We start from the raw sequence: 143,990 nt of genomic DNA, 5'->3' as shown, positions 1-143,990 counted from the left end.
TCACTTAAATGCAGAGGGATGAAAACTTTGGAAAGTATATAAGTAGGATAGTTTCTATATCTCAAAGTTTGCCATGAAGTATCAGCAGCTCCTTATTAGTTCATTGATCATGTATGCATTGTGCTAGAGCAGAGGTGGGCAAACTACGGCCCACATCCAGCCCGTGGGACTGTCCTGCCTGGTCTGCGAGCTCCTGGCCAGGAAGGCTAGCCCCCGGTCCCTACCCTGCTGCCCCTCCTCCCCCACAGTCACACCACCACACGAGCAGCACTCTGGGTGGCGGGGTTGTGTGCTCCTACCGAGCAGCGTGGCAGTGTGTCTGGCTCTGGCCGGGTGGCACAGCTGCTAGACATGCTGCTCTGAGCGGCATGGTAAGGGGGCCGTGGGGTTGGATAAGGGGCGAGGAGTCCTGAGGGGGCAGTCAGGGGACTTGGGGTGGAGGTTCTGGGGGGTGGTCAGGGAACGGGGGGGGTGGGTTGGATAAGTGTGGGAGTCCCAGGGGGAGGCCCTGAAGGGGGCGGGGGTGTGGATAGGGGTCAAGGGATGGGGAACAGGGTGGTTTGGATAGGCGTGGGGTCACGGGGGGCCTGTCAAGGGTGGGGGTGTGGCTAGGTGCAGGACTGGCTCCTGGCACCAGCTTACCAAGCAGGTGCTTGGGGCGGCCACTTCAGCAGCAATTAGGCGGACGGGTCCCTCACTCCCACTCGGAGCGAAGGACCTCCCGCTGAATTGCCGCTGCAGATTGCGATCGCGGCTTTTTTGTTTTTGTTTGGCTGCTTGGGGCGGCCAAAACCCTGCAGCCGGCCCTGCTAGGGGTCAGAGCAGTCAGGGGACTGGGAGCAGGGGGGTTGGATGGGGGTGAGGTCCTGGGAGGGGGCAGTTAGGGGACAATGAGTGGGGGAGTGGATGGGTCAGAGGTTCTGAGGGGGGCAGTCAGGGGGTGGGAAGTGGGAGGGGGCTGATAGGTGGTGGGGGCCAGGCTGGTTGGGGAGGCACAGCCTTCCCTACCCGGCCCTCCATACAGTTTTGCAACCCCAATGTGGCACTCAGGCCAAAAAGTTTGCCCACCCCTATGCTAGAGGGTGATATAGAATTGTTTAATGGGGTAAGTTTTGGAACATTCAAGCTTGTTACTGCTATTTTGTTACATAATGGTTTTATATGTATAGCCCTATGCTAAGGAACTAGTTGAGTAAAGAAGACCCAGAAAACTTTCGTATCCTCAGCATCACAGAAATGTTTCTTTTAAAGGTCTCCTAATCTTCTTGTGAGATCTGGCAAGCTCAAAGCCACAATGATATAGTGGAGTTGTATTAACTTTTGTCCTGAAAAGGACATTAAATTTGTATCACTTTGAATTACTGTATCCAATGTTAATATAAAATAAAGTTTTGTGTTATAAATAGCCCTACTCAAAACTAGAGCAGATCAAAACACGGAATTTCCATTTTGTGGGAAACTTTGACACTGAAATTTTCCACAAAACTGAATTTCAGTAAAATATTGTTCCTGATACACAAACACATAGTATTTGCAAATCATGCTCCCTGGAATCCCCAGGAGCTGCTGGCTGAAATTGACATGATTCTTGTCAATCACTGTTGCCCACCACTAAATAGCAGTCCTGAAACTGAGTTCAGCCCACCTGGTGGGACTACCATAGAGCTGCAGGCTCTGGAAGCTCTGGGGTCCCTGACACTGGGGTAATCCACATAGCAGGGTTGCCCGTGAATCATGAACCCTGGAAGTCTGTCCTAGGAGCCTAGAAATCCTAGCTCTGCAGCAGGGAGCCTGGAAGCCACAGCTAAGGCGAGAGCCTGGGAGTTGGTACTTCCAGGCTCTTGGCTGTGTAGCGGCAAATCTGGAAGCTGCAGGATACTGACTCCAGAGCAGTACTTCAGGCAAGCTGCTGAGGAGCCAGGCTAGTGAGCAGGCAAGTTTTGAAACCTGCCTGGCAGACAGGCTTGTGTCATCCCCCGACCTATGTTTTGATGGAAGATTCCTCAAAAGCAAAAGACTTCCACAAAACAAATACTTTCTGATTGGAAAGTTTCCAGTGGAACAATTTTCCAACCAGCTCTACTCAAATGAACTTGAAACGTGGGTTAACATTGCTGTGTACATGGGCTGACATACTGGAGCTGTATTTGAAAATATTCCTTTTTATTCTTTGTGTATAATAATAGCCTCTGAAGTCAGTGGATACTCACACCTTTCATGTGACAAGAGGGTAATTTTTTGTAGCTCTCAGCTAGGGCCGGCGCTTCCATTTAGGTGACCTAGGTGGTCACCTAGGGCACCAGGATTTGGGGGGGGTGGCAATTCAGCGGTGGTGGGGGGGCCTTCCGCGCTCCGGGTCTTCAGCAGCAATTCTGCGGCGGGTCTTTCACTCACTCCGGGACCCGCCGCTGAAGTGCCCCGAAGACTGGGAGCGCGGAAGGACCCCCCCGCCGCAGAATTGCCGATGACAACCGGGAGCGCAGAAGGAGCCCTGCCTAGGGTGCCAAAAACCCTGGCGCCGCTACTGCCCTCAGTCATGTCAGTTGACTGGGGCCAGGAACAAGGATTATATAATTAGTAATTTAAAGTGCCTCAATTGGGGGAGAGGGATAGCTCAGTGGTTTGAGCATTGGCCTGCTAAACCCAGGGTTGTGAGTTCAATCCTTGAGGGGGCCACTTAGGGATCTGGGGCAAAATCAGTACTTGGTCCTGCTAGTGAAGGCAGGGGGCTGGACTCAATGACCTTTCAAGGTCCCTTCCAGTTCTAGGAGATAGGATATCTTTATTTATTTAATATTTTAGGTGCTTGACTGGACACCTTTTTAGGAAACTATTTTGCAGAGGGTAGATAGACATAAGTTTCTGAAAATTAGGCCCCTCTAAGGAATCTCCAGTTAGGCAACCGCTAATTGTGACACTCGAAATCACAAGTCACTTCTGAAAATCTTGGCCCAGTCTCCTACCTGTACTGCTGTATGTCACGTCTTTATTTTACAGTGTCTTCTTTCCCTTGTAAGGATGAATGGATGGAACGCTCTAATCAGAACCCAATTTATATGAATTGTTACTTTTCTTAAATAAAAAACACTAATATGGCAGAAGTAAGAGACCAGAAGTTACAATAGAGCAATCATTTTCTTTTGCCCTACACTTCATGTAAAGCTGTATCCATGTACATTTAATAATTTCTGACTTATATTCTACTACAAGTAAAATATTATAGCAAACAATGAATCAAGCTCTTCTCCTATTATCCTTTGTATAACATAACTCAGTACATAACTGAATAAACTAAATTAATATAGTATGCACACTGCAGTATATTGTTGAATTCTGGCTGCACTTTAAGAACATTTGTGTTCTATTTGGAGATATTTGAAGCACATGCAAGTCATACAATCACATATAGACTCTGATCTGTTATCCGATAATAGATTGCTGCTTCTGCTCACATGACAGGGTAAAATTAAGATAATATCCAGATATGACTGAAAGTTCATTGTTTTGAAAGGATAAAGAGTGCATTCTTAGCAGGGAACTCTAAGGCTCTCTCTTCTACCAAAAACTGCTGTCAATAAGATTTAAGGAGAGATGACTCACCTCACAATAGGGTTTAGTTTTTCTGAAATTCAGATCCATAAATTGTGCTGAACTTGTTTTCTCACTGCATTTTTGAACATTGATCTTGAAGAAAAATTAGCAGTTTCTCTCTCTCTCTCTCTCTCACACACACACACTCACACACACACACACACACACACACACACACACACACACACACACACACACACAGTTTTACTCATCTCCCAGAGCTTTCAAGCCACACATCTGAGTATCAAAAACTTGTATAATAGATGACAGATCCTCCTAGCTAGCTCTCTTGAGAGGAGCAAAGCCTCTTTTATACAGACCATTAGTTCACTCATTAAGAATGAGGATCACCTTCCCAGCCTACAACAAAGTCAGCAAGCTACTTTCTCTCCTCTGACATGCTTCAGAAGAAGGAACTCCAGCCCCACCCCCAACTCAGGAGTTCCTCTCCCAGGGAATCACAAGACCTGCACTGGAAGTTAATATTAACCCACACATTTAGTGCACCATGGGATCAGCAAGGTATTAGCAGCTGTAACCTGTACTCAGGAGTGGGTAGAGCAGGGGTAGGCAACCTATGGCATGCATGCCGAAGGCGGCACGCAAGCTGATTTTTAGTGGCACTCGCACTGCCCAGGTCCTGGCCACTGGTCCGGGAGTCTCTGTATTTTAATTTAATTTTAAATGTAGCTTCTTAAACATTTTGAAACCTTATTTACTTTACATACAACAATAGTTTAGTTATATATTATAGACTTATAGAAAGAGACCTTCTAAAAAGGTTAAAATGTATTACTGGCACGCGAAACCTTAAATTAGAGTGAATAAATGAAGACTCAGCACACCACTTCTGAAAGGTTGCTGACCCCTGGGGTAGAAGATGAGAAGGATTCCCTTTTTAGTATTTGCTGGTCTAATGTTAATTTGTACTAATGCTAATATTACTGGAATCATTACTATTTACAGTAAAGTCATTTTTATTTGTAATGGTGGGTCTGGAAAATATGGTATGAAACTTTCTCCCTGATCTTCACTCTATGAAACGTAATAGAACAATACTTTAGAATGGCAATGGCAACTCTACATAAATTTCATAGACTTTGAGAAGACTTTTGATAGCATTCACAGGACCAGCCTATGGCGCATTCTGTGGCCATATGGAGTTCCTCTCCATATAATCAACATCATCAAAAACTTTTATTTCAACTTTTCATGCGGTGTTGATCACAGTGAGCTTAGTTTTGAAGTCAAAACAGGAGTACGTCGGGGTGTGTCATGTCTGCCATCCTCTTCAACATTGCCATTGACAGGGTAATGCAGCATACAACAGAAGACATCCCAAGAGGCATTAAATGGACACCTTTCTCATCCCTTGAAGACCTGGACTTTGCAGATGATCTTGCTCTCCTATCACATACCCAACACCATATACAAGAAAAACCAACTCAACAATGCATTCAGCCTGCAAATTGGACTGAAAATCAACCACAATAAGACAGATATTATGATCTTTAATATTGCCTCACCATCACAAGTATGGGTAGAGGATTATGTTCTCACCAGTGTAGAAACATTCACAGACTTGGGCAGCACGATCAGCCAGGATGGTGGAACAAGCCAGGACATCCGGAACAAAATCAATAAAGCCAGGAACACCTTCAGGAGCTTAAATACAGTCTGGAAATTATCAACATATAAAACCAAAACCAAACTCAAGATTTATCAGAGCTGTGTACTTTCTCATTCCCCACCATTCTGACTATAAAAGTAATGTTGAAAGTCTGACATGTCCAAACTGTCTTCATTCCATTCAACCTGCCTCAGAAAAATCCTCCGTATCTTTTGGCCCAGGACAATCTCAAACCAAGATCTATTGACACAGTGCAGCCAAGAGGATATGAGCACCATCGTTGCCAGGACGCGTTGGAGATGGATTGTCCATGTGCTTCAGATGGAAACTGATTCCATCACTGGAGGAGCAATAAGATGGACACCTGAAGGCAAGTGAAAATGAGGCTGCCCAAAAACAACTTGGTGAAGAGCTGTGGAAGTCTAGCTGAAAAACCTGGGGCACAGCTGGGGAACCATTGAAAGACTGTCTGTTTCTGGCAAGGAGTGGAGGAGGTTTGTCACTGTCCTAAATGCCAGAGGCATAATGGGAACATGATGCTGATGACATCCGATTCATTGGTCTCTGGTCAGGTTATCCAACGGGTGATTGGAGAAGTCAACAGTTAACTGTGATGTAGGGTATACCCTTTGGGCATGTTTGCTCAAATACTATAAATAATGGAGAAGTGAGTGGGAAGATTCTTGTTCCAGGATATTGTGATAACTTCATGTTACTGCATGATATTTTGCAACTAAAATCTGTCTCATTCAGTCAAGAAGTGGGTGTAATAGAAATAACATGCATGAAAACACTATTGCTAAATACTGTGGGTGGTTGCAATAATGGGGATGGATTGCCTCAATCTGCAATAAAACATATGAGGGAATTTAGAGAAAGGAAAACTGTGATGATGCCCTTATGGAATGTCTTTCCAATTGCTCTGTTGCAGGGGGTGAGCTTTGATCCCCTGCCGAACGTGCTGAGAAAACGAACCTCCCAAACTCTCTGGTGATTTTCAGAAAGTCAGGGTCAATTGCACAGAAGTCCCATGCATCTGTGCCCTTACCAATTCTGCCCCTTCTACCACAACTGATGGATAAGCTTTCTTTTGTAAACTCCACTTGATATGCATCTCTCACTCCAACTTGTTAATTGTTCCCCTCTCTCTAAGGTGCCACAAGTACTCCTGTTCTTTTTGTGGATACAGACTAACACGGCTGCTACTCTGAAACCTCTCACCCAATCCTTCCTGCCTCCATGCAGCACTGAGGCCTCCGTGGTATGAAACTGAGTTAGAGCCCCAGCTCTGCAGGGAATAGGGGAGATCACCTACATTTTGGGATAGGATAGCCCCCATAGTGTGCAATCTGTCCATACTCAAGGATTGGTTTATATATGGGTTGAGAAACCATGTCCTGAGCAGTTAATACATGGATTGAAAAACAATCTGGTGACATTCCAAGTCAAATGGCTGGATTTCTAGAAATAAAAATAATTTCAACAGGGGAGAAAATGAAGTTATAGCCCATAATTTCGCGAATAGTTTCCTTTCATCCATTCTTCTTCCAAATTATCTTAAAACACTTTCTTTACTCTTCTCATTATTTTTAAAAATAGCTTCTTAGACTTGAATCACGAGTCTTCATAAATCTTAATTCCACACATACATTATTCAGTCCTGAATAAACTGGTTTCAAAATGTACCATTTTAGAAGATCTCAGCTGCTTGTTGATTGGCACTGGTACTAGGAAGAGAGAGAGCAAGAGGCAAGGTACAGGTGAGGGTCATCTGAAGAGGGGGAAGAAAAGAAGGAGCTAAAGAATGTGTATGGCGCATTTATTTGTAATAATCTCCAATAAACAGCATTTTAATAAATTTAAAAAGAGAGTGAAGCCTTGTTAAGAGATGGACAGAATGCTGTGTCCTAAAGATTCCATAGCAGTTGGAAAGAGATAAAGGAGAACCAAGGAAATGGAGTAATTAGGGGCTTCCTTACAGTCCCTGCCACTAAGTGCTAATGAGGGCAGGGAATCAGCAATCTTGTGAGAAGGGAGGAAAAACCATGGGTGACATCCTGGCCCCACAGAAGTCACTGGGAGTTTTGCCATTGGCTTCACTGGGGCCTGGATTTCATCCCAGGGGCTGTGAACAGTAAAGGGAGTGAGTTTATTAATTTAGTGGAAACAGCAATCTTTACATAAAGAAGACCCCCCTCACAAGAAGGTGAGAATGGGCGACAGGTGAGGGATCACTCAATTACCTGTTCTGTTTATTCCCTCAGAAGCACCTGGCATTGGCCACTGCCAGAAGACAGAATACTGGCCTAGATGGACCTTTGGTTTGACCCTGTATGGCCATTCTTATGTTCTTAAGAGTCAGTTAGAGATTGAAGGGATAACCCCATTGACACCCAGAGCCTTTCAAAGATAGGGATTAGTCCTCCAATATCTTATCCTGGCAGGAATTGAGGGATTAACCCCAGCATTCCCCAGAGTCTGAGGTTAACTCCAGGACTCCCAAGGGTTTGTCAGAGACTGAAAGTTTAATTCTATACCTGCCCCACTCCCCATACAGAGACAGGAATTTACCCACCCACCCCACATAAGAATTTAACACTAATGGAGAATTTAAACTCCCCTCACCCCTAAACCTGACAGGGATAAACAATTTTATCCCAGAAACAGAGGAATTTTGTAGATGCAAAGAGAAATGGATTAAAATAGTTCAGAATCAAACTTTCAGTAAACTGAAACTGTAATCTGTTCTATAATGTTTGTGTGTGTTTGACCAGGGAAAGGAATAATGTGTCACTTAGATAAGTGGGTTGTCTGAGAATGTTAAATATTTCTCTTTTTAAATAGATTTAATATAAATATTATTACAAAGGGAAACAGCTAACCTTGGGGGCTGGCAAAAGATAGCAAAGGATATTTTGGAATGAATGTTTCGTGCAATGGTAAGCAAAGCCATGATTACAATAAGTCCATGATTCACATTTGGAGGCTTCTTCTCCCCTCTTTTCCACCTAGTGTGGTCTTTTTTTAGTTTGTGCAAGCAATGTTGCCAACCCTTTCCATTGGAAAATCATGAGTCAGACCCTAAAAATAACAAGATTGGCCTGAAAATCATGAGCATTTTTTTTTTTAATGAAATATGTGTTCTCTTTATTTCCCTTCTGGTTTCTGAGCCTTTAATGTGTTCTCAGGTCACATTTTCAACCTTTCCTCTGTAACCACACAGGCTAGAAATGTACCTTTCTAGTACAGTGGGAGCCCTGGCCACCCTGGGGCTGGCTGACAGGGGAAGCCCCAGCAACCCCAGGGCCGACTGACTGATTTCTAAGGGTATGTCTACACTGGCAAGTTTCTGTGCCACAAGTTATATCACTTTTATTAAAACACTAGAATTAAACTGCTGTTGCGTGTCCATACTGTGCTCCTTGTAACACTGGAGTGCATCCACTTTAACAGCTCTTGCCACGGCAATGACATCAGTGCATTGTGGTAGCTATCCCACTGTGCAACTGGACGCAGGGTGCTTTGAGAAGGGTTTGCAATGCCTCATGGGGCAGGCACAGCATCACACTATGCAAGTTTCCCCAATCCCCTTGTACCATGGGCATCCTACTACATTGCCAGCTGCTTTTCAACTGAAGTGGGGCGGGGAGAGGAAGTGTGTGACAGAAAGTGTATCAGCATGCTGTCTTGTAAATTCAGACAACAGCAGAAAGCAACCAGTCCTGAGGCAGGGGGAAACTCTATCAGCCCCTGCCTCCCTCCCTGGGCTCTCTGCGCACACACACCTCCCTCCCCCCCCCCACACACCCTGCCTTTGTGTTCAAGAGCACGAGCATTCCACATTAATGGTTTGCTTTGTGTTCCGGAACAGAACAGCATGCAAGGGCTGTCAGAAATGGTGCTTTGAAAGGGGTAGGGCACATGTCTCCAGGACAGCCAAGCTCAAAACAATGAGCAGAGCGGTCACTTGAGGCATAATGGGACAGCTTCAGAGGCCAATTACAGCGCAGAAAGCAATCAAGTGTCTACACTGGCAATAGAGCACTGGAGCCTCTGTCCGAATACCCTTACGAGTCTCGTTGAGGTGGTTTTTTTGCAGCACTGCAACTGAGGAGTTTCTGCACACAAAGTAGGGTTACCATATTCTGTGCCTCCAAATGGAGGACACTCCACGGCCCCCGGCCCCGCCCCCAGCCCCGCCCATACCCCCCGCCCCAACCCCGCCCCCTCCCCAAAGTCTCCGCCCCCTCCCCTGCTTCCCGCGAACATTTGATTCGCGGGAAGCCTGAAGCAGGTAAGGGGGCTGTGGGGGGGAGGAGGCGCGGCCCAGGCTGGCCCCCCGGTGGCTCCAGCTTGGGTCGGCTCGGGCCCTGGGGTGCCGGCCCCGGCCGACCACCCCCGGCCCGCCCAGCACTGCCGGCGGCCCGGGCTCCCCGCCGGCCCGGCTCCCCGCGGGCCCGGCTCCCCGCGGGCCCGGCTGACCGGTTCCCAGCCGGCCCCGCTCCCCGCCGGCCCGGCTGACCGGCTCCCCGCCGGCCCGGCTCCCCGCGGGCCCAGCTGACCGGCTCCCCGCCGGCCCGGCTGACCGGCTCCCAGCCCGGACCCCGGCCCGGCACCGCGCTCCCGGCTCCCCGTCCGGCCCCGCGCCCAGCACTGCGCCCCTAGTTCCCGGCCCGGCACCATGCCACCGGCCCCGCACCGCCGGCCCCGGCCGAGCACCACCCAGCCCTCCCGATTTTCCCGGACATGCCCGGCTTTTGGGGATTTCCCCCCGGACGGGGATTTGAGCCCCCAAAAGCCGGACATGTCCGGGAAAATCCGGACGTATGGTAACCCTAACACAAAGTGGCTTGGCAGTGTGTACACTTCTGCAGTTTGAGTGCAAAAAACTGCTTTACTGTGCAGAAACTTCCCAGTGTAGAAAAGCTCTAAGTAAAATTAAGCCTCACTCATGATCTTGTGAAAGAACTCTCAAATGTCAGGATTTTTTTTTTTTCCAGCCACTTGACGGGGAAAAAAAAAATTCTGACATTTGAGAATTCTATCCCGAGGTCATGAGTGAGGTTTAGTTTTACTTAAAAATCATGTATTTTGTGATAAATTTGCGTGAGTTGGCACATCTGAAACCACTACCTCATCAGCAAGTGTGGATGCTCTGTAACCACATAGAGAGAGATTATGAAGCACCAGCGCAGAATGCCATGGGCCCACACAGTCTTCAGGAGCCCAAATAAAATAAAAGAGTCTGTAGACAAGAGCAACATGAATTTTGCTGAATGGAGAAACATGCTATTATCCCACACTGGGTGGATGAGGTAGTGTGGCCTCCTATGTGTAGGAGGTCAGACTAGAAAGATGATCATGAGGGTCCCTTCTGACCTTAAAGTCTATAACTGCCAGAGAAGAGCAAGAAAAACTAGCCAGCTCTACCTAGGGCCATGAGAAAGATGGAAGCAACTGAAAGAGTGTTTCTGCTACTCCTTCTGACATGAAAAGCAGTTAGCAGGACAGAAAAGCTGCTGACTAAGTTAGGGACAGAGACAAAAGTGGCTTCTGGTCAGGGCCGGCTCTAGGATTTTTGCCGCCCCAAGCAAAGTCAATTTTGGCCGCCCTCCCCCCCGCACCGTTTTTTCTTACCCCACCCCCTGGCCCTGCCTCAACGCTGCCCCTTCCCCAAATCCCCAGCCTTGCCTCCTCCCCCCAGGCTCTCAAGCCTAGGAGGGAGGGTGAGCAGCGGTGCGCGAATCAGCTGTTTCGCGTGCCGGCAGCAGCGGAGGTGAGCTAGGGCGGCCAGGGCACATTTTTTAGGGGCGGCAGGGGCGGCATTCTGCTGCTGGCCATGCCGCCCCTAAAAATGTGCCGCCCCAAGCACCAGCTTGTTTTGCTGGTGCCTAGAGCCAGCCCTGCTTCTGGTCAGAGGCTGCAAGAGAAAAGTCCAGCAAGGAGGAGAAGCAGGTGGAATCCTGAGAGCTTCCAACCTAGAGAACATGGGAACAAAGGAACTAGTTTTCTCTCACAAATTTTTAGACAAATTAAACTTTTCTGGCTTCAATTACCTAACTCCTCATTTACTCCACTGCAAGCAGGGCCGGCTCTAGGCATCAGCAAACCAAGCACGTGCTTGGGGCGGCACATTTTCAAGGGCGGCATTCTGCCTGTCTTTTTTTTTTTTTTTTTTTTGCTTTTTTTGCTTCGGGCGGCAAAAGCCTAGAGCTGGCCCTGGCAGCAGCAGCAGTGCGTTGCCCTGGGGCTGTTGCGGTTTGTGCCGTGGGGGAGCAGCGCCTGCACCTTGTGGCCGGGCCAGGCAGGCTCCTAGCAGGGGACACTCGGGCTGGGGGCTGCCCCTTGGGGCACATGGAGCTGCCTGCAGATGCTGCAGGGCGGCCGCCCCTCACCCCCAGCGCTGCAGCCGGGGCTGGGTGAAGTGGCCCGAGCTGTCCAGGGACTGCGGCAGGGCAGCCAGAAGCAGCAGTGGGGCCATAGAGGGCAGGGCACTGCCATGCGGGCCCCGCGTCCCGCTCTCTGGGGCTCTCCTCCCTCTGGGGCTACCTTGCCCCGGCTCCTCAGCCCCCCGCCGGGGCGGTCCCTGGCTCTGCCCTCCCAGGTCCCAGCCAGTCCTGGCGGCGGGATCCCTGGCTGGAGGGACCCTGGGCTGAGACGCGGCCAGGGAGCCCCGCTGCTTACCTCGACCCTGCCAGTGCCGGACCGGCCAGAGACGAGGGGGGAACGGGCGGAGTCAGCACTGGTGGGGTGGAGTTCAGGGCTAGGGCGGCAGGGGGTGCGCGTGGGGTGGGGGAGAGCCCAGCGCTGGGGCGGCAGGGGGTGTGGGTGGGGTGGGCGGGAGAGCCCAGGGCTGGAGCACCAGGGGGTGCGGGTGGGGTGGGGGGACGGCCAAAATTTTTTTTTGCTTGGAGCAGCAGAAAACCTAGAGCCAGCCCTGACTGCAAGAGAAGTATAAGTCCCAAAGAGTCTTAGTAATACAAATAAGAAAGACCATCACCTACTGCAATTGCTCGACAATCCTGATATCCAGATATAAGGCCTGGTCTACACTACGACTTTAATTCGGATTTATCAGCTTTAATTCGAATTAACCCTGTAACCGTCCACACAACGACGCCATTTAATTCGATGTAAAGGGCCCTTTAAATCGATTTCTGTACTCCACCCCAACGAGCGGAGTAGCGCCAAAATCGATTTTAGCAATTCGAATTAGGGTTAGTGTGGCCGCAATTCGATGGTATTGGCCTCCGGGAGCTATCCCACAGTGCATCATTGTGACCGCTCTGGACAGCAATCCGAACTCGGATGCACTGGCCAGGTAGACAGGAAAAGCCCCGCGAACATTTGAACTTCATTTCCTGTTTGCCCAGCGTGGAGAGCACAGGTGACCACAGATACCTCATCAGCACAGGTAACCATGCAGGCTGATAATCGAAAAAGAGCACCAGCATGGACCGTGAGGGAGGTACTGGATCTGATCGCTGTATGGGGAGAGGATTCAGTGCTTGCAGAACTTCGTTCTAAAAGACGAAATGCAAAAACTTTTGAAAAAATTTCCAAGGGCATGATGGAGAGAGGCCACAATAGGGACTCTGAGCAGTGCCGCGTGAAGGTCAAGGAGCTCAGACAAGCCTATCAAAAAACAAAGGAGGCAAACGGTCGCTCCGGGTCAGAGCCGCGGACATGCCGCTACTACGCCGAGCTGCATGCAATTCTAGGGGGGGCTGCCACCACTACCCCACCTTTGTTCGTGGATTCTGGGTCGGGGATAGTCTCGACGCCTGAGGATTCTGCCGATGGGGTAGAGGAGGAGGAGGAGGAGGATGAGCTTGCAGAGAGCACACAGCACTCCATTCTCCCCAACAGCCAGGATCTTTTTATCACCCTGACTGAAGTACCCTCCCAAGCCTCCCAAGCCAGTACCCAAGACTCTGACCCCATGGAAGGGACCTCAGGTGAGTTTACCTTTTAAAATATAAAACTTGTTTTAAAAGCAAACGGTTTTTAATGATTACTTTGCCTGACTTTGCATTCGCGGTCAGTTCAGCTACTGGAAAAGTCTGTAGCTACTGGAAAAGTCTGTTAACGTGTCTGGGGATGGAGCGGAAATCCTCCAGGGACATCTCCATGAAGCTCTCCTGGAGGTACTCCGAAAGCCTTGCCAGAAGGTTTCTGGGCAGTGCATCCTTATTCCCTCCTCCATGGTAGGACACTTGACCACGCCATGCTTGCAGCAAGTAATCTGGTATCATTGCCTGACAAAGCCTGGCAGCGTATGGTCCCGGTGTTTGCTGGCATTCAAGCAACATCCGTTCTTTATCTTGTTGTGTAATCCTCAGGAGAGTGATATCACTCCTGGTAACCTGGTTGAAATACGGGAACTTAATTAAGGGGACAGAGGTGGCCGTTCCTACTGGGCTGTTTGCCTGTGGCGGAAAATAAATCCTTCCCTGCAGTTAGCCAAGCGCAGATGGGAAATTGGCCCTGAAGTTTTCCGCGTTTGGCTAGCAGGGATCTTCCCTGTTACCAGCCACGCGGTGGGGGGAGGGTACCGTGATCATCCCAGAGAATTCATGGCGAGGGGGGGGGTCGGCGGCGGGGGGGGGGTAGTTTGGTGCCTGCAGGGATCTTCCCTGATACCAGCCATGCGGTGGGGGGAGGGGTACCGTGATCATCCCAGAGAATTCATGGCGGGGGGGGGTTAGTTTGTTTTCTGGTGCTGCTGAATGTTAACAGAAAAACCGCAGCACTCTACTTGCCTGAAGGGGCCCAGACAAGCCCCCCCACACTGCCCCCCCCCCAACTGGCTGAGATTGGCCAGGCTTCTGCAGCACTCTACAGGCTATGCTTGGTATGTGGGAAAGGAGGGTGCAGAAGCTGTAAAACAATGGCTTACCATGGCCGCATGCAAGCCGAATTCTGTTGCCCAGACCTGTGATCTCTAGCAGCAAAGCCACAAGCACTCAGCATTAAGAGGCAAAATGCGACCTTGCACAGAAATCACATGTGCTATGTAATGTGAACAGTGTTGGTCACCGTGAAAGAGTATAAGCATTGTTCTGCAAAATGTAGCTTTTAAAACAATTCTCTCTTTTTTCCCCTCCCTACAGCAGCTGCAAATTCCTCAAGCCTCCCTCCTCCATCCCGAAGGTTATCACAGATAAGGCGTCGTAAGAAGAAGACGCGGGAGGACATGTTTTCTGAAATTATGCAATCCAGCAGGAGTGACAGAGCTCATCTGAATGAGTGGAAGGAAACAGTTTCAAAGTATAGGAAAGAAGTCAGTGAACGTGAGGAGAGGAGGGACCAACGTGAGGAGAGGAGGGACCAACGTGAGGAGAGGAGAGACGATCGAGATGAGAGATGGCGGCAGGAAGACCAGAGGATGAAGGATGCAACGCTGGGGCTGCTCCGGCGTCTGGTGGAGGTTCAGGAACGGCTGCTGGAAAACAGACTGCCGCTTCAGCCCCTGTTCCACCCTCCCCCCTCCCCATGTTCCGTATCCTCCTCACCCAGACGTGTAAGAACGCGGGGGGGGAGGCTCCGTACACCTTCCCATTCCACCCCAGTAGACAGCCCAAGCAAAAGGCTGTCATTTTTTTAACCTTTTCTTTGTGGCTTTTTCCTTCCCAGCAATCCTCCTCCCAAATACCACCCGGGTTCCCTCCCTCTTTTTCTAATCTATTAATAAAGAATAAATGATTTTTAAATGATAGTGACTTTATTTGGTTTGAAAGAAAGCTGGGGGAAGGGGCAGGGTGGGTTCCTTACAGAAAATCAGTCAGTAAAGGGGGAGGGTTTTCATGAAGGAGAAACAAACAGATATTTCACACGGTAGCCTGGCCAGCCATGAAACTGGTTTTCAAAGCTTCTCTGATGCACAGCGCTTCATGGTGTGATCTTCTAATCGCCCTGGTGTCTGGCTGCGCGTAATCAGCAGCCAGGCGATTTGCCTCAGCCTCCCACCCCGCCATAAAGGTCTCCCCCTTACTTTCACAGAGATTGTGGAGCACACAGCAAGCAGAAATAACAATGGGGAGATTTCTTTGGCTGAGGTCAGAGCGAGTCAATAATGAACGCCAGCGACCTTTTAAACGGCCAAATGCACATTCTACCACCATTCTGCACTTGCTTAGCCTGTAGTTAAACAGCTCCTGACTCCTGTCCAGGCTGCCTGTGTATGGCTTCATAAGCCATGGCATTAAGGGGTAGGCTGGGTCCCCAAGAATAACTATGGGCATTTCAACATCCCCAACGGTTATTTTCTGGTCCGGAAAGTAAGTCCCTTGCTGCAGCCCTTTAAACAGAGTAGTGTTCCTGAAGACGCGAGCGTCATGAACCCTTCCCGCCCAGCCCGCGTTGATGTTGGTGAAACGTCCCTTGTGATCCACAAGTGCTTGCAGCACCATTGAAAAGTACCCCTTGCGGTTTATGTACTCGGTGGCTTGGTGCTCCGGTGCCAAGATCGGGATATGGGTTCCGTCTATTGCCCCACCACAGTTAGGGAATCCCATTGCAGCAAAACCATCCACTATAGCCTGCACATTTCCCAGAGTCACTAACTTTCGTAGCAGCACCTGAGTGATTGCTTTGGCTACTTGCATCACAGCAGCCCCCACCGTAGATTTGCCCACTCCAAATTGATTCCCGACTGACCGGTAGCTGTCTGGCGTTGCAAGCTTCCACAGGGCTATCGCCACGCGCTTCTCAACTGTGAGGGCTGCTCTCATCTTGGTATTCTGGCGTTTCAGGGCAGGAGACAGCAAGTCACAAAGTTCCATGAAAGTGCCCTTACGCATGCGAAAGTTCCGCAGCCACTGGGAATCGTCCCAGACCTGCAACACTATGCGGTCCCACCAGTCTGTGCTTGTTTCCCTTGCCCAGAATCGGCGTTCCATGGATAGAATCTGCCCCATTAACAACATGATCTCCAAAGCACCGGGGCCTGTGGTTTCACTGAATTCTGTGTCCGTGTCCGTGTCCATGTCCTCATCATGCTTGTTGCTGCGCTGCCGCCGCCGCTGCCTCCTCGCCTCGTTTTTCTGGTCCTGGCTGAGCATAAACTCCACGAGAACGCGCGAGGTGTTTGCAATATTCATGAGTGCTGTCTTGACCTCAGCGGGCTCCATGCTTGCCGTGGTATGGAGTCTGCAGTGTTCACCCACCCAGGAAAAAAGGCGCGAAAATGGTTGTCTGCCGTCCGTTGCTTTCATGCAGGGAGGGAGGGAGGGAGGAAGTGAGGCTGTACCCAGAACCACCTGCGACGATGTTTTTTGTCCCATCAGGCACTGGGATCTTAACCCACAATCCCAATGGGCGCAGGAGACTGCGGGAACTATGGGATAGCTATGGAATTGCTACCCACAGTGCAACGGTGCAGAAATCGACGCTAGCCCCGGTACTTGGACGCACACCACCGAATTACTGTGCTAGTGTGGCCGCACTCATTTCGACTTTATACAACCTGTTTCTCAAATCCGAATTATCTAAATTCGGATTAATCCCGTAGTGTAGACATACCCTAAGACTCAGCAGGAGGGTTAGCCAGGTTTAATAGTAAGTGTGGGGAAGAACGCACCTTACAAAGGCTGGCAGGTTAGTGAGGGGGTATGGTAAACCTGAATGAACTGCCTCTGTTAGACTTTCTGGTCTCACGCTGACTTCAGGTTTACTTGCAGGGAAGTTACTTTATTTCCCTGTCTTATGTAATTCACTGTGTTACTATGGTGAGGAGGGGCCTATAAGTAAGTACTTGAAAGACATAGTCTGCCTTCTCCTTTCCCTTTGCCTCCTTCAGTTCCATGCATACATATGGCCATAGAGACTAGGCTACTGCTCTCCTCCCATACCTAGGATTTTCATTATACATAGGAGGATAGGAAGGGGCTAGCTATATACAGATTACTCTTAAAGGACCCAGAAGTAAAAACCTGCTAGTTAGGTACTGGTAGGAGTGTGGGTGAGATGCAGCCTGCATCAAAAATAAGGACAGATTAGGACTGTGGGCCAGTTAATGGGCTTTAGCAAGTGTTAGGATCAAATAGTCCTAAATATTTTACCTGAATATATCTTAAAATAAATTTACAAATAGAGCTGGTTGAAAAATAGTGTTTTTTCCCCACAGAAAATTTCAACATAAAAAGATTTTTTTTTTCATTTAAATTTAATGTGAAAAACTTTAGCTTTTTGGTGAAATATCAAAACAAAAATATTCAATTGAAAACCAAAATAGTGCAATCCAAAATGGTGCTGCAGTGCCTCACTGGAGCTGTAGTTCTGGTGCCTTATGCTATTATTCTCCTCTGTGTGCTGTTCTCTCTGACTAGATTACATCTCCCAGGATGCACCACTCTTACCTTTGTTGTGAGGGGGGTAGTGCCTCATAAGAATCCATTGCTGTGGTGTATTATGAGAGATCCAATCCAGCGAGACAACCCTGCCCATCGAGGAGAATGGGAACCTAAGCCATGTAGCACCATTTTGACTCAAAATATTCAGGTTTTGGATGAAAACCAATTTTTTTTCAATTTTGGGGCATTCGATTTTTTTGATTAAAATATCAAAAATTTCTGTGTAACATAGACACTTTATATGGAAAAATGTTTAGTCAAAGACCCAATTTTTCTGTCAAAGAGTTTCAATGGAAAAATGTTGACCACGCCTACTTTCAATCCTTTCAACAAACATCCACATCACCTAATGTCATTTTTAATTTGCCAGTATCTAAGCCAAAAGTACAACATGCAGCTATCCGTTTCCAGTTTAGGAGTTCATCTAAGAAGGGGCAGTATTGAGCAAAAGAGTCTTTGTCATGCCTTCCTAGATTTTTAATTTTCTTTTGAGTTCCTTGGGATATGTGCTTAATGGTCAATGTCACATGGCCCTTTGAAAACCATCTTCTGTTCCTCCTAACTGTAGATGGAAAAACTTGAACTCATGTGACTCTGGAGTATGCATCTGACATATGCATCCTTCATGCAGCATTTAATGAAATCACTGGTTAATGAAAACACTTTTCGAACAATTCCAAATTAATTTAACTGTTATTACCTTCAGCAAATGTAATGATCTTTTCTTGTTTGACACCTGATGCCAAACTGCACATGATCCCCTCCTGCCTCTAGACCTGCCAAGTCTTACTCATCTGGAGAAGAAAAACTCTCTCAGTGGGTTTCATTTTAAGGTACTTTTGAAAGTCTTGCCATTTTGTTATGAAAGATTTAGCTCTATGTTTCAAAAAGAAATTTCAAATCTCCCTCATTTTCATGCTGTCCCATCTTGAGAGACATTGTTCTATTTCCCCTATATGCTGTATACAGTAAAAATATATTATATCATGTGTTATATAATTTGTAAAAAACATTGTCCATATCATCTTTCGTCTCAACTACTGTAACTTCTGTCCTTCTGCATCTTAAATGCTACTGCTTCAACCATCTTCATTTCCCACCCGTCTAACCATTTCACTTTCCTCTTCGAATCATTCCACTGGCTTACTCATGCCTTTCACATCAAACTCAAACTTCTCATCCTCATCATATGTTGTCCATGTAGTTTAATAGGAAAAATGTATAACTATCAAATATGGGAAATTATATATGTATAGCCTTGCATTTTAAACTGATGCATATGTGTAATTTGTGTGTACCTTAATGTTGCTTTTTCAGAAGGATTTTGTGTTGTGTTTATATTTTGAGATTACTCATAGGCGAACAGTATTTACTTTGGATCTACTATTGTGATAAATGTGCATCTCAAAGTTGTACCATTGTCATAATTATATGCATTTCCTTTATAGTTGATATGGATAGAATTTGCTTATTATATAGGCATCATAAAATTTATGATGTCCTTAACTATTCTTTTCCTTGCTTTCAAGTGCCTGGGTTCTGAAAATGTTGAGTTATGCCACAATTTTATTATCATTTAGCAACCTTAATGGGTTTTTGAAGCAAAAATCTTGGATTTGGGAATTTATCAAAGGTATTTTATTTTTTTAAACTAATTTTTTTCTTTTGTATAAGAAAATACAGAAATAGATTTTAAAATTTTCAATTAATGCAATGGAAAGTTCATCTCATTATTAAATCAACAAAGCGAGCAGCACTATTGAAGCTAACGAACCTCCTATGGAGCCCTGCTTCTTTCAATGCACAGTTGACATGATGCACTGATTCATAAGGCCCTGATCCTGCAAAGATTTATGCATATACTTAATATTATGCATATGGTTAATTCTATTGAAGCCCAATCTTAGCAGGATCATGAGCAAGGCATGCATGCATAGCACAGCCTACCTTCAGTTTGAATCCTGAAAATCTGTATGGGTATTAGTAAAATATTTTAAGCTACATTAGCAATAAGTAAAAAAATAAAATCAGGGTAATTTTAAATGGCCTATAATTCAAAACCTAATTTGTTAATTTTCTTCATGCTTTGAAGAAAAACACCCTTTTGCCTTCAGACTAAATGTGGCAATTTTCAGGCATAACACATTTTCATAACCAAAGTTATAGATGTGCTAGAATAAAATTTTATCATAGAGCTGTTCACTACCTTAATATATGGAGAGACTATCATCTCTCCGTACTACTATTTCAATCTTTCCACAGACTCGGGAAGACACCATTGCACTAGTTTATGTTTGGTTCACATTTGGAAGTTTTTCCAACCATAAGAGATATTAAAAAAAACGAATTAAAGTTTAGATTCTGCAGAATCAGATGGGTCCACTTGAAATGTACTGATGCTGTGTACTGCATGTTACTAACTTAATTAAAGCTGATCCTTGCATTCTTAATATACAGGGCTAGACCCTCAACTAGTATAAATTAAGGGCAGAAGGGACCATCATGATCATCTAGTCTGACCTCCCACACTCTTGTAATAGGTCTATAACTGAGTTATTCATGTCCTCAAATTCTGATTTAAAAGACTTCACGTTGCAGAGAGTTCACTATTTACTCTAGTTCAAACCTGCAGCACTTGCTGAGGAGACTGAAAATCCCCTAGGGTGGTCTGCCAGTCTGACCTAAGCCAAAATTCCTTTCTGACCCTAAATAAGATCAGTTAGACCCGGAGCATGTGGACAAGACCCACCAGCCAAATACCTTCATGGAAGAAGACATGTAGGCAAGGATGGAAGAACAAAAAGTATGATCAGTTATCTGGCTTTGCCAGAAGACAGGAGCCAAGGAGAGGAATACAATACATGCAAAACAAACTTATACTCTGCCTTGCACACCCCAGAATGCCATCTGGCAGTGAAACATTATCATCATGTCTTGCATGACCTTCTCATAACCAAACTAAGGAAATACAACCTAGATGGAGCTACTATAAGGTGGGTGCATAACTGGTTGGAAAATCATTGCCTGAGAGTAGTTATCTGTGGTTCACAGTCATGCTGGAAAGGCATAATGAGTGGGGTCCCACAGGAATCTGTTCTGGGTCTGGTTCTGTTCAATGTCAATATCAATTATTTAAATAATGGCATAGGGAGTACACTTATAAAGTTTGCGGACAATACCAAGATGGAAGGGGTTGCAAGTGTTTTGGAGGATAGGATTAAATTCAAAATGGTCTGGACAAACTGGAGAAATGATCTGAAGTAAATAGGATGAAATTCAATAAGGACAAATACAAAGTACTCCACTTAGGAAGGAACAACCAGTTGCACACATACAAAATGGGAAATGACTGCATAGGAAGGAATACTGCAGAAAGGGATCTGGGAGTCATAGTGGATCACAAGCTAAATATGAGTCAACAGTGTAACACTGTTGCAAAAAAAATACCCTCCCCTCCCCCCGCATCATTCTGGGATGTATTAGCAGGAGTATTGTAAGGAAAACATGAAAATTCTTCGGCTCTACTTCATTCTGATTAGGCCTCAAATGGAGTATTGTGTCCAGTTCTGGGCACCACATGTCAGGAAAGATGTGGACAAATTGGAGAAAGTCCAGAGAAGAGCAACAAAAATTATTAAAGGTCTAGAAAACATCACCTATGAGGGAAGATTGAAAAAAAATTGGGTTTGTGGTTTGTTTAGTCTGGAGAAGAGAAGACTGAGAGGGGACATGATAACCGTTTTCAAGTACATAAAAAGTTACAAGCAGGAGGGAGAAAAATTGTTCTTCTTAACCCCTGAGGATAGGACAAGAAGCAATGGGCTTAAATTGCAGCAAGGGCAGTTTAGGTTGGATATTAGGAAAAACTTCCTAGCTGTCAGAGTGGTTAAGCGCTGGAATAAATTGCCTAGGGAGGTTGTGGAATCTCCATCATTGGGGAGTTTTAAGAGCAGGTTGAACAAACACCTGTCAGGGATGGTCTAGATAATACTTGGTCCTGCCTTGAGTGCAGGGGCCTGGACTACATGACCTCTCAAGGTCTCTTCCAGTTCTATGATTATGTGATCATCATCATCACTCCCATAACTGCATTGGTCATTGGGGCACCAACATTGATGAGCAATCAACCAATTGTCTCCACCCCGGACGATTGTATGTCGGTGCTCAATTCTCCATGAAGCCCATTCCTGTCCACTCTTTTATGTTGTCACTCTATCTCTTCTTCTTCTCCTCTTCCCTTGTATTGTCCCTTGGAGGATGATCTTGGATAGGCCACATGATCTTGTTACATGGTCATACCAGTTCGGCTTGTGCTTCTTCATGGTTGAGTGAGACATTATATCACATGCCAAATGTTATCATGCAATCATGTTATTATGCATGCCATAGGGTACTGTATAATAATAATAATATGCTGTCTTGTATGCCATATGGTACCACAAGACAGTGATACATTTTCTTATACATCAAAAGGATACCATATAATAGTGATAATACTGTCTCACACACCACAGATAGTACTATACAATAGTGATATGCCTTCTCCCATACTGTAGGTAACATACTATAGCAGGGGTCGGCAATGTTTGGCACGCGGCTCGCCAGGGTAAGCACCCTACCGGGCTGGGCCAGATTATTTACCTGCTGACACGACAGGTTCGGCCGATCGCGGCCCCCACTGGCTGTGGTTCGCCATCCTGGGCCAATGGGGGCGGCGGGAAGCCGCGGCCAGCACATCCCTCGCCCGCGCCGCTTCTCGCTGCCCCCCTTGGCCCGGGACGGCGAACCACGGCGAGTGGGGGCCGCGATTGGCCAAACCTGCCGCGTCAACAGGTAAATAAACTGGCCCAGCCCACAGGGTGCTTACCCTGGCGAGCCGCATGCCAAACGTTGCCGACCCCAGTACCATAGGGATGCAGTATTTCCCATGATGAATGGCATACTGATGTACTATATTGCATGCTGTAAAACACTACATGATAGCAATATGCTATCCCCTATGCCGTATGGTGTCCTATGGTATCTTGTATGCTTTACAGCAGGGGTCGGCAACCTATGGCACGCGCGCCAAAGACAGCACATGAGCCAATTTTTAATGGCATGCTGCTGCCTGCCGGGGTCCCGCTCAGTCCGCTGCCGGGGTTCGGCAGCGGGCTGAGCGGGACCCCGGCAGTCAGCAGCGTGCCATTAAAAATCCTGCCGGACCCAGCCTGCTCTTCTCCACCCCCCGCCTACCGCTCTCTCTGGTGGGGGAAGGGGGAAGAAGCAAGCGTGGTCCTGCCGGTTGCTGCTGTATGGCAGGCTCCGCCGGCAGCCAAGCTTCCCCCTCCCCCGCCTCTTCCCCCAGCGTGCTGCGTCGAGCCCTGCCTCCTCTCCCTCCCGGCCACCGATGGCCCTTGGGAGGGAGGGGAGAAGAGCAGCCCCAGCGCCCTCGCTGTTCAAGACTGGTCTGCCTTAATGACTGGTCTGCCTTCGTAGCCAGGTCCATGTCTTCCGCCTCCAGGCCCTGCAGAGGCTCCTTTATGGTGCAGGTAGTCCGGCATGGAGCACGTTAGCGCACGCCTTCCTCCGCCGCCTCCGAGGGCTCCGATATGACCGGCAGCTCCTTTTTCTTCACCCGAGAGGTCTTCCGTGAGACCTCTCGGAGCTGCCGGTCTTCTACCAGGACCTTCTCCGGACCTGGAAGCTTTTCTCGGCGACCAGGTCCACTGTGGCCACCGAGGGCACGGATCTCCTCGCAGAGCCCCTGCTGCACAATCCCGATCTCCGTGTGCAGGTGGCGGAGTCACCCTCGGTGAGCCGGAGGTTGGTCCTGGCGGAAACCACCAGAGTCGGAGACCTCCTGGACTACACCAGGGGGGACTGGGTGGATCCCCGCGCGCTTGGGCGGCGCATGGGGCTCTCCACCCTCGCGACCCCTCTGTGTGTACTCCAGGAGGTGGGCGCTGCATTGTCTCCTCCTGCTCTCGGCTTCCTGTGGCGGGCCCTGCGGGAGGGCGCTCCCCGCCCACCCCTTACCCCGGGCCCTCCGGATCTTTTTATCGGGCCCCTGTTCCGTGAGCACCCCCGGCTCCCCCGTTCCCATAATCCGAGCCGGCTACACGCTCTGCAGCCGGCCCAGTTTCGAACCGCGCCCAGAGACCACCTGTACACACTCGTGCTCCACACGTTGCATCACCTCACCCTCGTGTCCCGCCCCGACACCAAGTGGAGGGACTATCTGCTACCTGTGGAGGGTGAGGAGCCCCGGTGGGCCAGCCTTTATGCCACCTTAGTTCCAAGCCCGCCGGGGACATTGGCTGGCGGCTCCTTCACGGAGCCGTGAGCACGGGCGTGTACTTGGCATGGTTCACCCCTATTCCTGAGGCCTGCCCATTCTGCAGCGTCAGGGAGACCCTGGCGCATGCCTACCTCGAGTGCGCCAGGCTGCAACCCCTTTTCCGGCTCCTCCAGAACCTCTTGTTGAGGTTCTGGCTGCACTTTTCCGCACACTTGTTCATTTACGCACACCCTATCCGTGGCCCCACTAAGTCGCGGGACCTCCTCGTCAACCTCTTCCTGGCCCTGGCCAAACTTACCATCTATAATACCAGGGAGAGGATGTTGGACGGGGGGGTGCTCTGCGACTGTGGGGCCTACTTCCGTACCTCTTTGGTCTCACGTCTCCGGGCGGAGTTCCACTGGGCAGCGTCCGCTGGCTCCCTTGCCACCTTCGAGGAGCAGTGGCCGCTGTCCGGGGTTCTCTGCTCGGTGTCCCCATCCGGTTCCCTGATTTTGAACCTTTGACCGTCACCTCGTTCCCTGTTTTTTTATTAGTTGTCCCAAGTAATTATTTGGTACTGGGTCCAGTGGTCCCTCCCGCTAGGCTGGGGGAGGGGCCTTTAGTAGTAGGCGGTTGAGCCCGCCCACTTCCCGGTTCACCAATACCGCCCTCGCTGTTCAAACCGGTAAGGAGGCGGAGAAGAGGCAGGGGGAAGGGGGCTAGGAGCGGGGCATATCCCTCCAGCCCCCTGCCATGAGCCGCTCAGGGGGCTGGGAGCAGCCCCTGATCCCAGCCCACCCACCCAGCCCTCTACCCTGACCCCTGCACCCCAGCCCCCTGTATGTGCCCCCACAACCCCATCCCTGACTCCTGCACTCTCCACACATACCCAGCCTCCCACACCACATGCCCTGACTCCTGCACCCCCTCACATGCCCCCAGCCCCGACTCCTGCACTCCCCACACCCCCCTTCCCTGACTCCTGCACTCCCCACGCATACCCAGTCCCCCCCATGCCCTGACTCCTGCACTCTCCCCGCATACCCAGCCCCCCCCCCACACCCCATGCCTTGACTCTTGCACCCCCCACCCTGAGCACCAGGTTGGCAGTGGGTTGAGCAGGCCGGCGGCTTAAGATCAGCATTTTAATGTAATTTTAAATGAAGCTTCTTAAATATTTTGAAAACCTTGTTTACTTTACATACAACAGTAGTTTACAGAGTAGCATACTTCTTATCAAACTGTCTGTACTGGGCTATCTTGATTATCACTTCAAAAGTTTTTTTCTCTTAATTGGCCTCTCAGAGTTGGTAAGACAACTCCCACCTTTTCATGCTCTCTATATGTGTATTTATATCTCCTCAATATATGTTCCATTCTATGCATCCGAAGAAGTGGGCTGTAGCCCACAAAAGCTTATGCTCAAATAAATTTGTTAGTCTCTAAGGTGCCACAAGTACTCCTGGTCTTTTAACAGTAGTTTAGTTATATTATACATAGACTTATAGAGAGAGATGTTCTAAAAAATGTTAAATGTATTACCGGCACGTGAAACCTTAAATTAAAGTGAATAAATGAAGACTCGGCACACTTCTGAAAGGTTGCCGACCCCTGCTTTACAGGATTGTGCAACTGCATTAAGCTGCTAGCTGTACATTAGTTATACACTATAGCCCCACTTCTCTCTCCAGACAGCCCAGCTTCCTCTCCACCACCCTTAGCTCTTTCATTGAAGAATTTGCGAGTCACGTGAAAGGAGCCTGCTGGAGCTGGGCCTGGCCGGTGATGTCACATCCTCCCGTGGGCCAATGGCAGGGTCTGTTTATGTTGGGCCTAGTTTCATATTCATAAGCGAAGGCCTGTGGGGGCATTGGCTTTGCTGCGGATGGTTGCCGTCGCTGGAGGATTCAGCAGCAGCTGTGATCGAGGCTGCTGTTCTCTCCGCGGGAGGAGGGAAGGACCCGGCGCTTGGTGGCACGTTCGCTCTCAGCAGGAAGCAGCTCTGACTCCGTGTCCGTTCGTTCAGCGCCCAGAGGAGTGAACGGGCAGAGAGCAGAGCGGAAGCGCCCATCACCTCCTCCCTCCCTCCCGTCTGCAGCGGACGAGAATGAGAGAGAATGAGCCAGAGAGATACCCTGGTGCATCTGTTTGCTGGAGGGTAGGTGCAGCCACTAATTATTACTCTGGCCTCACCTCGTGCCCCACTGGCGTGTGCATGTGCAAACCCTTTGCAAGTGATCACGCAGGGGAGAGGTCTGAAGGAAATGGGGCCTGTCAAGGAATAGAAGGAGGTCGGGGAGGTAGAGGGGAAAGCAATTCGCTAGCGTTTCTCAGAGAGATCCCTTTTGTGCGAGATGTTTCCCCATTCCTGGGTGTCAGCGAGGCCTGTACATGCAAAGCAGCACCTCTCCTCGCTCCTCCTCATTGCTGCAGCCACCAGGGAAATGGCTTCCAGATCTGCAGTCTGGTGCAGCCGCTGCTGTTGTGTGGGGTGGGATTGCTGGCGAGGCAAATCCCCCTTTGCTCTTTGGAGGAGATAAGTGGTTGGGCCTCGACAGCCCTCACTGTGGAGGGCCGAAGAGATTGAAGTGAGTGGGGTAGTGGCAGCAGGGACACTTGTCTGGAGAGTGGATGGGAGGAGGCCAGCCACTGCAGTGTCTGCAGGCTCTAGGGACTAGGGAATGATCTGCTGGGCGGTTGGGTGGGTGTGAGTGTGTGTGTGTGGTAGGGGGGGGTCTCAACTAATTCTCTCCAGGGGGAGGTGGCGTGTGGGAGGGTGGGCAAAGGGTTGAGATGCTTGGGCGGAGAGTGACTTGGTTGGCGTTTGGGGGTGAACGAGCTGGCTGGCGATGCGGAGGGAGGGTTGGGATGGGGACCGTGGACACCTCGGGGACAGCTTGGAGGGAGGGAATGGGGTTTCAGGGCACTGTAGGTGGAAACTGGCGAGCGGGGATGTAAAAGGGTGTCTTGGGGTGGCGGCGGCGTTTCAGGAGGAGGTATCTGGGCTGCATGGCAGCAGGGGCTGTTTGCAGTGGGGAACGCGGCTGTCATGGTGCGAGGTAGCCGGGCACTTTCGGGCAATGTCTTGCAGAGATAGACGAGCAAGCGGGTGTCTGGGCCGAGGATGGCATTGTTTGCGCAGCTACCAGGGTTAAACACTTTCTCCCATCTCCCGCTTTCCTGTAAGGCGGCCCAGTTTATTCTGCAAGCGGGTGGATTCCCCTCTCCTCCCCCCAGCCCTTCCCTGAAATACCCAGCCCCTGCCCGGAGTCCTCCGGCCCTAGCGGCACAAACAGCAACCCTCCCCTTCTGCAACTACTTGTAGTTTCCGCCACGCAAACGTGACCATCTTGGCTACTGCGCCGGACTTGGCTACCGCGTCGTCAGACCGGCGGTCGCGAAGGTGGCTTGAGCCCGCTGCATTTTCCTTTCCCATCTCCACGGCGGTGTGGCTGCCTCAGCTCCGCATCCTGCTCACTACTACCCCTCCCCCGTCGTCGTATGCTGCTCTCTCCGGGACCAGACGCCGAGCCGGGGCCGCATCAGTGCCCACCCCCGCAGAACGAGGATCAGCCCTCAGTCCCTCCATTAGTTCCGCTCCTGGTCGTTCCGGGGAGGAGCTGTCACACAACAGAGACCACCTGGGTCTTTGAGAGCTTCAAAACAGAGACCACTGGGTCTCCTGCCCCTCCACGAAGGGAACCCCCTTTTTTAGCACTCCCGGGGAGGGAAACTCTTCTGCCCTTCCCTGAAAGAGGACCCACCTTTCCCTGCTGGCTGCACGGCTCTGGCTGCAGCCGCAGGGAGCAGTAAGGATGGTGGGGAGGCAGCAAAGGTAGGATCATTCCCCCCCCCCCCCATTACAGCTTGTGATTATCTAGACACAGAAATGCTCTCTCAGCAGCCGCCGCTCCTGCTAGATAACAGCTTCCCTCCCGGAAATCCCTCTCCCACCTATGCTAAGAAATCTCCCCCAGGGAACACCCTACTGCATCCCCTTCTCCACCTCCCCCTTGCCGTGATCCAGCCTTTCCTTTCCCTTCCCGCTTCTGAATGTGGAGGCAGGAGAGGAGGCTGTAGGAGGATCCCCCGCCCCCCCAGTCGCCTGAGTGAACTCCCCTCTCTGCACCGCTTCTCTCTAGCCTCTCCCCTCCCAGTGCTGCGGCGCTGGTCATGTGAACGGGGCCAGCTGGAGCGGGGCGGCAATGTCACGTCCTGCCGGGGGCCAGTGACGGTGTCTGTTGATGTTGGGCCCAGCTGCGTGTTCATAAGTCCAGGTCCCTGGTTTGCTGTGGCTGCAGCCGCGGGAGCAACAACCCCGGCTGCCGTTATCTGTGGCCGGGAGGAGCCGGTGTGGGTTCGCTCTCCACGCGGGACGCAGCCTTCTCTGCCGCCGGACAGCTCCATGGTCAGCAGCAGTGAGCGACCTGACTGAGCACAGGCGCCCATCACCTCCTGTCTGCAGGGGCCAAGCATGAGAGAGGATGAGCCAGAGACACAGCCTGGTGCATCTCTTTGCTGGAGGGTAGGTGGAGCCACTAGTTTTTCTCTCTAGCCCCCCACTCCTTATACTGCCACATGGTATGGGGGCCTGGCAGGGGAGAGAGGTGGGGGTGACTCTCTCTGTTTTTATGTGGTCTCTTAGTGGAAATTGGAGATGTGCCTTGGGGGCGTAGATGGCCTTTGGGGTATTTTATAGTTTGTTTAATGGTATGTTTCTCAGGAGAGGAATGTGTCATGCACACACCTCCCTCTACCCCAAAGGCAGAAGAGATTGGAGAAGTGCTGCATGCAGAAGCATGTATTTGGCTGGCAGCAAGGCCTGTTGGCTGGGATGGTTTTTGAGCTGTTTACTGCATCATTGTATATCCTTGAATAGCAAATGATCTCGTCACTCTTGTTCTGCTGGAGGAGTTGGGTGCCAGGGGGTTGTCTTAATCTTCTCAGGATCTGTAACCTGAGGAACTTCTTTAGATGGCCTGTCCATTGTAGTGTTGTTTGCAGGGTCTTCAGACAGTTCCTAGGGTGGGAAGAGGGACCAGGTGTATAGGTGGAGGGGGAGGAGAGGAGAAGGTTCATCTAGACAGATCTTATAGAAAAGAAGGGCGACTTAACTGGGCTGTGTGTGTGTATGTATGTACATCTGCGTGTATGTGTGTGTACGTACAGCTGTGTGTGTTTGTGTGTACATATGTACAGATGCAAAGGTGGGGGGAGGAGGTGGGAATGGATTCTCAGGGTTAGTCATTTGGGCTTGGTGTTCTGGTACAGCTGGGCGAGGATACCTTAGCTGTGTTCTGTGAAGAATCATGAGGGTGGTCTATCTAGTTGCCCTGGTTTTTGATGATTGGGAGTATGGTCTTGGGGGAGGGCAGGTCTCTCTGATAGGAGATTGCAGTTTCAGGCTGAACCAAACTATAGGATTTGGGTGTGAGTAGACACTCTAGGATCTTAATGAGCAGAATGTGTGTCTGATCCCCAGCACTTTCCTTGTAACAGTGCCTGGGCAGGTACAATTACTTCCAGTTTCTGTCCTCCAGATGTACAAGTGGAAGGAGAGAAGTAATGCAGCAGCAGGGCCCAGGACAGTGCCTCCTGGGTTTCAGCTCCTTGTAAATCTTCAGAAAAACGAGAGAGAGAGTCCCTGCTGCCTCTAACATTTTGAACCCTCATCTCAGCACCCTGACTTGACAGCTCTACAAAAGGAAGGCCAAGGGAGTGAGAGAAGCTTGCTTGAGAGTAAACACAAGGTTCAGGTCTGTAAACTGAATCAAGTCCAGATGCAGATTATTAATCTCTGCAGCTAATGAATTTTCCTGCCCTTGATAAGAGGTCTGATCTGTAAACTTTCTGGTCTGGCTACCAGGCCCTTCAAATGAGTCAAAGGCTATGTTGTGCAGAAGGTGCTGAGACCCCTTATATTACCTTTTCACTGGGTGCTAGCCACAGATTTATTTCTAATCCTGTCTCAGCAAAACCAAAAGTATATATTCATTCATTTAGCAGTGTGAAAGTTATTTAGGGTAACTGAAAAACCCCTATGTCACTTTAGTTTATAGCATGAAGAGTGATCTTTCCTTGAATGATTCCTTTATTTTAGATTTTGCTGAAGAATATAGAAGAGCACTTTAAAATATTATTTTATATCAGGACAGTTACCATATCTAATGCTCTACTCAAATCGTGTGTGGTGGGAATAATATGGGAAGGTAGGAAAACAGGATTTTATTCATCTTATTGGGGTGAATGTAATGCTTATGAAATGTTCCAGATATGGGACCAAAATAGAAAACTTCAACATCACTTCCTTTAGGGGTGAGGGGGACTAGCTTTAGGGGTGAGGGGGCAGTTCTGTCTTCATTTCTATTTAATTGTTGGCCTCTGTATTGAGACTACCGCTGAAGAAGTCGGTTGTAGTGACTTAATGGTGCAGACACATCTTCTTAGAACTGAATTGTGATCACTAGCTCCTTTCATAACAGGCACCAAACAAATATCTGATTGTAACAGCTCATGGCTACTACCAGGTTGGTCTGGATTTTAAATTAAAGAACTAGAGTTGAAAGGATCCACATTCTATTTCTGATTGCCTTCCTCTCCCCACCCTCACCCCCATGTACATGCCCCATACTCACATAGCTCCCTTTATAGCAGGCTTGATTGATTTTTGTAGCATACTGAACTTTGAAAAATTATGTAACAACTACAACCTGTTTACTGTTTTTAAATATTAAAGCCATTTTACTTTGTCAGTTTCATTTTATGAAAAATAAGCAAGTAAAGATGATGGTAACTATTATCGGTGTTTTATGACATCCAACTTAAAATAGAAATAATATTCAGCTATCTAAAAATAATAAACAATTAGGTACCTCTTCTTACATGGGATTAGGTCCATTGAAATACCCTGGGTATATTGAAGTAACACAAACTTTTTCCTAGTAAACATTCAAGTTTTACTACATATTTCTTCTGGAGTAATTGGACCGCCAGTACATTTCTGCTCCCTCAATAGCTTTATGAAAGTGTCACTATTGTTATGTGAAATTTTTATTACTAGTGTCCCAGCAAAATTTACCTTTTAGACGACTATAGCTTCCAAAGATGAGAATCTTTCAAAAATATATCAAAATATGGTAGAAGTCACTTTTGGAGCTAGAAAGTCAATAGTGCAGGGAAACATCAAATAAGCATTGGCTCATTTTGATGTGTAGAAGACAGATGAGTAGGAGATTCAAAGGTGTTATTAAAACAAGAACTTTGCATTTTGTTCATTTGGTAACAGAGAACTTTGCAAATCATTTTTCTGCTATTGGAACATCTGGTCTTAAAAAAGAAAACTTGCAAGGAAGTATTGTTTTAAATAGCAAACGCTTTTGGCCACTTTATGAATCCTTGCTTTACTATCTATATACTGAAATACCAGTATTCAGACTTTTTTTATTGCAAAATAAGTTACACAGTAGAACCATAATTCATAGATTGATAGATTCCAAGGCCAGAAGGGACAATTGGGATCATCTTGTCTGATCCAAAATAGAACTTCCCCAAAATAATTCCTACAGCAGATCTCTTACAAAAACATCCAATCTTGATTTAAAAATTGCCAGCAATGGAGAATCCACCATGATCCTTCGTAAGTTGTTCCAAAGGTTTATTACTCTCTCTGTTAAAAAATTATGCCTTATTTCCAGTCTGAATCTGTCTAGATTCAACTTCCAGCCATTGGATCATGTTATACCTTTTTCTGTTAGACTGAAAAGCCTATTATGAATATTTGTTTACCATGTAGTGACTTATAGACTGTAATCAAGTCACTCCTTAACCTTCTCTTTGCTAAGATAAATAGATTGAGCTCCTTGAGTCTGTCATTATAAAGCATGGTTTCTAGTCCTTTAATCTTTCTTGTGGCTCTTCTCTGAACAGTCTCCAATTTATCAACATCCTTCTTGAATTGTGGGCACCAGAATTTGATACAGAATTCCAGCAGTGGTCATACCAAGGCTGAATACAGAAGTAAAATAACCTCTCTACTCCTACTCAAGATTCCCCTGTTTATGCATCCAAGGATTACATTAGCTGTTTTGGCCACAGTGTTGCACTGGGAGCTCATGTTCAGAAGATTATCTGTCATGACCCCCAAATCTTTTTCAGAGTTCTCCATGATGTCAATATGGCCTACAGTCTGTTCCTAGGTGTATACATCGACATTTAGCCATATTAAAACACACATTTTCTGCTTTCACCCAGTTTACCACACTTAATCAGAAGCTCTTTTTAATATTCTACATCAGAAGCACCGAAAGTTGATTAAAAGGATTTATACTTTTAGATATACTGTCAAGCCTGGGTAGGTGTTGCATTATGCTTGTGCAATCACTGATATTGCTCACTTTCAACACAGCCAAAGTACTATATTAATACTATATTATTATATTAGTACTGTATTCTAGCCATACATCAGGAGCCACAGCCACAAACCCATGTGCCCATGTAGAGTCCCACTAACTTCAAGCACCTTGCATTGGGGATTAGAAATCTTCACTACTGGATCTTGATCTAGGATCAGTGCCTTATGCTAGATTTCCAGTCACCCGAAGAATTGTTTGGTTGCACTTCTTAGAACTCTCTTTTTTTTTAAGAACTACACAATTAACCAGGGGTTAGCATGGGCCCTCTGTCTTCTGACTTCTGGATGAGTCCATGCATTTGTATTCCCATGTAGTCTGGTGATGGGTGGGTACTAGATCGGGCATATTAACCCAGGCCAGGAAGGGAAAGGTACAGAAGATTTAAAATTTTAAGATTGGAGAATCATGTTAATAGATCTCTGTACTGGATAGCATCTAGATTAATATTTTAGTCCAGTCCAAGCATGTACATTAAATAAATAATCTGTTGATTATAGGACCTTCTGTGAAAAGGTTTGTAGCAGGAATCATTTAAAAAAAAATCTATACAGAAAAGAATGATGCACCTTAGTAATTGGTTTTGGAATTCATGGGAGAGGGGGGGCATCTTAGTAATTGACTTTGGAATTTGTGGGGCGGGAAGGGGTACTAGAAATTGGAGAGTCACAAATGAAAATTAGTTTAGTAACTAGCATCTGTGTTGGAGTGACTTCCTTTCTGTTCCAGAAATGCCGAGGGCCTTGGGGTTGCACAGACTGACTTTATCCTTAAAACAGTAGGAACTCAGGCTGTGTGCTCTCAGGGACCAGTCAAGGATATTACATTACTACATAGGAGGTTGGAAATTTTTTTGCATGTGTGGCTAAGCTGTGCAGTTTCTTGACTTTCACTTTTTTTTTTTTTTTTTTTTTAAGTTCTTTGGTTCCCTGCAGCAAGTTGACCTTTCTCCTGAATAGGTAAACGTGCTGCAATAATAGTCTCCAGGGCATTCTGCAATCTGTACAGCTAACCAGAAATCTTTGGAATCCTAAAAATAACTGAAGTCTTGCAGCTGTTTGTCTGCTTGTAGTTTTTAGTGAATCTCTGCAAAATACTGAAACAGAGTTAAGTCTTTATAATTCGTAGGATGAAGGTACACCGCACAGATTAACAATGTTAGTGTCTGAAAGGGAGGATTCATGCACTGATAGTTTCCTGTGTTCAGTTTAAGATGTTAACTGGTAGCTAATTTAGGTGTGTGTTTGTTTTTTTTTAAGTTGTACAGGGCCTGTATAATTAAACTATTGGGAGGTAATTCATAACAATAAGGCAAAAAGTACTGTCAGCTTTACTTCAGTTGTCCTAACCACTGGACCAAACCCACTTTCCCAAACTTAAGACTCTTGGCACAAATTAATATACTTCGATATATTTCAGATTTAGTCCTGATCCTCTTCCTTTCCTAGGCCACCCCAATGCCTTCCCTCCTGCAGCTTCCCCTTCCTCTTTTGCCCAAATAATCCTCTCAGAAAAACCCAATGTTTGTTTAAAATTGAGACCGTGTAACTTGCTCCATGAATTGGGTTTTGCTACTTTGAACTTCTGTGCCCGTGGTAAAAATAGTTAATGATATTTTGAGAATTGTGGCATATCTAGAATTTTCTATTAGAAAGCTGATGTTATTTAAAGGGCCACTGTCAACATAAAGATGAAGTTATAAACAAATTTATTTACTTCTGTTAATAATAGAAACTCCAAAAACCAAGCATAAAGAGTAACACATAAATTGTTTTCTTTTCGTGTTTTTGCAGTTCTCTTAACTTGGATAATGAAAATCAGTTCAGTGTTACTGCCAGATTCTTAGTTTGAAACTCAAACACTGCAACACGATCAGAATTTTTTTTTAAATTAATTTAATTGGGATTTTATTTTTAAGCGGTGGAAATATTCCTTTTGGTCTTAGGTTTTTAAAAGAAGGTGTTGGCTTTGTGTCTTTTTTTTTTTTTTTTTTTATACAAAAATTAAGTTTTGAACTTTTTAAATAAACCAGTAAAACCTGAACAGCTAAATAATGAGCCTTTCTGCTTGTTAATATTGTTAGATCCCTTGCTATATTTTGTGGGTCAAGTGCATTCCCTGGATGCTTTGCTGTTCTTAACTAGGGTGCCAGGTGTCCATTTTTCGACTGGAACACCTGGTCGAAAAGGGACCCTGGCTGTTAAAGGTCCGGTCGGCGGCGGAGCAGGGCTAAGGCAGGCTCCCTGCCTGGTATGGCTCTGTGTGGGTCCTGGAAACAGAGGCATGTCCCCTCTCTGGCTCCGACATGTAGGGGCAGCCAGGGGGCTTTGCACGCTGCCCAAGCCCCCCAAGTGCCAGCTTCGCAGCTCCCATTGGCCGGGAACCATGGCCAATGGGAGCTGCGGGGGCAGCGCACACAGCGGCCTGGCCGCACCTCTGTGTAGGAGCCAGGTGGAAGGGGGGACATGCTGCTGCTGCTGATGATGATGCTTCCAGGAGCTGCTTGAGGAAAGCGCCGCCCACAGCCTGCACCCCTGACCTCCTCCCATGCCCCAACCTCCTGCCCCAGCCCTGATCCCTCTCCCACATTCCAAACCCCTTGATCCCAGTCTGGAGCACTCTTCTGCATCCCAAACCCCTCATCCCCAGCCCACCACAGAGTCCACACCCCCAGCCAGAGCCCTCACCCCCCCCCCACACCCCAACCCCCTGCCCCAGCCCTGATCCTCCTCTCACCCTCTAAACCCCTTGGTTCCAGCCTGGAGCACCCTCCTGTACCCCAAATCCCTTATCCCCAGCCGCACCCCAGAGTCTGCACCCCCAGCTGGAGCCCCCTCCTGCACCCTGAACCCCTCATTTCTGGCCCCACCTCAGAGCCCGCACCCCCAGTCCAGAGCCCATACCCCCCTCCCATACCCCAACCCCCTGTCTCAGCTCGGAGCCCCCTCACATACTCCAAACTCCTTGGCTCCATCCCCTAGCCTGGAGCCTCCTCCTGCACCCCAAATCCCTCATCCCTGGCCACTCCCCCAGCCGGGGCCCCCTCCCGCACCCTGAATCCCTCATTTCTGGCTCCATCCCAGAGCCCTCATCCCCTCCCACACCCCAGCCCCCTGAGCCAGCCCAGTGAAAATCAGCAAGTGAGTGAGGGTCGGGAGAGCGAGTGACAGAGGGAGGGTGGGATGGAGTGAGTGGGGGGCAGGGCTTCATAAAAGGGGTAGGGCCTCAAGGGCAGGGCAAGGTGTTTGGTTTTGTGGGAGTAGAAAGTTGGCAACCCTATTCTGAACTAGTAGCTCCCATCGACTTCAAAAATCTTTTTTTGGTCTGAAAATTGTTTACCTATTGCTGTCCCAAGTAACACCCAAGGCCCTACTCCTGAGAATACTTCCATGCACATGCTAGCTTTAAGCATGTGACTAATCCCATTCACATTAACACAACTTTTCATGTATTTATAATTGACGTGCATGAAACTGTTTAGAGAATCGGGGCTTAAGAGTTCAATAGCTGAAAAAAAGAGTAGGGAAAAAATCTAGTTTATTTACTGTGTTCTTTTGACAGCACTTTGTGTTTAGTCAGTTTCCCTTGTGCAGTCAGTCAATTCCTTTTGTTTTTGTGGGTTTTTCATATATTCTAAGGGAGAAGGAGATTTTAGAAAATAGATAAATGATAGTAAAATTGCAAAATGGTCAGGTGGACTTGTGATTGTGTGATATTTTAAGCGATTTTTCATCCTTTTTTTTTTTTACTAGATTTCAAATCTACTGTTTAATGTACAATGCTGCTCTGAAAAGTGACTCTAAAAATGGCTGTCTTTCTGGCCTTGTTTGCACTCTAGCCCTAGGCCTGTAGCTCTCTCTTCAATGCAGCAGTGGACGTGCTAATCCTGCTTGGGGCATATCTGGATGGCACAGTGGTTGAAACGCCAATATCCTGTATACATTGGGTGCAGGTCCACTAGTGGTAGCACATAGTGGGAGATTTTAATAAAAATGGTAAAGTAGACAAGGCCAGTTATTCCTTATCAAATGTAGTAGGTTTGCAAGTAAAAAGGCATCTTCTTTAGCTGCTGGCTCTACAAACTCAACCTGCAATCTGAAAATCAAGCTAGTGGTTTTTTTTTTTTTTTTCCTTCTTGCACATCATGGGTAATAAAGTAGCTGCAGGACAAATTAGGCCCTCAACTACTTCTATGCAACTTCATTACCTTTATTGAAATCGTCACTGTCTTAACTGCCCTGGTTTTGTGGTGCTAATGATAATTAAAAACACAAACAAAGCCATACTCGTTTTCTGTCACTAAAGTAAGCGGATAGCCCTTTGAATGCACACAGGGATCAGATCTGTTGTCATGAAGGTGCCATTTTTACACACTCCTTTTTTTTTTTTAGAGTAGAACCACAGTTTAGAAAAGATGGATACATCTCCTCTGTTGAAACTTAGCAGAAACAGGCTGGAGAAGTGACAATTACTTGTTTTGTTCTTGTTATAAGTATACCTAATTGATTACCTCTAGTTTTGTTTTGTAAAATCTAGGCCTCAGTCCTACAAATTACAGTGTATGGACAGAGGAGCTTCTCTTCGTCTCAGGAGTCTGCCTGTGCCCCATAATTTGCAGGTTTATGGCCATAATTTGTATATTAGGAAGAATAGTGATAGTCTTTCATCTTCATTTTTTACTTATTTATTTTAAATATCTTCCTATCAGTTTTTGTCTTGAGCTTCAGTGAATTTATAGCAAGGTGCCAATTGTGCAGTCCTTAAATCATTGGGGCTCTCTGTGGGCACAGGAGTCCACTTGTGCAGATCAAATTGTGGTTCAGAACCCAAGATATAACACAAAATTACTAATGAGAGGCAAAGTTATAGTCTATAAGAGGAACATGCCACACAACACTTGCTAAAGCTGATAAGGCTTGTGATAAATATACATTTAAAAATACCTGCCAGATTTAGGCCTTAATCTTGTGAATTGCTCTGTGTGAGCGCTGGGTTCAGCCTATGCAAAGCAGCTTTTAGATTGGGGGTGTATGTGTTAAACTCTCTAATTAGAAACCATTGGTTTTGATTTGCATTGTGACATGTTGGTAAGGTTCTGAACTAGTACCTGATCCCTTCAGAAAGTTACACACGAGCAGCTTTACTCACCTGTGTCACAGTCACTGGGACTTTTGACTGGAGTAAAATTACAGGCATGAGTGTTTGCAGGATCAGGCCTTGAAATAATTAGCAAAATACTGACTGTTCTGTTACAGAGAAGTAAGTGTATCTCTTTATTTTCATATTAGCTATCTAAATCATGACTTATGATTTGTGTTAATAAACAAAACAAAAAGCCTCCACTCCCATCCCCTCAAAAAGAAGTTAAGTCTATGGGGAGGGTTTGGTGAGGGGAATGATGAAGTTATAGAGCGGGGGTTCTCAAACTGGGGGTCATGAGGTTATTACATGGGGGGTCACGAGCTGTCAGCCTCCACCCCAAACCCCGCTTTGCCTCCAGCATTTATAATGGTATTAAAAAGCCGGTTCGTTCATAAGCTGACCTCCACAAGATGGATAAGTAAAAATGGAGAATTTTTATGACCCATTCATAAGCCGACCCTATAAATCAGGAGTCAGCAAACTTTGGCTTTCAGGTCATCAGGATAAGCCGTTGGCAGGTCAAAATGGTTTGTTTACCTCGAGCGTCTGTAGGCATGGAGGTAAACCTAAGGAAACAAAGTGACGGGCCAGGACAGCAACTGGTGGGGAAATTTTTTGGGGGGGAGAAACTGGAGGTCAGGACCACTCCCCCCACATGACCCCACCCCTAGCCCGGGACCCCCAGACTCTCCCCATCCCTTCCCTTCCCACCTTATCTCGGGAGGGCCATATCTCTGGCCTGGCTGGAGGTGATCCAGCAGGTTGGGTGGCGTGGCCGCAGCATGTTCCAGCGGGCTGGGCCAGGCGGCACAGGCGCAGTGTGCTCCGGCGGGCTGGGCGGCGTGGCCACAGCCTGCTCTGGGGGGGCAGGGCCGATCGGCACGGCTGCAGCCTGCTAGCCCCGGAGCTGCAGCTGCTTCGGAGGCTGGGGGGAGAGCAGTGTGGCCAGAAGCAGAGAGACTCTGGCCCCGCCTCTTCCCTTCTGGCTCTGCTGGCTGTGCTGCCTTTCCTTACTCCCTTTGTTGTGGGGAGGGACTGTGTCCCACCTCTCCCTCCCTATACTGTTCATAAGCCGACCCCCTTCTCTGATGCTTCCCTTTTTTACTAAAAAAAAATTCGGCTTATGAACGAGTATATGCGGTATATAAAAAAGTGTTTTTAATGTTTCAAGGAGGGTCACCCTCAAAGGCTTGCTATGTGAAAGAGGTCACCAATACAAAAGTTTGAGAACCACTGTTGTAGAGGAAGCTTTGGTGAAAGTTATAGTACTGATACTCAGACCTCAGTGGTTCAGGAGCCAAATTAGCAATCAGCATTACCCAAAAAAGCCACAATGGTGTGAATTCATTTTTTTTATATAGAAAAATCAGGATACTTTTATTATGTTGTTAACCAATTGTAATTGATAAATACTAGTAATATTATTCTCACCGTGAAATGGCTGAGCAGGTATTATTATTAGGGACAAAATTAGAAAGGCCAAGTCACAAAATGAGATCAGACTAGCTAGAGACATAAAGGGTAACAAGAAAACTTTCTACAAATACATTAGAAGCAAGAGGAAGACCAAGAGGGTGGGCCCGTTACTCAATGAGGAGGGGGAAAAACAATAGCAGAAAATGTGGAAATGGCAGAAGTGCTTCATGACTTCTTTGTTTCGGTTTTCACCAGGAAGGTTGGTGGTGGTTGGACATCTGATCTACTGAATACCAGTGAAAATGAGGTAGGATCAGAAGAGGCTAAAATAGGGAAAGAAGTTAAGTCTCTTAGACATATTAGATGTCTTCAAGTCACCAGGGCCCGATAAAATGCATCCTAGAATACTCAAGGAGCTGACTGAGGAGATATCTGAACCATTAGTGATTATCTTTGAAAAGTCATGGAAGATGGGAGAGATTTCAGAGGATTGGAAAATGGCACTATATTTGCCCATCTATAAAAAGGGAAATAAGGACTACCCAGGAAATTACAGACCAGTCAGCTTAACTTCTGTACCAGGAAAGATAATGGAGCAAATAATTAAGCAATCAGTTTGCAAACATCTAGAACAGTGGTCTCCAAAGAGGGTGTGCGGCAGGAGGAGCGCTTTTTTTGTTTTTTGCTTCGGCACGGCAGGGAGTGCATGCTCAAAAAATTTTTACTGATAGGGGTGCGCGATCAAAAAAGTTTGGAGACCACTGATCTAGAAGATAATAAGATGATAAGTAACAGTCAGCATGGATTTGTCAAGAACAAATTGTGTCAGACCAACCCGATAGCTTTCTTTGATAGGGTAGCAAGTCTTGTGGATGGGGGGGAATTGGTTGACGTGGTATATCTTGACTTTAGTAAAGCTCTTGATACTGTCTTACGCGACCTTCTCATAAACAAACTAGGGAAATGCAACCTAGATCGAGCTACATTAAGGTGGGTGCAAAACTAGTTAGAAAGTGGTTCCCAGAAAGTAGTTTTCAGTGGGGTCCCGCAGGAATGAGTTGTGGGTCCGGTACTGTTCAATATCTTCATCAGTGATTTAGATAATGGCATAGAGAGTACACTTATAAAGTTTGCGGATGATACCAAGCTGGGGGAGGGGTCACAAGTGCTTTGGAGGATACGATTTAAAATTCAAAATGTACTGGACAAACTAGAGAAATTATCTGCAGTAAATAGATTGAAATTCAATAAGGACAAATACAAAGTACTCCATTTAAGAAGGAACAATTAATTGCACACATGCAAAATGGGAAATGACTGTCTAGGAAGGAGTATTGCGGAAAGGGATCTGGGGGTCATAGTGGATCACAAGCTAAATGTGAGTCAACAGTGTAACACTGTTGCAAAAAAAGCAAACATCCTTCTGGGATGTATTAGCAGGAGTGCTGTAAATAAGACATGAGAAGTAATTCTTCTGCTCTACTCTACGCTGATTAGGTCTCAACTGGAGTATTTTGTCCAATTCTGGGTGCCACATTTCAGGAAGGATGTGGACAAATTGGAGAGAGTCCAGAGAAGAGCAACAAAAGTGATTAAAGGTCTAGAAAACATGACCTATGAGGGAAGATTGAAAAAAATTGGGTTTGTTTAGTCTGGTAAAGAGAAAACTGAGGATATAAAAGTTTTCAAGTACGTAAAAGGTTGTTACAAGGAAGTTTTCTTAAACTCTGAGATTAGGACAAGAAGCAATGATCTTACATTGCAGCAAGGGAGGTGTAGGTTGGACATGAGGAAAAGCTTCCTAACTGTCAGAGTGGTTAAGCACTGGAATAAATTGCCTAGGGAAGTTATGGAATCTCCATCATTGGAGATTTTTAAGAGCAGGTTAGACAAACTCCTGTCAGGAATGTCTAGATAATATTCAGTCCTGTCTTGAGTGCAGGAGAGTGGACTAGATAACCTCTCAAGTCCACTTGTCCAGTCCTATGATTCTATGATTTTATCAACTACAATTGGTTAATAACATAGTAAAAGTGTCCTGATTGGTTAATAACTAAGATTATTAATTAAATTGCATAGTGTTCTAATATCATGTGTTGCAAAGAGTCACAGGAGATACCTTAAAGCAGGGGTCGGCAACCTTTCAGAAGTGGTGTGCCGAGTCTTCATTTATTCTCTCTAATTTAAGGTTTCGCGTGCCAGTAATACATTTTAACGTTTTTAGAAGGTCTCTTTCTATAAGTCTATAATATATAACTAAACTGTTGTTGTAAAGTAAATAAGGTAAACTTTAAAGTAAACTGTAAAGTAAATAAGGTTTTTTAAATGTTTAAGAAGCTTCATTTAAAATTAAATTAAAATGCAGAGTCCCCCGGACCGGTGGCCAGGACACGGGCAGTGTGAGTGCCACTGAAAATCAGCTCGCGTGCCATAGGTTGCCTACCCCTGCCTTAAAGAGCTGTTTGCGAGCTTCAGCCTGTGTAACACTGGGTTACAGAATCTCTTTTTAGTAAACTGTAGTAGTTTGGCCATCTATTAATGGTGTGCCAGAATTATGAACCCAAAGAAGTGGGTGTTTCTTTCTATGTATTTTTGGCGTCAGTCTTACTAAATAAACTGTGAGTGCAACAAATATTGAAGACTAATATTAGGAATTGACTGATACACAGGGATAACACGTGTTTCCTATTAAAATGCACTTTGATCTCATTTATGCTACTGTCAGTTACTGACCTATTTGTAAATAACCTGTATAGACATACAAGGAACTTTATGTTTAGCAGCGTGTCTGATATTTTAGTTATTTACCCACAGATTCTGTCTGTTGAATCGCAGTGGAGGGACATGCACAGATTGATTTTTGTCAGTACTAACGATTCAAGTTAAAATTCAATTTTTATTTTATATATTTTTTTACAATACATTCCTTTTCAAGATCAGGGCTTCACTTAGTATTTCAGTGCCAGTTCAGCAAGTCTTGTGACTACAGTTAATCACTGCATAGTATTCAGTTCCTCAACGTTTGGGAATTTTCCTTCTAGCCAGACAAGTAAACAGCTGATGCATTATTACAAATCTCTATTGAACCTTCCCCTCCCTACACCATTCTCTAATCTGGCAGGTTAAGTGCAAATTCTAGAGAAGTTGATTGTGTGTGGTGGTGGTGTTTTTTTGTTTTGTTTAAAAATACTAAAATAAATATTTTTCACATTTTTTATTTATTTATTTGCTTGCTTTTACTTTTCCCTGGAAGTAGTGATTTTGTTGGGGTGCAAATGTTCCCTTGCAATTGAGAGATTAGAACGTTGTGCTAGTGTGTGAGAAATGAAAATAGGTTAGTCTCTTCCCATCACCAAAGCTAAATGAAATACAAAAAGTAAACAAGCTAAATGATGAAGAGGGCGGGGGAGACATAAGGTACTGGTAACTACACAAGGACCATTGTGTTAATGTAACTTTTTACGTTAAAATAGCCTTTTGAACTACCAGCTGGAGTAAGAGTCCTGTGCCAAGGAAAAACTCGTGGTGTACATAAGATCACTGCATTGATGGCAGAGCAAAAAGTCGGGAAAGAGTATCCAAAGCATAAAGGGCTACTGTAGTGGTTGGCTTTCCACTGTAAATTGTACCTACCCATTAGTACATATTCTTTCTGCTTATACTTACATTTTTAATAAGGTTGTAGTATGTGTCATTAAACAGTGTCTGCTACAGTCTCCAGGCATTTGGTGACCAGTTGTTGACAGCAGGCATATTACTCCTGGGGGGATGCTGTGTCAAAAAATTAAAAATTCTGCATATTCTATTTGTCAAAATAATGCAGTATAATCACACCAGTTTCAATTGTTTTGGTAATTTTATTTAAACTACAATACAGAAAAAAGTCACAGTAACTATTCAGTATTTCCTAAACACATGAAAGTTAAGTTACAAACACTAGGTAACTAATACCTTGCAATCAAATTATAATCCTGGATTTTGATTTAAATTACATTACAGATCACCAAACTGCCCCCCCTCCCAAAAAGTAGAATGTCATTTTAAATTGCTCAGACTTTCACACATAAAAGGCATACAGTTTTGCTAATCATTGTCCTGGACCTGGGGGGTACTTTGGTAAGTGCTTGGTTTTGATTGTCCTGACATTTTATTGACTGCTTGGTAAATGTTTTATTTGCCCTCAGTCTTTTTTTCTTTCTTTCTCCCCCTTCTTTATAATATGTAAGTAAAATAAATCCTGAGCTGTAATCTAACTCCATTGTGCCACTATGGCACAGGAGAAAAGTGAGAAAGCACATAGATATTCCTCACTGATTTCCGTAAAGTCATTTATAAGGCTTTACGTCACTCTGGCAATGTAGGGGCCTTAAAACTCTTACAGGTTTTGTGCTCCTGCAGGAATTGACTGAGAATGGGAACAGTTAACTAACAATAGGAATATTAACAATGTTACTAAGCAGGCAGGCTGCTACATTTCTGCCTGGGAGAAAGAGCTATCCTTGTGCATAATAAAAAAAACCTACCCCTCCATGCCCCCGGCAAGCCACAGTAGCAAGCGAGAGGGACAGAGTCTCTCTCGCACTTGTTGGCAGGCACGCATGCCCAGCCCCACCCTCTGACTGTGATCAAGGTCTCCCCGGAGGCACACATGCATGCCCAGCCCCCCCACAGTGACTTGCGTTTTTGAGGGTGCCTGGGCTGCCAGGGAAGAGGCACATGTCCCACTGCAGATTTCTTTTGCACTTTTCTCTGTGGGGGGCACAGAAATATGCAGGATGTATGAATTGTGGGGGCGCAGAATTCTGTCAGGAGTAGCATATGCATAGGAAGTGAGCTTCTTATCTCCATATACCTGTACTCTCCGCTACTGTAAGCAGGTGGTTAAATGAAATATTATAATCCGAACAGATGGGCTGTACTGGTACTTTTTTTCTTAATATAGTGAAACATGTTTCACACTGGTTCAGGTGTTGCTGGAGGGAAATGGAAATGCTGCAAGAATCAAGCCCAAAGAGAGTTCTTTTTGAACTCTACAAAATTATCCCACGCAGAGTAAGTGGGGAACGGGTGGAAATAAGGACACCAAATGTAAGCCCTAATGAAAGAAATGTCTTTTTTTTTTTTTAAATTGAAAGCAATGTCTGAAATTCCATCTCTAAGTGTCTTGTTGGATATCCGTGTCACAGCTTGCATTATGGTATCACATAGCTTGCTACTAACAAGGGTCACTTTCAGGTGGCCGCAAATCACCTCTAACACCAGCCAAAGAATGAGGTGACGATTTTAGCCTTAACTTTGTCTGTTTCCTTTTTAAATGTATTTGTACCTTAAGATGAGAGATGGTGGTGGGAATGAATGTCTTCTGTGAATGTGTATTGAGACCTCTTTTAACATGCCATTAGCTTATTTATCAGTGCAGCTGGCACATCTGTATACTAAGAGTGTTAGTGTTTGTACAAAGAAAATTGTACACAGTTGCTGTTTATTTGTAGCTTTCATAAGACATACAGCCCTCTCTTTGTTATGTACTTCTGTGTACACAACATTCTAACATATGTTGGCAGCTGTGGAGGAGAACTCTTAATGTGATGCAAAATAGAAGTTTTCAGTTCAAAGATCCTCCTCCTATTCAACAGGACTAAAGAGAGAGAGAGGATAGTCTTGTGATTAAAGCACACTCTGTGAGTCAGGAAATCACGGCTCTGTTTCTAGCTGTGTCATGTACTTCTGGTATGATCTTGGCTCTTCAACTAATACCTCCAGGCCTCAGTTTTCCTGTCTATAGAAGTTAATACTTGCATCTCTCCTAGTGGTGCTGAGACTTAACGGTTGTATAGTTCTTTGACTGATAAAGAATAGCATGCCCTGCATCAGCAATAATTCATATGCAGAGTGTTTAAAAATCTACACTGCAGACTATAGCACAGGTTATATGAGTTTATTATGCCAAGCATTCATCATATATGCTATAATTTTAGAAATGAGGCAGTCTACAAATTTTTTTTATCCTACATCCATGTAACTGTGAGAGGAGAAAATATTTATATCTGTCTCATTAATGAGTAAAATTCAAAAAGCCTCTTAAAATAATTCACTGTAATAGTTCTTGTCTGTTCCCCTTTCCTGTACCCACTTTTCTAAAAACATTCACCTACTCTGCATTTAAACGATTTGCCTGCACAATTCCACTTAATCTAAAAAGAGGCACTTTTGCTGTATATTGCTTTAAAAAGAAAAAACACCTCAAACCACAATACCTAAATATTGAAATAGCTATATTTGTTTTTCCCCCTTATTTTGAAAATAACTTAATAGATGAGTGGTTCTCAACCTTTCCAGACGACTGTATTCCTTTCAGGAGTCTGATTTGTCTAGCATTCCCTCAGTTTCACCTCACTTAAAAACTTGGGCTTTGGCTTCAGCCCCATGCAGCAGGGCTTGGGCTTGGGCCTGGCGACCTATTAAAACAAACTTGCCCATGGTTTGAGAACCACTGATATAGAATATAGAACAGTATAAAAATCATTGTGTGAAATTTTATTTTGTACTGAGTTTGCTAGTGCTTTTTATGTAGCCTGTTGTAAAACCAGGCAAATAGCTAGATGAGTTGATGTACCCCCCTGGAAGACCTCTACGTACGCCCAGGGGTACATGTACCCCTGCTTGAGAACCACTGGAATAGATTATTTAAACGGGGGGTAAAAGATTTTCTAGGCAGGTGCTTTGAATACCAAATTTCATTCCATTTAATTTCTTTTCCCCTTCAGCAAATAATTAAAAAAAAAATTGAATCAACATAGTCTAAACTTATTTGAACAAATATGTGTACTAGTTCCTAATTTAAATTACTGAAACCTTCACAGATTAATTACTTGAAGTTGATAAAGTTCATAGTAACAATAAAGAATCCTTTGTAGTTTTGAATTTTCTAAAGCCTGCTACTTTAACTTTTTGGGAAAAATCTTTTTAAAAAACCTTACTTCAAATGTGTACTGCAAGGTATTTTTGAAAACCTTGTTAAAAATCACTGCACAAATTTTAAAAGGTAAGACAGGATGTTTTACAGCTAACCTTTGGTTGGGAGTGGGGGCTGGCACAGATTTTCAAATTTACCCCTTTTCCAGATTTTTAATTGATTAAGCAGTGAAAAGACAAATAATTTCTCCAATCTTGTAAAACTGTGAAAGTTTTACATAGTTAACAAAAAGATTGGGCAAAAATAGTATGAAGTAGGTGGCAGCCAAACATTACAATCACTATAGCAGCCTTACAAAATCCCAGGGATAGCAAGTAATGCTTAATACTGTTTGGAGGAAAGGCTGCCAGACTTTCAGATGTCATCACATAACATCCCCAGGTGAACTACAGAAATTGTTTACATGTAGAAGTAGTATTAGCTACAAATATATTAAATATTTTCCTAATACTATTTCTACATGTAAACAACTTCTGTAGTTCACACAGAATGAGTGACAAATGACAAATGGGATAGGGGTCCTCCATATGATTGTGGATGAGAGGGGAAGGGATTCAGAAGACAGTCTCCTAATGTGATCCACAAAAGGAAAGTCTGACAATGCCTGGTGTACAGCCCTGGTGCATGCTCTAAATTTGTGAAATAACCAACAGTAAAACCAGGCTGGAATGAAGTTTGTGTGGGAGAGATCAAGATGGCTTCTGATTAGTGTGATATATATATTTTTTTTAATATTTGGTATCTTAAGGACCAACCAGTGTGGAATCAAATGCTGTATTACCAGCTTAGTTTTCTATTGGTGAATAATATTCATAGGTAGCCTTTGTGGTTGATAAGGTAATGAATCTGTGTTTGAACCTGGGCCACTATTTAGCAAAGCAAATCCCAGACTTTGGACCTGCAAAATATTTGCTCCCTGAAAGTATAGCCCTGTTCTTTTACTCATTTGCATCTTAATATTCTGCCCCTCTTCTGCATCCAAGAAAACGCTATGTTTCTTTTCCATACAAATTGAAAGTACCCAGTGAGCATATGGGATAGAAAGCATAAGTACACATTCCTTTGTCCTGGCAACGTGAATCTGAAGCCAGTGTTAGAACTAAATTTATTACTATGACTGTAATGAACATTGTATCTTTAGTATTCTAATACTTTGCCCTAGCTAATGGTGTGTACATACCACAAATGGAAAAAACAATTCAGGCATTAATTGTATGTCTTTTTTTTAACACGGTAAAAGCAGCAGTTTCATATATTCTTGATAACTTGATTGTATATCGCTTTGCATATAAAGCATTTAAAATATATTCAGACTACGGATGGAAAATGTTCCAAATGGCATGAAGTAGAGAGTCAGTGCAAAATAAATTGCACCTCCTTTTGTAAAGCGCTTTGAAATCTAATTATGAAAAGCGAATATAAGAGCTAGGATAGAACAGGTCTGTTAATGTGTATATATTTGTATGGCTGTAAATAAGAAGTTTTAGTTTTAGAATTACTTTCACTACCAAATGAAGATATGTGAAGTTAATTTAGTAAGCTAATATTCTATCGTACTTCCCTAGGCCAGTGGTTTTCAACCTGTGGTCTGTGGACCACTGGGGGTCCGCAGAGTGTCTAAGGTTCCCAAAGGGGTCCACATCTCCATTCCAAATATTAGGGGCCCACAAATTAAAAAAGGTTAAAAACCACTGCCCTAGGCTATTTTAACTTTTCTATGCATGAAAGTGCTTATATGGCCCCATCACTATATTATTTGAACTCCAATTTTGGAATCTATGTAGTATTTAATACACAGACACTCTTTGTTAGTATGTTGACTCCTAATCCCTTAGTGACTGTGTAGTGACTCAGGGTGCTGAGAATAGACATGATCAAGAAAAATGTGCTTCTATTTAAAACTTGGAAGTGAATTCACTTTAGAGTAATCTTGAAGTTGGAGAAGAGACTGATTGGCTCTGGGGATTGGTAATGAGATACTCACTCATTTAAATATAGTATGGGTGAAGATGACCAAACTTTTATTATTCCCTGTATAGCTGTTCGTGAATTGAGTCTAGTGGGATGCAATACACAAACCATAATCCTAATTGGCATGAATTTTGTGGCCTTCTGTGCAACAGAAAAGGATTGAGGATTCATACAGAAGCTAAACTATGTTTGGGTGGGAAGTATGTCAGTACTGCGGCATAGTGGTGGGTGAAGAAACTCTCACTGTTATCTGTTCTTTGGATAGAGTGGATTTCGTTCTTCTGGGTTCTGGCACCTTTCATGAGCATTACATTATTTTTTTTAGAATCACTGTCTAGTACAGAAAAGTTTTTAACTCCTAACGTGAAATCCTGGCCCTATTGAACTCAATGGGGCCAGGTGTTCACCCCTAATCATTAAGTGGAACACTATATGATAATATTAGCAGGTAGATGAAAAGAGCTGTTAAATCAGCAGAATTTTTAAACAATAAAAATTACTAGTTTTGAGACTTTCCTAGTCTTTCAACACAAAATATTTGATGGTTAGAATCTTATTCTGAAACTGTTTAAATTCCAAACAATGCCCCCAGTTCTGTCTTCAATAAGCAAGCACCACTTCTATTGAATTCAGTGGGAGTTCCACAAGTCTAGCTGCAAGTAGAATTGGGATCATTATATTTAATTAACAGTAAGGTTCTGACTTAAAGCTTCAAAAATTAGAATGATCAGAGTGAAGTCTAGAACTCTGGATTTATCAATTGGGGGATTGTTTATATAAACTCATCTGGGAAGTGGAATAGTATTTAATCCTTTTTTGACATTCTGAGGCATGTACTTTTTCAGCAGTGGTAGCAGTAAAGAAACATTGGTGTTCTTCATGCCCTTATCATGATTCATGGACTTTCTATTTTTACTTATTTTCCCTGAGAGGTTTTTTTGTGTGCAGTGTGCAATGAGCAGATGGGTATGTAGATATTAGTTAAAGCAATTATTAGCACCACACACTAGGATGACTCCTTTACAAAACTGTCAAAATATCATTTACTTGGCTCTGTTGTGCTGTGGAAGGGAGGAGGCGGAGTGGTGCACCACTTCTCAAAGCTGATTGGCAGGACTGTACAGTGAAACTTGAAAAGACCATGTTTCTTTTCATTTCTAACCAGATAAGAAGACTTACAGTTTTCCAGATTCGGGTCCATTGTGGTCTGTTCTCTGAACAGTAAATCTACTTCCTTGCCTTGAAGAAGTGAGCCAGTAAATTGTCAGAAGACTATTGCTTTTCCTGCTACCATTGCCAAAATTTAAAGCAGAGTTTTGAAATAATCTGGAATAACATAGCTCTTAACATTTTGCCTTACTACTTTCTTTACCTCCCCTCCCATTATCTGTGTATAGTGCTAATGTATTGTGTACATATCCTCATATACACACCCCAGTTTTTCACATTGGGAATGTTAACAGCTTTGTTTTGGTCAGGAATGCAACAAAAATTAGGAAGAGAAGGTTAAGTTTCAACCATAAGAAGCTAAACATTTTAGACCTCTTCCAGAGCCGAGTTGAACTGCATGCACTAAAGGTAGTGCACTTTTGCACCAATCTGAGTTATTTGTTTTGGCAGTTAAAATTTTCACTCTTAGTTGTGGGATTAACAAAGAGAAGTTGATTAACTGGTGTCACTAGTTCAAGGGCACGTAGTAATAATTACACTACTATCATGAATTCAGATCACTGTTAACTTCTCCATCACCATGATCCTGAGCCATCTTCTGTTTAGCTAATGTAATGACCTTTCTAGTTCCTTCAAGGTTTAGAATCTTACTTCTTTTTGCAGATGTGGGGGTACTGTTGGTGCAATTCTGACATGTCCACTAGAAGTTGTGAAAACACGGCTGCAGTCCTCCTCTGTTACTCTCTACATCTCTGAAGTTCATCTCAGCACTGTGAATGGTGCTAGTGTCAATCGAGTAACTAGAGTATCTCCTGGACCTCTCCATTGTTTGAAGTGAGTACTATCTGCATGTTCCTGTTCTTCTGATCCTTTTTAATTTTTATGGGGTGGTATTGTATTTTCTTTAGAGATAATGTCAGACAACCCCTAACTTTTTGCCGTCTAAAACAGTTGATTTGTGCACTGAGGTTTTTGAATGTAAGTTCTTTACAATGTAGTCAGGCTACAGTCTCCACTCCATAAATGGTTATCTAAATGTAACATTTGGTCACGCTGTGAGAGAATAAGATCAGACTGGAACTTCATCCCCAGAAGAGCTGATTCTTATACCTAAGGAATGCCAAACATACAGAATGCTCCTAAATATGCATTTTATTTTCATGACATTATGTTCGCACAAGAATGTTTTCAATGACCTTGCTAGCCAGTCAGGACCCTTGTTTCCATGTAATTTTTCAGATGATTTTGATAGCCAAAGAGCTTCTGACCCAGGGGGGAGTCCAGGACCCTAATACAACATGACTTGGAAACATGGTTATCCCTTGTCCTTTCTCCTCTGCTTATCTTTGATAACCAAAAATTTCATGGTGGTTAGAGAGCAGCTGAAGAATCTCTACCCTGCTTCTACCAAGATCTGGAAAGCTGCTATTCAGTTTCCCCAACACTTTCTGTTACAGGTGTATTATTGAGGTTGCCTGACGCTTCTGTGGGGGAAAGGAAATTCTGCACACACATAATTCTGCAAAATTCTTCATTGCACAGTGGTGCAGAATTCCTCCAGGAGTAAAATCTAGAGCTTTCAGCTTCTTAGGTGGGTTATGTGGCAGAGTCTCAATTTAAGGATAATTCCATGGAAAAGTTGTAATTGACGCTACTGTTCATAAGTTGCATAGAAAGAACAATTCTGGGACTGGGAAGCGATGAACTGCTGTCCTCTGTAAAGCCTTGCAACCTGACCTGAACCCAATGGTATCCGACTATTAGTATTGTGATTGGGTTGGGTCAGGTCATCTCTGATCCTTTGCTCCTGCCTGTGAGCTCACCATAGTGGCAGCTGCATGCCCCACTCCTGCCAGCCGCCACTAGCTCATTGTGCTCTACATGTGCTGTGGAGTGAGTGGCTCTCACTCCGTAGCGCACACACGGTGCAGTGACGTGTCAGTGGCAGCCAGGAGCAAAGCACACAGCTGCCACTATGTCAACCCCCCAGGCAGGAGGTGTTTGGAGACAGACTGTGGCCTTAAGGTGTGGGGAGAGGGAAGGCCCCAGCCAGGCTGAGCCCCAAGGTCGTGCAGGTTCGGGGGAAGGCTATTGAGTTGGGGTTGGTCTGAAAATGACTTGACACTCTTGGATCAGGTATGGGTTGGTTGTGCTCAGGTCAGTGTTTGGGTCCAGCTTGGGCTTTAAAATTAGGCTTGTGCAGAGCTCTAGTGCTGTAGTCTTTTCTCTTAGCAGCTTGAGAAGGTGGGCAAAGGAGTGTTAAGTGGGAGACCCACAAAAGATTGTTCTTGTCTTGTACCTCTGAGATATTTCAACAAACCTGTTTCTGACAATATAGTACATCTGAAGTCTCGTGAGTCTGAGATGTCAATCCTAGAGCATCCATCAGTAGAAGGAATTATATAAAATATATACATAGCCAAGCTAAGAATATGGTTAAATTTAATTGAGTTCACTCTGTCAAGCAATATGACAATATTTACAAATTACTCAGCTCAATTTTCAAAAGAACCTCCATGTCTAATGCGTACTTTTAAATAGTTTAGTATCTGCATGTATACAGCTGATAGATTCTACATGTCCATAACCCATTTCTCCCAATGAGTTTTGTGGATGTGACAAACTGTATCATAGGCAAACTACTTTTTGACTATCAATTGCATAGCTATTAGCAATGCAGTTTTTTTCACATTGTCGTTCAGAGTTAGCCTCCTCTTTTGTTTGCTGTCAGCAATTAAGTTAATGCAATAGTTCTTATGTGCTTTACATGAGCTTGCTTCTCTTTAGAACAGTGGTTCTCAACCAAAGGTCCGAGCAGGTTTCAAGGGATCCTCCAAGCAGGGCCAGTGTTAGAATCGCTGGGGGCCAGGGCAGAAAGCCAGAGCCCCACCTTATGGGGCTGAAGCCTGGGGCCCTGAGGCCTGTCACCTGGGGCTGAAGCCAAAGCCTGAGCATCTTAGCTTCACAGTTCCCCCTGTGGCAAGGGGCCCCGGGCAATTGCCCTGCTTGTACCCTTTAACGCCAGCCCTGGCTTTTATATACAGAAAATCAGTTGTCATGGCACAGCTGATCCGTGGAGTTTTTATAGCACGTTTAGGGGAGGGGGCTCAGAAAGAAAAAGGTTGAGAACCCCTGCTTTAGAACTTGTTGGAACTTATCCTGATCTATATGGAATAAAATGTAAAAATTGTTGCCAAAGTTAAAATGGATAATAGCAGATTTTTAAAGGGTACCTTAAAGTGCAATCAGTACTGGAATAATTTGGGTTACATTTTATAGATATATCAATTCAATTTAGCATACTTAGTTTCTTTTTGTGCCTGACACACACAGCTAGTGAACTTGGAGCCTCACTTGTGATTTCATATATTTAATAAACCTAGGTATTTTTGTTCTTGAGCCTGATTGCCCCAAGAAAGCACCAATATATACTGGAGCTTGTTTATGTGTTGTCAGAAGTCTTCAGACATTAAAATATTTATCATGTGGTTACTTTTCTTTTATTTAAAATTTCCTTCTAGTTTTAGGGGTTGATTTCTGTCTTCTGTTCTGCTAGCATGCTATGTCTGGCAGACATAAAGTCTGATTATTATCTGACACCTGTGGGGAAAAAAACTGGTGTAACGCATTTGCTCAATACAGTTACTTGTGAGTTAAGTGACATCAGATGCAGATTACTCTTGGGGGAATTCTTCACCACTGCACATGTGCAGAATTTTTATGTCCCCTGCAGATTTCTTTGCTTCCCCGCAGAAAAAGGGAATCCACAAGAGCAGTCATACGACCCTTCCCAGCAATATGTTTCAGGTGCCCAGGGCAGCCGGCAGAGAGGTAAATCACTGTGGGGAAGGGGGCTGGACTGGGGAAGACCCAGCTGGTGACTTCAGCTCTGCCCCGGGCTCAGCTGCTAGTCCCAGCTGAGCTGGGGAGGACAGGACTTCCTCTTCCCCTGCATGACATCTGGGGCCATGTCAGACCCACTTCCAGATTTCTTCCCCAGCTGTAGGAAGCTCTTCAAACTCCTTCCCCCTCCCTTCCGCACGTTTCTTACACCCATCGCTCCTCAGCTGCATGGGGAGGGATCATTGTACAAGGAGCTGCTGCCCCATCTGCCCAACCCCCATGCATCCAGACCTCTTCAAACCCAGACCCTCCTGCCTAGCCTCACTCCCTCTTCCCACACTCAGAACCCCCCGACGAGCCCCACTCCCCCTGCATCTGGACCACCACAATGAGCCACCCAGACCCCACCCTACTGAGCCCCAACCAGCTGCACCTGGATCTCCATGTCACTGAGCCCCACTCCCCCAACATCTGGATCCCCCCACTGTGGCCCTCACACCCAGACCCCCTGCTGAGCTCTATTCTTCCCCCCCCCCCCCCCCGAGCCCCAATCACCTTCATCTGGACTCCCCTGCAAAGTAACATTACCATTGCACCCAGAACCCCCCCCAACAAGTCCCTGTGCACCCAGAACCCCCACACAGAACCCTCTCAATCCACATCTGGACACCCCCAACACTAAGCCCCCTCACACTTGGATCCTGCCTTGCTGAGCCTGCCTGCCCATACCTGGTGCACCTGGCACAGAGGGGCAGGGCCCTGGAGTGTTTCTGAGGCAGGCCCTGTCCTTGCACTGTGTCAGGGTTGGGTGGAGCTCACTGCTGACTCTGTGTCCCGGGGGGCGGGGTGGGAGGTGCACAGTGATTTCCCACCTCTGTGTAGCCAGTGGCATGTGCTTCGCAATGCCATGCTGGAGCCTCCACATTTATTTCACAAATTTTGCAGAATTTTAAAATATTGTGTGCAGAATTTTTAATTTTTTGGCACAGAATGCCCTCCGGAGTAGCAGATGCATAGGTTGTGATGTCAAGAAGTTCTGTGCACCCTCAATGTTCATTGACTTCTGTACTTTACAGCAGTTGTTCTCAACCTTATTTTTTTTTTTTCTTTTGCCGACCCTTAAAAAATTTCGATTGGAGGTGTGGACCATGTTGGAAATCTGTTATCTGTATATATCGTTGAATTCTTCCATCAGTTTTCAGTCTGTCTTTTGCACACACCCCTTAGAAATGGTCCGTGGGCCACAGGTTGAGAACCGCTGCCTTACATAATGAGCCCATAGTGCCACAGTTACTCAAGGTCTCTGCTAAAATTTGAAAGTGCTATAAATATTGAAACTTTGCCTTTAGCTTTAGTTTTGCTAGTAACTCAATTGTTCTCTCTGCTTTTGTAAACCTCATCTGGCTGGATGTTAAGAGATACAGTCAACTTGAAATCTAATCAATTTTTTTTAAATTGGGTTACAAGTAGTTTAAGTTATTATAACTGTCCCTGAGTATCCTTACCACTTTTACCTTTTGTCTTCCAATTTTAAGTTTTTTGTTGTTGTTGTTTTTTATTTTTTGGTTTTTGTTTTTTTCTCTCTCCCCAATTGCTATGTGAAAAGCCCACACAAACAATGGGGAAAACTGACTGTGTTCAAGGAAACAGTAAAACTGACTAGATACAATGTGATGTCAATTGCATAAGTTAAACAACAAATAATAGTGAAATATTTCCTTCCCCCCATTTCAATGATTATCATCTTAGGGTTACAAATAACTGTAGCGAGTAGTTAACTCACATTTCTTTCTGAAATTTTTAAGTTGACAATATTCCTTAAAGGTCATCCCTGATGTAGCTCTCTAAAATTTGCTTTTTACCAAAATATTTTAAGCTGATTTTTATCAATGGATGATGAGCAATTTGAATCTAGCTTTGGTTATTGTTTGTTCAAATGCAACCTTTTCCCACTGGGTGTGTGTATATGTGTATATATAAGTAATTGAATTTAGACTCCCAGGATAGCTCTCCAGAGATTCTATTGTTGCTCTCCTCAGATGAAAACCTGAGTAAAAGCCACAGAAGCTCTACTGAGTGGAAATTTAAAGAGAGATTGTCAACTTTATTAATTTTTTTAAATTAACCAAAAAAAAATTCAGTTTCTGATGAGACATCCTTTTAAAATAATATGCTGTTCTTGATTTGTATTCAAGTAGTATCTACACACACAGTGAGGCAGTCCCTGTCCTACAGAGCTGACAGTTTTAAATGGATAAAGGATAGGAAGGGAATAGAGGCACAGAGAGGTAAAGTGACTTACCCAAGGTTACAAAGCAAGTTGATGGAAGTCATTGAACCCAGGTCTCCTGATTCCCCATCTTATGCTATATCCACTAAACTATTCTGCCTACCAACATGCTATGTGGTGGGATTTTTTTTTAAATAATTCTGTTGCCAGTTTATAGTGGATTTCTTGTTAATATTTATAAGGGTCCCTTATGCAGAGGAACGACGAAGGCCCTGATTCTGCATTTTGCTCTTTGGGCAGACCCCTGCACCTGTGCAGTGCCCCATTGGCTTCAGTGGGACTCTCTACAGGAGTAAGGGTCTGTCTGTACAGATGAGATTGCAGAACCTGGTCCTGAGTATACAGGCAAAACCATGACTTGCTCAAATGCATGAAGTAAACAAACTAAAAAAAGAGAGAAATGTGTATAGTCTTTTTCTTTTAGCGGCTATAACCTATTCAGACAGAAGTATGTTTTTCTCAAATTCATGATGTCCTTTAAATGCAACTAGCATGGCTGACCTTGTGTTGTGAAAAAATTAATCAGAATCATGTACAAACTAATCTTATATCTACACCCGTGCCTGACACTCTACAGATCTTCCCAGGCTGCTGCTGCTGTAAGAGGCAGCCATAGAGGCCAATGCATATGTGCCTCTTCTCCCTGAGGTTCCAGGTTATCTCATCAGCAAGGATGGCGCTTCCTATTAGAACCTAGAGGGGGCGGGGGGAGAATATGGCCTCATCTCACAGATGAGATTAAAATAAAATAGTTTATGTATTGATTTTAAATAACTGGTTAACTACCTTGTGACTATCTTTCAGCAAGTGAGGCCAATCATGCTGTAGGCTAAGATCTTGCCATCTGTCCTTTACTGATGAATGTGTGCAGAGCCACTTCATGGGGACTTTGCATGACCACAAGTGTTGGTCCATGAAGATCATCTTGTAGGAATAGAAACTTGGAATAAATCCTTCAGTGTGTTTGGAAATTCTTTTAACATGGCAAATTTGTTTAAGTATATGTTGTTGTAGTGGTTTGCAAAGTATTTTTGGAAAGTGGCTAGCACTCCACTCATTTCAGTTGAGCACTTAAGAGATTGTGAAATCACATCTAACCTACTCCTGGGGAAATTCTGTGGAACACCCCCCGCCCACCCCGGCAGAATGCCTATGTTTCCCTGCAGAAAACATCAGGAAAGCACAATTGCCCCTCCTAACAGGCGAGGCACACAGGGTTACCTGCCACTCTCCCTGCCCCCCTTCATTTCTGCAAGTGCACAGTTGCCCAGCTGAAGGAGGCTGTGTCTGCACTCTGCTGACTCTGCAGCTGAACGCTGCCTCCTGGGTCCTAGTGTCAGTCGTGTTCCGCTTCTGGGTGTTGGGAGTCTTCCTGTTTTCTGTGCAACAGTGAGTGCCCATGGTGGGGCTAGGTAAGGGGGTGGGGGAGGAGGAGGAAGTGTGGAGAAGAGGCAGTGGGGAAGGAAGAGGGGGGTGAAATGGGGCAGGAGGAGGGGAATGTGGGAGTGAGGGGAGGGGATGGGGCATGAGGCAGTGGGGGAGGGGAATGAGATGGGGAAGAAAAGGAGATGGCAATCGCGGGGGGAAGCAGGAACCCGGCATGCAGTGTCCCCTCGGCAGCAGCTGGGGTCTCCCCGTTAAGAGGCCCATTGAACAGTCACCCTGACAAACCCTATCCCCCTACACCTGGATCCCCTGGATGAATCCTGCACACCCAGACCCACACCCCACTAAGCTTCAACCAGCTGCACCTGGACCCCCACCCCATCAAGTCCTACTTCCCTAGCACCCAGACCCCTCCACTGAGCCCCCCCAGACTCCTTGCCAGTCCCCACGACCCCACACCCAGACCCCCCCCACTGAGCCCACACACCCACATCGCCCCTGCTGAACCCCATCTCCCCACACCAGATCCCCCTCAAGCCCCAACCACTCTCACCTGGCTCCCCTGCAGAGACCCATTGTCCCTGGACCTTCAACCCCCTCAATGAGCACTTGTGCACCCAGACCCCACAACGAGCCACCCGCACTGAGAGAGCCCACACAGGAACCTCTCACACCGCACCTGGATCCCCCCACACTTGGATCCTACTGGGCTGAGCCTGCCCACCCACACCTAATTTGCCTGGATTTGCAGAATTTTAAAATACTGTGTGGGTAATTTTTATTTTTTTGGCACAGAAATTTAAATTTTTTGGTGCAGAATTTCCACAGGAGTACTAACTGTTTTGGGCATGAAGCTGAAATGTTGTCAAACATCTAGGAATGCTCATACCTCATAACCAAGAGGTATTGTGGTTATGTAGTGCCATTATAACTTTATGGAACACAGATGCTTATTTTTATAAACTTTTTATCTAAATTTTGGGTTCTGTTCTGCAGCAGAAGTTGGGTGATTAGATAGCAAGGGTGAAAAATTGGGAAAGGGGGTGGCGGGTAATAGGCACCTATATAAGACAAAGCCCTAAGTATTGGGACGGTCCCCATAAAATCGGGACATCTGGTCACCCTAACCAGAAGACTGTGATGGAGTGGACACACTTGCTCAGAATTTGACTGTTTTCCAATGTTGGTATTCAGAATACATTTGAAATCCTCTTGAGCATTATACTTAGTCTTACCGTGCACATTCAACTAATCTTTTGAAACCTTTCCAGACAGGGGCATTTTACGCAACAGTTGAGTTTGCAGAATTGACTAATTCTCTTGTTGTTAACCTGGATGTCAGTTTTGAACAGGAAATGTGCCTGAAAAGTGTTCTCTATATTGACCGGCATATCTAAACTGATAAGATTGATGTCCTATATTGCAACATCGAGTTGGCGGTTAAAAAAAATATTTTAAAATGTGAACCTCCAGGGGTGGTTGCAGTGGCTCTGAGGTTATACTTGCATCTTCCCTGCTTTTTTAAAGCAAACCCTGTAATTAGCATCAAGGTTTAGGCTTAAATAGTTTTGGTATGGTCAACAATGTGATAGTTCAGAGCTATATTACCGTATCAAGAGATCAGAACAAATCCTGTGCTGCCATACACCCTGGGTCATTTGGCCTGCCTTAAAAGTCACAATCCTATGGGACAAGTATTCAAAATTCTTATATATTGACATTAATTAATTTAAAGTATTACTTTATTGCTCAGTATTTTTTGTCCATTCCTTTGCAAGTCCCTCAAAAAAGTGTGATGGTCTCCCTCCACCAACACTATTCCCAGAGCCATGCTGATAATGGGCTCAATCCTGCAAGATGCTGAATGCCTTGTTCCCAATCTAATAAAACTCTTATGCCTCTGGTTAACTTTAAACCTGAATAGTCCCATTGCAGTCATTGTGATTACCCATGTGATTAAAGTTTAGTACAGGGGTAGGCAACCTATGGCATGCGTGCCAAAGGAAGCACACAAGCTGATTTTCAGTGGCACTCACACTGCCCGGGTCCTGGCCACCTGTCCGGGGGGCGCTGCATTTTAATTTAATTTTAAATGAAGCTTCTTAAACATTTTAAAAACCTTATTTACTTTACATACAACAATAGTTTAGTTATATATTATAGACTGATAGAAAGAGACCTTCTAAAAAGGTTAAAATGTATTACCGGCACGCGAAACCTTAAATCAGAGTGAATAAATGAAGACTCGGCACCCCACTTCTGAAAGGTTGCCGACCCTTGCTTTAGTACATGCCAAAAGGCTTTCCTGGGTTGGGGTCAAAATGCTGAGCATTGTGCAGGAATGATCCAAATGGTAGGAGAAATGGCTCCTATTTAACCTGGCTTTACACCCCAGTAACTTCATTGGGAATAGTTAGGATATACAAATCAAAGAAGAATCTGGCCCCACAGATGCTGAGCCTTAATCCTGCAGTATGGTAGGAGACTGAGGGAAGGGAATAGGGTACGCAGAAGAGCTGTATGCTTTCCAACATATCTGCCCTATCTGTCTCTGTTCATATTATGGTAGGGGAGCCTCAGGCCCAAAATTAGTACTTGTCATTTTCCAAACACAAAGTTAAGTTAAAAATAGGCTGAAGACTGAACACTCAGTTGGACATCTGACAGCTCTGTGAATCTTTTGAGCATGAACAATATTTTTTTCACACTTTAGAAGACTTGTATTTTGCTAGAAATCCTGTTGTGCTAATGAAACATATAATACATTTTTTAAAAATACTAATTTAAGTTGTATGCTGGAGGGAAGGAGGTGTTAGTATTTTTGTATGTAATGTGGTATTTTCCTGTAAATTTCAGCATATATTTTAAATTTATAGTTTAAACATACTATGCTGTTGTGTGTCTTGTAAAATTGAAGAAATTTTGTTGAAATAACCAGAGATGGTATGTTGGTGTTTGCTTGTTTTTGTGGTGAGTTGTTTGTTTTCATTTGTTTGAGGAGCAGGGAGTGGCTTGCATCTGATTTTTGCCTTCGTTAGATTGGTGATATTAACTAGAGTTAATTTATCCCTAAAATCAGAACCTTTTGGATGCTGGGAATTGCCATGTCCAACTCTTCTAGAGTATATTTTTCTCAAGAACCTCCCCAGGTGTAGTATTTTATTTGGGGATAGGGGTTCGTGGGAGAAAAGAACAATAAAATTAAATGTTTGGTCCCACATTCTGAAAACGATACACAGGAATCTACAGCAAGGTGAATAGTCCAGGAGTAATAGACGGTAGACATTTGGATTCATTTACTAAAAGGACCCTTTTGTAGCTAGAAGAAAACATTTATATGTTGCTGAGCCTCTAGGATGATCTGTGTTCTTTACACATGAAACTGAGAAGTGTATGTGTAATATAGCAATGATGGTATAAAGAATTGAATTCACTTTTTGTGCCTATTTTAGGAAAATTTGGTTCTTTGCAGTTACAGTATTAACTTGTTAAAAAGAATAATTAGTTTGTACGTAAAAGATGAGCAAAGTTTAAATTTAACTAAACTGTAGCACTAATATGTAGGCCAGTTATACACTTCTAATGTATATTTAATGTTTCAAAATCACTTTTTGTTTTCCAGGATGATCTTGCAAAAGGAAGGTCCTCGTTCTCTGTTTAGAGGGCTAGGTCCTAATTTGGTAGGCGTTGCTCCTTCCAGGTAAAATCTAATAATGTGTTCAATAAGTGAAATAATTTTAGTCTAGTGTTAAACATGTGTATGTCAAGATTTAAGGCATGGGGGGGGCTTGCTTCAAGTGAACTGTTACATCTGATGTGGAAATATTTAGTAGTAAGGCCACTTTTTTTCCCCCTTTGTATAACTTTTAAATTTGAGAGAAACCGGTTAGGCCATTCCTCTACAGAGCAACTTCCAAACCCTACCGAGCAACTTCCAGATGTGCATCTCTGTATCCACAGCAATATTTGATAGTGCCCGTTTCTGAACTTTTCTGATGTCCAGTTTTGTACACAGTGAGTTATACAGTATTCTCACCTCCAGTTTACAGGGTTGTATGTGTGCATTATGATGAGATAAAAACAAGGGCACCATTTCCTATGATGTAAGGTAGTAACTAAATATACATTTGAAATCTTCAGTTAACCTATCCTCTTCAAGAGAACAATGGGGAAGAATACTCCTAATACATTGGGCCTGACTCACTCCCTGAGATCTGCTAGCGAAACACAGGTTTTGGGCAATGAAAGTCCACTGGGGGAAAGGCACAGTAATGCAAGCTGTCTGCAACCCCCATTTCACCTGGTCCAAGAGCCAGCTAAAGCAACCAAGGAATTGGTGGGACCTGCCAGTGCAGGAGCAGTGTCAGGGCACACAGCCGAAACATGTTGAGCCCCTGTAGGAACTTAAATCTACCCTATCCATTGGAATCTGATGAGAGGGCAGTAATGATGCTGACATTTGCCTTCTTCAGGGGTGAATGCTTCTGCTGATGTACCTGTCTTGGTAGTCACAGCATTGTGCAGTTGCACCTGCTGGAGAGACTCAAGCCTCATATTTTGAGCAAGCTTAAGCAGAAGCTGAGATTCTTTTAAAATGTTTATTAATAATAATTAATGGATGGAAAAGGCCCTAATATCACTTCAAAATAGATGGTAGGCTGTGTGGTTAACCCATATGGCTGCTTTCAGTATTTGTACCCTATGTATTTACAATTACATCTTCCTAGTGCTGTTTTATAGTCCATTCCACATATTAATTCCCCTTTGCATAAAGATGCTTCTCCTAAACTCCATTCATTCTTAGCTTCAGCTCATCTCCTCTGTCTATTCTTGAGCCTGCTAACCTCCTGTAGTTTATGGAGTTCCCTTTTTTTGTATTCTTTCCAAAATTTTAGGGGAAGATTTCCAAAAGTCAAAATGATCCCAGATGAATAAGCTATTCTTTCTAATTCACTATTTAGTATAGCTAAGGATCATAATACTGCTGTAAATGTGTTAGGTAAAATTTATCCTTTGTGTGACTTCATGCTTTTACCCTAAGAATAAACTTAGAACACTGTGCTAATTTGGCTTCCATTTTGAGTTACTAGTTCCCAAAATCCTCTTAGGGACTTTGTCATGCAGTCTGCTGGAACAAGAAGTTAAAAGAGCAATTCATTTCCTACTCTTCTGATTTTTTTAATTTGTTTAACTTTAGAGGACACTTTGTAATATATATTTTGCTTAATAGCTATTAAAATGACTTAAAACATTTTGAAAACTTGCAGAAAAAAGTCTGTTTAATGCAGAATACTGTTTTTTGTTCTGATCACAAATTCAGCACCAGTGCTTGCAAAGGTTTACTAATCCTGCAAGTACTCTTACTGGTCTTTGCATTCCTTATCCAGACAGGTTGTGAGATACTGGAATGTAAAATTGCATCATTCTGATTATGACCTTGATTGCCCTCACTTAATTTCTGACAAGATTATTGAGAGCAGAATTCTCTTCATCTGCTCGGGTATAAACTTTTAGCTAATAAGTTTTTAGCTCCAGCTGTTTTCAAGATACCAACTGCTAAAATTTGTATAAGAATTCAAAAGAGGGGAGAATGAAGATTTGTAATTAGAATTGTACAAACTGGAGATTGAAAGTCTCTTTAAGTCCTTAAGTCACTCTGAAAATGTTGGGGAGGTTGTCTTGTCCCTAAGCACTCACTCGTGCCTCATGAGAAAGCTTTGGATGTCATTCTGTTACCAAACTGATGTATGGGAACAGTTAACTTTATTTCCTTTTACTTTATTTTGTTGTTGTTGGGTATCTGTACAAGAACAGAATCTGTTCTGTTGCTTATTTCTCCACTTGATGTCATGAATGACAGTGTAATTGGCTTCCGTTGTCATGAGCGATGTCCTAATCAGCTACAGGAGTAGATCAGCATTGCAGAAACAGACTCTGTTTTCATGCAAATATCCCTCATAAGAATTGAGAAATTAAAACTTGAAAATGTCACACATACAGGAAAGAATTGTTTCTAAATAGAATTTTTTCATCTAGTTTTCATGAGACATTAGCAATTCTTTGAAGGTACTCTGTTCTTATAATTTTAATTAAATGCTTAGATTTTGCTTGAATAGCTTAATTCTTTCACGCTTTCAAAAATTTCCCTTCACAGATGGACCTAATTAAAAAGTTTTTGCTCTACCCAGTAGGAATCTCTACTTCATAGCTATTGCACACTGTAGAGTAAATGGCTGATCACCTCACAATCCTTAATGGAATTATCTTCACAACACCACTGTGTTTTAGGGAAATGCTATAAACCAATATTATAGATGAGGAATTGAGACACAGCTCTCTGCCCAACATTACTCAAGAAGTCTGTGATAGAGACTTGAATTCAATTCTCTACTCTAAGTCCCAGGCTGGCATCCCAACCCATGGGCTGTCCTTCCCTGCACAATTTTTAGTGGCATATTTTTGATCTGACCTTGTTGTACAGACCCAAAACGTACACCACTCATATACCATAAATTCTGTTAGGTAGTAATGGAGCCTATAGTGTTAATTACTTTCACGCACCAACCTGAAAACTATCATAAAACTATTTCATGTGTTCACAAAATTAATTCTAAATGCATCTCTGCTGTACGTTAATTTTGTTACATGGGTTACTTTGCAATGTTCTCTTTTTCAAAAAGAGGCTCAAATACGGTCGTTTGTTTTTTCCAGTGCTCTCGCTAGAATTGTCCACTTGGTAATGTGTTTAGCTTTATAAATTAGCACATCATGTTTTTTTCCAGTCATCAGCTTTGTTCAAATACTGTTTGTTTCAATTAAGCATTTGGTAAGTGGCTTTAACAGCAGTTCTTTGTTTGAATAAGCTGTAAAGAAGCTTGTTTCATAACATATACAGCATACTCAACTGGGTTCAAATCCCATTTAAAAAAATTACACAGCATAAAGCAAGCACTTTATCATTTTGCTGGGAAGAAAAACATGTTTGCATAACTAATGAGGTTAAATTAATGTTTATATTTTCACTCCTGTAGATTTTATGTATGTATTTAAAAATGCACAAGCCTTATCACCAACCTAAAAATGTCACTAAGCATGTATGTTTTCTATTCTTTTACAAAATAAGTTTTGTAGTTGTAACAAGCGAACAGTAACTTTTTAATTGATAAAGAAGTTAGTTTTAGATGCTAATAAACACAGTTTTATATAACTTTGTATTTGATGCAAATTTACAAAAAATCTTTGCTACTCTTCTTTTCTTTTACACGTATTCAGTTAGAAAGTTAAAACACTTATTCTGAGAGGTTAAAACAAAACTGAACAAGGAGAGAAGACTGGAAGCTGGAAAGGTGGTATTTCCAGTTTACCATGTAAAATTCATGTTTTTAATAAAGCAACTCAGAAGCCAGAAATAAACTTATATTTTGCCACCCTGAGGCAGAACTTACATGTCAATTACAAACGTTTTACTTGTTCTGTCATTTGGTAATGCCACTAAAATGAGTTTACGGACAGCACTGCTTGACACTGCATTGTTAGAGGTGTCTGCAGTAACAACTCCATCTGCAAATTAAGCAAAGCATTGCCACTCAGCATGACCCAGAGACATTAGTACTCCAGGTTCACAATCTCCTCTTATGCACACACACCTCCTCTCTCTTTAAGGTCCATGGGGATTGGCTGCATTACAGAGGTAATGAGATATGAAGATTGTAAATTGACCCCATTCCTTTAATTTTTTTTCTTAATTCTGTTTCATCATTCCTAAATATTCCAACTGCTTTGCAGAATTATAGTTTGAACAGCTTTTTGTATAGCAAGTATATTTTAGTGATTAGCTAACATCTGCTTGCAGTACAGTAGTATAATGAAGCCAGTGTGTCTCATACATTAGCACTACTTGTAGGTACATCTGAGCATAAGATACAATAATATAACTTGAATCTTATTCTAATTTTAGAGCAATATACTTTGCTGCTTACTCAAATTGCAAGGAAAAGTTGAACAGTATTTTTGAGCCAGACTCTACCCAGGTACACATGATTTCAGCTGGAGTGGCAGGTGAGGATCTGTAACTTTTTGCCCTCTTTATTCTAGAGGCTTGCTAATGATTGAGAGGCTGTGATGAATGTGAAATTGTAAAAATAAGAAGTGCCTGAATGATTCTGGATGTAGTAGCTAGATATCTGTGTAGGTGCTTCTTTCCTCTCCTCCCCCCAATGTTAAATAGGGAAGCCAGCTTGAGACCGAATGCATAAAACTTACCCTTTATGTTAATGGGTGTCTGTAACTGTGTATGCGTGAACAAGCTTCTCTAGGAAAACTGGCATGCATTTAGTAATTATTTTTGCTTAGCAAACTATAAACAATGTTGTCTACATTACTGTAAAATTATGGAGACAAAAATGTATTCTTTTCCCCTTGTTTTTTTTTTTTTTTTGTTACAACTTTTTTTATATGCTACATGTTTTGGCTTCTCTGAAATATGCTGATAGGTCTTGGTAAAGTGTACCTCTGTCCCATGTTCAAATGCTAAAATATTTCAAGTTTTCTTTAGTGTTAAGTAACCTAGATTGTGGTTTGGAAGAGGGATTACAAATTAGTTTGCAGAGTACATTAATATATTGGCCTAGCACCTCTGAAACTATAGAATCAGATTTGGATAGCTCCAGAATGAAATGGATCCGTCATTTAAATGTAGTCCCTAAAGTATTTCCACCAGCGCAACAGAGCTGCCACTCAATGATACTTGGTTCGTAATCTCTATTTGGGGGAGGTAAACCAGGGGTATGAAAAGTCAGGTTGGCAAAATTGTATTAAGGAAGCACAAATATCACCTGCTAGACCATACCTGCTGCTCATGGGGGGGGAAAAAAAATATTTTAAAAATACTATTTAGTCTATCCATATTTTAGGGCTGAACTTTGGCCGCTTACGCATAGCAGAAATGAAATTGCTAACTCACACCAAATTATGTAATCAATATATGACACTGCTTGTCTATGTTTTGGGCTTTAAGAATAGCAAATGTGCAGTTAAATATGTAGTTAATAGACCAGTGGATCAATGTGGAAAACCCTGGAATGTCCTAACGCAGATAATTGACTGTGGCACATAGAATTCAGTATCTAGGTGGGAGACCAAAGTGGCATTAGATCTGTGCTTATGTAATACAGTGATGGGTGCCACAGAGAAATCCAAGAGAGATAAATAGTGGTGTAATCTTTCCATGATAGAATGAGGTGCCCCCTAAGGCCAGTAGTTTGAGGTTTTTTAAAAATAGAAAAGGCATGGAACTAATGCCTTCCTGGAGGTAATAAAGTATCTCTGCATCACATGGCTGTGGGTTTTATGGGTGAGCAGGATTGAAGAGGAAGAGAGAACAAAGAAAACTTAACTTAATTACAATTCATCCCACTCAATTAACTGCTTCAGAGACCCTGCTTATGTTAAAGCTTTTTCGATTACCTGTGTTCTTTTTTTCTTCAGAATTTTAAAGAAATGTTATTTTTCTCTTGACAAGGAGCTGAAGACATGAAACTGGATTAGCAATCTTTTTTTTCTTTTTAATTGAAGACCATATATATAATGTATGCAATCCTGCAAATAAATGTAGGTTCTGAATATCCCTTATCTTTGGATGGTCTTGTACTCATTGCTTCCTGATGAAAAGAACCTCTGTAAATATATACAGAAGTGATTTTCCCAATCCGCATGCAGATACTGATTCTGGGTTTGTCAGTTAATTTTGTATCTGTTCATTGACTTTGTTTCCTACCCCAAAGGCTGATACTGTGATTTGCCTTCATGATTATCGGGTGCTGGATGAACATCCTTGAGCCTAAGTAGCCGTCCGCCTCTTTGTGGTTACGTTTGGAGGTGCATATTGTACACCAGTTTAATTACTGAGAACACTTTCTCCCATTTCTGTGGCTGTCTTCTTGACATTATTGTATCAGAGTACTCATGCAGTACTGATGAGCATTAACATTTAGCTTTGCAGTTATGCACCTAAACCCCATGGTTGGTGAAACTGAATGCCCCATGCAGATTCACACTGAAGGTAGCAAATTTTCTTTCTTTCTTGAAATAGCCTAGTTCAGTATGCTCTAGAAATTCTCTAGAAGCCATGTAAAACAAAGTTCTGTGCTAAATCTGAATAATCTCTTGATTCTTAGTACATTAGGCATTAGTCTGATAACTACTATAAAGGACCATAGTTAAAATTTAATATAGCTTCTAGAAAAATGCTAACCTTGTCATTTTGTAATTCTAATAATGTCTTTGAGAAAATGCACTAAAATCAGCTATTAACAATTTTGCCTGCAAGATTTGTATTGCCGTACAATGCATAGTAACTTGAAAATTAAGAATGCAGTAAATCCTAGGGACAGAATTGTAAACCTCTAAGTACTAATTTGTTAGCCTCTTGAAATTGTCTCATATTAAAAACTTATGATTTGTTTTCTTACTTAAATTATATGATAATCAGAGAAATTACTTGTTCCACCAAATAGTAAAATTGATCAACTTAGATATATATTTTTGTAGCTGCCATTGGTTTCAGTAGTAAAGTGAATTAAGCAATTTCACATACAGTAACTCCTCACTTAACGTTATGTTCCAGAAAAATGCTACTTTAAGTGAAATGATGTTAAGCGAATTCAATTTCCCCATAAGAATTAATGTAAATGGAAGGGTTAGGTTCCAAGGAAAAAAAAATTTTTTCTTTTTTTTTGCCAGACAAAAGATATTTTTTTCATATATATATATATATATATACACACACACACACACACGATAAGTTTTAAACAAACAATTTAATACTGTACACAGCAATGATGATTGTGAAGCTTGGTTGAGGTGGAAGTCAGAGGGTGGGCTATTTCCCAGGGAATGCCTTACTGCTAAATGATGAACTAGTACTTGTCTGAGCCCTCAAGGGTCAACACGTTGTTAATGCCGCCTCACCCTCTCTATAAGGTAGCAGGAATGAAGGGGGGAGGGAGGAAGACAGCATGGCAGAGAGAGACAGAGACACCCCCCCGTGAGTGAGTGTGTGTGTGTGTGTGTGTGTGTGTGTGTGTGTGTGTGTGTGTGTGTGTGAGAGAGAGAGAGAGAGAGAGACACGTGTTGCCCCTTTAAGTACACTGACCCCACTCTAAGTACATTGCCTTTTTAAGTAGATTAGCAAATTGAGAAAGCATCTACTGCCAGCAAGCTCCCTCTGTCCTGAGCCCTGTAGTGTCTCCCCTTCCTCCCCACCCCCCCGCAGTGGAGATAAGATACAGGAGATGGGGATACAGGAGCGGAGGGAGGAGGACTGCATTAGCAGCTCCTCCTCTCTCCCCCCCCCCCCCTTCTGCACAGCAAGCAGGAGGCTCCTGGGAGCAGCTCCAAGGCAGAGGACAGGAGCAGCACACAGCAGTGTGGGGAAGGACAGCTGAGCTGCCCAGCAATTGATAGCCTGCTGGGCGGCTGCCCCACAGGGAACTTAGGGGAGCAGGGAGCTGATAGTGTGGCTGCCTGTCCACCCTGGTTCCAAGCCCCCACCAGCTAGCTCCAATGGGCTGCTCTTTGTGCAACCAGTGGACAAAGCAGGCGGCTGCCAAACAACTTTATAAGGGAGCATTGCGCAACTTTAAACGAGCATGTTCTCTAATTGATCAGCAACGAAACAACGTTAACCGGGACGACTTTAAGTGAGGAGTTACTGTAGTACACTTTTTCTGTTCCGGTGGTACTTTTTGGTACAAAAAGCTTCTAAAATTTAAAGACCATATGCTGCTTTTGTACCATGCAGCTTGTCTTCTGAAATGATGATGTATCCATTGATTTGTCATAGATAATAATGATTAATAATAAAACAATGGTTTGGCATAGATACCCTCCTTTAAGGAGAATTCAAGACACTCGTCTTTTAATTTTCCTTGAATATAACCTCTAGTTGTAGCTTAAGAAAAGAACTTTATTCGTTGCTTAACAGTATACTGTGTAGTACACAATTTGATAAGTACCTATATCTTTTAATCATGGGACTTACGATGATTTCTGTGAAGCCCTTTGTCTGACCAGGGCCTGGAGTCTTGATTTGGCAAAGCATGTAAGCATGTGTTTATGTTCCAGTGATTTCAAATAAAGTTGTGTGCAGGTAGCTGAGGTTAGAATTTGATCCTAAAAGTTTAAACGAGTGGAAGAATTGTCCTCTGTACGTGATATTTTAGGAGCAAGAAGAAGTTAAGGTACCTTCTTCACTCTTTAAGAAAATGTTCAATGTAACTTAAGGCTTATGATTCCTAGGCCTGACTCTCCCTTTACAAGATACAAGTAACTCACTGAAATCAACAGCAGTCACTTTTATTCTGTGGCAGATAAATTGTGCTACTGGCCTCTATTAGTAATGGAAATGGTATGCAAGTGGAAATTGACACATGTTTAGGCTTTCAGGGAGATCCTCCTTGTTACTGTGTACGGGCTTCCAACATACAGTTCACATCACTTTCATTCCTAAAATGTTACACTTCTCTATGAACAAAGATTTTTATAACATACAACTGTACTGCATTCTTTCCAGTCCAGTGGATCATGAGGTTTTTTTTTTTTTTTTTCATACTTAGACTGTGACCATATAGAAAACATTCCTTAATGGAAACAAAATAAGGATATTTTTGTGTCTGTAAAGATGTTTGTTTGTTCCAAAGTTAGTTCCTTCTCTGTTCCAAGGTTGTACCTAAGGATTTAGCACACCATATAAGTTCTGCTCTCGGTTACACTTGTGCAACCCTATTGATGTAACTGAGGCTAGAATCCTCCTTGGGTTTTGTCTGTCGGTCTGTCTGTCTTGCATTTTTTAATTTTAAAAATGATCCACAAGTTAGTTTTAAATGGAGTACAATTGCAAATCTTGGCACAGTTGAGGAACAGAGTCAGTAAACCTTGTTTGAGCCTGGAATGCAGGAGCAAAATGCAGTTTTGTAATAAATTTTTGTGTCCAATTGGATATTAATTGACTATAGTTGGGAAACATTTTGGTTTTGTGATTTTAAACTAATCAGTATGGACAGAGTATTGTTGAATGAATAGCAAATAAATAAATATATTTGTGGGTCATTAACCCATTGATGTCAGTGACTTCTGGCAATACGAAGCCTGGCCCTGATGTCGAAATACATCTAACTATGTTTTCTCAGCTTGATGTGACAAGGTTAGCATTTTTTAACTGAATTTTTGTTTTTGTTTTTTTTTAAGTATGTGATTATAGGTAAGTATTTACAAGCTGTAAATTTGAACTGCTGCAAATGGCAGAAATTTCAGTACTCAGTGCATTTTACAAAAATATTTTAATATCTGTGGCCTGTCTGATTTTTTTTTTCTTTTTTTTCTCTAAACTTTTAACCTGAAAAAGTTAGATCTCACAGTAACTAATTCACAAATCCTTCCAATGGGATTCAATTTGTACACATGTGTCTGATGAGGTCACTGCTTGTTGTTATGATACAGAAAAGCCTGTGTCTATTTTAGGCATTTACTGTACATTTCTCCCGTGAAAAGAGTGAGATCGTGTCATCTCATGCTCCCCATCCGCAGGTCACTTCCTGCAGAAATATGGACTAACTTAAACCTCGTGAGTACTGAACTGAGCGTCTCTTGCAGCCTCTAGTGTAAGAACCACACTTTGGGTTTGTAATATCTATTAAATACACAAAATAAGGGGAATGCACTTTTGTTATCTGAATTCCAATTTATGTGCACTGAGCGAAAACATTACTTCTCTTTAACTCTGGAGTAGAGTTAATTTTTTTTCAGTGCAGTTCAGGGAAAGGTAGAAAATACCTTTCACTGATAGCTGCGATTTACTTAGCCATGTTGGCTAATTAAAGGCCCCTTGTTGACTATAGCCAGGATATTCGATTTTTCAAAGTATTTCATAGCTGCATTTAAAATGCTGCAGCTGATATCCTGTGTTGCCATAATGTATCAAAAACATCCTCCTCTTTTACCTCTTTCTTTTTTGGTTGGTTGGTTTGTTTTATTTTACTACTTTGGATTTTTAATCCAGCATTACATATTCACGTGCATCTGTGTCAATTGCAATTGTCTTATGAATAAAGCCAAACTTTCAAAGATGATGCAGAATAGGAATACCTGGGATCTTACCTGTTTTTAGTTCTTGGTCAATTGTTTGGCTCCAGAGATAAACTTAAATAATTGTTTCAATCTGAAATTCAGATATAATTTGCAAAAGGCACTAGGCAGCAGGCAACAAAATGTAAGAGTGTTATGTTGATCAGCACCTCTGATCTGTCCATTTAGTATTCTCTTACAAAACTCACATAAAACTAAACTATAGGATATTTTATCAAGCGACAACATTCACTTGTTGCTAACTTATGAATTACTCAGTTAAAACTTTGATACTCTAACATTTCATACTGTTTACATTTTGAGAGTAAAAGCCACATGAGAGAATGGAGGACACTAGGCCTAGGGAGCCACACACAACATGCTCACCTACTCACCTACCTTACTCTGGCACAGAGGGGGAGTTGTAGCTGTCTTGTTCTTAACAGAAGCTCTGCCACAGGCTTCCTTTGTTACATAAGACAAATTATTTAGGGGTGTATTATCAAGTGTCCAATAATTTTGAATGCTTCCATTTTTGAGTGCTTTACTTGAGGCCTACAGGGTCTGATTTTTCAGAAGTACCCCCTACCCTCAGTACCTTGTGAAAATCAGGCCTCAAATTGGATACCCACAATTATTGGACACTGATTGCAAGGTTGGGCCTTAAACCTCTCTGTACCTCAATTTCCCAGCCTTTAAAATAGGAATAATGCTTCCTTACCGCACAGGGCTGTTGTAAGGCTAAGTTAATTAATTATTTGAGGTGCTCTAATACTGTGGTGAGTATAGGAAAGCCCATAAGTTAAATACGACAAAGAACATTTCACAGAACAGCTTAGAATGGGCATTCCTAGACAGGATGGGACCTAGCTATGTCTCATCTCAGCCTGCATGTATTGACAATGGACAGAGGTCAGCAGTGGGTGGAGTTAAACTGCATCTTTTCCAAATGACTAACAAGGGCCATGCCTGCTTCTGCCCTAGGGGGAGGGACAGTGATTCCAGCCCCTCCTACTCAGATATTGCACCTCCATCTCTACTACCTCCTCCATATGGGTCTGGGGCCAAGAGCTTTACCTGAACCCGGTGAGATTGATCGTCTTGGTTCACTAGGACAGGAGGAGCCTTGGGGGGAGTAAATAATTATTACAAATACAATCTAGTGGTAACACAGGCATATCCTTTTTATTATAGAAGCATTTAATTAAATAGGAAAGTAAATAAATACCAGGGGCAAGTGAAATACCTTTGTCTTGCTGTCCGATTTTAAAATTTAGTGTGTAAGTGAAAGTTTATAAATCTGAGTCACTGGACCAGAATCTGCTCTCACATTAGTAGGGCCCTACTAATTTCACGACCATGAAAAACAGTCATGGATCATGAAATAAGCCCTTCCCATGAAATCTGATCTCCCTGAAATCAGCCAGGCTGGGGAGGAACAGGACTTGTCCTTCCCCTGCATGGCTATTATGAGGGGAGATCAGACTCCCCTCCACAGGCAGCGTAGAAATGAGGGTGATACACTTCTGCGCTGCAGCAGCCCCAGAGCTGGGCTCTAGGCTGCTGCCTCCCGCCCCCCCGCGGCTCTTGCTGGAGCTCGGGATGCCCGGATTTGGGGCTGTCACTCCCTGTGTTTCCTGCTATGGCTCAGGGCATCCTAGTGCTGGGGCTTCCACCTGCTACCGCCTCCATGCCCCCCCTCCCCCCATCCCCATCCCTCGTGTGGCTCCTGCTGGGGCTCTGGGTGCTCAGGCTGCTTCTGCCACCTGTGGCTTCTGCTGGAGCTGGGGGTGTAGTGGCTGCGGCTCCTGTCCAGGCTCAGGACCTGGACTGGGAGCTGCCAGCCCCCCCAGACTCCTGCCTGGCTATGGGTGCCTGGGCTTGGAGCTGCTGCCCCCCCAACACCGTGGCTCCTGCTGGGGGTGTAATGACTGAGGTTCCTGCTCAGGGACCTGGTCTGGGGGCTGCCATTCTCCACGGTTCCAGCTGGGACTTGGGGCTTTCACCCTCCGCAGCTCCTGTCCGAGCTCCAGGCTTCCCTGCCCCCCACCCAACCCCTGGTGGCTCCAGATGGGGTTCAGGGTGCCTGGACTCAGGGCTGCTGCCCGCCATGGCTCCTGCCTGGGCTGCCCGAGCTTGGGGCTTCAGCTCCTGCCAGGGCTGTGGCAACCTTTTTCCAATTGTCCAGGGCCCCCTGGGCCCATACATTAATCCACCACTGCCCTGACTGGCAGCTAGGAGCCCCTGGGTGGGGCACTCCCAGCAGCACTGGTTAGATGAGACCTACCTCCACCTTCAGGAGCCTCCTCCAGCTACAGGAAACTCTGATATGAGTATGGCAATCCTGCAACCCCCCTACAACAGCTTTGGGACACCCCCCCACGATTCCCTTTTGAATCAGGACCCCCACGATTACAACACCATGAAATTTCAGATATAAACTGAATTTTAAGACCTTGTAGCCATGAAATTGACATGAACTGTGAATTTGGTAGGGCTCTACACATTCATGTAAATCTCCTATTTTTAGTGCCTATACTTCAGATTAATGGTGGTATAACTAAGAGCAGAATTTGGCCCTGTGTTTTACTGTTTAGTGTTCCTTTTAACTGAAAGTATTTTTCTGGAAAAGAGATCTTTTTTTCCTGAAAGTTCACATGCCCCTCGTCTTATTTCTCCATCTTAAATCAAAATCTTTGGCTTAAAAATGAATTCCTTTCAACCACGACCCATTGTGATGTTCTTGTGGAAGGATTATGATTTAAGGTAGTGAATAAGCAAATTCTGTTAGTGATAATAAATAGTGTTATAGAAATTTAAGAATATATAAAGGGATTGGTTACCCTCCTCTTCTTACATTAGCATGAGGAGTAACTCCAGTGAAATGGGTGAAGTTTCACTTGTGTAAAATTGGTATAAGAGGGACATACTCTTGTAATAAGAGTTGTTTCTAAGGGGATTTTCTTTTTACAGATATTTTACACCGTGCCCTTTTAGGGCCATTCTGACCCATCACTAAAGCTAACTGGGTCTAATTCTCCATTTCCTTCTATATTGTGTAGTTATTTACAGATGTGCAAACTGGGTGTAAAATACTACCATTCTGTTTTGATAACATTTTACACTTCCTGCACAGGTTTAAAGTACTGTGCATACAGCAACCCCAAGGCACTTGCGCTTGTTTAGTTAAACAGAAAATCAAATTCTCCTCATAAAAGTACTCTTATGATCTACGTTTTAGGTGTATGCACTAGTAACTTTCAAAATGCAAGTTAATATGAAGATATTTAATGGGGAGGGCATTGAAGGAGTTTGTTTAAGCACATTGACTTGTAAGTGAGACATTAAATTGTGTTTATTAGTTTTCTACAACTTTGGCACAGCTCTGCAGCTATATCTTTGGAGGTATTTGAATGAACTTAGTAGCTGTTAAGAAGCATAGATAGTTAAGGTTATTTTTGTAGTGTAATTTGAGATCTCAAATTAGGATTTAATAATCTATTTTTAAAAATGTAAAAAACTCCAAAATAAATTTTTAAAACAGTTAAGATCCTTTGGCATTTCTGTTTTTGAGTACTTCAGTCATTTGTGTACAAGTTTTCAGTGTAAACATAGATGGTGATTGAACAGAAGTAACTGGTATGCAAGCAGTTCTGCTTAAATATGTGTAATTGTAAATGATCTTCTTAAACTTATCAAAGCCCTGTTTTGTGTAGCTGAGGTGTGCATCAGAAATGCACTGAACAAGATACTCTTTGACACTTTCCCGGGCCCTTGAGCCCATCTGCTTGCAGGCGGGCAGGAGACTGTATAGTGATATGCAAGTAGTGTGTGTCACTCAGGAAGCACAAAGTATCAAAATTATCTTTTGCTGCTTGGCAAATGTCCAGCTCTTCCCTTGCTCTGTTCCCTCCTGCAGACATGTCACCTGATTAATGGTGCATGTATGGTACTACAAAAGTAAATTTATCCAGAGTTGCATCTGACTCTGCTTGGTTGTGCAGGAGCAAGAGAAGCTCTTCCTTTTTTTTTTTAAAGTGGACAGAAAACAAAATCTTTTAGAATTAGCCCTAATGCAAACCCAAATAGTTGCTGTCTGACTAGTTAGTAGATATGCAATCCATTTTTTTTAAAACAATTTTAACGTTTGTATGCTTGTACAAGTATTCCTGGGGCCAACCAACAATCCTTGTTTTTGAATTCTAAATAAAACATTGGACTATTAATAAACTCTCCAATTTAAGTATTTGTTATAGTTCAATATTAAAATGTCTTTAATATACAGTAATTCTGTGCCTTTTAGCTGCATCGTAGTAGACATTCAGTTTGCATGCTTTTAAACTCAGATTGTATTTCAGGTAGTAAATTAAATCTGCAGAGAATGTTTTTATACTATTTCAATTCACTTCAGTTACATTTGCAATGTGTTTTTATTAAAACGTTTCCAAATTAATTGACTAATATCAGTTTAGCTAGCTAGTCTTGCTGTTCAAAGGTGTCAAAAAGGGATGTGTATAAATAGATTGGCAGAGAAATATGTACAATTGGGAAATTTTTTTATATGGAGAACTTTTTTGCTAAGAATTGAACGTATGAAATGTCAGTGTAAAATAAAAAAAGCGGGGAGGAGTTTATTGGCTCTGTGCACTTGTAAAAGTAATAAAATATCAGTAGAGGCCTACAATAGAAACATTTTTAAAAATCAGTATAGTCTGAGTTTTTTTTTTTTCTCATGGACTGTACCTTATTGTGTACATTTAACTTTTAACTAAGTTTGTGTTTTTCACGACATTATCAAACCTAATTTTCTTTTAAATATTTGTTTAGGTTTTACTGCAATCACAGCGACCAATCCTATTTGGCTAATAAAGACGCGATTACAGCTCGATGCAAGGTAAAGAACCCTTTTCGTACTAGGATTGCTTACCAATTTTATTGTCTAATAATTGAAATAGAAGGATGCTATAAAATTGATTCTCTCCTCTAAACTGAGAGTGGTTTTTCTAGTCAGGATTTCAGTTGGTAAGGCCACACGTTAACCTGATTCTGAGATGCACACTGTCCTTTTCCCAGTAGTTTAATTGGATGGTGGTATGATGTTGCCTGGAGGTACTACAGTATTCTAGTGGCTAGCACTCTTTGACCATTTCCAAAACTAACAATGCTTTAAACAATCTCAATCTCATTAATGAAACGTTTGCTTACTTAATTGAATCCCTGAATCAGGTAGTTTTGTATTCTTTTTATTAATCTTCTGTATCGTGAGCTTGCTTATAAAAGGGAAAAATTGGTTTCACTGATCCAGAAGCGGTTCTATAGCAGACTGCTCAATCGAAATTGGCTGGATTCTGGTTTATATCATAAATAGATACTGTGATAAAGGATGGCTTATTTTATATTATTTAGTTAGGCTGGAAAATAACACGCATCTCTTTCCTGACCCATATCCACTTAGAACATCTGGGAGAGACTTGGCTTGATCTGATATGACATTCTCTCTCCAGCCACTTTGACTTGTTTACAATCCCTCCTTTTTCTATAAACTTCACACCACTATCATGCCCTTCTTTCCATACCCTCATGCAAACACATTCAACAAACTGCTCCGCAGAGTAGCAAAGAACACCAAATATAGTTGGTTTTCACTTGTAGCACAGGAGAGTAAGGAGAGCATAGAAATGAATGAATCATTCATCCTTTTCTTTCTGATATAGTTTACTGGTAAAGCACCTAAAATACTTAGGAAACCTAATAAATGGACTTAGACTCCTAAGGGACATAGGCACTCTGCTTCCTTCCCCTGGCCTGAAGAAGAGCTCTTTGTGGCTTGAAAGCTTGTTCCTTCCACCAACAGAAATTGGTCCAATAAAAAATATTACCTCACCTACTTTGTCTCTCTCCTAGGCACTTACAAACATTTTACCCGGTATCTTTATCTTTCTTTGAATTGGAAATGTAAGAAACATTAATGTTATCACTCTTTGCGAGAAGGATCAGTGCAGTAACAAAGTACAAGACCTAGAGTAAATATCAGCACAAGTCCACGAAGTTGCCTGCAGCAGCCAACTTCAAATAAAAGCAAAATCTGTAAGATCAAATCAACTTTGGTCCTCTGTTTCTATAGAAGTCTCTTCACATTAAAATTGTAGAATAGTTGGATTATGGTGGATGGTGCTTTGGGTAGATGTATTTTAATCCCCTTTACCTCTTGTGGCTGAGGTTCCAAATTTATCTACTCTCATATTTGAAAACTTGTTTAGTGCCTTTATTCTAGTATCAATGTGGCATTTTAGTCCCAAACCTATCACTAAAATGCCAAGTGAATTGCTTGGTTTTGCTCAGATGTACAATGTATAGGACATTGGTGTACCTGTATGGGACTCTTGTGTTTACATGGGGAAAGGGATGCTAAAAGGGGTGCAACTTAAATGTGACTTATTCTTTGACAGTCACAGTATTTAAGCAGGTGCCTTAATGTTTTGTCCTTCCCCTTACATTTCCAATCATTACAATCCAGTGATTATTTCAGGCAGAGAATACAACCCTTCAAATCAGTGGCTGCTATGATGGGCCTGATAATGCTTCCACTGAAGTCAATGATAAAACTCCCATTGATTTCAGTCGGAGCAAGAGTTGACTCAGTGTTTGCGGTGCACAAAAGGAAATTGTTCTGGTCTTCCAAGGTGATATTGCAGAGTAGATACATAGAGTAAAATACGCTATCCACATTTATGCACTTGTGCATCTTGCACATTGAAAGGACAATTTCTTCTTCAAGTATTTGTCTGTGTGGATCTCCACTTCAGGTGCGTATGTACATCATGCATGTGGGATCAGAATCTTTAAATGACAGTGTCCCTTGGGACCATGTCTGTACCATTCATGTCCTTATCTCCGTCCTCCCTCCATCCCTATCCAACGGTATAAAAGCAGAGCAGACACAACCACCCCTAGTTTCACTTATTGTCTGTGGCAGCAGGGTGGAATCAGCGGTGTCCACCACCTCACTATAGCATTTCCCTAGCTTAGCTCAGCCAGGGTTCGATTCCCTACTGTATATTCTCTCCCTTTTTGTTTCTATTTACTCAAAAACCCACCCCCAAACCCTTTTACAACTTTGACTTGGCACACTGTGCCACTGCCACACGTAATGGCAGGTCCAAAACCATTGGGCTGTAAGTTCTGCCTGTATTTTGATAGTCTAATTCCCCTCATTTCCCTGCTCCCTGCAGTTTGAAGACAGTTCATCCCCTTCAGCCAGTGATATACATTTTAAACCACTGGCTTCCTCACAATGGCCTAATCAGCCATGTATACCACATTCGCCGTATTGGGCATACTGAGGCCTGCTGTCCAGAACTTCCAGTACTAGATATCTCTCTTGCTCATCATGCAAATGCAGATATTCTCATTCTCCTTCCACATCAACTTTAAAGACCTTCTGTAGAACTGGAAAGACAAAGCACAAGAGGAAGAGGCAGCTCTGGATCAATAGCATACATCTTCTCCCAGAGACCCCCTCATCGTTGTCTCCTGAGGAGGCGTTCTCATTAGCCCCGGTGATGACTTTCAAATCTTTCAGGAAATGCTCTTGTATAGCTGAAATTCAGGCACCAGTAATCGAAGAAAAGGCCCATAAGCTGCTCGATGTCTTGTACTCCACTTGTCCAAGCGGGTTAGCAATTTCCGTAAACGAGGGCACCCTAGAATCAATTAAAAGTCTGTAGTAGAACCCTGTTACCCTTGCCCATATAGCAAAGAGAATGGAGAAAATATATGTTTCCCGAAAGGAGTTTCAAATAATTCTGTACTCTTTTGGTACAAGAGAGAGCTAGCAGCTAGATCCTGTCAGAGCAATTCACAAGGGTAAAGATCCCCAAAAGATCAGTTTCTTTGGTAGGAAAGCCTATTCTTTTGCCTCTGTTCAATAACTGTATAACAAATTACCCAGAGTTATCCCTGAAGTAGGAATCCTGAGGTGGGACAAGGTATCTCCCTTTCTCAACAAACTCCTTCAAGGGAGAGTTAAAATCCATAATCAGAGGGACAACTAGTAGTGAAAACTGCTCTTCAGGCAGTCAGATGCTTCAGATGGGATACTGCAGCTTGGTCCATGGCCTCTGCAATAACAACGTGAAGGGTGTCGTGGCTGCAAGCCTCAGGTATTCCAAGGAAGGTACAGAATATGATTGAGAATTTCCCTTTGCTTTGTTCAGCACTTTGACTGAACACACATTGCATTCACTAAAAGCTTCCAGGGCTGTGTTAACATCAATGGGGATCTATACCTCAGCCTCAGACCACCTAGCTACACCCAGCAGTGACCTATGGATTACCCTCCGAGATTCTCCTGTAGGAAATCACCACCTTCTACAGGTGCCAGCCCTTCTGCACATCTAGGCAGCAGATTAGATAAAGGTTCAGAGTCACAACCAAACCAGACTGAGCTGTCCCTGAAACTGTCTTTGGATGTTCTGTTCTCTCTTTTATCTGGACATCACCAGGGCCCTATTACATTATCTGGATAAAATGAGAACTTTTAAAGTATCTCTGCGCTGCAACTGGGAATGTGCCTCCCCGCGTGAGTAGACAGACTTACACCAGTTTCGCTTGATCCTGCACTGAATAGTCTCTATGGTGACGGAGAGCTGGGTTAGGGCTGGCAACTTTCTAATCGCAGAAAACTGAACACCCTTGCCCCGCCCCTTCCCCAAGGCCCCACCCTGCTCACTCCATTCTCCCCTCACTCACTCATTTTCACCAGGCTAGGACAGGGAATTGGGGTGTGTTGTGGGGGGGGGGGAGCTGGGGATGAGGGGCTTGGGGTGCAGGAGGGGGCTCTGGGCTGGAAGGTGGGGCCACGGGGTTCGGAAGGTGGGAGGGGGCTCCAGGATGGTGCAGGGGTTTGAGGAGTGGAAGGGGGCATGGGCTCTGGGCTGAGGGTGCAGGTTCCAGGGTGGGGCCAGGGATGAGGGATTTGGGTTGCAGGAGGGGTTCTAGGCTTGGGCCGAGGTGTGTCCAAGCTGGGGTGGCTAGACCAAGCTGCCACCCATGCTGCAATGTCCACACTGATATTTTTAGTCTGTCTGCCCAGGCTGGGATGCTGGCTCCTTGCTTTAGTGTAGCTGTACACTTAGACAATGCCCTCACCTCTTTATGACATTAAGCCAGGTAGTTCAAAGACAAGCCTATCTAAATGGATTACACCGTGTATTTCTGTCTGACACCAAATGGCAGGAGGACATCAAGACTAACATCAAGACTCACTCCACTAAAGCCCAGGCTGCAGCCTCTATATGTTTCAGAAATATCCCTGCATCTGAAACATGCAAAGCAGCCACCTGGAGTAATCCTCTTGTTTTTATTAAACATCATTGACCTGGCCTCCAGATCAGAAGCAAAATTTGGGTCATCAGTTTTACATTAAGTCTTTAGCTAGTGGCAGTTAAATTCAACCTTGCATGTGGGCCCTGCTTGCTAGCCTCCTGAAGTGGGGATCCACACAGACAAAACCTCTGGAAGAATCACAGTTACTGTAAGGTAAGGAACTGTTCTATATAGGCCAGAGTTCATATGCCTTAATTCAGAAAGGCGTCGGGACAACATAAAACAAAATATAGTCCCAAATGTCTCTAGCAGTAGTTAAAAGGCAATGTCCTGCATTATTTTGTATAATTTACTCAATCCTACAAGAGACCTCTGGTGGCAGAATCTATTTAAGTGATGCAGGTAGCCAGTGAATTGTGGATTCATACTCATTCTGTATAACTCCATATTAATTGTGAAACATAGCAAGTGGGAACAAGTTTATTAAATTAATTCATTATTAACTGATCCATGTGGTATATACACATGCACACTGTTTTATTTTCTAATATAAATGATCAGCTGAACTTACATTTGCAAGTTGGGGATGTTGAGGACTAAAACTTTTTTGTCCTACAAGTACAAAATCTGCTCGACCCAATGTGCACAATTATTTGACCTCAGTTGTGGCTTAGTGGGATCAGTTTATATAATGAACTACTGTTTAGTGGTTTGTTTGCTCCCTTTGAACATTAAGCTATTGTCCTGTAATAAGTAACATACTGTAGGCAACTGGGGCTTTCAGTTCCTTAGTCTTAACTTTCTAATGGTCACGCATTTATATATCTTGATTGTCTCTGGTTTAGACTGATTTTCGAACCTTGAAGGTGAGGAGGGCTGGAGACTTGTCTGAGACTCCACAATCATTTGTGTTCAGTACATCCTTTGGCCCTGATTCAGCAGAGTACTTAAGCATGTGTAATACTGAAGTCAATGAAACAAGTTGTGTTCTGAAATTGTGCATGTTCTTAAAACACTTTTGAATTGGAACATCTTTGCATTGATTTGCCAGCTATTTCCAAAGCACTCGTGTTTATAGCAAAACATTGTGTAATTAATCATTTAAAATGATTATTGTGAACCAGTTCAATGTTCCTTCTCTTTCAGGAATCGTGGAGAAAAGCGAATGAGTGCGTTCGAATGTGTCCGAAAAGTCTATCATTCAGATGGAATTAAAGGCTTTTACAGAGGAATGTCGGCCTCCTACGCAGGCATATCTGAAACTGTTATTCATTTTGTTATTTACGAGAGTATTAAGCGAAAACTACTGGAATTTAAGACTGCTTCTAGCATGGACAGTGAGGATGAATCTGTAAAAGAAGCTTCAGACTTTGTTGGAATGATGATGGCTGCTGCCACTTCCAAAACCTGTGCCACATCTATAGCATATCCACATGGTAAGGGCAAGCGTGTTCCTTAAGAGCCTGAGCCAAAGCCCAAAGAAGTCAGCAGGAGCCTTTTGATTGATTTCTATCATTCTCTGGATCAGGTCCCAGTAAAGGAATACTTTGTTTTAGCTACACTTCTGTCTATTGTTCGATTTAGAAAATTGGCATGGCCAATTTCTGATTCAGCAAGTCAACCAGAGGCTACAGTATTTCTAAACAGATATTTAGTCTGACCCCTTTGAGCAATAACATTAATGTATACCAGGGAACTGCTGTAATCCAGTCCATTCAGGTTCAGGGACATATGGCTTCATTTGGACCCCTATATTATGCTCATTATTTGTGTAAGTTTCAAGTAAGTAACCAACCGAGCTCTTGCTTTTCCTTTTTAATGTTTAGGGAGATATGTCAGCAAGATCTCCTCCAATCTTTCACAGTGCTGTTCTTTTGCTCAGTTTTCCCCAGTAATGCTGCTTACTGTGTCTCAATCTAGCAAAGTACTTAAGAATATGCTTAATTTTAAGGTGAAACAAGTGTGATTACTCACATGCTTAAGTGGTTTGTTGGACCTGGGCCACTCAAAGCACCATCACTTCACCTCATTAACTGGGCATCTGGAAATAGCTAAACTTTTAGGTTATTTTGCTCTTGTAAGGACATGGCTTGTCTTTTTCTTCCAGATTCCCAGCCCCAGTAATTGCCATGTTGGCTTTTTTACCGACTATCTAAAGAGTGTTCGATGTTGAGGGTTTTATGCTTGTTTAGTCTGTCGGCTAAATTGATTAATTTGTTTTCATTACATTTTTTGGAATGTGATGACCAAAATAACCAAGTGTTACTTTCTTTACACAGAGGTGGTACGAACAAGACTACGTGAAGAGGGAACAAAATACAGAGCTTTCTTCCAGACACTATCTTTGCTTGTGCGAGAAGAAGGGTATGGATCCCTCTACCGTGGTCTAACTACACATCTGGTCAGACAGATTCCAAACACAGCTATAATGATGTCAACCTATGAAGTGGTAGTCTACTTACTGAATGGATAGCAAAGTTATAAGGCTATCTCTAGGAAGATGGAAGACCAAAAGATTGCAGTGGACCACCAAATATCAATGCTAACGTGGTGGGCAGAAGAAAATTATCTATCAGGAACAGGCAGCTATGGACGAAATAGAAGATTGATTATAGGCAACCATGAGCAATTTGCTGCCTTATTGTATGATTCTTTTGTGACCATGTGACAAAGGAGCTGCCCCCCAGGGGAATGCCTTTAAACACATCTTACTTCAAAATTGCTATTTTCTCTCCATGTGTTAATTTACATGATGCAAAACCATGAGCTTCAGTGATTTGGAAGGAGGGGGTTATATATTGTATTCTATTGCAAGGGATAGCCTTGTTCCGCTCATAATGTTTGGTCTTCAATACATTTTGTTTCAATGTACAATAACCTATTAGGGTGAGGAGGATGAAAGCATAGATTCATAACTTTGTATGTCTGAAACTTCTATTCAACTCCATCTGAAGTCTCAAATGATGAGACTGAGGTAGTAGTTGCAGCATGCAACTCCCGTGTTACTATCTCAAGGAATGTGGCACAGGGACCTAAAATAGAATGTACTTCAATCTCACCTTTTGTAGCGACAGAACAGTTCAAAGTTGTGTGAGAAGCTCTCATTGCTTAACTCTGCAGGATACCGGTCTCTTAGCAGGACTGAAAATCCAAGCATGCCAATACTGAGTCCTCTTGCTTTCATTATCGTAGATCTCTGCTCCCTTTTAGAATCTAAGGAAGACCATAAGATGTACTGTTACAACAGATCATGGAGTCTCCTCACCTGATCTGTAATGTGACCCACACTACTAACACTGGAATTGCAGAACTGTCTTTAAGGAGTCTTAATGAAGTGTTAAATTCTAACAAGTGAACCTGCTTTACATGATGCAGGATATATAATGTTCAATCAAACACAGCTTTATGCAAGCTAGTTACTAGAGTACCAACACTTCTCCTGGATTAAAGGAGGAGGGCACATACTTCACCATGTGTAAAGCTATAGGAAAGCACATAGATAAATTCCTGTGTAGTAACAAGTTGGGAGTTGCTGTAGATCATTTTCAGTGAAACCCCAGCCACTTGCAGAGTGATGGAGAAGATGGTAATTGAGAATATTTTGTTTAAACATTCCCCTTTAAAAGTTGCTTATCCCTTGTTTTTCAACCTAAAGCTGGGTGCAAAACTGCAGATAACCGTATAACTCTGTCCTTTCAGTTATCTGAATATTCAGGCATTGGTTTTAATTGATATTTTGTAATACTAGTAACAGAATAATGCATTATGTTTGACAGCATATCTTAGGCTAGTTCGGTTACTTGTTCTGCCGTAACTTACCAAGTTTTCCAGATCCAGAGTATGAGAAATAAGTTTCAGATTCTACATAGCTTTTCAAACTCACACATAGACCTTGAATACTTCCAGGATTAAATCTGCTGCCCTTCGGAGGAGATGTTCACAGTGATTTTTGCGGCAGTAGCTTTCTATCTTAAATGCCACTACACTGGTATAACAAAGCAGTGCAATTAACTCCTCCGGTGTGGTACTTCAGTAAACATTAAACTGTGTGTTTGTGTGCAATGGCTTTATCTTACAAATGACTCCTTATGCACTTTGTGGCCTTTTTTGGCTTGTGATTTTTCTCCCGTTTAAGATTTTCGATATTGGTCATGTGCAGTTAGAAACAGTGTTCAGTGCACAGAGATTCTTTTGAAGCTAAGTGTATGGTTTGATTTCCAAACACCTGTGCAGAAAAAGACATTGTTTGCAGTAGATCGCTAGGATCGATGTTCAGATATTTTTGGAGACTTTTATACATAAAAGTTTGATGCATACTGAACAACCAGTTTGTCTTGTTTTATTTTCCTTTGAGCATTGTAGTGTCCATCATACTACGGCAGAAATCTTTTAATATAGACTTGCAAGCCTTGGTGTTAGTAATACTCCGTAATAACTGCCTCTCCTTTTAAGGGCCACCGTAGAGCACAAAGCACCACTGCTATGCCCATTCAGCAGGGGCTTGGCTGCATTGATGTGCTTTCCGTAGAAACTGAGTATTCTTACCTGTTTTTTAATACTAGAAGTATTCTCAGTATAGCCTGTGTTGCGCACATTTAGACTAACCTTGGCAATCTTTGTATTCTTATTAGTACAAGGAGATTATTTTAAAAAAAACCTCAGTTCAGAGGTTTTCCCAGTGACCTCGCTGGGAAATCTGTTAATGCTGTATTACTCACAACTAGCCTTCCTGCTTCAAAACATTAGTGGCCAGACTTCTCAGATCTTGCTGCTGGCACCAGCATTTAACTAACAGCAAAAGTTTAAGCGCAGTAATGTGAAAGCCAAAAGTGGTTATAAAGTAAAAGTTATGTTACAATAGCTAATTATGGGGAATGAGTTACATTGAAAACATATTTCTCTTCAGGAGATATCCAGGCAATTCAGCTATCGCTGAATTTTAGATTTAGCAAGCACACAGGCCCAAATTCATCCCTGGAGTTAATGGATATAATTCCCACAGTTTCGATGGGAATTGTACCTGCGTATTCCAGGGATAAATTTGGCTCACTAGATCCGGTCTGCTTTCAGTGCACATGCATCACTTCCGTTACCCTACGAGGTTGTGCGTGCATGCCTCTAGAAAGTTCTGTCTTTTGTGCTTTACACTCCTTGTCATCGGCTGAAGAGAGACAATCAACCTCTTGTTCCAATTCTTCATGGAGTTTTAATCCTTCAAAGACAAAACCTTTTAAATTTCTTCAGGGGTGAACTTTTTCTGTAACAAAGAAACAATTAAACCAAATTGTGTGTTTTGTTTGTTTATAAAGCTACCACAGTATACAAAGATACCTCTGAATTATTTCCCAAAGATATTGAAATTCTTTACATAGTTTTCTTGGTATCTATTTTGAAAGCATACAGAGGCAAACAGAAGATGCATCATTCAATAATACCATTTATTACAAAGTTGAAAGAGGAGTGTACTTTGATGTTTTGGGTCATCATCTCTTACTTGATTCTTTTAATGTAGTTTACATTAAGTTATACCACCATGATTTCTATCTAACAGAGTTTAAATCTAAGTTTTATGGAAAGGGTAACATTTGAGAATGACTTTACATATCCATCTAATTTATATATAAACCAACATCCATTCTTATTTAAATATGATATATTTTATTTGACTTTACTCAACAGCTGGTTAAGAGTCAAGGAACGTTGTATAATACCGCAGATGTCCACTTTAGCCAGAAGGTGGCACTATAGTGTGATATGCTCACAGCAGAAGTGGATCCATGTTCCACTTAAACTTGTATCTGGTCTTAAACAATTCTCAGTCTTTCTACAGTATACTATATAACAAGAATATTTATAAAATAATGGCTTATCACTGTATGTTTTTGTGGCTGGAACTTGGAAAGCCATGACAGAAAGTCTTCAATGGATAGGTCTGTATTTTATATCCCTCTCCATCAATATCCTGGATTTAGAAATCCTAATGTGCAATGTGAAATGTTACAAAGCAAGGTGAGTTTTGGTGTACCAACTGGAAAGTTCTTCCTAACCTTAAACTGACTGCAAGATCTGTTGTTTATTTTTCCCTAATCTTTGATTTGTTAGCATACGTTGTTCTTTGTAGGATCACACTAGTGATTTATGATGGGTTTTTATTTTTCTTTATAACGAATGACTGAAACATCAGCCTATCCATAGGTCTCTTGACATTGTACCTATATAGTTCTCCGATTACATGAGACACTCCACATATTTACTCTTTATTCAAAGACATTCAAGAATGACAGTTTGTGCTTTATTGCTATTTTTATTTTTGCCTCCTGATAGTCACATTTGAAACATTCCTTAGATTGTAGCATTTAAAAAAAATTACTTGCAGAGAATTCAGATTGGAGACACTTTAAAAAATATTGCTTCCTAAGTGTGTTTTATTCTAGAAACAAGCAAAATACTGAAGTGTGCTAGTAAAATTTCCATTTTTTTGTAATACAGTTCTCACTCTGTAAAAACTGAAGTCATGTTTTCAATTGCTCTATTTAAGAGAGTCTGCAAACCCTGCATATGTGAACATAATTATGCCATAGGAGTTGTAGCTAAACACTCACAAATGACCATCTGAGAATCTTTTAACGTTCATGTGAGGTTTGCTATTATTCTTGCAGACATGTAGTTGGCTGTAAACTATGTGCGTTTACTCTGTATTTATATTATATGGCTAACTTTTTTTGTTTGGACTATTTTAAACTTAAAAAATAAAATGATGTGCTTATATTCAAAGATGGCTGTCTGTGGTGTTGGACCAAGATTTAAAATAAATAAATAAAATCTGAGACTTGATACCTAGCTGAAGAACTCAGGTTAAAAATAAGAGACTAGCTGGGAAATCCCCATGAATCATTTCATTGTGTCAGTATAAATATAGTTGAAAGCTACAATGCATTTAAATTGTGATCTCTCTGAAAATGTCTTGGTTCTGCCTAGTTACTGCTAAGTGGGGCTTTTGGATGAGATTTAGATAAGACCCGAGCTCTTGTCTAATCTACATGGACATTAAAGTTCTTTATAGCACTTTTTGAAGAGCAATCATTTGACCTGGAATCCTTGGTCAACATTTCCTCATCCTCCACTGTTTTGCAGCATGCTGGCTGTCCATTTAGACAGTTTTCCATACCACACATGGCTGCAATTCACTGGTGCAATGTGTGCCATCTATAGTATATAAAACTATCTGAGATCCTAAAAGATAATATGTACTATAAGAGAGTGCTCTAGCAATATAAGCTATCATCTATCTAGTGGATAGCTTATGCACAGCAATGCTACAATACAGCCCTCTACAATTCTATAACATAGAACATTACAAAAGCTTAGAACTAATAGAAATGTAAAGGCCATAATTTACTTGGTACATAAAATATTTTCTATCTGAGTCTGTAACTTGACTCCTGCAGCAAGTGTGTAGTTACAAAACCTGATGGTGCAAATCTCTCTTGCTTAGTCCATCACATTAACCCAGCACAACATATTTAGTGCCAGGTTGTGTCCAGATGCTTCCTAGCTTCATGGGATAGGAAGGGTCACCCATTATGAAGCACGGTAACTGCTCCCTACACATGACCCTTGGAGTGCAAGACAGCCCAAAAGAGGCGAAGAAGATTGTGTGGGTTTGGCTCTTTACCCCTATGCTCCAGCCAACTCTGTCAGAGACTATGTTGTATTCCCTGAAGAGTTGTAGAAGTGAGTGTACTTCCTCTTCAGAGTTCATTTTGGGGCTTTTCACCACTGCCAATGTGGAGTGATACTTAATTGGCTTGACTGAGCCTTTTAACACCCCCCTACCCCATGTATACCAAAAACTTGTAATAAGGCTGACAGCACATTTAAAATAAACTGTTCGATGGTATATTAGTGTTTATTGGTAACAGGGCTCTATACTGCCCTCTGCTACGCTGTTCAGAAGAGGGTGGGATTTAATGGAAATGAGTGACAACATGCAGAAGGGAAGGGGAAGCAGGGGCTTTTGTGGCATGATCTGCTTTCCCCAACCTCTCATTTCTGGGAAGATCCCTCCACAGGTATACATCTTTGTCTCAAGGCTTCATCCCTTTCCCTGCAGCAAATGATGCAATTCAAATACTGGAGTGGGAGGAAGGATTGTTGAAGAGGGAATGGTGGAACAAAGTAGTTATCGGAAGTGCCCCAAAGTTGATCACCCCTGGTTAAGAGCATGTAGCCCATCTGTAGTACCATATGTAACTATGCCAAAGCCTATGCTCAGGGAGGCTAGGTACAAATACATGAAGTGCTCTATAGATTTCAAGTAAATGAAAGGAATGGGCTCCAAAGTGTTCTGCATCTGGCCAAAATACCAACCAGCTTATCCAAATTCTCTCAAAGACCTAATACATCCCATTGTGTTAGGAAGCTCCTAAGTCCCATCCGCAAATGTGACTCGGGTGCTTAGGAATGACAATTGCCCTGAAAGGCCCTGGACATGGTGGCTGTTCAGGCACTGGTCAAATCATTCCTGTTCATCTCTTTGAGTTTGCCTTGAAGACTTGCATTTCATTTTGGATGCTTCCTTCTTGCCCTCTGTTAGGAACTGCCAGATCTCTGCACAATCCAAGTGCTTTTTTTATGCCCTGATCTTTCCTGGAGTGGTCACACAAAGCATTAGCCCCAGTACATCTTCATGGCAGGAGAGCAGCAGAATAGTGACTGCACAAGTGCGGATTAGGCTTTATTAAAAGGTTGCTAAATGGACTGAATTAGTGTTAATGCCAGTAGGTAACTCTGCAAGGAAATCTCAGTCAAGAGCTGCCTGGACTAGAAGTCCGATCTACTAGTGTTGTCATGCCCTCACACCTTAATTTGAACCAGCTCTTGAGGATATGGCAGACTCCTACCACTGGTAAAATAAATAAAAATAAAAATAAAAGATGCCCCGGGAGGAGGATGCTGGCTATGTATCCCACCGCGCACCTGAGAACTTAGTGGTCCTGGGGGCCAGAACACAGATCAGCCAAATACACAACAGTGCACCCCAGAACTTGCACATGGATACTTTTTTTTTTTGTTTTTATGGCCAATGTGTTCACTAGTCTGCAACTGCAGCCACTGGGGCAGGGCCGGTGCAAGGAAGTTTCGTGCCCTAGGTGAAACTTCCACCTTGCGCGCACGCCCCCACAGCCCTGCAGCAGCTCCCCGCTCCCCCTCTGCCCTGAGGTCCCCCCCGCGGCAGCTCCCCCCTCCGGGGAGCCATGCAGCAGCTCCACACCCCAGCTCACCTCTGTTCCGCCTCCTCCCCAAGCATGCCACCCCCTCTAATTCTCCTCCTCTCCCAGGCTTGTAGCACCAAACAGCTGATTGGTGCCAGCCTGGGAGGCAGGAGAAGTGGAGCAGCGACGGCATGCTCGGGGAGGGGGCGTAGCAGAAGTGAGCTGGGGTGGGGAGCCCTGGGGCAACTCCCCACCCCCCCCAGCTCGGGGAGCTGTGCGGCAGCTCCTCACCCCAGCTCACCTCTGCTCCGCCTCCTCCCCGAGCACGCCGCCCCCCGCTCTAATTCTCCTCCCCTCCCAGGCTTGCGGCGCCAAACAGCTGATTGGCGCTGCAAGCCTGGGAGGTGGGAGAAGTGAAGTGGCGATCGCGCACTCGGGGAGGGCATAGGAAGGCTGTACAAAAAAAATTGGGGGCACCATTTTTTAGTGCCCCCAAATCTTGGCACCCTAAGCAACCGCCTAGTTTGCCTTAATGGTAGCACCGGCGCCGCACTGGGGGCAGGGAGGGGTGGCCTGCCAGGCCTTACTGTGCAAACAGCAATTCAATATGGAAATTCTGTATCGGTCCAAACTCTTCTCAAAGCAAGGCCAAGAAACAAAGAGAGGATGCACAGGTAATCCATTGCATGCAGATGTACACCAATGGTATAACAGCCACTGGACAAAGTCTGAGCAGGTATACAGTGTGCTCCTATTAAAACCTAAACAAAGGTTACAGTGTTAATTTACTTGTTAATATGAACTCAAGTGTATATCATAAAATAATACAGCTTTGACCTAGATAGGTGTAAACATCTCTATTTTTAATATCTTATTTCTTTCTTACAGGTATGAATTAAATTCGTATGTCACTTTTCACAAAAGAAAGTTCTTGAATTTGGTCCCCTGATTTTTTATCAGTTATTTTTTTGCTAAAAGATTGCTTTTGCTGTTATCAAGGAGGGCTGCATGCTTGGTGCAGACACCAGGAGATCAATCATTTTAATAAACAGCTTTTAAACGTCAACATTTTCCCCCTCTCCAAACAAACCTCTTCAGCTGATCTTTTATACACTATTGCCAGCAAACTTAATTTGTGCTGACTCAGACCATCATTATCCTTAAACACGTTTTCTGTCAATGGAGAGTGGTTGTGTCACAAGAGGACAGCACTATTTCATAGATATAATTGAGATTATTCAATATCAGAGGGGCAGAAAGTGGTTCAAAGTGAACTGATAAGATGAGAGCATTAGGGATGCAGTTACAGAGGAGAGATTCAGTGGTGAAGTCTGGCACTTTAGAAAAATAAATAAACAGCACTGACGCTGTACAAAATGTTCAGATGTGACCAAACAGCAACACCTATCATATGGATAGGAGTTTATTTTCAGCTGGTCTTTTTCATAGTGACTGAATGGAACTTCTCCATTGAACAAGGATGCAGGATATATTGAGGCAGGAGTAGGCAAGTCATGATATTTATTTTGAAAACTGAATCTTTAGCTTGAAAAGTCATCTTCTTCATTTTAATATTTGACAATCTCTGCTACAGCAGGAAAACCTGAAAGTGAAATTGACTAACCTGAGTAGATGAGCAAAAGTAAAACAGACTAGTGTATTGTCCTTTTCCTAATGGAAAAAAATTCAAAATATAAAACAATACAGAATAGAAGTAAATTAGATTTATAAATATCCGATCTAAGGTCATAGTAAGGACATTTAAAAATAATATGGGGTCAAATAATTCTCTGTGTATTAGTCCCATGAAGGAGAGTTAAAAACTCTGAATGAGTATTCAAAGAGTTTTCTCCTTATTGATTCATCAGGAATTTTGCCACAGCATGGACTGCACTAGCAGTTTAACTCAAAGAACTATGGATCCTTCATGGCCTGCATATTTCATGGGAGATTCTCATGAGATCCTGCACCATAGTGCCTCTTGGGAAACAAGGCTCCTGTACAAACCATGCTACCTGAAAGTCCCCCTCTAGCCCTTCTCCTGGTTTCTCCCCAGTGTAATCATCACCCGGGGGAAAACCATAAGAAGTGAATGCTGTGATTGTATCATTTGTTTGGGAAATCCCACAGTGCTATTGTCAAGAATATGCTATGGAAAGAGGTCCCCTCTCCCTGTCTGTGAGGGGCTTTGGTGGAGAAGTCATGGATTCATGAGGACATGACATTCCCTCTTTTCGTGTGACTATCCCTTCCCATGCTCCTCCATGTAAATCCACGAGCCCACCCCTCTTCCTATGGACATAGTCCATGTTTTCTGAACCTGTCAGTTTCTCTTTAACACAGCTTGGCAAAATTCTACTCATCCACCAGCAGTAATTGACATGCAAGTAAAATATAATTAATATTTCTTTATGATCATCATCATATGTTAAGGGCAGTCAAGTAGATTTTTTTTCCGTGGCTGGTAAATTTTTATGACAATTGTGCTCAACTACTTCCACAGTTATTAAAGTTAAACCAGCTGATCTGTCATTCCCTGGCATGTTTCTTTCTTCCCAACTCCAGAAAAAATAAGTATCAATAAAAGACTGTAGGTGGCCCCTATATATATGTGTGTGTGTGTATGTGAGTGTGTATACACACAAACATTCACTCTCTCTCCCACTAGTAACACTAGCATGTCCTCACAGTGATTACCTAATTCACAAATTACTTAAGAGACTTCCAGTCTGATTGATACTGGATATGTTTAAAGGCTTGGGAGTGTAGTTTAAATTACCGATTAACAAAAATGATCCATTATCACTCACTCATTTCCCTAAAAAGTAACAGAGGGTCCTGTGGCACCTTTGAGACTAACAGAAGTACTGGGAGCATAAGCTTTCGTGGGTAAGAACCTCACTTCTTCAGATGCAAGACTCTCATTTCCCTAAGAGAGCAGTTGAAGGCAAATGGTGAAAGATGACTGTGCAGTTATGCTTGCAGTGTGGTATAATGCTATTCACTAATTCAGCAAAGCAATGAATGAAGATTTGAAGTGCTTTTCTTGCCATGATAAAAAAAACCTAGAATCAGTAGAAAAATATTGATTATTTGTTATGAGAGAGACGAATAGCTACCAAAGCCTCAGCTATTGTAACTGAGAAACCCATTGCCAAATCCTTTTAGCTCAGCTGCAGGTGGAATAGTAGTCAGCCTCACCTCAGTCCTGGAAAAATCATGGAGCAGGTCCTCAAGGAATCAATTCTGAAGCACTCAGAGGAGAGGAAAGTGATCAGGAACAGTCAGCATGGATTCACCAAGGGCAAGTTGTGCCTGACTAACCTAATTGCCTTCTATGACTAGATAACTGGCTCTGTGGATGAGGGGAAAGCAGTGGACATGTTATTCCTTGACTTTAGCAAAGCCTTTGATATGGTCTCCCACAGTATTCTTGCTGCCAAGTTAAAGAAGTATGGGCTGGATGAATGGACTATACAGTGGATAGAAAGCTGGCTAGTTCATCGGGCTCAACAGGTAGTGATCAATGGCTCCATGTCTAGTTGGCAGCCGGTATCAAACGGCGTGCCCCAAGGGTTGGTCCTGTGCCCTTGTTGCCAAGAAGGCAAGTGGTCTGAATGATCACTCTCCTGCCATCTACTGATGAACTGGAGGAAAACACCTTCTGAACAGACTTTATTTGCATGGACACATCTACTTCCCCAAAGTAATCAACTTTGGTTGTTTAGGTAAAATTAATTTAAGTCTTGAATGCAGCAGTAATTTAATGTCCTTATCCTTACTCTATGACCAAAGGGAAGCAGAGCTCTACTTCATATGGCCTAACTGAAGAGTCACCATAGCTGATACCTCATTTGCTAACCATAGGGTAGAGAGCCAATGCCAAGTGAAAGACAATGATGAGACAGATGTTGGTGAGGATTTTGTGTAAGGGCACAAGTGCTATGTGATCTTCTACCTCCAATGAAATATACTCAATTGGAGTGTCCTTGTTTCTTCCTAGTGACCACTACTGTTAAAAATCACTGATAAGTTGGACTAGGGGCTGAGCTTTAAAGCTGGTGTGGAGAAAGAGAAAGCAGTAGCCGTGAAGTTCTCCACTCCCCCCCTCCCCCAGTGAAATCATCAGAGCTGAAATCACTAAGAACTGGGCTAGGGGGGGAACCTCAGAACATGGCATCACAGCTACAGGCAGCATGGTGACAGACACAGCAGCAAAGGCAACCCCTACCCATAGGGTTACCATATTTAGTGCCTCCGAAAGGAGGACACTTTAAAGGGGCCCCAACCCCACCCCCAGCCCCGCTCCAACCCCGCCCCCTCCCCAAAGTCTCCGCCCCCTCCCCTGCTTTCCGCGAACATTTGAGTCGCGGGAAGCCTGAAGCAGGTAAGGGGGGGTGTGTGAGGGGAGGAGGCGCACCCCACCCCCGGCACCGCAGGTCCCCAGCCCGTCCCCCGAGCCCCCGGCCCGGCACCGCCGGCCGAGTCCCCGACCCGGCACCCGAGTCCCCGGCCGGGCCCCCCGAGTCCCCGGCCCGGCACGGCACCGGGCCCCGCACCCGGCACCCGAGCCGCCAGCCGAGCCCCCCGGCCTGGCCCGGCACCGGGCCCCCCGAGCACCGCCGGCCGAGCTCCCGGCCCGGCCCGGCACCCGGCCCAGCACCCGGCCTCCCCGAGCACACCCGGCCCGGCACCCGGCATCCGAGCCGTTGGCCGAGCCCCCTGGCCCGGCCCGGCACCGGGCCCCCCCGAGCACCGCCGGCACCCGGCCCGGCACCCGAGCCACCAGCCGAGCCCCCCGGCCTGGCCCGGCACCGGGCCCCCCCAAGCACCACTGGCCGAGCCCCCGGCCCGGCACCCGGCCCGGCACCCGGCCCCCCCGAGCACCGCTGGCCGAGCCCCCGGCCCGGCCCGGCACCGCCGGCCAGGCCCCCCAGATCCCCGGCCCGGCACCGGGCCCCCCCCGAGCACCACCGGCGGAGCCCCCGAGCCCCCGGCCCGGCACCCGAGCCGCCGACCGCATGTCCGATTTTCCCGGACATGTCCGGCTTTTTGGGATTTCCCCCCGGACGGGGATTTGGAGCCCAAAAAGCCGGACATGTCCGGGAAAATCCGGACGTATGGTAACCCTACCTACCCAGCAAATCCTACAGCTGTGATTACTAATAGCTGGGCTAATGGTGGTTGTGGTGCTGTGGGACTGGGCTAGATTAGGCTGCACAAAGCACCCAGCAGAATGGCAGTGAGAAGCAGCTGTGGCGAAAGACAGCAAAGCAGTGACAGAGGTAACAGGGACAAGAGGCAGCAGTGTTGAGTCTGAACTTTTGATAAGCTTAAACTTAACCCAGACTTGATGTCTCTGTCTGAACTTTTAATCAAAGCTCTGACCTGCGAACTACTCATGACACCTCCCTCCCCTTAAGTAGCCATCTCCCCTTTTCTCTTTCTGAATTTACATTTTAACCTGTTTTATCCTGTAGAATCTTGATTAATTATACATGACCATTATGATCTGTTAATCACTTTGTTTACTTCTGTGTATAAATATTGATGCTCACCCCTAATAAACTTGCCACACTTACTCTGAAGCCTTTCAAGCTAAGGATAGTGTGAGCCCGTTGATCAACGAATTGGTGTCTGGTCTCTGACAGATTGTGAGCCCCATACCAACTCCGCACGAACTCGGGTGCTGAAGAGGTGAGTAAGGACTTGCTTTTTACCTAACAGCAGCAGTGGAGGTATCTGTCCTCATTCTCCACCCAAGGGGGTGAAGTCGAACCCACCTGAATGCATTCCTGGATGCTGGGACTTTGCTCACCTCAGACAACAAACTGTAAGTGGGAGGCAGCAAAGGGAAAGGGGGGAGGGGCATGTGTAACCGTGCCTTTGTGGGTCACAACTGAGAATACCAAATTCAGGACAAACTGCCGAGAAATAGGGTAGATACACCCCAAACTGATGATTATTCTTCCATAAGATATATCAAACCAGCAACAAAAGTAAACTTCTGTTTCACCACACTGGCTAACAAGAAGTTATACAAGCAGTTTCCTTGGGTATTCCAGTCCTTGTATCACCCCCAAAAACATTGGATTTAAAGATGAGTGGTTCTTTAAAAACCAATCTCTTCAAATAAAAGGTTCTTCTAATCCCAAAGGACCAGCCACACACCCTGGTCAATATATAATTTAGATCTTACCCAAAAATCACACTGATGCCCATCCTTTAGTATCTAAAGGTTTATTCATAAAAAGAAAGAGAGGTGAGTTAAAATTGGTTAAAGGAATCAAATACACACAGTAATTGCAAAGTTCTTGGTTCAGGCTTGTAGCAGTGATGGAATAAACTGCTGGCTTGATAAGTCTCTGGTTGATTACAAATCATTGGAAGGTCCTCAGTCCTGTGGTTAGAATGTTCCCATTAGTATAAGTCCAGAGGTTTGAGCAGGAAAGTGGCAAAATGGAGGTGTTTCCAGGGCCTTTTATAGCTTCTGACATGTGGAGGGAAAACCATTATTTCAAACAAAGCCCTCAGCGCAGCTAATGGAAAATCACAGGTGACAAGATGGGGTTTGGTATCACATGGGCAAGTTGCATGTCCATGCATATTTTTGCTTAGACACAACAGGAAAGTCCATTATCTGTAGATAAGCATCTCCCATGGTCCATTGTGAGTTAAGTGTCCTTTTGATGGGCCACTCAATTTGAATAGTCCCTCCAAGTTGTGCTGGCTAACTACCTTGTGAGCATTACCCCAGGAGCAAACATTTGAAATCCAGGTTTAGAGCCAATATTCGTAATTTCAAATAAAAAAATGATACATGCATCCAGATAGCAAAATCATAACCTTTTCATAGACATCTTACATGCCACATTTTGTACAAGATTTGTTGCAAATACATAACAGTGGTTGCAACAATGATCTATATGGTCAGATTTTAATCAGATAACGTCACCGCATGTTAAAAGGACATTTGTTCATTGGACTTTCATATTAAGGTAGAAAATAGAGGCAAAGGGCCTAGTGCCCAAGATACTATAGGATGGGTATTTTACTTATTATTTGCATACTTTTGAATCATTGTAGCTGAGTTGTCCCAATTAATGCTGTGTTCCCTCTCCCCTTGACTCAGCACTTGTGAGTGGGGAAAGTATCACCTCAGCAGCACATGGGATTCTTTAGTTTTTCCCAGATTTCTGGATGAGGGCTCAAGCGGGTTTTGTAATTTTAAGAGGAACCCCTCGAGGTAGTCAATTCTTTTTGGTCAAGGTCCAAATTTCTTGGTCAAGGCCTAGTCAAGGTACAGACTCCATAGAACATAATAAAAGAACCCTAAAAATAATAATAATAAGTAAATTAAAAGATTTCAGGGTCTGTTCAAAAGCATCTAGCAGTCCAGATTTGGCCCACGGGCTGCCTATTGACTACCCCTGCCCTAAATATTGACGTTGGCCCTTGTTACTGCCGACACCACCTGGCAGAGAGGTCACAAGTGGATAAAACCAGCATGCCACTGCTTCATTTTCTTTTTCACACGGTAATTACAATAGTAACAGTCTTTGCTCTGAGGCTTTGCAAATGAGATGTTCACTGTAATGCAAAAATATGAAGGCCAGGATTTTTAAAAATGGATGTTTAAAGTTAGACTTCTAAAACCTGATTTCCCAAAGTGCTGAGTAATGAACAGTTCCCATTGACTTCTGCCTGTTTACCCATATAATTTGTATGCATTCCATTAGGTATGTACTGGTTCATTAGACTTGAATACTTTAGGGAAGGCGCGGCAACTGTTAAATTGTTACAAGACTTTTAAAAAAAGTTCCAGCATATTTAAATTAATTTGCAACTGATAACAAGTACTACTGCCATACAAATGCAATCTGAAATCCTGTAAAATGTACAGTTTGTGGGAGATGGGTGTCATTAGTTAATATATTCCAACCGAGAGCTATCCAGAGGCAGACAAGTTCATTTCATGGAAACTTTTGAGTTTCAAAACTTTTTTTTTGTTCAGAGGAAAATTGTCCACCCCAGATTACTCTGAATAAGGCAGAACAGGGACTGGAACATGGATGTCTAACATCCCAGGCTAGTACCCTAACCGAGAGGCTAAAAGGTGTCTCTCTCTTGCCCCTCTCCTCTCAAATTAAAATTTTGTCAAATCTGATACGTCTCTGAAACATTTCAGTTCAGACAAAATTTCATTTAGCCAAAAATGTTCTGACCCGCTCTCATCCAAACCCAGACTGATCACAGTTAATGTTAGCTTTGGAAAAAACAAGTAACAGTTAAACGCCAAGATTTAGAGCAAAGCGTTAGTCGTGCTAAGTGTGCCCCAAGGTAGCAGTCATTTTGAACAAAAGGTCAAGACAGCGACACCACGGCTCTATCATCATATACAAGCTTTCCAGAGGCAAGTGTGAAGTCGTTACCACTTGTCTGGACATGTTTATTTTTGTGAGTAACAGAGGCAGCAAAGGAAGTGCCATTTAGAACTCCTTTATAGTGAACAAAGAAGGGGCCAGACTCCTCATACTTTTCTGAGTCATATGTTGTGGAAGGTGGATAGTGAAGCCAAGCTGGAACCCAAAAGCTAGGCAGGATATCTTCACTTTCTCTGGTTAAGATATTAACTGAGAATGATTTGTCTGATACATTTTTGGAATTTTACTTTAAATAATTTAATTTTATTTGCCCAGCTCTACAGATGGTCAGCTAGTATTCTGTGAATAATTAAAAACTAAAATTTATTCACAAACCTTTCCCACCACCCCGCATTGTTCACCCAACTGTAATTTACTTGTAAGCCAAGCAACTGTCTTTAATTTCATCACGCTGGGTGGGGGAGCTGGGGTTTTCTTCATTATTCTTTTAATCATACCAAGATGTATGATGTTATCACCAGATAACACTGGGTTTGCAAGAAGGTGGTTTTGAATACCCACATCACATTTTGTGAGGAAATTGAAAGTGGTTTGGTAGGGATGACAGGACTCAAGCCCAGCTAGACCCAGAGCTGTAGAAATTTGAACCACTCATTAACAATGGTAATCATCGGCTCCAGGGAAACCAGTAAGGCAGCAATAACCATTTCCTTTTCAAAATCCTGGCTGGGCAATGCAACATAGGTATTTCCTTTACACTGAACACTACTTCTCTGTTGGCTGTACTGAGGAGGCTCTTGTCTTCTACAAAATCTTCATGAGGTAGTCAGGTTGCACTCAGTCAAGCTGAAATAAAGCATGGAGGGCACACGCCTCATAAACGGGCACTAAGTGGTTGATATCATCATCTGTGTCCTGCATGTAGAGGCCCATGGGGATGTTATTACCTGGATATCCCCTTACACCACTCCCAAACTACTGAAGGTCTGAGACATGATTGTGGTTATATTCGCCCAGTAGGTAAGGGTTGAGGGGTGACATAGAGCTACTGCCTATCTTCTCAATGTCACCCCAATTGAAGATGACATATTGTGTTATGTACCAGAAGGCCATATTGTCCCCCTCTTGAGCCTCATCCTTTATGTAATTATCCCATCCTCACACATGGGTTCCTGGTACCATTGCACAGTGGAGGGAAAAACAAATATGGGGAGCATCCTCCTTAGTGAAACTGGCTTTGCACACACCAGAACTATTGTCAGTCCCCAGCACTGTGAGTTCTCCATAATCCCTTTTGATTTAGCTGCACGAGGGGGTCACTTGGATGGCTTGGACAGTTGAGTAATCTCTCTCCCATCCCCAAATGAATATTCAAGGGTGAGAACCCACCCACCCACTCTCTCCTATTTCAGAGAAATCTGCAAGCCCATTGGATCATAGTTACCCTTAAAGCTAAGACATCTTGGTCCTCCATTTGTCCTTCTTCTTCCTTTCCCTTCTCCCCTCTCTAGCAAGAAAGGGAAGGGAGTCTAATAATGCTAGGCACACTGAGGCTTTCTGTTCACTATTTTCTCACATATATATAATTTGGTTAGTCTAGGGATATGGCTGTTGGTGACATTCTGGAGATAACCACTGGCAGTACATCTGCCTGAATAATGGCTGGGTCACTACAAAAAATAATTTTCCCTCTGTTGATACTCACATCTTCTTGTCAACTGTTGGGAATGGGCTACATCCACCATGATTGAACTGGCCTTGTTAGCACTACAAAAAGTAATTTTCTTTCTGTTCATATTCACCTCTTCTTGTCAACTGTTTGGAATAGGGCACATCCACCCTAATTGAATTGGCCTCGTTAGCACTGATCCCCCACTCCCATCTTTTCATGTGCAGTATATTTATACCTCCTTACTGTATTTTTCACTCCATGCATCTGGTGAAGTGGGTTATAGCCCACGAAAGCTTGTGCCCAAATAAATTTTTTAGTCTCTAAGGTACCACAAGGACTCCTTGTTGTTTTTACTGAAAGGACCTAGGTTGCCGTCTCGTGACTGGTCTGTTTTTGTGCCAATGGAGGATTGTTTCCTATTTTCCATCTTGTAATGGTTTGTCAAGTCAGGTTTTAAATGTCACCATCACATTATAGAGTTTGATTGGGAAATTGCAACACTGTCTTTCTTCTTCTTTATAATAAAGTTTTTATAATTGTTTCTCCATTATATGTAGTGAACTTTAACATGTCCCCATGGAGGGAAAAATATTATACTGCAATGGGCGAGATGAGTCCCTGGTGTAAATCCACTGTGCTAGGCCGTCTACAAACATATGGTAAAAAGCTAAGCACTTCCAGTGCTGGTACATGACATGGGGAGGAAACAAACAAATGGGGACAGGGTTAATATACAAGTTAGCCTTGTGCACAGTCTAATTTGCTTCCTACCTAGTTGTTGTTGACTGGCACAGTGTAGATTAAAACTTGTTGCAGAAGGCAGGGGAGCAATTGGATAGCTGCCCTGTCTATATAAACAAATAATTATTTACCATCCAAAGTGGCAAGGCCTAAAATGCCATTGGCCAAGAAAGTTCAGGATATCTCATATGGTTCCAGGACACAGCATGCCTGTTAATAATTGCAGCTACAGAGGAGCACTAAATCAAAAATCAAACGGAAACAGATGCATTCAAGTGCATTATAGCCAGTAAAGATTTCATCCAAAGCCAGTTGAAGTCAATGGGAGACTTTCTACTAAGTGGTTCAGGCTCTAGTTGAGACAAAAAAAAAAAAAAATTACTCCTTTTTTTCAAAAACATTTATCAAGTGACAGAAAATATAAATATTTACCATGCGTCAAGGATCGGATCCAAAGCCGATTGAATTCAACTGAAATCGTACTATTAACCTACATGGGCTTTGGATTAGGTTCCTGGTTTTCTTTTTAGGTGCAGTACACAGTTCTTCTTCTGTTAGGGAACTGGAGGTCCCCCTACTAGCCCACACCTTTAGATGCTCCTGTGTTACCGGTGTGTGGCACCTTTAGCTTTCTTGTTTTAATGTTTATCTTCGTAGAATGTGTTTTACATTTTCCAGCAATAGGTGGAGCTGTGGTTGGGCTTGTCTGGGCACATGACCATCATAAGGTGCATGCATAACATGAGAGATATAAGTGTGGTGAACTTCTCTGTGTGGAGAGGTGACAGACTCTGAACAGAAAGAAAGGTTTGTCTGCCTACAACTGGTGTGCCTTGCGAGACCACCCAGCAAGGGAGTGAGATTGTTTACTTTACTTGCTGTACTGTAGCGTAGGATCATTCATTTGGATTCTGTTGTGGTTTTCAATAAATGGTTAAAATCCACCTGGTCTCTCGAACTTAACTGAATTGTTCTAGGGGAAGGGCAGTTTGTAACACAGTGGACCACAATCAAGGCAGAATCATGCAGGTTACTGGTAATTAGAACTTACAAATAACAGGTGTTTTGGTTTGCTGGAAGTTAAAAAAAAATTGGTTTGTGTTGATCCAAAACAAGAAATTTCAAAAATTTTGGAGAATCAAAAATTGGGAAAAAAATTATTTAGAATCAAACAAAATGTTTCATTCAATCCATAACAAAACATTTCATTTTGCTTTTAAGCTTCATTACTATTTCAATTTTTAAAAAATAAAATTGAAGGAAATTACCAAATAAAAAGTTGTTTTCAATAAAAAATTGAAATGTGTTGAAAAGACTAAATCAAAACATTTTGATTTTCTTCAGATTTTTTAAAAGTTTCTTGGGGTATTTTTTTTTTTTTTTTTTTTTTTGTCAGAAACAATTCAATGAAATGTTTTGGTTGACTCAAATCAGCATTTTTTTGCCCCCAAAAAATTATCAGTTGAAAAATGTCAACCCACTCTACTGGTAATAGACACACAGATCAATGTTCTAGTATTCTCACTAAGCAAAGGTTCACTCAGGTGCATAAGCCAGTCAAACTACTTTGTGATTTAACTTCCACACATCACATTTCAAAATGTGATAAAATTTAGTAGGAGGTAAAAAATTTCCACTTGCAGTATTTGACTTTATGTAACAGTGCGACTCAAGTGACAATCTCAAGTGACAGAGCTGTTATTTGCCCTTTTAATCTGAAGTGTTACAATACAGCTCACTAGACCAAGAGAGACCAGTGTCAGATGGCTATTTTTGTAAAATGTCATTGTGAACTTTTGACACTGAAACCTGGGCTTGCTGTTGACCTTGGGATTTCTGGTCATGGAAGGGGTGGAGATCAGGAATACTGAAAACAGAGCTATGTCAAACTGCTCCTTTTAACTTTGTGAGAAAACTGATAGTTTTGCTAGTAAATGTGTGAATTTGATCTGGTTCACAACTTGCTATTTCTGCCAGCCAACACTGCTTTTCACTGTCTAAATGACTGAAATTCTACCCTGGGCAAAATGGTGAATTTGTCCAGGCACAAGTATATCCTTTCATGGAGAAATTTCATCCCTTTTATATAAAAAAAATAGCTTAGAAACATAGTTTTTCCACTGTTTTTTCTAGTCCTAGGAATTTGTCAGCAGAAATGGTGCTATGGTCTTTTGGGAGTAGGATGCCAGCTGAAGCACTCATATGGTTCACTAAGCAATGTTTATGTACTCCTTCTTGGGGGGTGCCAGCTTAACAGCAAGTTAGTAGGACGAGATGAATTGAGGTAAAATTGCATTAGAAGCTGGCCTAAAATGACATGTTCAGCAGAACATAACCCAAAGTAAAATAAAATAATCATTACTCAAAGGCATTCCTGGTCTTTATCAAAGGTTTCTTAGAAGTCAGCTTCATCAACAGGGAAGAATAAAAATGCAACCATGCTTTTATGATATTGGAAGATAACAGAGGTGTCTACTGAAATGAGGACATATAAAACATAGAGAACATTGAGCATATGCTAAAAGCATAAAGGTACAGATTTATGAGTGCCTTCGGACTTGGGGATTATGTGATGTAATTCAAAAGGTAATGTGAAAAATCAGACGCTCTCAAGGACTGATGTGTTAGAGTGATGTCAAGGACAGCAAGGAAAACAATAACGTACAACTATAGTACCAGAGATACAACTTGAATAACTGGGGCTCAGTCTGTAAATACCTATGTCCTTATCCATAGGCCAGCCTGACTCAAACTGAGTAGTACCTTCTGCAAGAAGTCCCATGATTCCAGTGGGAGTACTCATGTGAGAAAGGCATCACGTAAGGTGCTAAGGTTGGAGACTTGAGCCCCAAACTTACAGTTCTGCTGGAATCTCACTTGAGAAGATGTTTGGTGACAGGATGTTTGCAAGAAAGCTAGATTAGTCTCTTGAGACTATTTTAAATTGTTCTTGTTGAAGCCTGTAGTTTACATGTGCACTGTCTTGTACCATTTGTTTATAGACAATTAAACATCTCTTCACAACTTTGACATAAAAGCACATAGCAGTAAGGAAAGCCCCAACACATTTTGTAAGAAGCTTCTTGAACTTAATGTTGATATTACCATCATAGTCTTTTATCATTAAAGTGTTAGCAGCAATAAACAAATGAATAATAAATAATGGAAGTGTCATATCATTTATAGATTATGAGTTTTGGACAATTTTGCACAAATGAACTGAATTCTTCCTGCCCCACAGAACTGAAGGGAGGTTATGGTTCAGATTTTTTTCATACTTTTAGTTAGTTTATAAAACTAACTATATGGGCTCTTTCTGATCTAAAGTGACAAAATGAAAAAATATTTATATGCACATTTTAAAGAGAAAAAAAAACTAGAATCTAGGGGCTGGATTTTATCTATTTGTTGGAAATTGTTCTGTACTGTGGAAAACTCATTAGGTCTGGCTTCATATTTACCATTACTGATTGTCAACTAAACTGACTAAAACACGCATAAGTGCTTGACCCACACCATTACCCTTAACAAACAAACCAAAAAACAAACAATCAGACAAAAAGACTCAAGAAGAGCTAAAGATGTTTAATTTATGAGCATGATCCAGACTGGAGATTTTTACTTGGGTTCTCTGTGAAGTTGAAATATCATAACAGCATTATGTTACATGCTAACTCAGAGGTTCTCAAACTGGGGGTTCTGACCCCTCTGGGGGGTCACAAGGTGGTTACATAGGGGTCACGAGCTGTCAGCCCTGGCCCCTGAAGCCCAGGGCTGGTGCGGGCAGGGGGTGCAGCAGGGGCTGGCTGCAGGCAGGGGGTGCGGGGCTGGCTGCAGGCAGGGGCTGGCTGGAGACGGGCTGGTGGGGGCAGGGGGTGTGGGTCTGGAGGCAGGGCAGGGGGTGCAGCAGGGGCTGGCTGCAGATAGGGCAGGGGCCCCCCTGCTTCTACCACCTTGGCCCTTTAAATAGCTGCCGGAGCCCTGGGGAAGCTGTGGGGCTCTCGTGGCTATTTAGAGGACCGAGGCAGCAGAGGTAGCTGGAGCCCCGGCACTTTAAATAGCCCCCGGAGCCCCCTGCTACCCCAGGGCTCTGGTACAACCACTAGACCGCCCCCCATAAGCGCCATAGCTCCCCCTTCTCCTCCACTGGGTAGGGTTACCATATTTCAGCGAGCAAAAAAGAGGACGGGAGAAGCCCCGCCCTAGCCCCGCCCCTGCCCCTCCCACTTCCCGCCCCCCCTGACCTCCCAACCCTCCCCCCGTTCCTTGTCCCCTGACTACCCCCTCCTGGGACCCCTGCCCCTAACTGCCCCCCAGGACTATCTAAGCCTCCCTGCCTCTTGTCCCCTGACTGCCCCAACCTTTATCCACACCCCCACCCCCAGACAGACCCCTGGGACTCCCACGCCCCATCCAACCACTCCCCACCCCCTGACAGCCCCCCCCAGAACTCCCAACCCATCTAAACCCCTCTGCTCCCTGTCCCGACTGCTCCGATCCCTCTCCCCACTCCTGCCCCCTGACAGCTCCCCCCCAGAACTCCCAACCCATCTAAACCCCTCTGCTCCCTGTCCCCTGACTGCTCCGATCCCTCTCCGCACTCCTGCCCCCTGACAGCCCCCCCCAGAACTCCCAACCCATCTAAACCCCTCTGCTCCCTGTCCCCTGACTGCTCCGATCCCTCTCCCCACTCCTGCCCCCTGACAGCTCCCCCCCAGAACTCCCAGCCCCCTACCCCCCCGCTCCTTGTCCCCTGACTGCCCCCTCCTGGGACCCCTGCTCCTAACTTCCCTCCAGAACCCCACCCCCTACCTAAGACTCCCTGTTCCTTGTCCCCTAACTGCCCCCTCCTAAGACCCCCCCCCCCAACTGCCCACCAGGACCCTACCCCCTACCTGTACCCTGACTGCCCAAAACTTTCTCCACTCCCCCCAAAAAGCCCCCCCCCGTTTCTTGACTGCCCCCTCCAGAACCTCCCTGCCCCTTCTCCTGCCCCCCTTACCCTGCTGCTCAGAACAGGGTGTTGGGCTCTGTGCGAGCCGGACACGTGGCTAAGCTCCCCAGCACAACAAAACCCGGTCCCTGGCCCTGCACAACAAAACCCGGTCCCTGGCCCGGACCGGGTTGCAGGGGAGAGCTGCCCTTGTATCAGCACAAAGTGCTCTCGCTCCCGTTTTGCTACGCTGCATGGCAGTAACCGCTCCCAGTTGCAAAAGGGGAGGGCTGCACTTTGTGCTGAGACACTTGCTCAGAATGCAGGGCGGAGCTCCTCTCCAGCTGCTCCGGAGTCCAGCCCGGGACTTTCCTGCAGCCCTCCCAGCCGCTCCGGGGGAGGGGGGAAATCCCGGACATTGTGAGTGCTTTACAAATTCCCCCCGGACGCTATTTTTAGCACAAAAAGGAGGACATGTCCGGGTAAATCCGGACGAATGGTAACCCTACCACTGGGTACATAAAACTACAAGTCCCAGAATCCCTTGCTTCCCCCGTCCCACCTCCTGAAGGGGCAGCCAATGGGCCGGAGCTGTTTGCTGATTGGCAGGTGCACGGGCCAGTGGGGGCGAGCCCGTGCCCGGTGCGCGCTGGCAGCTGGCGATGGCCCAATGTACAGGCCCAACCACTCGGCCTTCTTCACTTTAAAGCGCTGCCCGTAGGCCGACAGGAACTCGTCCATCTGCTTGTCCAGCTCCTGCTTCAGCTCCTCCAGGGCCGCCTGTTTCTGGGGGTCCTCGCCCTGCAGCTCCCCGCGGCAGCGCTCCAGCAGCTCCTGGCGTTTCCCCTCCTGGTGTCGCTTCATCTCCAGGGGCTTCACTCTCAGACAGCTGCTCATGCTCTGGTGGCCATGGTCCTGCCGGGAGGGGGGCGAGATCATCCATGAGGGATGGGAACTAACATTACCCAGCCACAGGGGAACTTCTGCCTCACACACCTGTAGCCCCCTCAACTCCAACCTACAGCCCCCTGCTAGCCCAGCCCTGCCCCCCGTCAGTCCTGTCGGTGCCCCTCACTCCCGACCCGCAGCCCCTCTGCACTCACCAGCTGCTTCACAAATAGTCCATATTCCTTCCTGGCAGCTTCTACTGCTCCTCTGTTTGCCTTCTCTCTCATCTCTGCCATCTCCGCCATCTGTGGTGGGAGAGGGAAAAGGGTAGGGGTGGGGATGGGATCCCCTCTGAACTCGGAGCCCCCCTTCCCCCACTCACCACCTTCTCCTAATTCCTCCAGGACCCTGCTTGCTGCTGTCACCCCCCCACTGGTGCCCCCTTTGTGGTGCCCCATCCTGGCCCCCTAGAGCAATTGGCCAATGGCGGGTGGACCTGGGGTGAGAATGAACTGAAAACTGTCGGACTGGGATTTGGGCTTTCAGACCTCCCTAACCCCTTTGTATTGTTTTCAAATCAGTGGGGAAATGAGGGGAATCACCCAAAATTGTCCCCTCTACACATACGGACTGTATCAGGGGAGGAGAAAAATCTTTAAAACAAACACAAAATATGAAAATCAATTTTTCTCCTACTTGTTGAAAATGAAAACCAATTAAATTTGTCACTGAGCGATGCAGGGGGTAGCTCGGGGCGCAGGAGCCAGGACCGGGTTATTTATTGACTGACGTCGATGGGGTCAGGCCTGGATTCTGATCTCGGTGACCCCGCTGTAAATCAATCAACCTATGTGTCCTTTTGGACACTCACCTTCTCCCCATTCTTCCCAATACACCACCTCTATCTATCTATCTATCCCCACACACCCCCTCTATCTATCTATCCCCACACACCTCATCATCTATCTATCTATCCATCCATCTATCCACCTACACCCCCTCATATCTATCTATCTATCTATCTATCTATCTATCTATTCCCACACAACCTTCTCATCTATCTATCTACCCCCATCCACCCCCTCATCTATCTAATCTATCTATCTATCTATCTATTCCCATACACTCTATCTATCTATCTATCTATCTATCCCCACACAACCTTCTTATCTATTGTGGAAGCAGAGAAAGAACTGACAGGAAGGGGATTGCAATGCATGACAGTTTGTTAGCAAGAGTTAGGCTAACTGTAACTTTAATAACGCGAAAGAAGTGCATCCGAAGAAGTGAGGTTTTTACTCACGAAAGCTTATGCCCAAATAAATCTGTTAGTCTTTAAGGTGCCACCAGACTCCTTGTTGTTTTTGTAGATACAGACTAACACGGCTACCCCCTGATATTTAATAACGTGAGATTTATAGACGCGAGGATTGTGTGAGGCGAGTGGGAAAGAACTGTGTGAGAAGTTGTTGCGACCTTGTGTAGATAATGTGTAGAAAATATTGTATGTAGACTAGAGTTAAAACAAGTGAGAAAACTAAGATATTAAAATGGCCTATGTATAAACAAAATGCAGCTGTTGCTTATTATTGTTTGTAATGAAAGGTATAAAGGTTTGCTGTAATTGTTTACCTGTAGAGAGACCTGTTTAGCTCTTTCCCTCTATGCAATTGTTAGAGAAAATAAAGTATATGACTTGCTGTACCCAAACAAAAAGTGAGAACTCTGTTATTCTCCGACAATTTGGGGGCTCGTCCGGGATGGCAATGCCCGCAGAGGTACCGGCAGCTGCTACGGATCGTTCCCCTTCGAACCCCATGGCGCCACAATAGAGGTAAGAGACCTTTTAAAATCTCTATTGGGGTGTCAAGGAAGGACTGTCCGTGGAGCCGTCTGTCCCTGTTGGGCTCACGCCATCCGAACTTATTGACTGTGCAGCAAGATCTGATGCAGAGGGTTCTGGGGAATTGTTTTGCCGCTCCCAATAAGGTAGTTGTATGTGGTTCTGGGGACCTGTTAGTTTGGCCGCCCCCATATGCATATAAAAAATGCATAGGTATGCACTGCTGCTGAGGGGTTTTTACCGCCTCAAGAGGGGTTGTTACCGCCTCATAGTGTATTGAGTCTGGACATAAGGTACAGATGCATCGTGGTATTTGGAAATAGAGGCCTTGGTGTGTGTGTGTGTGTGTGTGTGTGTGTGTGTGTGTGTGTGTGTACACACACCAGTGCGAATTGAGAGTTACCAGAAGATGCCCAGAGTACTCTGCGAAGTCTTTTGGCTCGTGACCAGAACTACTCTAACGCAAGCTCGGTAACTAGAGGATCTTTTAGGAGATCTGACCCACGGAGGGCTGACTCGGTCTGGCATCGTCTGGCAAGGAAGCTACCTGGGTCTAGGAGTGTGTGAACCCATCTTCCCTCCCCTTTCCTCTCTGTGTGAGCCACTGACAGTCTGATCATCTCGCTGGATGCAAAGAGAATGAGCGGCGCCGTCTCTCTGAGACTAGCCGATGCTCTTTGCTGAAGGGAGGTGTAGGAGCGTCGTGGCCATCCTCGTTAGCCTCTCCTGTGTGAGTATCCTGTAGGGAGAGATCCTTAATTTCTGAGCCACTAGTGCGGACAGGGCATCCTCCCTGTGTGTGTAATTAAAAAATGGGTGGGGAACAGTCTAAGCATTCCCTCTCACCCCCTAAGGGTACCCCAGCTTATTTCATGTACGTACATTATGGTCCGAAAACCTGCAGGTATTTAGAGAATTGAAATCTTTACACGCATGCAAATCCATCTAAACAATGCCCACTAGAAGGTACCTTCAATTTAAATAAACTTACATATCTCAGAAAAACCCTGGCTTCGCCAAAAGCCTCTAATACGCAGTGGGAGCAATTTGTCTATTGGTAAAAGAAAGCAACAAAGAGACTCCACGAGTCTCGGGTGCGGAGTCTAAAAGTGATATAGTAAATATCACTAAGGCTAAAAAGGCATTGCAGTAAAATCTAGCAAGTTCAAAAATTCAGAATTTCCTAAATAACCAGCTAATGGCCATTCAAAATGATCTTGAGCATCAGGCTTGGCCCACTGCCCTTACAGACACATCAGAAGTACCATCTAATCTGTGGCCATAAAAACATACTTGGAGACTTTCTGGGTGAAAGTGTGGACGTTCTCAGTGCTCCTTCCAAGCATATGAACCGGTTAGGGGGGTGTGGGCTCCCACATACCGAATCCTGCCGGGTCCATGAAAAAAATGCATGTGGAATTGGGTAATTCACCAAAACATCTAAAAAATTAAACTACCTGGTATGCCCAATCAATTTTTAGTCAGTGCTCCTAAAATTACACCTGACATTTAAATAAAGTTAGAAAGTCAATGGACATTTTGGCCGTTAAAACCCCCACAGCTTCAGTGTATATGTAAACTAAAGCCAAAAAAAGTTGTCACTGTTCATAATTACGTTTGCTAAAAAAATAAAAAACAAAAAACTACCCTAACAAAACATTTACTTTTCCAAGCTAATAATAGCTGTGTGTATATTAATGCCACCACATTGCACGACATACATTTTAATCTCACTACCACTGCAGCAATCATATTATCTACTGGCCTGCAAATAAAGTTTTGCACATAGCCCTTAAGTTCCAAATACCCTTTAATTAAACTAGTTTAATACCAAATCAATTTCAAAATTTGCTTTCACTGTTACCAAAGGTTCAAAAAATCTCTAAAGTACAAAAGCAAATTCACATGCTTCAAAATATATATCAAGTTAAAAAGTATGTCTTTCATACAGCTTATAAAATGTCCACCTTATGTACTAAATATAATATATTATGTTTTATAACTAAAAATGTACAACAACCCCATCATATTATCGCTATAAAAATGTTATTGCTTGTATTGTTGTTAGCTAGTGTAAAAGTATGTTATTGTTATTGTAGAAAACATAATAATAATATTACCTTTCATGTCCATGCTCATCATGCATTATCATTACATCCAATCAAAACCCCTAAGATTAAAGCATCCAATGTAAAATCTAAATTCCAAAACTTCATGCAAATAAAAATTTAAAAATATTTGTTGTACTAGTAGTACAGAAGGGGGGGTTGTGGAAGCAGAGAAAAAACTGACAGGAAGGGGATTGCAATGCATGACAGTTTGTTAGCAAGAGTCAGGCTAACTGTAACCCTAATAACGCGAGATTTGTAGACGCGAGGATTGTGTGAGGCGAGTGGGAAAGAACTGTGTGAGAAGTTGTTGCGACCTTGTGTAGATAATGTGTAGAAAATATTGTATGTAGACTAGAGTCAAAACAAGTAAGAAAAATATCAAGATGGCCTATGTATAAACAAAATGCAGCTGTTGCTTATTATTGTCTGTAATGAAAGGTATAAAGGTTTGCTGTAACTGTTTACCACTAGAGAGACCTGTTTAGCTTTCTCCCTCTACGCAATTGTTAGAGAAAATAAAGTATCTGACTTGCTGTACCCAAACAAAAAGTGAGAACTCTGTTATTCTCCAACACTATCTATCTATCTATCCCCATCCACCCCATCTATCTATCTATCTATCTATCCCCACACGCCCCATCTATCTATCTATCTATCTACCTATCTATCCCCTTGCATACAGAAGTTCCCAGTGCTGAGGGCTGGGACAGACCCTTTACCCGAGTGAGGTGTGATGGTTCCTTCCCGCTGTGTGTCCCTCCACAGAAGGGGCTCCTGATCTGAACACCCTGCCCTGCTCTCCCGCTCATCCCCCTGACCTAGGGTGTTGGTCCCTGTCTTGCTCGAGGCCACCTACCATCCAAACTGGGGCCCACCCAGCTGCCCAACCCTCCCCCGCCATCAGGCCAAATCCCCCAGCCAGAACCCCAATGGCCACTGCTTCCTCCAGCCCCACTACAACTACACTCGCCGTGATGCCTACTCCGATACTCGCACCCACCACTGCCAGGAACCACCCCCCGACCCATGGCCAGGCCCAACCACTCGGCCTTCTTCACTTTAAAGTGCTGCCCATAGGCCGTTAGGAACTCGTCCATCTGCTTGTCCAGCTCCTCCTTCAGCTCCTCCAGGGCCGCCTGTTTCTGGGGGTCCTCACCCCGCAGTTCCCCCCGGCAGAGCTCCAGCAGCTCCTGGCATTTCCCCTCCAGGCGTCGCTGCATTTCCGCAGGCTTCACGCTCAGGCAGCGGCGCATGCTCTGGTGGCCACGGTCCTGTGGGGAGCGGGAGAGATTGGCCATTAGGGACGGGTTCTAGTGTTTCCCAGCCACAGGGGGCACCACCATGTCATGCACCCACAGCCCCTTCAACTCCGACCCACCACAGCCCCGTGCTATCCCATCCCTGCCCCTCCCCCGCCCAGCTCTGCCGGTGACCCTCACTCCCGACCCGCAGCCCTTCTGTGCTCATCAGCTGCTGCACAAATTGTTCATATTTCCTCCTGGAGGCTTCTACTGCTTTTCTGTTTTCCTCCTCCATCATCGCTGCCATCTGTGGTGGGATGGGAAAAAGGGGGGGGAATGGGGATGGAACCATCTCTGAACTGGGAACCCCTCTCCCCCCACTCACCTTTTCCCCATTCCTCCAGGGCCCTGCTCACTACTGTCACCTCCCCACTGCCCCCTGACCCCCCACATTCCCCCAGAGCCAGGGACAGCCCCCTAATGACATCACAGCAAGGGCCACATTATCATCACCCCTGTGGAAGGGGGCTGGTTCTCCGGCTGGGTCTCTGGGGGTTCCCTTATCTCTCAGGGGCTGGGGTCAGGGAGCCCCAATCAGGACATTTTGCAGGGGGCTGTGGTGGTGCCCCCTCCTGCCCTACTGCAACTGGCTAATGGCAGGAGGATCTGGGGTGAGAATAAACTGAAACTGTTGGTTTGGGATTTGGGGGGTGTTCTAACCTCCCTAACCCCTTAGGCTTGTTTTAAAATCAGTGGGGAAATGAGAGGAAATGCCCCCAAATTGTCCCCTCTACACACGCACTGAATCAGGGGAGGAGAAAATATTTAAAACAAACATAAAGTATGAAAATCAATTTTTCTTCCACTTGTTGAAAATGAAAACCAAAAAATCTTGTGACCGAGGGATGCAGGGGGTGGCTCAGAGCACAGGATCTACGGCCATGTTATTTATCTACTGAGGTCGATGGGATCTGGGCTGGATTCTGATCTCGGTGACCCGGCTGTAAATCAGTCAACCTCTGTGTCCTTTTGTAATCTCGCAAAATTACCTGTTGTAAGTTTGTTTTTATCTATCCCCAAACATCCTCATATCTATCTATCCTCTGCATACAGAGGTTCCCAGTGCTGACGGCTGGGACAGACCCTTACCCAGAGTGAGGTGTAATGGTTCCTTCCCGCTATCTGCCCCCCGCAGCAGGGGCTCCTAATCTGAACATCCTGCCCTCCTCTCCCGCTCATTCCCCTGACTTGGGGTGTTGGTGCCTGTCTTGTTCTGGGCCATCTTCTGTCCAAACCAGGCCCGCAGCCAGTGCCCAACCCCCGCAATCAGGCCAAAGACCCCGGCCCCAATCCGAATGGCCACTGCTTCCTCCAGCCCCACTAGAGCTGCACCCGCCCTGATGCCTACTCCGATACCCGCACCCACCACTGCCAGAACCCCCCCCTCCCGCCCAATGTACAGGCCCAACCACTCGGCCTTCTTCACTTTAAAGCGCTGTTCATATCGCGGCAGGAACTCCGCCATCTGCTTGTCCAGCTCCTTCTTCAGCTCCTCCAGGGCCGCCTGTTTCCGGGGGTCCTCGCCCCGCAGCTCCCCCCGGCAGCGCTCCAGCAGCTCCTGGAGTTTCCCCTCCAGGTGTCGCTGCATCTCCAGGGGTTTCACACTCAGGCAGCTGCTTATGCTCTGGTGGTCACGGTCCTGCCGGGATGGGGGAGTGATCGGCCATTAGGGACGAGCATTAGCGTTACCCAGCCACAGGGGGCGTCGCCTCCTCACACACCCGCAGCCCCCTCACTCCCGATCCACAGCCCCCTGCTACCTCAGCCTTGCCTCCCCCAAGGGATGCTGGTGCCCCTCACTCCCAATCCGCAGCCCCTCTGCACTCACCAGCTCCTGCACAAATTGGTCATATTCCCTCCTGGTGGCTTCTACTGCTCTCCTGTTTAACTCCTGTCTCATCACTGCAAACGCCTCAGCCATCTGTGTGGGGAGAGGGAACGGGGTTGGGGGTGCAGATGGGATGGGCCCATCTCTGAACCGGGAGCCCCCCCACAGTCACCACCTTCCCCACATTCGTACAGGACCTGCTCCTCGCTATCACCTCCGAACTGGTCCCCAACCCCCCACATTTCAATAGAGCCAGAGGGCAGCACCTCAACCCCACAGCCATGACCACGTTGCTGCCACCCCAGTGGAGGGGCTGGTTCTCTGGCAGGGCTTCCTGCAGGTCCCCTTATCTCTTGGGTGCTAGGAGTCCTCGATCAGGACATTTGGTGGAGCTGTTGTGGTGCCCTCTTCTGGGCTAGTGTGATTGGCCAATGTCAGGAGGACCTGGGGTTGGGGTCAATAGAACCAGCCCCCGCCCCAAATCCAGGCTGGAAAGAGAGAGGCGGAGGGAGGGGTGACCTGGTACCTTCATGGGTGAGGAGAAGTCGTAGCGTTGGGTCTTCCAATATTGGGAGACGCCCTGCAGGGAATAACACCTGGGAGAACTGGGATCAGGGACAGCTCAGCCCCTTTGCCCCCGCTGAGCCCCTTCCCGCTCCCTGCAGGCCAGTGACCCCTACTGAGCACCCTGCCCCGCTCCCTGCAGAATGGCACCCCGTATTGAATCCCTGTCCCCGCCTTGCGGCCCATTTTGCTGTCTCCCATCCAGCCCCCCCCCCTTAACAGCCCCCACTCTCCCACCTTGATCCTGGCAGCCAGCTGAGCCCCCGTCAGCACCTGCCCGGCTCGGTCCGTCCGGACGTGTGTCCCTGCTGAGTGCACCACACTGGTGACGTACTCACACAGGCACTGCCGGAAATCCTCGTCCATGTCTGCAGAGGAGAAAAGGACCCAGGCATCCGGGAGGGATCCAGGTGTCCAGGGTAGGACACACGTTAAATGCGATTGGGTGGGCTAGTTTGTGCCACAGGAAATGAGATACCATCTCTGGGCAACAGCTGCTTAACGCCCCCCCACCCCACTGCCTGGGGGAAAATGGGGGAGAGGCATGAGGGGGCAAGGAGAGGCTGCAGTGGGGAGACAGCAGGCTCCACTGGGTGGTGCCAGGGGACCCATGAAGACCCAAAAGGGGGACACCAGCAGCGTTCCCCTAGCAGACCAGGACCCCAGCAGTGACACCCCCCCCCATGTCCCTCTCCCCTCCCACACAGATGCTGTGACCCAGCGAGTGCCCCTGTGCAGTGGGCAGTAGAGTCAATTCTAAGTCAAGGGGGGTGAGCTGGGCACTGGGATTTTGGGGTGGGGGAAGTGCAAGAGGGGAAGAAAGGGGCAGCAGAGGAGAGAGGGTGGGGATGGGGGCAGGGAAGAGGGTGGGGGCAGTGCAGGAGGGGGTGGGGACTGGGGGAGCAGAGCAGGGGGTGAGAGGGGAGAAGATGAGGGTCTCTTACCATCTGGCGTCCCTGCCCTGCTCCTGATGAACTGAGTGCCAGGGTGGGGCAATAGGTAGCACTGGGTGCCGCTCGCCCTCAGGGCTTCCAACACCAGGGGCTGCTCAGCAGAGACCTCCAGGTCCTGCGGGAGTCAAAGCAACATTTGTGGCCGTCAGCGGGGAATCAGACCCGCTGTGGAAACGTTCAGCTCCGCCACAAAGTTTGCTGTTTCCATGAACACGCGTGGTATCTGATCGTTACCTGTGTGATTTCTCCAAGATACTCCTGCCCCGCGTCCGCGCCGTAGGCTCCAGAGAGCTGCCAATCTCACACCAACAGGTCCAGGCACTGCAACAGAGAGCACAGGAGAAGGGTCACACTGGGGTTGGGGGCACAGAGAGGAGACCAGAGCTGGAGGCTGTTGTCCAACCCAGCCACGGACACTGAGACCCTGGGCATGACATGGGCGTGGAGGGAGAACAATGGACTGGCTGTTTCTTTGGGGTTTGTCCAGCATCTGGCACAATGGGGTCTGGGTCTAGGACGGGGGCTCTGAGGTGCTCTGGCAATAGAGACAGTAAATAGGAAAAGTAAGAATCAGGTGGGATAACAGGACTGGTGTGGGGTGGAACAAGCATTATATCCTCATATGGGGGGTGATGGGAAACAAGGACCCACCTGGATTGGGGCCAGATTGCAGGTCCCTCCAACCTCCTTCGCAACCTGAATGAACATCTGAGATGCAGAAAGAGAGAGAGAGAGAGAGGGCAACATTTTTCCATCTTGAACAAACCATCCCCGCACATGTGACCAATCAAGATTGGCAACACAAAATAAATGAGTGAAATAAATGCCACTGAAACTAAAGGGATCCCAGACAACATTCAGTGGAAACTGATCATTGAAGAGAGAAAAATTGACAAAATGAAGAGAGAAAACATAATTTCAAACAACAATAACTCAACACCAGTAATCAAAGATATAAAAGCAATAACTGAATTCAGAAAACCTAAAAGTTGGTTCTAGAAAAGCAGTCACAGAAGACACAGAAAGCCAAAAATCAAACTCATCAAGCCAACAATTGGAGACCAAAAAGAAATAATGAAAAGAAGAAAACTAGTCATTGGAATCAGAAAACCAATGATTGAAACCAGAAAAGCAGTGAAATAAATCACACAATCACTTAACAAAATCAACACACTAATAATTAATGCCAGAAAACCAATGGTCAAAAATAGAAAACCAGCATTTATCAAAGTCAGAAAAACAGTAATCAAAGCAAGTTATCGGGAATTAACGTCTGAAAGCCAACAATAAAAAATAAGTATTTGAAATAAGAAAACCAGTAGTCAAAGAGTCAAAACCAGCAATGCAAGTCAGAAAACCAGATATCAAAGTCAAAATACTGTACCCCAAAGTGAAAGACAAAAAACCAGTAATCAATATCAGAAAAGCAATAACTGAATGCAGAAGTCCAATCATCAAAGCCAGAAAAGTAGTAATGAAAATCAGAAAACCAATAGCCAAAACAGAAAACCAATAATTGAAGTATGAAAACCAGATCAAGGTCACAAAACCAAGTCAAAGTTAGAAAATTAATAGTCAAAGACAGAAACCAATAGTATAAAGAAGCAATAAGTGAACAGCAGAAATGAAAAAAAAGTTTAAACACTCCAAATATATAAAGAAAAATTAAAAGCCGGTAATCAGTAGAGAGACACTAATAAATGAAGCTCTGTACACAAACACTGAAATCTTGTAACCAATAAACAAAAAGCAGAAAACCAATAATGAACCGCTCCCCTCAAACCAGTGAGATCAAAATCTGACAATCAAAGAATAAAACCCAATAAATGACATGGGAGTGGTGATAACTAAAGCCACAAAACTGACAAGCATGGACCAAAACACAATGAACGAGAACTGAAAACCAAAGGCTGAAAATCATAGATCGAAACCTGAGAAACAATGAGTGGAACCCAAAAACGTGCAGAGAGAAACCCAAGAAATGCTAACATTTGGCTGTTCTTTGAAAGTGGAAATTGGCATGAAAACATTCTGATTTTGTCAGCTTTCCATTTTTCAACAAAACTTTTATTTTCCATCTCCCCACATGGTCACTATGAAATCAACTGACAACTAATGGTGGGTACGAAATAACAAACAGCTAATAGCCAGTAGTGACTCACAAATAATCAATAACTGGCAGCTATTAATGAATATAAAAGAACCAATTATACAAGTTAGTTAATTGGCTAAGTGAAGTAAAAGGCCTAAAAGACAACCGGATGGCATTTCTCTTTGTCTATCTGTATCGTGATCACTTTTTGAGACCACATCTGATCAATTCCCAAATTTCAGGGGACACGCTGGGCAACAGTTGAAAGAACACTACTGACTTGGGGGCGGGGGAAATTGGAAAACGGGAAAGCCCAATTTCCATTTAGATCTGGTGAGTAGCATCAGCAGCCAATGAGCCAATCACTCTGGGGAAGGAAGGTAGCAGGGACTTCTGGGTGCTGAGCAGGGAGAATGGGGGGCACATAGACCCCTGGCACGGGGGGAGGGGGAATGAAGCACACACAGAGGTGGGGCTGGGGGATGGGACATAGGTTTAGGGTTAGGGCTGGTTGGGAAGATTCCAATGGAACATTTTTCCCATCACAAACCCTTAACTAACGCAGAGCGATGCAGGGTGCCCAGGGCTGGCTCCTGCCCATCCAGACTCAGTGTCTGGGTGCAGGGCATGTGCAGATGGCTCCTGCCCCATATGGGGCACAGACAGAGAGTAGGGCTGGGTGCCACAGGTATATTGGATCACCAGCCCAAGAAGGCCGAGGTACGGTTGGGCGGGCATTTCCCTTAACTCTGCTGGCCCTGGCTTGGCTGAGCACGACATTCTGGCAGGGCACGTTCTGTGAGAAATGCTGATTTCTGGGGGCACCTGTATCTGGGCTACCCCTTACTCCATGGTGGCACGGTGCCAGGGCCACCGAGAGTGGGTTCGGGCCCCCCAGCAAGGGCGGACCGGCTAAACAGGGCCGACGAGGGGGTGGGAAGCTGGGCTCCAGACCCCCTTCCGGACCGCTGGGCTCCGGGCCCCCTTTCGGACCGCCAGGTCCCGGTAATTTGTACCAGTTCCCCCCCCTCGTCAGCCCTGGTTCCACCCACCTCAGCTCTTGGTCACCAAAGCTACCACAAGGCTACCTGACCCTCCCGGAAACCTGAGTCTGCAGGCGCATTTCAGATCACTTCAGATCCCGGGAGTGAACCGGGACACAAAAGTCTTTTCTCCACCAGCCCCCCAGCAGGTCCAGCACTCAGCAGTGAGAACCAGAGCTAATTGGTTAATGACAAATAGCCACCAGGTAATGATAAAGAACCAGAAATATGACAGTCACTAATATTTGATTAATTACTGCTCACGTATTACTGTTCAGACTCATTGCTCGTATCCCAGCCTGGGGCAAGATCTCTGGGACTTTCTAAACATCAATAACAGCCTCTAGACTGCCCCCCTCCAATCCCTACATCACCCAGGGTCTTGGGTCCCCCCAGCAGAGACCTGGCTGGCAGGTCCGTGTCAGTAGAGCTGTGTGTATCCTCTGCCCCACCCACCTCCAAATAATCTGCCTCCGTCTGCTTAAACGTACTGGAAATGTTAAAGATCTGGAAAATAATAATAAGAAAAGGTGAGCCCCCTGCCAACCCCACACCTCACCCCACCGCAGCACAGCCCCCCTGCTGGCCCCCTCACCCCACTCCCCACAGCACGGCACCACCTGCAGAGCCCTCAGTCCCGTCCCCCGCAGCATGGCTCCCCCACCCAGTAGGAGCTGAGCAATATGCCCAACACGGAGAGCTTGATGCTGGTCTCCATGCGGCGCTGCAGGTCCAGGGAGTCTGTAGGGAACTACAGGGCTGAGACCTTATCCCCATCTGGAGTTTGTGTTGCAAGGGCAGGGCCCTGGCTGGGGTGGGTGGGGTCTCTGGTTCAGGCGATAGGCCATAGCTGGGGCTCCTGTCCCCACTCACCGGGCTATGGAGCCGGCGCAGCAGGCAGTTCATCAGGAAGGATTTTCCCCGGCGCTGCTCCCCGATGATGGACACCAGGCAGACGGGGGCGTCCCCCACCCCACCCTGCTCCAGGCAGAGGCTCAGGGCCTCCTCGTACAGGATCAGGCTGCCTTTGTCATCCAGACGAACCAGCTGCACCGGGCGCCCCGGCTCTGGCTGAGCCCCCGGTCCCTGCTGCAGGGACAGAGCAGGGTCAGAGCTCGGACCCCATCCCAGAGCCAGCCAGTAACTGCTTCTGGATGAGAGCCCCGTGCCCCATTCCCATCCCCTGAACCAACTAGTCCCTGCCCCTCAGATCAGATCCTCTTGAGCCATTTCCACCCCCCGTGAGCCATCCAGTCCCCTGCCCTCCAAATCAGAGGTTGCGCCCCTTAGAGAGGAAAGGCCCTGTGTCCCATTCCCCACCCGCTGATCCAGCCAGTCCCCGCCCTGGGGCCTGTGAGAGCATGTGCCCCTTTCCCCTGATTCAGCCTGTCTGGTCTCACCAGCTCCATCTCTTCCTGCAGGGGCTCTGTGATTTTCTTCACCAGGGCTCTCAGCCGCGTGTCTGGGGTCATCCTGTCCCTGGAGCAGGGAGTCCGGCACTCGGGGCACTGGTAGCCCTGGGCCGAGACCCCGCGCCAGTGAGCCACGAGGCAGCCCTGGCAGAAGTTGTGGCTGCACTCGATGGAGACGGGGTTGTCCAAGACATCCAGGCAGATGGAGCAGGTGACGTCCTCCCTGAGTTGATCCATCTCTCTAGACCCGCTGAGTGGGGGGAACCTACTGGGTCAGGACCTGGCACCCAGAGCAGTAGGGCTCTGCTGGAGGACGGCTGATCTCTAGCCCAGGTGTGCCCCTTCCTGGCAGCAGGAGTCTGGGGAGGAGCGAGAGAACCTGGGAATATTTCTGTGAACAAGCTGTGTGACTCAGTTTACCTGCCCACTTTGTGTCCCTGTCCACCAAGCAGCACCAGAGAGAGTAGACGGATTCCAAGAAGTCATGGCAGAGATTGGTAGATTCCCAGGCCAGGAGGGACCAAGGCTGAGCTCCTAGATAACAGGCCAGAGAACTGCCCCCAGTTAATTCCTGTTTGAACGAGAGCAGATCTCTTAGAAACACATCCCACCTCGAGGGAGAATCCACCGCACTCCTTGGTACATTGTTCCCATGGTTAATTCCTCTCCCTGGTAAACACGGATATCTTCTTTCCAGGCTGAATGTGTCCAGCTTCAACTTCCAGCCATGTGGTCACGTAGAGCTTTCTCTGTTAGCCTGAAGAGCCCATTATTAAATATTTGATCCCCGCGTAGGTGCTTCTAGACTGGAGTCAAGTCACCTCGGGAGGTGGGAGCTTCTCTTTGCTAAGCTAAACAGCTTGAGCTCCTGGGGTCTATCACTCCAGGCCTTTAACCATTCGCTTGGCCCCCCTCTGCCCCCTCTCCAGTATATTCACATCCTTCTTGGACTGCTCCGGAACTGGACACAGGACCCCAGCAGTGGTCGCACCAGTGCAAAATCCAGAGGTAAACTGACCTCTCTGCTCCTACGCGCAATTCCCCTGTTTGGGCATCCTTAGTGCCTTTGGCCACACTGTCGCATGGGGGCTCACATCCAGCTGATTATCCCCCATGGCCCCCTACACTCTGTCAGCGTCTCTGCATCCCTGGAGAGACACCCACCCCTCCACCCCCCACCGGGCTGGGAGCATGGCCGACGCTCTTTGGCTGTATCACAGCACGTGTTGTTGGCTTGTGCCCAGCCTACCCTAGCGCTGGGGCTATTGGTGACACTGGACTTTTCTCTGCTGCCTACGGCCTGGCAGACACCATGTGCCACGGGTTAATCACTGGCAGTGCCACGCCCGGCAGGGGCACAAGCCTCTGAGAGGAGTTTGATCTCAGTCAGACTCGCTGCCGAGGGCAGCTGGGGAGACACAGGGGCTCCTGCAGCCCGAGTCCGGGAGGCACCAAGCTCGGCCTTAGGAAAGGCCACACTCAGGGCCTAACAAGGAAATAGCTTCCTTCCCATCATGCAGTGAGCTGGGTTCTGACTTGCCGAGCTTTCCTCCAGCTGGCGTGAGAGCAAATTCACCCTCTCACCCCCACAGAGCCCTGGGCATTGGGTGGGGGAAACTGAGGCACAGAAAAGGGAAAGAACATGCCCTGGCCCAACCCCACTCCCCTAACGCTGGGCTCTGGTCCTGTAGCACCAAAGTGTCCTCTTTTTCTGCTGGAGACTCCCCAGTTTCGCACCCTGGGAGCTCTCTCAGCCATCGATGGGCCCCAAAGGGGACCGGCTCTATCTGTCCTACCATCAGTGATGTCTCCTGAGCAAACACCAGGGCCAGCCCAATTCGTTTTTTCATCCTAAGTGGACACCCCCTTCCCCCCCCCCCCCGTCAAGATAGAAGATGGGAATTTTGTTTCCCTCCCTCTTTGGACGAAATCTATCAGGATTTCATCCACCAAAAAGTTGCCAGATTCACAGGGCAGTTGGGGTTTTCCTGCAATCCCCAGCTGCTGGAGGCATGGGATTGCTGCACTGTGATAAGGCAAAGCAATGCGCATCACAGGCACAAACTAACCCACGGAAAGAGCCAGCCCCCTAAAAAAGAGGGGTTCTATATATTTGCTTGCTGGTCTTTGGAGCCCCTTTTCCAGCTTCTCCCTCCAGTGGCAAGGGCTGGAAAAGCGGCTCCAAAGACCGGCAAGCAAATATATAGAACCCCTCGTTTTTGTGTGGGGGGGGGTGAACATCTGAGGGGCCGGCTCTCCTTCCATAGATTAGCTTGTGCCTGTAAATGTCCCGATCGCGGCTAACGCAAGACAAGCCACTGTTCTGGGTGATTCCACAGGCCCAAGGGTTTGCCTGGGTTTTAGTTGGTTGAACTGGTCAGAGTTTGACAGTGTTTCAAGTCACGCTATGAGCCAGACCCAGCGCTGGGGGTAGATTAGCCGCTGTCTGAGCCTATCTTTCTGCTGGACAGAGGGCAAGGTCCGAACTGACCCTGTCCCACCCCCCCACCCCCAGCTGCAGGGAATTTCCGCCCCACAGAGAGCCAGGACTTATCATGTGACTTGGCAATGCCCTAGCACAGTTAGGGAGGGTGAAACATGGGGAACAAGCAGGGACGATCCTGCCCCATGGGTGGGGAATAGACTGCGGGGGACAATCCTGCAACCTGGGGGAATAGAGCACAGGGGACAATCCTGCCCCTTGGCGGGGGAGGGGGGGAGGGGGATAGAGTAGGGGGGACAATCCTGCTCCTTGGGGGGGGATGGGCTCCACACGCCCTCTGCCTCCTGCTCTTACCCGGCCAAATCTCCGCTTCTCTCCGTGCAGGCAAAATTTTGTCTGAGAAACAAAAGCGTAACTCCGTGTGTCTTATCCTTCCAGCAGCCCAGCTGGCGGGAGTTTGAAGGTGGGTGGGGCGGCCCTGCTCTCACATTGTAGTGGGAGGCAGAGTGCGTGTGGGAGGGGAGCACAGAGAGGCCCGGAGAGGTGGGGCCAGGCTGGAAAAGCAAGTGACAGAGACTGGAGGGTGCAGAGAATCTTCATTCCCCAGATCCCCCCACGGGCTCTTTGGAGCAGCAGGGTCTGGAAGTTCACGTGCTTTAAAAGGCATTGAAAGTGCCAGGAACTGTGATCAACTTGGGGGGCCGGACAGCTTGGCCAGAGATACACCCCCTAGTGAATTTCTGGATGTTACCACTGCCTCTCCGTCCAGAAATGACATCCCCAACTGCCTCTTCTCAGAAATGAGGCATTTCTTAGAACTGAAAACAAAAACCCTTAGCAAATATTGAACTCTTTCCACTGCTGGGTAATGGTCACCTGGGGCTGAGATGCAGTCACCTCTGGGGTGGAACAGCTGAGGAACAGCAGCACAGCAACACTACATGGAGATAGCTCGCCCAGCGCTGAGATGCAGCTGTCTCTGGGGTGGCTTCTTCAGATAACGTGATCTTATGAATGGGTCCTTTTGTCTTTGGAACTCACTGCCACATGAGCCCTGCTATGTATCCTGGAGCTCTTTGCTGAGGCTTTTTACTGCTTTTTACTCCTGTTTGATGGTCTCCTGTCTGGTATTTCCCAGGTTTTGGTTCTTTAGATTAAGGGTGAACCACTCAATAAGACTCATAGACGTTAAGGTCAGAAGGTCATCTAGTCTGACCTCCTGTACATTGAAGGCCACAGAACCTCACCACCCACTGCTGTAATAGACCCCGAACCTCTGGCTGAGTTACTGAAGTCCTCCAGTCGTGGTTTAAGGACTTCAAGTTACAGAGAATCCACCATTGACACTAGTTTAAACCTGCAAGTGACCTGTGCCGCATGCTGCAGAGGAAGGCGACCCCTCCCCTCAGGTCTCTGCCAATCTGACCTGGGGGAAATTCCTTCCTAGTCCCAAATATGGCGATCCGTTAGACCCTGAGCTTGTGGGGGAGACTCAGCAGCCAGACACTTGAGAAAGAATTCTCTGTAGTAACTCAGAGCCCTCCCCATCTAGTGTCCCATCACCGCCTGTTGGAGATTTTTGCTGCTAGCAGTTACAGATCAGCTACATGCCATGGTAGGCAGTCTCGTCATACCATCCCCTCCATAAACTTATCAAGCTCAGTCTTGAAGCCAGTTAGGTTTTTTGCCCTCACTGCTCCTCTTAGAAGGCTGTTCCAGAACAAACTAACTTCTGCCTGAGTCGGTAGTGGGCCTCACACAACAGCTATCGGGGGGGGGGGGGGGAGGCGAGCTGGCCTCAGTCCATCTCAATGTGGTGCTAACTCTGAACCCTACTAATGGCAAGCCACTTCTCAACACCCCACATCTTCACTTTGGATCTCAGGCTGGGAGGCAGTGATCAGACAATGAAAAGTTACACAGCCAGCTGTGAATGCTGTTGGGTTTTCTCAGAGTGCATCACGGCCGTGACACCCTCCACTCTGCATTGGGTTTGTTTTGTCTGACGCGGGTGGAAATCGAAAGAAACATGGGAATGGCTCTTTCTGGGAAAGAAAAGATTTAGCAGATTTTATCTGCTGTCTAGGCATGCAGCCAGCATGAAGCCACTCAAAAAGCACTGAGTTGCAGCTGATGCTGGGGTGGGACATGTGGGTAACAGCTGCAGAGTCACACTGAAGTTCTCAGTGGGGACCTTGCTGTCACCAAAGGCTGTTCCAGGAGAGCATCTCCTTTGGGCTTTTACTGCCATTGGCCATGATACACTGACACTCTGGAACCCTGTATCCCTCAGTAGCACACAGTATTCACCACTGTGATATGATTATGAGATGTTTTGTATTATGCATGCCTTGTGAGGTGGTATGTAAAATGTCTGGATCTGTTGAACATTAATAACCTGTTGGATTGGATGTGCTGTCAGTGTATGGGAAGTTATGCTCTCTGTGCGTTTCTGAAATATGTTGTGAAGTTGGGAGACGCCCACAGCCAGCTTTACAGTAGAAACAAAGGAGGGCCAGAAAGGTGTTGATGGCCCATCAGGAAGAATCCACTCTCTGAGAGACTCCTTGGAGAGGGCACTTAGTCAGTGGGGTACTGCCTGACCAATGGGCTTGCCTGACCCCCATGACACAGCAACGATCTTTCTAGCAACTGAAAGAGAGTATAAAAGAGGGACAGAGACATCATAGAATATCAGGGTTGGAAGAGACCTCAGGAGGTCATTTAGTCCAACCCCCTGCTCAAAGCAGGACCAATCCCCAACTAAATCATCCCAGCCAGGGCTTTGTCAGGCCTGACCTTAAAAACCTCTAAGGCTGGAGATTCCACCACCTCCCTAGGTAACCCATTCCAGTGCTTCACCACCCTCCTAGTGAAATAGTGTTTCCTAATATCCAAGCCTGGACTCTGTGACTGCATTAGTCGCCAAGAGGGGAGTGTGGCAGGAGAGGACACAGAACATGTCTACAAATAACTTTTTCTGGACTGCTGAGGTGGGGGGAGAGGCCAGATTCCAGCTGGCGCTGTAGGACTCGGAGGACGCTCTGGGATCGGGAGCAAAGTCTCTGGAGCCTCGGGAGGTGCAGGTTTGGAGACATGTGGCTCCTACCTAGTCCAAAGTAACCTGCCATACTCCCCCACAAGAGCCATGTTAACAGGCAACACTGCCTCTCTCTTTCCTTGCCCACATGTATCGTGTCCTTTATCTGGTGGCTAGTCCAGAAAAGGAGGACAAGTGCTCACTACTGCTACGACCTGAGGGAGTTGCAACAGCCCCAGAATCTGGGACTTCAAGCCCCTAGAGTGACCTCTTACCTTTATAGCCTCCCCCCGCCCCATACACAGCTATTTTAAAGTTTAGCCTGATAGTAAAGAGACCCCTTTTCAACCCTTCACCACACAAGAGAAAGCCGGCAGCATTTGTCATTAACTATTTATTTCTCCTCTCCTGGCTCCCAAACCGCTTCTCCTCCCTACTGCCACCAGCCACCTTCGAGTTCTCCCTCTTCTCTCCCCGGCTCTGCTCACTTGATTGGAGCAGCTCAGCGGATGGTCCAGCTTTACTCTTTCACTTCCATTCTTCTTCTTCACTTCTTTGGGTGGCTGCATTTGCCATTGAGCAGGCTGATGGAAATACCTGAGTGCTCTGTCTAGGCCAGGGGTCTCCAACACGTGGCCTGCGGGGCTATTTCTCTAGGTAAGCGGCTCCAGGCCACAGGCCAATGCCATCCTGCACCCCAACCCCCTGCTGTGAGCCCCCTGCCTGCACCCCAACCCTCTGCCACACCTCGCACTCTCTCCTGCCCCCTGCCTAGAGCCCCTACTGCACCCGAACCCCCTACCTCACCCCTCCAATTCCCTGCCCTGAGCCCCCTGCCGCACCCCAACTCCCTGCCCTCAACCTCCTGCCACATCCTACATCCTTCCTGCACCCCAACTTCCTATCCTGAGCCCCCTTCTGCATCCCCCACCCCCTGCCCTGAGCCCCCTGTCTGAACCCCAACCCTCTGCCACACACCACACTCCCTCCTGCACCCTGTACCACAACCCCCTGCCCAGAGCCCCCTACTGCACCGCGACCCCCTACCTCACCTCTCCCTGCCTTGAGCCCCCTGCACCTCAACTCCCGCCCTAAGCCCCTGCCACACACTGGGGGCAGCGAGTGGGGGGGGGGGGTCAGTGATGCGGCCCTCGGGCCAATGAACTAGTCCTCAGCTGGCCCTCGTGGTCATTTGAGTTTGAGACCCCTGGTCTAGGCTCACAGGCCCAGCAGCTAAAGCCAAGCGCTGCTGAAAGCAGGGGGAGATTAGCCTGGATTGGCAGGAGTTGAGGCTTGGCCCATAGGGACCCCAGGCACTGCCGCCACCTTCATGGTGAATCCTTCAATGCCTCGCCAAAGGGCTCTTCCACATTCTGCAAACTGGCCTCACTGGCTGACTGTCTAGGAGAACAGAAACCCTTGGTTAGAGCCGGAGAGTCTCTTGCCATGGCTCCCTGAGGGTCACAGTCAAACACCTGCGAGTCTCTAGGAGGCTCTCAAGCAGTTCCCTGCTCAGGCACTTGGCACCCACTAGCAATGGTCTCTGACAGCGGCATTGCCAAGGGGAGCTCAGCACATGGTCCCTTCTATGGCTTCCTGAGTGGGAGGGAGGTTGGTCTTGTCATTTAAGGCCTAGTGTCAGAGTCAGGGCTCCTGGGTTCTCGGACTTTGGAAGTGGGTGGAGTCTAGCGGTTGGAGCTGGACTGGTATCAGTCCCACGCTTCCTTCCTGCCTCTGTCAGGGACGTCGTGTGTGACCTTGCAGCCAGTTGCTTTCTATCCCTATGCCCCAGGGAACAGGGATAATACTGACCCACCTCAGAGGGGCTGGCAGGGGTCACCAGCGTCATGACTCAAGTTGGAACCAGTTGTGCTCTTGGTAGTGAAGGGCCCAGATTCAGTCCCCATGGATGCCCAGGGTGTCTGTATTGTGGCCCTGGTTTGACTCACCTAGCATTACAGGCTGTTTAGCCCGGTCCTGGCCAGGCGTGGTGCATCTGCTCCTGGCCCTCTCATCACACACAAGAACATGGCCCACCAAGGACAATCCATCAGCTCCCATCTGGTCAGCTCCAGGATGGATGGGGAGCCCTAGCCGGACCATAGAAAGACAGGGGGGTGTTCTTTGGTGGAAACTGCTGGAGCTTCAGCCTCTGCTCCCACCTCCACCCCCATGCTAAGGGCTTCAAAAGTGGTGCCTGACGTCAGGTAAACAAAGTAGCCAAGCTGAGGCCAGGGTGGGACTGATCCTAAGAAAAGAGCAGATTTCTCCTCTGCTCTAGAGAGATTCCCCTAGGAAAAGCAGCTGGGGTAGGGTAGGGTGACCAGATCACCCAAGACAAATATCGGGACACGGAGGGAGGGGAGGGGTGACGCGGGGGGGGGGGGGGGGTGTTCATGGCGGGGGGCGGGGCCAAAAAAAAAAAAAAAAACACCCTTCCTCCGCAAGCGCTGGAGGGAGGCCCGGGAGATGCAGGGGGAGTGCGGGGCCGGGGTGAGTAACAGTCCGGCCTGGTCCCTTGCAGGCAGGACTCAGTTGGGTGGTAGGGCGAGGAGGGGGGCGGCCCGCGGGGCCAGGCGGCGACTGTTGTTGTCCCCCCGGGCAGCGGGACTCGGGAGCAGCCGCTGCTGCAGCTCCCACTGCCGCGGGGGGAGGAAGCGGCTATGGCGCTCGGCGGCTGCAGCTCTGGCACCCCCGAACCCTCCGAGCCGGGGCCTGCTGCGGGGACCCAGCAGCGCGCACGCTGCGCCCAGCCCCTGGCCAGTCGCGTCTGGGCTGCTGCCCAGCTGGTGCTATCCCACGGTGGCCCCGGAGTGGGGGCAGCAGGCCCCAGCCCCCCCGGTCCCGCAGGGGAACGAACGGGGCTGGGCTGCCGAGCCCCGGCTCGGAGGGTTCGGAGGCGCCGCAGCCGCGGAGCGCCATGGCCGCTTCCTCCCCCCCCCCCCCCCCGGCAGTGGGAGCTGCAGCAGCGGCTGCTCCCGAGTCCCACTGCCCGGGGAGACAACAACAGTCGCCGCCTGGCCCCGCGGGCCGCCCCCCTCCTCTCCCAACCACCCAACTGAGTCCTGCCTGCTGGGGACCAGGCCGGACTGTTACTCACCCCGGCCCCGCGCTTCCCCTGCGTCTCCCGGGCCTCCCTCCAGCGCTTGCGGAGGGAGGGGGAATGGTGAGCCCGGGGAAGAGGCGGGGATTCGGGGAGGGAGCCAATCGGGGGAGAAGGGGGCGGAGTCGGGGCGGGGGGGGTGCGAGCACTTCCGGGCTCTAGGCTCCAGGGCATTTCCTTGTTTGTCCAGTGTCCCGACCATATGTCGGTCGGGACGGACGCGGGACAAACAAGGAACTATCGGGACAGTCCCGATAAAATCGGGACGTCTGGTCACCCTAGGGTAGGGCGATACAAGCACTACCCCTCAGCCCTTGAATAGCGGCCAACTGGGACTTTGGGAGCCAAGGGACTGGTGTATCTTGCTGGAGATCAGAAAGGGGCAATGGAGAAATTGTACCAAAGTCAATGTCACGGCTGGGTCAAGTGCAGCCACACCTACTGGTCAGAGCCAGAGTCCACACTCACATGACAGGAGTGGAGAGTCAGCCAGGTCAGGATACTGGAAGATCAGCAGCAAAAGACAAACTTGCTATCACCACCACAACTCAGATGCCAGGAAATCAAGCCCGGGGAGCGGCAGCAGAACCAGGCAGCGCACGGTCCAGAACCGGGAGCAGGCCTGGTGTTCAGTCAGCTTTGTGTTCCTGCTGCTGTCTTACGCAGGGCCAGGGGGCCAGTGAGCTTTCCTGGGACTCCTCCAATAGACCTCATGAGTGGAGCCTCAAACTGGGGCTGAACTTCATGGGTCCAAGGTAAGCAATTTTCAGCAGGCTTCGAGGTGGAGGGTTGGAGTGTGGCTGCTCCCATGAACCCTGCAGACCCGGGTTGGAGACCCCTGGGTCGTGACAGTGAGTGATCTCTCCCCACTCAAACCTCCTGCAGCAGGAAACAGTCTCCAGGATCCTGGAGAATAAAATGAGGATATCATGATGAGAAATAGGGCTCTGTACCAGGGCTGGGATCCAGGGACAGGGAAAGCTCCCAGACAGGCTATGCATCGGGGATGCCATTTCTCCCCCAAGAGACCCACACGCCCCAAGAAGTAAATGGCTCTTACCTCAATGAGGGATTGGGGTCTTCCATCTAAGCCTCTTTGAGAGCCGGCATTGCTGGGACGAGGTGACCTGTCCCCACTGCTCCCTGACGTGGCTCAGCTACAGGAAGCGCCCGTCTGGGAGGCTGTGCCAGATCCCAGGGCCTGAAAGACAGCTGGAAGGAGGCTCCTATTCCTGTCACACCCAGAGACCCCATAGAAGGGCCAAGGGGAGAATAAAGGGCAGAAGGTGAAGCTAGCCCTGAGTCTCTGTCCCACCCCCACCTCCTCAAAAGTGGAGCTTTCCAAGCTCCAGTGGGGCTGTGGCCCTGACACAAGGGCTTTTCTGCACCATATGGGGCAGGGAGAGCTCTGCCTGGGCGCAGTGGGAATGAGGTGGGGTAGACCAAGGAAAGGGGGGAGGGGAGTGGGTGCAAGGGAAAGAGGTCCTGCCCCATATGAAGGAATTTGGGGGGCAGAGGGAAGAACCCTGCTCCACAGAGAGGGGAGAGAGTTTCTGTGAGTGCCAGGGGGCTCCATTTCCCCTTCTCGCTCTCCCAATCAGAGGGAGGCCACTCCAGCTGGCCCAGTCTGGTCCTGACCAGAGTCTGCAGGGTAGCAGTGGGCCCCCACAATAGGGCTGGGCGGTTTTGACAGGGTTGGGACTCACCAGCATGGCGCCTCCCGCTGGTCGCTCTGGGAATTAGCTCAGTCCATGGGGAACGCCCTCTGCTGGCAGCATCCCATCCGTCTCTTGTCCTCCGTTGGCATCTGGAGCCGCGTTGCTCACCGCTTGACACTGCCCTGCAGGGCACTGCCCCTCCAGCAGTGCCCACTAGTCCATCCTCACCCCATTCCAGGGTGGGGGTTAGCAACAGTCCTTGCACCTGCCTCGGTAGCCAACTGCAACCCCCAAAGTCTAGCCCCTTGTCTCAAGGCCGGTTACAATTTGTCTCGGCAATCGGATGGCCAGATGCAGTACTGCCCAGCCCGAATGCTGGTCTTCTGCTCTGGAGACAGACCTTCCCCCATGAAATTCTGGGACAGAGTACCTGCTGCTCTCCTGGGCAGCCATTATATAGGGCCTAGCCTAGCCCTGATTGGCTGGCTCTAATCTCGGCCCTGATTGGTTTTCAGTAGGCCCTTCCCTGATTGGCTGACGGCTTGCACAGCCATTCTGGCCTACTCTAGTTCCCTCTCACATGGGGGTGGGGCAGCCATCCCACCACAAACCCTCCCCCTTAAAAAATGCTCACGGGGGAGGGGAGGAAAGGGGTCCCTATCACCCCAGCTTCCTTTGTAGTGGGGCCTGCAGGGCATCCCTTTCCTCTCGCAGGCCCTCCAAAGTCTGGAGCCAGCTGCTTCCCAGCTGTAGGGTCTGGGTTCCCACTGTTGAACGCCCTGGTCCTACGTGGGTTCCTACTTCTGTTTGGGTTCCCCCATGGGCCCTCCTGGCTCCTATGTGGGTTCCCTCATTTCGGTGGGGCCTCTCTGCCCCAGCCCCTTTCTCTCTAGGGGCCTCCGTCTTCACCACCTCTTCTCTGTGGCTAGTCTCTGACCGAGCCCTTGTCTCAGACACTCCCCTTTCTGCCTCAGGGGGCAGTGCCTCTTTAGATGTCCCCGTTGGTGGCAGTGGAAGCACTTTCTGGGTCTTCCCCCTGCCACATCCCTACTCCTGCTTGTTTGGGCCCTAGCCCTTCCTTCTGGGCTGGCCCAGGCCTTGGGAGTCCTGTAGAGGCACTCTCTCTTCAGATGCCCTGGCTCCCCACAGACCCAACAAGCTGGGGGCCCCCCCCGTTACTCTCACAGGGGGTGCCTTTTCTGGGTGGGGCCTCTCTGCCCCCTCCCAGGAGGGACACTCCCTCCTTTAGTGTCCCTGTCACCTACAGGCGAAGCAGTTCAGCGTTCCTGGCCTCTCGTCCTCGGTGCCGGATCTCTTGTTTGGTCTGGGTGCCAACCTCCACAGCAGCCAGAACAACTCCCTCTGCTGTTCGGCAAGCCGAGCCGCCCAGGCCCTCCAATAGAAGTCTCTTTTCTCCACCATTTTGGTCTCTCCATGTGGCACAATCTGCCTAGTCCGCTTGACGGTGTTCTTCTTCAGGCCACTTCCCTCCAGCAGTGCCCCCTAATCCATCCTCATGTCCTTCCGGCGGGGAGGGGGGAAGCAGGTTAGCAACAGTCCTTGCACATGCCTCAGTGGCCAACCACAACCCCCAAAGTCTAGCCCCTTGTCTTAAGGCCCGGTTGCAGTTTGACTCAGCCACCACATGGCCAGGTGCAGTACAAGAGGGAACGGGGGGACCCAGGCCCACCAACTATCCTGGGTCCAAACCCAGGGATCCTCTAGTGGCAGTCTCCCTGCTCTCCCCTCGTCCAACTGTCCCTGGGCCACTTCTCCTCTGGGCCCTCTAGGCCCTTTCTATCAGGGCCCGCAGTCTGGCATGTCTTGGGCCAGAGCTGTAGTATGCTCCCTTGAGCCTGCCCAGCACTGCTCTTTCGGAGATGCTAGTCTCCTGCTCTGAAGACAGACCTTCTCCCATCAAGGTCTGGGGGATACTGCCTGCTGCTAGCCTGGGAAGACTTTATATAGGGCCTAGCTTAGTCCTGATTGGCTGGCTCTAATCTCAGCCCTGATTGGCTCTCAGTTGGCCCTTCTCTGATTGGCTACCAGCCTCTGCAGCCGCTCTGGCCTACTCTAGCGCCCTCTTGCATGGGGGTGGAGCAGCCGCCCCACCTCAGCGATCAGCTGTCGCAACCAGGCTGTGGCCTGGGCTGCAGGGCTGGCTCCAGGCACCAGCGGAGGAAGCACATGCCTGGGGCGGCATTCTGTCCATTCTTGGGGCAGCACAGGCCGGGTGACTTTTTTGTTTTTTGCACTTCAGCAGTTCGGGCGGCGGCAGTCCGAGCGTTGTTGTTTTTTTTTTTTCTGCTTCGGCAGTTCGGGTGGCAGCAGTCCAAGTGGTTGGGGTTTTTTTGGTTTTCTTTTTGCTCACTTTGGCAGTCCGAGCGCTGTTGTATTTTTTTTTTGCTTGGGGCAGCAAAAATGGTAGAGCCGGCGCTGCTGGGCTGAGGTCACTCAAGTGGTCAGCCCCTCAACACACTGTATCGGGGCTGGCTCAGGCCTGCGCGGGGCCCAAGCACCCCACAAACAACCAGACTTCAAGGGCGGGCCTCGGCCTGGGTGGAACCCTGGCAGCCAGCAAACAGACAGACTTGACAGGGCTGGCTCTAGCCTGGGCGGGGCCCCGGTGGCCAGCCAACAGTTCCTGTCCTGGGCTAGAGCCTCCTTGCACCGTGTAGGGGGTCAGCCACCCGGGGTGTGGTGGCAGGGGGACGCGGTCCCACCCTCCTCCCCCGCGTCCCCGCCCAAGGCGCTGGCAGGGGCAGGATTGGTTGCCCCTGCGTCGGCGGGGATCCAGCCGCAACACGCCGACTGAGCCGCGCCGGGCTCTGCAGCCAGCAGCTCCCGGGCTGCCCCTGGGCTACTTCCTGCCTCCCCGGGGTTTGGTACCTGCGGCCTCCAGGCCTCTTCCGGCTCCTTGGGGTAAACCGCAGCGGGTACTCCAGGCCAGTCCTCATCCATGTCTGGGGTTAGGGGACTCTGGAGAACAGGCCAAGTGTCCTCCTCTGTTGCAGGCTGTCCCCCAACTGTGGTGAAGGGCCGGCCTTTTATATTTCCGACCCCACGCCCCAGTCCTTATGGCGAGGGGGGCGGGGCGATATAGACTCCGCCCTCCAAGGGGCGTGTAGGGGGACCCTCGCTCTCCCGCTCGGAGGGAGGCCGCTCAGTTGAAACAGAGTCTACCAGAGGCCCCGGTGGCCAGCCAACAGTTAAGGGGGGTGGGGCGATATAGGCTCTGCCCTCCAAGGGGCGTGTAGAGGGGCCCTCGCTCTCCTGCTCGGAGGGAGGCCGCTCAGTTGAAACAGAGTCTACCAGAGGCCCCGGTGGCCAGCCAACAGTTAAGGGGGGTGGGGCGATATAGGCTCTGCCCTCCAAGGGGCGTGTAGAGGGGCCCTCGCTCTCCTGCTCGGAGGGAGGCCACTCAGTCTCACTACACTCCCTGTTTAGAGGGAGCAGGAGTTGCTGGTGGCCTTGGAGGCAGAATTCCTGCAGCACCTCCGGCACTTGGCGCAAGTGCCGGATGATGTGAAGTTGGTTCATTATGTTGGCCGTGACGACCTCCTGCTGCAAGGGAACGAGAACCTGTCAGAGACTCAGATGCCTCCGTGGAATCAGGGGGAATTAAGGGCACCTGGGACCAGCAGCAATTCCACCCAGCACCCGCGCACCTCTGAGGGATGAAGTCCCCCTCCTGACCCTCAGAATGGAGTCTTGTTTTCCTTTCAAGGGACCTCCAGTGCCAACAACCTCCTTGTAGGGGGAGCTCCTGCCACCTCCCACCCAGTGCCCCTGACAGCTGTTCCACCTCCAATCCACAGCTCAAGTTCTCTGACCCCTCTCCTCCACCCCCACCCAGGTTGGGCAGGGAGGGGGCTCTAGCGGGGTGGGGGGCGGAGGGATTCTGGCAGCAGTGAAGTGGGATGTGGGGAGCTTGAGACCTTTCCCCAAGTCATCCCAGCCACTGAGGCTGAAGCTGCAGGATGGCAGCCCTGGTGAATGGGGCAGATCAGCAGCCCCTGCTGACTGAATCCTCCCGTTCTCTCTAGAGTGAGTCCAGCCCTGCCGGCAGCAGGACGAGCTTCCCCCGCCCATGTGCCTCAGAACTGCCCGGTCAGTCGCCATCACCCCTCAGTCCTTGGCCTCCCAGGCTGCCAGTGACGGGAACAACTCTGGGTGGTGGCATGGGTGACAGGAGAGGCTCGCAGAGGGCACATAGAGGACTCTGCTGCCCTTACCAAGAACAGAAGTCCGTGCTGAGGCAATGCTTGTCATTCATTAGCCTTGCTAAAGAGCTGGGCTGGAGCTGCTCCGGGGACAAGCTGACTCCCTCCTGCTCATGGAGGTGAATTCATCTCCCTTCCCAGGAGCACCTGCTCTTACTCTCATTCCCCACCAGTCGCCTTGCTGCCAGGCCAGGGAATGGCCAGAGGATGGGAATGAGGCCTGGGCCCCGCCCCAATCTCCTGAGTCTAATGCAGCTGCTCACCTTGCTCCCCATCAGCTGCTTGGCTTGCCCCAGGAGGGAGTAAGTAAGGAGCAGCCCAGCCTGGCTGACATGCAGCAGGGGGTCGTGCATGGCCAGCACTGCTGTCTGCAGGAAGAATCTTCTCTGCCCCTCCGAGAAAAATTTGGCAAAAACCTGAAACCAACCAGATGTGAGGCTTCAGCAGATTGCCCCGAACCAGGCTTCAAATCCTGGCCTAGAACGGCAACTCCGTCGCATGGCTCCAGGAGGCAGCCACCTGCCCTGCAGAGCTGTGCCATGCCCTGGCAGAGTGTCCTTACCTCCCCCACCCTGGCGGTGTTCTTATAGCCGAGGAGCCTGCTGTCCTGGTGCCAGTCCCAGCAAAAAAGGTCTTCGACCGCATGGATGTTCAGGTCTGGGAAAGAGAGAGACACATACACATTGGTCATTCTGGTTGCAGGGCTTGTGTCCTTCCAATCCCATTGGTGACTGCACAGTGGGCAGAGCCCAACAGAACTGTGGGGGTGGTGGAGAACACAGAAAGAGATAGAGAGAGATTGATCCGCCAGCCGGGGTCACTCGGAGAGAAATTGGCTGGGGTCCCAGTCTCACTCGTCTAGCCGGGTTCCTTACCCCTCTGGCCCAGCAGGAGCTGGTAGAGCCGGTAAACCCCCTCCCTGGCCTGCCGGCTGATGTCCTCGTCTGGGTCACCGACGAACAGAGCCAGCTGTGCCACGTGGTGACCCATCCTGGGGAATTCGGCTGAGTTCTAATGGAAGGGAGAGGGAGAGGGGACTCCATCAGCATTTTCCTGTCAGCTCCCAGTCCCCGCCTGGGCCAGGACTCACCTTCCCCTCAGCCCTTCTGCAGGAGATGCTAGAGGATAGGAGCTAGAGCTGGATCCTTAGTTATCTCTGCCTGCAAGGGAGCCTGGAGAACAGGGATGTGGGCAGGGCCCTCCAGGAGGATTTGCTTCCCCAGCTGCTCCAGGATGACAAGAAGGCAAGAACCTGGAGCATACTCTCCTTACAAGTGAGAGTCGCCACTTAACCAGGACAAGAAGAACTCGACTCAAGCCAGGCTCATTCTCTGCTCTGACTCTGCCTCCCCAAGACGAACACTCCTAGCCCACAGCCCCTGCAGCAGCAGATCCTCCAGCCCGTTGTAGCCGGCCCCCTACGCCTGGAGTCAGGAAGCTGGGCTCAGAGGCCACTTACGTCAAAGTCAGGGAGGGTGATGACGGACGTGAGCAGGGCCGTGCTGCTCCTGATGGCCCTGGCTCTCTCTCGTGGCACCCTGGACACGGTCCAGTAGTTAATGTGCTGTGGGGAAAGGAGGCAGCTCAGGATTGATGAGGGGGTGCATGTGTAGTGCTAATGCCCGCCCCATCCCAAGGGGGCTGAGACATTGCATGCGGTGGGGGTGGAATATCTGATTCATTGATCGCAGAGCTTTATAAGGGGACTCTTGCCCCCAGGATGATGCTTGTATCCTGCAGGTCACAACTTGTCATTGTCTCTCTAGATCGGGACAATGCTCGGTGTCGGGGCTGGTCCCATCCTCCCTGAACTCCTGGTTCCTGAACAGCTCCCCAGGAAGGAGACAGACCCCTCTCCCCTCCCTGGCTCTCAAGTCCTTGGCTGGGTGAAGGGACTGAGTGTGAGCACAATCCCCCCAGGAATCTCGGGGCCCGTCAGAGACAAGGGCTGATTCTCTGGGGCCCTCCTGTTTCTCTAGGAATGAGGCTGTGGCTCTTCTCTGAGGACCATCTTCTGGATCTCCCAGGAGGGGTTCAGACTCTCACTCCCCAAGCCAGCCGGGGGCCCTGTGGTTAGTGCTCAACACAAGCAGGCAGAGCTCTGGCTTGAAGTCCCAGCTCCTTCCTCTGTCCTTCAAGGAGGAAAGGCCTGACCCTGCATTGCACTGACTGCCCTGACCAAGGATGGCCACTGGGGGCCCAGCTAGGAGGACAGACTGGAAAATGGATCTAAGAGTTAAGGTAAAATTGCCCCCACCCCCTCATTGGGCTCACTTCCAAGATGTAGTGGAGCTTGTCCGTGTCTGGGGTCTTTGCCAGCAGGTTCCCCAGCATGGCGTCCAGGAGGTCTGGTATGACCCTATGCAGATCCTGCAAAGCAAGGGAGAGCCATGGGTCAGAGTTAGGGAAACTGGGGCTACACCTGCCACAGGATGGGAAGAGGGGTCTCTGGGAAGCACTGATGAGACCCCCAAACACATATCCTGGCCTCTCTCATTCACATCCCACTGCAGGCAATTAGCAAGGATTCGGGCAGGATAACATCTGGCTGATGTTCCTGGACTTGGTTGGTGTCCGTCTGCGTGCCCAGGGTGAAGACTGCGTGCAGGGTGGCTTGGAGGAGGTGGGTATCCAGCTCCGGCTCCAGGGCAGGTGTCATGGTGCTGGCAAGAGAGAGGAGCCGGTATTAGACTGTGCAGTGCGGGGGTGGGACTGGCACCAACACGGACGTGAAACTGCAGGGAAATAGGCAGAGGCTGGCGAGAATGGAAACTGAGGCACCGAGCCAGGGAATGATAAGGCCGAGGTTTCCCAGACCGACAGTGGCAGGGCAGGAATGGCGCCTGTTCCCTGGACCCTGCTGCCCCTCCTGTATCTGATCCTGGGAGTCAGCCTCTCCCCAAAGCCATTGCAATGTGACTGGAGTGAAAAGAACAGAGCAGCCAGGAGAGGGAGTGACCCTTCCTGCCACCTCTGCCAGAGGAGCCACCCTTGGGAGGTGAGCTGGGAGTGGGAGGGGCAGTGACTCCCAGCCACGGGCCTGAGCAGCACCGGCGGGAGGGTCTCGGTACCTGAGGTTGGCCACAGCAATGAGGGAGTTGGCCAGGACGGCGCCGGGTGGAGAGTTAGGAGGAAGCTCCTCAATGAGCTCCTGTGAGACACAAAGGAGACAAGAGAGCGTGTGAGATTCGGGCCTCACTGACACTCCCCAAGGAGGAGATTACACAGCCAGCAGGATCCCCCCAGCTGCCTCCCGCTCCTCCGATTCCTGCCCACTAGTTCTCCCGTCTCTTCTCCCCAATCTTCAGCCCCAGCAATCCCTGCCCTCAGCTGCCCTCCAGCACCAGCCATCCCCCAACCCTCGGCCCGGGGAGACCCCTGCCCCTCCCATATCTCTGTCCACCCTCCAGCTGCCGGGAGCCGTGTCTCACTCACCACAATCCTCTCCGCCACAGCCGCCTTCGAGCAGTGTGGCTCCAATGTGTAGTCCCCTCTCTGCTGGGCAGCGAGGCACGCGGGGTAGATGGCGTGCAGGAACTCGAGCTGCTGCGCCTCGTCCTGCGCCCACCAGGAGTGGGGTTAGGGGAGTGAGAGCCAGTTAGCCAGGGACCTCCCTGCCCCAGCCACACCAGCTGCAGGACTTAGGCCTGAATGGGGGATAGTAGGGACCTGCCTATTGTTCAAATCACCCACGACTCCTCCACAATCAGGGTCAGGAACTGGGACAGTGCCTGTGGGGGGAGGAGACCCCGGCTGGTGTGTGACAAACACCCCCATCTTGGGGGTCCCAGATCATGAAGGAGAAAGGTCCCCATTAGGGCCAAGACCTTCTGCAGGGGGTCAGGATGCTGGGAAGGAGCAGGACAATCTCAGTTCCAGCACCGTTGGGGAACTTTGTACCTTTTCTCGGGCATAGAGCTGCTCTCGGATGTTCATGAGAGCAGCCTCCTCTGTTACCAAGTCTACCCGTTCTTCTTTCTCCTCGTCGTCCTCGGAGTCCCTGGCGGACGCTGCACCAGGGAGAGAAGGGGACAAGGTGACTCCTGCTGCCACTCGGGGGAAGGACAGGGGCATGGTGGGACAATGTGTCCCCTTCCCACCTCCGGGACATAGGGCAGATTGGGCCCCACACTCCCCCCTCTCAGTGATGGCATCAGCCCCCAACTCCTTCAGGAGCCCATAGCAAAGAGACCCTCCCCACTGTCCTGGACTCCCTTGGAGGTGCCTCCCCCCACCCCCGCCCAATGGAGCACCAAGGACCAAAGTGGCAGCATCTAGTGTCTGTGGGGTTCACATGGCTCAGGCCAGACACCTGGGCTGGAGACCCGCCCCCATAGCACTGCTCGAGGGCCTGGGCCCTGGCTGTTCACAGCCCCCTCCTCACCCCTCCCCGAGCCCAGCCTGGCTCCTCACCTAGAACAAAGCAGAAGCGTCCGTCGGCCAGGCTGCTGTCCGAGTCACAGGCGCTGCTGTTGTCGGATGGGGAGCGGCCCGAGCTGCTGGGGCTGGCAGAGGGATCCTCCACCTCCTGCCCTGGGGAGGCTGGAAGGTCCTCACTGACCGAGCAGGGCGATGCCCCGTGCTGGAAGTTGGGGCTGGGCTCCTGGGGCCGCTGCTGCCCACACAACAACAAGCCCCAGAGCCACCCTGCCCGGTTCCGCCCCTGGGCTGGGTCCTGCCTGCCCAGCCGCAGCCTGGCCCAGCTCCATTTTGGCCTGGGAGGTGATGCTCCCACCTCGGCACCTGCGCCGGGAGTGGGTTTCCTCCGCCAGAAGGCTTTGCACTTCTACCTCCTGGCGCGGCCGGAAGCTTCTTCCCCTCCAGCGGGGACGGAGGGGCCGCTTCGCTCCTGGGGAAGATGGTGGCTGCTTCCCTCAGGCTCTGGGGCCACCTGCAGAGCCTTCTTCCTGAACATCCTCAGGAGCCTGGCCATCCTGGAACCCGGTGGGGAGCAGGCGTGAGTCTGGGGTCAAGGCATCCTCTCACTAACCAGCCTGTTTGGTCCCTCCCGATCCCTGCCCCAGCCAGAGCAGCTCCTCCTCCCCCCTCAGGGGTACAGGGAGGGCAAGCTACCCCCACTGGCAGGAGTTCATTGCATGATCTGCTCCCCCTCAACGCTCCCCCTCGTCATCCCTGGGGCTGCAAGAACTGGGGAGTCTCGTCCTTTTCGAACACTGGGGTCAGTCACAAAGACACTGGTCACTTTGGACAAGCAGCTCCCTCCTGCGACCCCAGACCACACTCACAACCCACACCTCCCGCCCAGGCTAGAGAAAGAACAGAACCCAGGCAGGGCCAGCTTTAGGCCGATTCGCCTGATTCCCCAGAATCGGGCCCCGCGCATAAGATGGCCCCGCGCACTCACCACGGCAGCAGTCATCTTCGGGGGCCCCGCTCTCCTGGCCAGAGCGCCGGCCGGAGCGGGGCAGCCCCGCGGCCCCACTCTCCCAGCTGGAGCTCGGGCAGAGCGTGGCAGCCCCGTGGCCCCGCGACCCAGGCCGGAGCGCGGCAGCCCTGTGACCCCGTGACCCCGGCTGGAGCTCCAGCGGAGTGCGGCCAGCCCTGCAGTCCCGCTCTCCTGGCTGGAGCTCCGGCCGGACCATGGCAGCTCCGCGACCCCAGCTGGAGCTCCGGCCAGCCCCGCGGCCCCGCAGCCCCAGCAGGACCGCAGCAGCCCTGCAGCTCCACGACCCCGGCCAGACCGTCGGCCGGACCGCGGCAAGCCCTGTGGCCCTGCATTCCTGGCCAGAGCGCCATCCGGAGCGCGGCAGCCCTACGGGGCCACCTCCCCGACCCAGCAATCCGAAGTGCCGCCCCAGGAATCGGGCCCCGCAGTTGCTAAAACCGGCCCTGAACCCAGGAGTCTGGACTTCTCCTGGGAAACCATTCCCCACTTCAAAGTCCCTAGGCATAGCAAGGCCAGGGCCCCCTCAGTTCTCATTGATTTCCATGCTCAGCAGCTCACTGGGTCTGGTCCAGCTCACAGACTCTCAGCCTGGGGAACAGTCTCCCAAAAGGGAAGGGCTGGGAGCCCCATTGCTGGGACCTTGCCAAACACACTGGAGACGGCTCTGGAGAAGCCCCTTCCCGGTCTGAGAGCGAGGGGGTCCTGGGGGCTGTTTGCAAATCCAATCTCCTTTGGGAGAGATTCTCTCCCCCTTTTTCTGCCTCTCCCCAGACAGACAGGGGATGCCCCCGAGGAACCCTAATGCCACTCACTTCCTCTGGTGACGGAGAGATGGATGGAGGATGTTCAGGGTCGTCCCTCGCCCTTCTCCTCACTCTCCAAGCCCAAGGCAGGCTGGAGAGGGTGGTGGTGAGCTGAGGAGTTACCCTGCCCAGGAAGCAGGCAGGGTGATGGCACGGGGCGATCGGCTGGCTGTGAAAACAAGAGTCTGTCTTATTGCCAAGGGACAGAGAAACTCGGCCAGCAGCAGGGAGTGCAGAACACTGCCCTAGTGCAGGGGTGACAGCGCGTCCGGGATCCCGACATCCCAGCACTTTACACACCTTCCTGGAGCCTCCCGACCCCCCTGGGCTGTTGGGACTGCGACCCCAACCCTACTGATGAGAACCAGGCCTGGGAGGGGAAGCTACTGGCACAGGGTCACACCAAGCGTCAGAAGAATGGATGGGACCCAGCAGGCTTTCTTTCCAGGCCCCTTCGCTAACCACTGCTGCACACTCCCTCCCACAGCTGGCAATTTCAACCAGGCCCCCATGTCCACTCCCTCTGCCTTTGAGAGGGAGTGTGCTCCGCTGGAGTGACTGGACCAGGGGACTGGGAGCCAGGACTCCTGAGTTCCATTGCTGGGTTTCCTGTTGGTTCCACTGCTGGGTGTTTTCCTTTTCCTGTTCCTGTTCCTGTTCCCCCTTCTCTGGCTCTGTCCCCAGCAGTCAAATGGGGATTTCATACTTTCCCACTATTGGAAAGTGCTGGGAGAAGCCCCCAGCAAAAGCTGCTCTGACAGCGCTAAGCAGCATCTGCCCATTGAAGGTGGGAGCGCACTGCCCAGGAAGAGGAGGGTTTGGCTCTGGGGTTTCACTTCAGCCCAGTCTAGAGAGAGGGGCCCAGCCATGGAGTCTGGCTCAAGAAGACCAAGTCTCCAATTTGTTAAGGGCGTTTTGAATTCCAATCCTGTGCTCCAAAGTGCTTGGTGTCATTTGCAAATTGTAGAAGCATGCTCTACACTCCATTTTCCAAATCCTGAAGGAAAATATTGAATACTACCGGCCCCCGGACTGATCCCTTCCGAACCCACTAGGTACACCCTCGCCGTTGGACAGCCAGACATGGAGAAGGGCTCTTCGAGTCTGGGCTTTCAACCAGCTCTGCACTCACATTTCACTGATTACATCTAGACCACATTTCCCTCGTTCGCTTGTGAGAATGTCCCATGGGACTGTGTCAAAAGCCTTAGAAACACCAAGAGAGATCACATCTACTGTTTACCCACCTCCCCTAGGCCTATAACCCTGCCAAAGAAGGAGCTAGGATTGGTTTGGAATGATTTGTTCTTGACAAGTCCATGCTCACTAGTAGGGTTACCATATTTTAATTTTTAAAAAGGAGGACACTCCATGGGGCCCCGCCCCAACTCCGCCCCTTCCCCATCCCCAGCCCCGCCCCAACTCTGCCCCCCCGCCTGAACGCTCCGACCCCTGCTCCTCCCCCTCCCCTGCTTCCCGCGAATCAAATGTTCGTGGGAAGCCTGAAACAGGGAGGCAGCAGGTAGGCTGGGGCGGGGTGCAGCGCGGCCCAGTCCGGCCCCCCTGGCCGAGCAGTTCCCTCCGGTGGCTGGCTGGCCCAGGCCAAGAGGCTCTGGCCCCAGCCTCTCCCGCCCGGCTCGGGCCCTGGGGCGCCGGCCCCCAGCCAAGTGCCCGCACCCCCGGCCCCCGGCCGAGCACCACGCCGGCCCCCGGCCAAGTGCCCCCGCCCCCGGCCGACCACAGCACCGGTCCCCCGCCCAGCACCGCGCTGGCCCCCGGCCAAGTGCCCGCACCCCCGGCTCCGGCCGAGCACTGTGCCGGCCCCCAGCCAAGTGCTCCTGCCAGCCCCTGGCCAAGTGCCCCGGCCCGGCTCCCGGCCCAGCACCGCGCTGGCCCTGGCCCTGGCCCCAGCCCCCGGCCAAGCACCGTGCCGGCCCCGGCCCCGCCCCAACTCTGGGGCGCCGGCCCCTGGCCCAGCACCGTGCTGGCCCCGGCCCCGCCCCAACTCTGGGGCGCCGGCCCCTGGCCCAGCACCGCGCCGGCCCTGGCCAAGCACCGCACCGGCCCCCAGCCAAGTGGCCGTGCCCCCAGCCCCGGCCCCCGGCCCAGCACCACGCCGGCCCCGGGCCCAGCACCGCGCCGGCCCCCGGCCAAGTGCCCGCACCGCCGGCCCAGCACTGCGCTGGCCCCGGCTCCGTGCCCCTGGCCCCAGCCCCTGCCGAGCACCGCGCCTAGACAGCAAGGCGGTGGCAGAACCAGAAAGAGAAGCCACCAGTCCTGACTCCTGTTCTAATGGACAACAAACCCTGCAGAAGCATGGCAGAGAGGAAAGTAAGCCAATCCGGTCCAGTACAGCGTACCAGCAAGAGCCATTACACTGTGCCGGACTGGACCGGCTTCCACGGCGGTGATTTAAAGGGCCCAGGGCTCCAGTCGCTGCGGGGAGCCCCGGGCCCTTTAAAGCACTGCGTGAGCTCCGGCAGCCAGGCTCCTGCAGTGATTTAAAGGGCCCAGAGCTCCGCGGTGGCTGGAGCCCTGAGCCCTTTAATTCGTCCCTGAGCCCCGGGGCTCCCAGCCGCCTCTGCAGCTGGTAGGTCTGGGGTGATTTAGAGACCCTGGGGCTCCCAGCCACAGCTGGAGCCCCGGGCCTTTAAATCTTGAAAGGCCCCGCCTCCTCTGGTTGAGGCCACACCCCCGCTCAGGACTCCAGCGTAATGGTAAATCCTTTAAGTTCCTTTCACCCCTGGGCAGGGATAGAGCCCAGGAATCGAGATGATGGGGAAATTTCATTGAAACCGTTTCTGTCAGAAAATCCCATTCAGACTAAACCAGTTTGTTTCTTGAACTCATAACAAGTGGGATGAAAGTTCTTTGCAAAAATATTTTGTTGCAAAACAAAAGCATCTCCTGTTTGTCACAGTGTGTTAAATTGTCTCCTCGCACACCAAGAGGAGACCCTTAGATCTCGAAAATTAGATAAGATGCTTCAGTCTGAGCTAAGTAGTTGCTGCTCTTATCAATTTCAAAATAAAAAAATACAAATAAAATAAACTATTTCAGCTATTCTATTATGTCACAATCTGATCTGAGTAAATGAGATAGGACACCTCATATTATGGACTCCTCCTAGTGACACTCTCCAATGGATCTCCATCCTCCACCCACCGTGAGGTAAGTAGGAGCGGATGATTATTATCCCTCCTTGAAAGACGGAGAAGCTAAGGTTGAGAAAGGAGAATTGACTTGTCTTAGGTCACACAGCCAGTCAGCGGCAGAGTTGGGAATAGGACCCAAGAGCCCTGATTTTCAAACTAACCATCGGATCTTGAATTTGCGTGTAGGAAGTCAGCACCGGCCGGGCAGGCCAAGCTTCAGAGCCGAGCGTGGGCCCCGCCCGCTGGCGCCATGGTAACCCCTGACTAAGGCGCCACTTTTGGAAAATGTGCTGAGGGGAAGTGGCTGCTTCTCCTGCACCCCTCCTTCCCCCCAGCTACGCTACTGGTGGGGATCACTGCCGGGGCACTATTTCAGCCCCACATTTTTGGGTGGACCTCCCACAGTGGGAGCTGCAGAGCACTCCCCCGCCACACAAAAACACACACACCCTGGTGTTGGGAGGGGAACAGGGGAAAGGACAAAAGAAGCAAGAGAAGAAAAGAAAGGAGGGAGGGCTGGAGGAAAAGGTGAAACAAAAAGGACAAACCCCAATGTCCCCAGTGATTCTAAGGGACAAAATCCCAGGTGCGGAATAAAATTCTGCCTCCTCAAGCTCGTGTTTTCCATGCCTAGAATTCAACTCTCACCCAATGGATCAGACTGAACAGGTTTCAAACCTCGAGGAGGCTCTTACCTTCTACACAGGGACGTCTGCTTTCTAGTACAATCACTAAAAGGGAAGGAGAAAACTCGACAGAGGTTCCTCCTGCCACTCACGTATGTGAACCCGAATGTTCTCTCAGTCCTCAAAGAGAGACCTCGAGACAGAGACTTGCTGAAGCAAAGCCACAGGGGTCTCTGAGCTTTCCCGGGCCACTCGCCTCTGTCCTGCCTGGCTGATGTCAGCATCTCTCTGTGAGGTCACCACCTTTGACCAATAGTCTGAGGTCCTGCAAAAGGCCTTTGTGATGTCACTGCCACGCCCCTCCCTTGCTGTGCTAATGTCCTGCCCCTGGCCAGGCACCTGGGAGCTTTGAGCTACTCCCTGTGGATCACCCCACTCAAGGCGTGTTCATTCTAGGAAGCAAGCCAACTAGACAGTAAAACCTCAGACGCTGCTCCCAATGCTACACTCAGTTTTTCAGAAATTAGTAGACTTGATGGCCAGAAGAGACCATTAGAGCATCTAATCTGACCCCCTGCATGTCACAGGCCTCCTGTATGACACAATAGCTACTTTGGGGGCAAACACATTCCAGAAAGGCATCTAGTCTTCATTAAATGACAGCAA

At 47.0% G+C, this 143,990-nt stretch overlaps 1 protein-coding gene across 3 annotated transcripts; it reads left to right on the top strand.

Annotated features, from left to right (window-relative positions):
• The first annotated feature begins 25,615 nt into the window (after nucleotides 1-25,615).
• SLC25A36 (solute carrier family 25 member 36) lies at nucleotides 25,616-86,660 on the top strand. Of its 3 annotated transcripts, none has more exons than XM_054039042.1 (7): nucleotides 25,616-25,994; nucleotides 49,583-49,753; nucleotides 60,061-60,138; nucleotides 64,396-64,496; nucleotides 75,387-75,453; nucleotides 81,033-81,322; nucleotides 82,166-86,660. In XM_054039042.1, the coding sequence occupies exons 1-7, from the start codon at nucleotides 25,954-25,956 to the stop codon at nucleotides 82,357-82,359; spliced, it is 942 nt and encodes a 313-aa protein (XP_053895017.1). In that variant the 5' UTR covers nucleotides 25,616-25,953; the 3' UTR covers nucleotides 82,360-86,660. The 3 variants fall into 3 exon arrangements, with proteins under 3 accessions (XP_053895017.1, XP_053895016.1, XP_053895018.1); XM_054039041.1 differs by lacking the exon at nucleotides 25,616-25,994 and adding an exon at nucleotides 26,181-26,424; XM_054039043.1 differs by lacking the exon at nucleotides 25,616-25,994 and adding an exon at nucleotides 27,785-28,361.
• Nucleotides 86,661-143,990: the final 57,330 nt, after the last annotated feature.

This window comes from Malaclemys terrapin, chromosome 9 (assembly GCF_027887155.1).
Source record: "Malaclemys terrapin pileata isolate rMalTer1 chromosome 9, rMalTer1.hap1, whole genome shotgun sequence".
Taxonomy (NCBI): Eukaryota; Metazoa; Chordata; order Testudines; family Emydidae; genus Malaclemys; species Malaclemys terrapin.
This window is presented reverse-complemented; position numbering and strand designations above follow the sequence as displayed.

Bases quoted from the DNA above. Each gene is read 5' to 3' on its own strand.
- SLC25A36 (XM_054039041.1), top strand. From the start codon at position 26,228: ATGCAAAGCAGCACCTCTCCTCGCTCCTCCTCATTGCTGCAGCCACCA. The intron at 26,425-49,582 runs GTGAGTGGGGTA...TTCTTTTTGCAG, and splicing joins GGAGGGCCGAAGAGATTGAA to ATGTGGGGGTACTGTTGGTG. The intron at 81,323-82,165 runs GTAAGGGCAAGC...TTCTTTACACAG, and splicing joins ATCTATAGCATATCCACATG to AGGTGGTACGAACAAGACTA.